At 48.7% G+C, this 143,379-nt stretch overlaps 5 protein-coding genes and 1 pseudogene across 5 annotated transcripts; 2 read left to right on the forward strand and 4 right to left on the reverse strand.

Annotated features, from left to right (window-relative positions):
- Positions 1-2,642: 2,642 nt before the first annotated feature.
- On the reverse strand, positions 2,643-13,529 carry LOC149367216 (endothelin-converting enzyme 1-like; annotated as a pseudogene).
- Positions 13,530-32,574: 19,045 nt separating this feature from the next.
- Positions 32,575-45,021, forward strand: LOC149367217 (DNA-binding protein RFX2-like). Its single transcript, XM_089573279.1, has 3 exons — positions 32,575-32,615; positions 39,694-39,847; positions 43,557-45,021. The coding sequence occupies exons 1-3, from the start codon at positions 32,575-32,577 to the stop codon at positions 43,788-43,790; spliced, it is 429 nt and encodes a 142-aa protein (XP_089429405.1). The 3' UTR covers positions 43,791-45,021.
- A 16,203-nt stretch (positions 45,022-61,224) lies between these two features.
- Positions 61,225-69,115, reverse strand: LOC149367218 (neprilysin-11-like). Its single transcript, XM_089573288.1, has 5 exons — positions 69,089-69,115; positions 68,771-69,035; positions 65,277-65,344; positions 62,754-64,445; positions 61,225-61,692 (listed from the first exon to the last, which is right to left on the reverse strand). The coding sequence occupies exons 1-5, from the start codon at positions 69,113-69,115 to the stop codon at positions 61,225-61,227; spliced, it is 2,520 nt and encodes an 839-aa protein (XP_089429414.1).
- A 3,541-nt stretch (positions 69,116-72,656) lies between these two features.
- Positions 72,657-76,867, forward strand: LOC149367219 (uncharacterized). The gene is made up of 3 exons (XM_089573299.1): positions 72,657-73,471; positions 73,555-73,625; positions 76,584-76,867. The coding sequence occupies exons 1-3, from the start codon at positions 72,906-72,908 to the stop codon at positions 76,865-76,867; spliced, it is 921 nt and encodes a 306-aa protein (XP_089429425.1). The 5' UTR covers positions 72,657-72,905.
- A 20,172-nt stretch (positions 76,868-97,039) lies between these two features.
- LOC149367220 (endothelin-converting enzyme 1-like) lies at positions 97,040-106,306 on the reverse strand. Its single transcript, XM_089573311.1, has 5 exons — positions 106,170-106,306; positions 103,520-103,737; positions 102,769-102,839; positions 99,164-100,852; positions 97,040-97,507 (listed from the first exon to the last, which is right to left on the reverse strand). Exons 1-5 carry the CDS (start codon positions 106,304-106,306, stop codon positions 97,040-97,042), a joined length of 2,583 nt encoding a protein of 860 aa, XP_089429437.1.
- Positions 106,307-113,937: 7,631 nt separating this feature from the next.
- On the reverse strand, positions 113,938-133,450 carry LOC149367221 (membrane metallo-endopeptidase-like 1). The gene is made up of 5 exons (XM_089573322.1): positions 133,311-133,450; positions 128,356-128,573; positions 126,088-126,152; positions 117,647-119,332; positions 113,938-114,405 (listed from the first exon to the last, which is right to left on the reverse strand). The coding sequence occupies exons 1-5, from the start codon at positions 133,448-133,450 to the stop codon at positions 113,938-113,940; spliced, it is 2,577 nt and encodes an 858-aa protein (XP_089429448.1).
- Positions 133,451-143,379: the final 9,929 nt, after the last annotated feature.

The raw sequence follows: 143,379 nt of genomic DNA on the forward strand, positions 1-143,379 counted from the left end.
ATGTGGGTCCCAGACTGGCTCGTCAGTTGTGCGCATCTCACTTTAGGAGCACCGGAGCGTCTTCATTGGTAAAATATATAAATTTCACGCCGTCACGTAAACCGCGTGTTTTACTTTTAAGCGAAACCTGGGTATGTACCTCTTGCTACTCTACCAGGTTTAACCAGAGCTAAACCACAGCCATTTTTTTTCCTCACCACGTTCACGCACCCTCTTAATTCGCCTCTCCAGTCATGTCTTAATTCCTCCGCTGCGCTGCGTCTGTTCATACCCAGATGGTCCCCCCCCCCCCCCTTTTCAGGTCACCCCCATGTCTTGCGGGTTGAAGAGCACAATTAAAAGGCCAATTTTATGGGACAGGGCTCCGCCCATGCCAACCTCGCATGGGGTACAATAGAGGTTACCCCCCCCCCCCCCCCAAACTCCTCCGTTGGTTGAAAACAGGCTAATTTTTTCTCCTTTCATGTCAGCATTGAGGGCCATGAAAAAACTAGAGTGCTCACCTACCTGAACGGATGCTACCTGAATGGATGCCAATGTTTAGTTACCGAGAAACTTTTCAGTCACTGCGCCGCATCAACTACGGCTGCCAATTGGAAGATTATTGCATTATTTTGCTCTGACCGCTATGAAGTTTCTCACCTTGAACAGAAAAAAAAAATTCGTCGTGGCGATTAGATTTCGTACCTGCTTCCGACGAGAAATTCCAGGCTTCAAATGCAACTCGTCGACGAACTTTTTCTGTGATTTTGTAACGCAAAAAGACCACACATAGATCGCTGGAATAAGTCACCGCGGCCAGCAAATGCTTGCACTGCTACGTTGGAAAGTAGGCTATGATGTTTTCCTCATAGAGCGCATGCACTTCTGAAATTCTGCCAGCATATGTTTGAAGATATGTTTTGTTACCACGTGTATCTATTCTGTTCACCTCTGAATACATCCGGTACGCTTCTAGCTCGCAGTAAAAAGACCAAGAAATGGCTGCGCCTGCCAAATATTTAGGGTGGAAGCTAAGAGTTGAAGGCTACGGCACCCAGGCCTCCTTGGTTCAAACGCGTGAGAACAGCGCACACGAGTGAAGTCGTTTCGCGCGGGGGAATTCCATTCAACTACGAAGTCATGAGTAATTTTCATTCAGCTCAACCTTACATTTTATGATGTGCTCAAACATGCGAATATGATATAACTCGTTCTGGTGCACAGCAAAAAAAAAACATAAAAGCAAGACAGTTGCAGCGACCTTGCCGAGCACAGTTCTCACAGCAGAACGTCCGGTGGAACTAACACGCAAAAGTTCATCACATGCGCACAGATTAAACCACAATATCAGTCAAGGGCAACAACGCCTACGGATGTGCACAACGCTGCAGTTCTCTTGTCCGCCTGAGTTCTTATACTCTCTCTTGTCCAGAGATACAATATGTTGTTGTCGTTATTGTGTGCCAGATGCTCACTCTCATGCTTCCTCTTAAGATATGAGGCCACCACTGTCAATCACGGCGAAGAACGCATGACACGCTGGGAGCCAGGTCGCGCAAAATCTGTACCATCTGAATTTAACAATAGAGCCTTTTCTGGCATTTAACACCAGGTAACCAGGCAGCATGTTTTCAAACTTTCCTCCATACCCAGGCGCTGGCTCTAGAAATTTGCTTACTCAGAAATGCGCGGACCGAAGAGTAAACCAGTTTATAAACGGAACACTGACGGACTGCGCTCAGACAACAAAACTGGAAACATATCAGAATCCGGGCCACTCAATATCTATGTTTGATAACTTCACTATTTCATTGTGGGCAGTCTTATTCACGAGGAGATAATGCTGCAGTTGTCATTACAAGGGCCTCCAAGAAAGGAAGAACGTGGATGTAAATTTGGCGAAAGGAAAAAAAAAAACAGATGAACAACATCCGGGATTGTCGTCGCCAACAATAAAAGGGATCAAATTTTAATTAAAAAGATTGATATTCGATCAGAAAAAAAACCCTAGGTACTTCGTGGAATCTTTCCGTCTTCATAGCCAATGAGATAAACCTCATTCTATGCATCGATGACAAACCTGGGACAGGTTTAGAGAACGCTTTAAAAGGAGGTACTCAAAGCGTCGACGCACCCTCTCTGAGGACACTAAAACCACAGTGTCTGTTCCTTGCGCATCTGAATTGGTAGCAGCAAATCTAGCGGCAAAAAAGGCTCCCGCTGTGTTGATAGCATTGCTCATCACCAAAACTGATAAGCAATGAAAAATATCTGTACACCGTTAACATCTGCGTCCAAGAGTAAAAACAATATAAACAAAAGATTACCATAAGCACGAGGAAAATTTCTATAGGCGGGCAGTTGAAATACTACGACGCAAATAACCTGAGGCCAAAACTCTACACGCCTCCACAAAGTGGAAGCCCCTTCGAACAAATAGCTTCATCTAAAGTCCCTAGGGGCTTTGGTCATCAAGTTACGGGCTACGGGACTGACTGCCACTCAGCTTGTTGAAAAGAAAGGTGCTCAAACAAAGTTCGCTTCACGAAAGTCTCAAAATACAATGTGGACAAGATATTAGGCACACGATATGCGCGTTGCATCAGCGCTACCGCAAAAATGTCTTGTATCCGTCCCACTTGACATCAACGACCGCGCTGTCACAGGAAGGCGCATTTGTGCTCCGGGTTCATGGGTGACCCCGCGGGGCAGCTGAAGGCCTTTGCGAACGGCTCGAAGTTGCGCATGGCTTCGGTGCATTCAGGAGACACGCGGCGGTAGTCGCTTCTTTCCCAGCAGGTCACGTGACAGGCCGTGAGGAAGAAGACCTGCTCCGCGCTGTACTCCTCCAGGCCTCGAAGCCGCAGGTCGCGATCTTCGCTGCGGAAGCGGAGGTAGGCCGCGTGCGCGATCTTCAGCGCCGGAAGGAGAGGGAAGAGCGCCGTAACGTTGCCACCGGAAGTGACGTCGGCCGAGCACCTTCCCAGCTCCCACAGGGCTCGCCCGGGTGAGCCGATGTTGTGGGTGCTCCCTTCGCTAGGGTTGACGGCGGACGAAGCCGGATTCCACGGTGTCTCGGTCATGTCATTGCTGAGCAGAACCGTGAGCGCGTTGATGGTGCGCGCGAGCTGCGAGAGCCGATGAGGCGGGACAGTAATGGAATGTCGGGTTAGGGGAGGTTGTTACGAACGCTACTGTAGCTTCAAGCTTAGAGCTGTGACAATGAGATATACATACATATCGTAGACTGTTAGGCACCTTTTTTTCTATTGGCTTCATCCGTCGAGGAAAACAGTCAGTAAAAAAGTGCTTTCCCTTGCATTTGGTAATAACTAACAATCATTAAAGAAGGTCAGCACATACAGGGAATACACTGCAGCAGAGAATACAGCAGATATCCTGATTCAAATGAGTCCGGTGGCTCAAGAGTGCAGCAATTTGATCAAAAACACCATCACCCAATCTTGAATTTCAGTTGTTCGCTCCTATGAGAGCAAAATAACTGATGCTGTAAAAAGCGCAGTGAATATGCGGTTTCAACAGCGTTGTACAAGTATGTATGCGGAACGAACAATGAAATCATCAGCTGCCACTCAGGCGGTCACTGGAATGAAGGCAGCGAGACTACGAAGGAACATGCCTGAAGGTTTGTTTTGTAAAACCAACGTGTCGCGTAAAGGTATATTACTCCGAATTCCAGCTTAACACCAATCGGCATACGAACAAAAATTAGGGCAGACACTTAAGTTCCGACTTAAGGCTATGACGCGATATTGTTAATGGGTCCCTTCACCTGCCTGGGGTCCTCTGGCGGCCTCACACTTCACCGCTTTTGTCTGATAGAGGCCGCACAAGCCATAGTCCGGCCTGCTGCTCGGCTTCCCACACATGAATATCTTGCGAATGGAGCCTGCGCTTTCAAAACCCCTCACTGTGGTCTTGAACAGGCGCTCCGAATAAGGGCCATAGCGCTCATGACCGCAGGAAGAAGATTTAGGTACCTCGAGGTTAGCATTTCAACCCAGTGCATGCGAAGTGAACAAAGGCCGTTCTCCTAGCATTTCACCTTAGAAGAGCCGAGCACCAGGCAGAGGGAAATCTTGCGCCTGTTGAAATTTTATGGGTACCCGCCGTCGCTGGACATCCAACCTAGAACTTCCTCAAAGCGAAGGAGATGCTCTTCCAGAAGGCCACCGCTTACGTGGTCTAGTTGTACAGCAGCAGTAGAGGAACAATAGACTCCCGCTGTGCGCCCCATTCCTTCAGCTTACAGTTCCAACACGTTGCTGGCGTTAATTAATCAAAGCCCCCTGTTTCCCCAGTGCAAATCTTAAAACCTGCAGCCCCTCCACTTACCTGCATGGCGTACATGAATCCGAGGCCTCCGTAGGCCATGGCGTCCGTGCCTTCGTAGGCATAATACGGCGCGGCGAGTGCAGCCACCCCTACGGAAATCACATTTGTCACGGGGCTGTACGCAGCCAGGTGGGCGGACTGCAAGCGAAACAACCGCAGGCTCGCCTGGTACTCATCACTGCCGAGTGACTTCTGCAGCTGCTCGCGACTCATGCGCCAATGGCCGAAGAAGCTCTGCTCCATTTCGTAGTCGCGCCCGTAAAGGATTTCCAGGCTCCGGCTTGTCATGTACTGTTCCGGGGGCCATATCACGGTGCTGGTGTTCTGCAGCCGCGTGGTGACAGCACGAACCACTTTGGTGTCCAGGGTGGACCAGGAGCCGACCTCTATTAGAGCCGTCTTGTGCAAAGTGCTCGAGAGGGCCGAAACGGCACGCCTCAGTACTTGCGGCATTAGGCTGTCGTCGGCGCCGGAGAAAAGCACTGTGTACACGGGGACAGCGTTTATACTGCAAAGGACCGGATAGTAGATCTCGGACAGCGGGTGTTTCATGAAGATGTCTCGCACCGAGCTACTAGTGATAGGGATGAGGAGCTGGATGAACCACCACGCCGTATGAAAGGTCAACTCCTGCGCCGAGTAAGAAGAGAAGAGGACACGCATGGCATCTAGCAGGTTGCCTTTTGTGGCGATGAGTGTGTCCTCTTCATTCAGAGGCGGTTTGATGTTGAAGGCAGATTGCAGGGCCTCGACCCAGTCACGAGCTCGGAGTTTTGGCACCAGAGGTGGTAAGTGACGAATCAGCAGAAAACGAGGCCTCGGGTGTGCGGCGTTGAAAAATTGGGACAGGTTTCCGAGGATAGAGCGCTGGATGTCATTGCTAGCCTTTGCGAATTCAACAAATTCCGGCAGGGCGGCTCTTGCTGCAAAGGTTGCGGATAAAAACCAATCGACAACTGAGTTATAGAAGCCTTGGTGCTTATTAACCTCGCGATGAATTATTGCAGTAATGAATGGTATGCCCGATGGGCTCATGGATACCGACCGCTGGTGAGGGGTGCCGTGCCATGGCTCTATGAGGTCAACATAGAACCACAACGGCATGGCCCACAGGACGGACAGGTTTACCAGAGTCCGCAAGGGTACTGAGTAATCATCGGTGTCTCCAAGCCGAGCATCCGTGGGGTCCAGCAGCCAGGGGAACAACTCTTTGCTCATGAATTCGATTAGGTTTTTGGAGTCATCAATGTCTGTAGTGGGGTCTTCCCGGCGAAGGCAGGCGTCCATCATCACCCTCACTCTTTTGCTGAGGGGCCGGCGAGGGTCTTCACGAAGCTGTTATCGTTCCAGCAGCCAGTACGCCAGGCGAACAAGTGGCGCGGACACACTAGGCCGGGTGTCATCGTTCAGCCATCCGGAGCACACAAACTGGCCGAAATCTTCGCAGGCTTCTGGTGTCTTGTCTCGTTTCAGGCCCAGTGCCTCTGCGTGATCTAGGCAAGCCCGTGTGGTGCAAACCGTGGGTACAACGCGGCGACTGGGCATTGTCGACGCAAGGTAGAAGACCACCGCGACGAAGATGGTGACGACGAAGAGCAGAAATACGATAGCTGCCGTCTTCCTCACGGGGACAAGTTTTCGTCCAGTTAATCGGCGCGGCGATGGTGAAAACGGAGACCCGGCGCTGACCTGGGGAAGAATGACATTCCGTAAATGAATTCCCTCCAGCCAGTAGTGAACACATCCCAAGAACCCAAGATCTTCCTAACAGCGGATGACATTAATCTGCGATGCTATGAACTTGGAAAAAACTTTTCTAAGCGGAGTCAGTAATCACTGAAAGATGATCTCCACAGCCGTCAAAATCAGTTCATTTGGCTTTGATATGAGTAATTAGGGCGTTGATTACAGCACCAGCAATGACAGGTCGATGTAACGATAAAGCCGAATTCTCGCCTCTGCTCTTTCGCTGCATTCTTTCGCTAGATCATTCTTCGATATGGCTTCGTAATAAGTACTCAGGGCTCCGAATAAATATTTGAATTTTGCACCAACTTTCTTACAATTTCACGTTGACAGAACTGAAAAAGCAGCAGAAGCTTAAGGGGCTCAGACTGAAAAAATCGTAACCGTGTAAAGTTGGCGTGGCGGTTGTCAGTTAGTGATGACCCTAGTTCTACTTTGTTATACTTAATTTACAGCTGTCCTCTGGGCATGGCGGTCAGCAGGAAAGCAGGCAACTACCATTCACTGGAGATTGCGGCATAAGCAGTTACACTATTAGGAAGTTACCAATCCGCTGCGTGTCAGAAATGCCATATGCTTCCAACGACAAAAGGATGTTCACATTGGAAAACATTGCTAAAAGCAAAAATCGTGGGGACCTCCCTCCTTTCCAACATAATTCTCATATCCTATCGTTTCACACCAAACGAAAATCACATTTCCCATTCGTACATAACCGACAACGCAAATTTGATAGGCAACGTCAGGGAAGGCCCAGCCTAAACAGTTCTAATCAGAGGGAAAAGATATTTATGTCAACAAGCATCACCTTCACTCAATTTTTGCATTCTAGGCGGTGAATTTTTCAGTTTGTTAAGTAAACTGAAACAGTTACGCTTATATTCGTCTTCGGAATGCTATGTTTCCGTTAAGCATGCCACTTTCCGGGACTGTGATATGGCTGCTAGCTTCGACGATCGTCAGTTACCATAGCACCAGTGGTTTTTGCGCCATTCTAGAACATTGCTGGCTGTTTAGGTTGCTGTCTACTACAAATCGCGCCTAGAGTTTAACCCAGGTGCGTTCTATGTCCAAACCAGGCAGAGCTGCTCACATTTCGAAAATTGATTTTAGCATGTCTCCGAATCCCCAGTAGCGGAGAAAGTACCGCAAGAGTGCCACACAACTTGAAAACAGGGAATTCTGTCATAATGAAGCATATTTATGAGTGTAAACCGTGAAGAATAATACTCATGTCTTATCGGGAAAAAACAAACTTTAAGCGAAAGAAGCAAGGAATCAGAAAAACTAATCTTTGGCTACAACACCGACTCGACAGAGCGCCCTATTCAATTCAGTGAGTTTCACTGTCAATTTTTGCTCAGCTCGGCAAGTGTGTAGAAATGGTATTGTTTGCACATAATGACAAGAGTTGAGTCACGATGACGAAACCTGGCCTCTTATTTAAATAAGTCACATCCATGTTTGAATCGTTCCGTTAAGTATTCTCAAGCAACCTATCAAAATTCCAAGAGTCACGTGATCCAATAACCTATTTATTAAGACAGTCATCCCCTTTTCAATCCAGGATCTCACTGACCCCATTACTCAACCATGATCCTTCATGCCTATGATTATAGGACCCATGACTCCGTAACCTGTCACCCTTTGCAAAGATGACTCAAAATCACACGTTGTTAGGCGAGCGACCTGTGTCTGAATCCTCTCACGATTGCAGTTCCGCGTACGGCTCGTTAGCCAGGGTTACTGGAGGCTGTGTTCTGCCGCACTGCATCCCGACAAAGCTGAGCTTATCAAAACAATTTTATGCTGCACGGTGAGAATTTCTCTTGAGGAAGCCGCCGCATACCATTTCCTGGAGTCCCTTGAGGGCTTCCGCCTCTTCTGCACACCTCCGCCTCTTGTGCGTCTTGGGGGCTTCTAGTGAAAAAAGAAGATGGCAGAAGACTAGAACACAGCTAACAGGTGTTGCTGCCCAACGGACTCGTGTTTTGTAACACTTAAATCATCTGCTGTTACGAATGGCTGAACTGGCTATTTCTTTTTATTAGCTGCAGAAACAACAGTGTACTCTCCGCGATGCACGTGATTTCACTGCTTGAAGATAGAGTACAAAAATAAAACTTGGACGAAGCTTAACCTACCCTAAGAGTGTCATGCGATAGTATTACAGATCCCGTTCGTCCCGCTGCTCCATCCACTTGCAGAGTTGCTGGCCACATGCGAAATTATTCGTTCTGCTTTACCTTACTATACCTGCCCCCTGTCGCGTACCCAATGGGCAGGTAGCCGCCGGCCACTGTAGGCAAGCTGTGATGACGTCACACGGCCACGTGCCCTCTATAGACCAATCAATTTTAATGCAGCGTGCCACATACGGTGGGCGGATTGCTCCCAATCCGGTGCTCATATTGTCATCTGCAAAAGTGGGCAGGATGCTGATGACGCCGCAATGTCGAGCGACCTATATCTACCAATAAGAGTGGCTAATCACGTCTGGTTGCGTAGACCTCTTGAGGTCGCGTGAACTCAATCAAACTATCAGGGAATTTCGTCTCGGACATCGTCGGGACCGACGGGGTTTTCGTGACAGTGAACGAGAAGGTGGACGCACAGGGGATACTGAGCGAGAAGACGGGAGCGGTGCCCTTCGAGTACACCTTTATGAGGTGTAATATTTTGCGCTGCAAAGAATTCCGGACATTTGGGTCTAACAAAGAGCAGCAGCTGGTGGACAACCATTATACAGCCGCCCCGACGCATGAAAGAATGCTCGCCGCATTGAGTCAGGAGCTACAGCGATAAGAAACTCGATTGCTTTTAAAGATTTACGGTGCCGGCTGCGTGAAAACGACATTTCTTTGAGAGATAGCCGCAAGTGACTGAATCAACTTTGCCATTAATTCAGAATCCGAAGTACTAACGTGAGAAGCTAGTGCCGTGGGAAAGCATTATTTAATCAGTCCATCTTGCTCAGTACGACTGCGAAGCTTTTTAGCAGTACTTTTCCCTTTTTATTTCGACCGTATCAGACTTCAATGATCAAGGTGCAGTAATCTCTTTTTTAAAACGACTACCATGTGGAAGAAAACGTAAAGAATTGGCATGAATGAATGTTCAATGCTGCAACGAAAAACATTTCAGAAAGCGAAACGTCTGAAACTATTTTCTCTAGAGTCAATGTCGGAAATAGAAATTTATAGCTCTGCCATGAGTTGTTTGTAGCAAATTCAGCGGTAGCAGGCTGCAATGACGGCGATACTTGTGCTGAAAGCCACTGCTGCCTGCCAACACGCAATGGTATGGGGATTAATACGGTAAGGAGACGCAGTGCTTTTAAAGGCTATAATAGCTTGCGTAATGCTTCACGTCGGCTCCGGAATGGCTGCTGTAATTAGTTTCTAGTGGGTATTTATTGGTAATAAAAAATCCCAGTTTCTGTTTCGATTCATGGCGCAGCTTAAGACATAGCGCTCTTGTTTACAAGACCTGAAATCGGAGCTCTTTTGTGTCTTTTTCATTCTTCCTACATCCAGGACCCGCTGCGGTGGCTCAATAGTTAGCGTACTTGGCTGCTGATCCGGAGTTCCCGGGTTCAAACCGCTCGACATTCCAATGGAGGCGAAACGCAATGGCACCTGTGTGCAGTGGGATGTCAGTGCTTGTTAAAGGTTCCCTGGCGTCTAAATTCTTCCGGAGCCATCCACCACGGCTCCTACTTCCGTGTTCTTCCCCTCCCACCTCCTTTACTTCCCTTACGGCGCGGTTCGGGTGTCCACCGAGATGTGAGACAATTACTGCTGCGTTTCCATTCCTCAAAAACCAAGAATCAATTCCTAAATCAAGGGGCGCTGTGATCTCCCCCATGATCTGTCGCGCAGCACATAAGCACCGTCAGATCACCAGGGCTCACGGGCCCCTAGCATCTAGAGCGACAGCGAGGGCCCACCTGTGTCCTGCAACCCCTCCTTGCCTTATCCCTACCCTCAGCGGATTCCTGCTAAGGGTTGCTAAAAAAAAAGTTTTTCCACCACCACCACTGAATAACGATATTTTCAAGTGTATTCGTTTACCCTTATGCAACCTTATATTTAGATGTATCTCAGTGATAAGCGTCCCCGGAGTTCCATAGCCAATTTTGGTTGGTTCCGCGCCTCCTACGCACCTTCAGCCTGACTTTGTATTCCTTCCTGAGTAGCTATACGCCTAGTGACCCTGCGTTGGCTACGGCGCCGGGCGTGTTCCGCTTTTCCTCCCCGTAGAGCTGAACCGCGTCCCATTGACCGTGCGCACCGGTGAGCGCCTTGTAGGCCTTGGTAGAGTTCATCCCGCTATACTTGAGGCCCCTCCAAACCACTTGGAACACTCTCCCCTAAGTGCCTCTTCCATCAGTGAACACCCGCCACTTCACCCATGTGCGTCTAAAAAAATAAAGGTTTTATAGGTTTATGGGGTTTAGCGTGCCAATGCGACTCAGGCTATGAGGGACGCCGTAGTGAAGGGTTTCGGAAATTTTCAGCACCTGGGGTTCTTACGCTGCTGACATTGCTATGGTGAAAAAAGCAGTTTTCTAACACAGAGCCAATTTTCAAAATTTCTTAAAATTTTGTGTACACACCATGTATAGTGGTTGCACAGCGACCAAAGCTTTGTACACGAAAATTGAAAAAAAAACCAGAGGAAGGGTGCCAGACAGGGAGAAAGGGTCTCACCGCTACCATTGATAGCACGTTTACATCAGATAACTGGGTTTGGGAAACTTGGGCATAAAGCTTAATCGAGAATATCTTTATCATCATCATCATCAGCCTGACGACGCCTACTGCAGGGCAAAGGCCTTTCCCATATGGCTCTCCAATTAACCCTCTCCCTAATCCCTAATTTGCTGATGACATAGCTTCTATATATAACTCGGCGGACCAACCGCAATGATTCGAGAACTAGACAAGCGAAAAGTTAATGTCAAGAAACACAAAGTGATGTCCGACAGTCTGGGAAGGAAACAATAGTTTGCGCTAAGTAGCGAATCATCGAAAAGTTAAGTGAATACATCCACTGAGCACAGGTAGGGGACCACTGGTCCGGTCACTAGACAAATAACTGGGAGAATAAATTCAGCGTGGAGTGCATTTGGCAGGTACTCTAAGGTGATGAATGGCAGTTAGCTAATATTATCCAAGAGAAAAGCGTATAGCAGCCCTATCTTATATGTTATAGCGTATGGGAAGAAACATCAATGCTAACGAAAAGGGTTGAGCATAATGTGAGCAGAGCGCAGCGAGCTATTCAAAAGAAATTGATAAATGTTAGAGGGCAGGGTAGGTCAGCGAACAAACGCGAGTTTGTGACATCCTGGACGAAATCGAGAAGGACATATGGGCGTGGGAAGGGCAGGTATGCGAAGGCAAGATGACCGATGTTCGTTAAATGGAAGCGCATCTGGGTAAAGTGAGTCATGTGGGCGGGTGAAATTAAGAATTCCAGTAATATGCACTGAGGGGCTAGTTCTTTTTTGAGCACACAAAGACGACACAATAAGACAAAGGAGACAGGACGGAGCGCAAACTTTCAACTCTTCCGGAAAAGTACGCGACATTTACACCTAAAAAAAAAAGTGGATAATCATCGATGCCACGTGCAAGCCAAATACCCGGGAAACGCACATAGGAAGGGCACAGGCGACTCACCTCTTATCTAATTTATCTAAAAAGGCAAAATCTTTGTCATACATTGTCACAGATGGTGTACAAATACATGAACTACCGCTTTTCCTAATATGGTAGGCCTCAGCCAATTCTCGCGCAAGCGTGTCAGTGCTCCTGCTCAAGGTGATAGGGCCTTAGAGCGTTGCATCACATAATTTTCTTGTTTCCTGTTTTTTCGTCATTATCTTATCCACACTCACTGATGTGCGCCGGCAGGTGCGAAGCGATACCGTTCCTAAAAGACAAATTGTGTTCCCTTAGCCACTCATTAACACATCGGCCCGACTGCCCAATGTACACCTTCCCACACTTAAACGGAACTTTTGTACACTACACCCTTTTTCACACTCCACAAACTTGTTATCATGTTTGATTTTGCCGTCTGAGTTGCGGCTACCATCTTCAGAAACTAGACGACACAGTGAAGAGAGTTTCCTTGGGGCCGGAGTAACCACGGGTACCTTAAACTTGTTAACAACGCGCTTGAGGTTATGAGCCACTTTATGATAATATGGAAAGAATACAGGCCTCACTTTCTTTTGTGCAACTGTAACCATTGACTGGTTCCTATTCCTTTCTCGTTTAATCTTCTTGAGAAGAGCTTCGGTAACTGAACTCACTACTATCTGGGGATAGCCTGCCTGTTTTAGCTTCGAGATCTCATCGTGAAAGCTTTGCTGCGCCTTGTGACAGCAGGACTTTCTTAGGGATGACTCAAGGCACATGAAAGGGATAGCACGTTTGGCCATTTTTTATTGCTTGGAATCAAAAGCGCATATCGCCGCCATTAAGCTTCAATCTCATGAAGTTAGCCGCCCAGTCGACAGAATTTTTGTGGAGGCAAACTCTCGCAAAGATAACCAAGGGAAGCAAAGAAAGCAAAGATGAAAGTTCTGCTCTCGAGGTTCTTTACGACATCCACATTCCGGAGGACATCGCTAGCGTCCTCAGGAAAGGACCAAAGTACAGCTTTGAGCCGGAAGTTAAAGGCCATGAGTTCCTGGCACTGACGAGAAGAATTTCCCACAAGGCCGACCCGGAGGATAAGGAAAGGTATCTTCTGGAGGGAGTCGACTCCCTCATCAGGACTGTTCCTTCTAGAGGTCCCCGCATCAAGACGCCAACAAGAAAAATTGTGCGCTTCCTTAAGGACAACGATCCCTCGTTCAGGTGGGTAAGGAAGGGGGCTTTGTGGCCCTCCTGTCGGGAACGTACGACAAGAAAGCCTCGGAGGCTATCCGCAAGAATTTTGAGAAGACAGAAGTAAAACCAGCAGACATTAGGAAGCTGCGGAGCTGAGGTGGTCGCAGCTGGCAGAAGACAAGCCTTAACTGGATGGATATGGGAGAGGCATTTGTCCTGCAGCGGACATAGGCTGAGGAAGATGGCGATGATATGTCGTGTTACACCATACACAACACCACAGCACTCACTGGAGCCGCCCTGACCCGTCGGCGATCTTGCGCTGCGCTTCGAGGGATCCTGGTAAGATGCGGCGTTCTCGTCCGGCACCGGCGACGCGCAGACCACCGCCTCTGGCGGTGACACTGCTACAAGGGAGGCGGCCACGTTGGAAATGGTCTCAGGCAGGACGTCGGTGTCGTGCTCCCCGTTCGCCCTGGCGCATGGCAACGTGGACGTTACGTCACTGGTGGGTGGCCTGTCCAGGATGAAAGAGCAGATGTCGGCCGACCGAACATTGTTCTGCTGCTGAACATGGAATTTCGGCGCAAGCGACATTTTCGCCCCATTATAAAAATGACCTTTGAATTTCTGTTGACGCAATGTTGACCATATGTTGAGCCAACAGAAATTCAATGGAAATTGAACTTGTGTTGAGTTTACACAACACTCAACAGAATTTCTGTGCCCAAATACTCAGCACAATTACGGTGCCTAATTTCTGTTAAATTTCTATGGTTTTTTAATATGAGCACCCACTAGAAAAATGTACAACAGTAAGCGCTTTGCAACCATCCTTGGCAGTGTGCGACTTTAGGAGCTGTTCGGACAGGAGAATTTATGTTAGAAATCAGCTGTTACTCTTGATTCATGCACAAAGAAAACGGCGCGAAATACGGGGTCATGCCGCTATTTAACACTCACAACGCCGACTCCAAATTTTCTGGATAATGGGACCTTTAACGCTATCGCATTATTTATGGGCAGCCATTAGGTTTGGTTTATTGGGGTTTAACGTCCCAAACCGACTCAGGCTATAAGGGAGGCCGTAGTGAAGGCCTTCGGAAATTTTGACCACCTCGGGTTCTTTAACGTGCACTGACATCGCACAGTACACGGGCCTCTAGAATTTCGCCTCCATCGAAATTGGATGGCCGCGGCAGGGATCGAACTCGCGTTTTTTGGGCGAGCAGCCGCGCGCCAAAGCCACTGAGCTGCCGCGGCGGCCATACAGCCATTATACAGGCTACGTAGGTAGAGGCGTTTCTTTCTAACAGGAATTCTTGCTTGGTTAGATCAGATATGTACTGTCCGCGCCGGCCGATGTGTATATTTTATTAATTCAGCCGGCACACTGTAAGGGGACGCTCACGCGCCGCCGTACGATCGACTGTCGAGCCATGGAATCGATCATTATATCGCACCTGTGAAATGAGCAAAGCATTCACACCTGTGCGGACTCCGAAAAATTGAGGGGGCACTTTGACTGTCTAAAGCGCGTAGAGGCGAAAGCGTTTTCCGCACCGCTTTCGCTGCTTCTGTGGCACTGGTGGCGTCACATATAATTGAGTACTAAATACTAAGTGATGACAAATCAGTAATTAATGGTTAATTACTGATTTATGCCTGAATACTAATGAACTGATAACTAATGACGCTTAAGCTTCGCGTTTAGGAGTGGAACGCGACGGCGTGTTGTAGCGCTGCCAGGGAGTCCACGGAACACCACCAACCGTTCGGCGCGATGCCTTGCCCTTTGAACACAACGCTTTTTGAGGAAAGGAAATGGCGCAGTAGTTCTCTGTCATCACGGTGGACACCTGAACCCCGCCGTATAGGAAGGGAGGAAGTGGGAGTGAAAGAAGACAAAGAGGGCCCGTAATGAAGAAAATGAAAATTGTATTTGTGGACAGGAAATTACGCAGTAACTGTCTCACACATCTCGATGGACAGCCCTCAAAATTCAGTGGGGGGGGGGGGGGGGGGGGGCACTTTTTTGACCTAAAGTGTTGTCACTGATGTGTGGTTAAGATGTTAAGCTTCGCCTCTAAGGGTGGAACGTGAAAATGGTCATTTAGCACTCGGGCGACAATTTGGATTAGGAGTCCTATGCTTCCCACTTCCGAGTTAAACCGCTGCCAGGAAACACATGACAAGTTGCACTTGTCATGAGCCAGATATGACCGTCAGCTTCTGACGTGCCCGCCTCGTCCGTGCTTCCGCAAGGGGAGCTAAGCAGCTGTAAAAAACTGGAAGGTTTGTCGCTCTGAGGTTCGGAACGCGTGTTCCTGCGCAGGATGCCCTGCGCAGTTTCGCAGCTTTGCGATGGTGCAGGATGACCTCGTTAGGGTTGGTTAGGGGTAACTCGAGAACGGGTATCCAAGGCAAAGAGGAACAGCAGCCGCCGTCATTTAGCCCCTGGTTACGTCGCCGTACATACGATAGCCGGGAACGCTTGCGGCTGAGAAACGCTGCAGTCCCTTCTCCGAAAGGCGACATATTTACCCTTGAAGCGTGCTTGGTGGTGCGGCGACAGGCCGGGACCGCGTCGTGCTGTGGTCCTGGTCGGGTGGCCGGTCCGTGGCCTTCGACGACTTGCGGCCAACGCGAGTGGAACGCCTTCTGGAGCCGATCGAAGTCATGGCGGCTGGAGGAGCTCGTCGGGTGGCGTCCAGCCGGCTCTCAGTCAGACCTTCTTCTGCCTTCTCTGTCGCGCGCAGCCCAAACCACGCGCACGGAAATGGCGATCCTTTTCCTTTGTTTTTACAGCTCCAGCTGCACAGGCAATTTCCGAACAAGGCGACTTCAGCTCTGACACCTTAGTTTGTCCTTGTAGTGAAAATTACTGCTTCAGAAGCTTCTTGGGAGATGTTTGAGGCTTGTTAATGTACTCTTGGAGGACCAGTTAGCACATGGTCGGCGTTAAAAACAGCAAAATGAAAAGAAAAAATGACGATCGATTTGCGTAGTTCAGTCAAATGCAAATTAGGTGCTATGGCATTTCGGTTTCGCTTCAGTCCCGGCTATCGGATCCATTGTTCACGGATGGAAGTTGTTCGGATAGCGATATTGAGTTAATGCTCATACTGGAGAACTTGGTCAATCTCTGCTTTAGATTCATGGATACCTACGTGTCCTCATACCACTCCTAACCCTGTGGCGCAGCAGTTAAGCGATGTGGAATTCCGCTGCAACGGCAGGGCCGGGCTGCCATCTAGTCTTGAGACCCAGGTTGAACTTCCCGAGCGAGCCTTCACGGCCAATCATTATTTGCCCGCAACCCTCAAAACAGTGGCAAGTGGACGACCTGCAGGGTGTACATGGGCAGCTGGAAAGAACGAAGTGCGGGAAAAAGAACGGAGTGCGGCCCCATCCAGCAAAGGCATCCGCTGGCGCTAAGTTCTCAACGCCTGCCGACAATAAAATCGGTCGACAGATTTCCCAGATTGTATGCCCTACTATCGCTCTTTATTTTTTAAAGATCTTATCGTGCAGTGCCGAAGCTTGATGTGTCTGACAAAGTTAAACGTCCCGTTCCTGTAGGAAGTGCCGCGGTTAAAGCTTTCAGAGAACTTAAACGCTGTCCGCCAGAGCCACCAGTACAGGCCTACTTTGATGAAGACGGCGCCACTGAGGTGCATACCGACGCAAGCAGCTTGGCTGTGGGCACCGTGCTTGTCCAAAAGAAGAACGGCACAGAGAAAGTCATGGCCTGCGCGATCCGCTATCTGTCAAAGGCAGAGGCCAAGTACTCAACGATTGTAAAAGAATGCCTCGCGATCGTCTGTGTAACATCCAAATTCCGCGCCTACTTCCGGGGCGATCATCAGTGAAAATGGCTCATGGCAGCAATGTGTTAGCCGGTTCCTATTAACGAAGCTCACGTTGATCACTATCGATGATCCCTTCGAGACATGGAAGCCCCAAAATGTGTCAGATTATCTTCAGGACAATGGCCAGGCCGGTTACGCATTTTTCGTTGGTGTTGAAGATTTGCTTTATTCTGTCCCTCAAGCCAAACTGTGTTGTGCCGTCTGTGTTGTGCCGTCGTCCTCTCCCCTTGTGTTCGTCTTTTTCTGGCGCGTACCTATTTGAAAGACTTCTACGTAAGGCTGCTAAAAGTTCTAAGCGACCATTACTCGTTGAGCTGGCTTGCTAACCTGAAAGGGCACTAGGGCGTCTCACTCTCCGGAGCTTGCGACTCCAAGAACGTACCGTGGAGGAGGTAATCGAAGGTATGTCACGGTGATTTACAAGTCTGGACCACTTCACCGTGGTCTGGACGGAACAACTCTGACGCTGACTGCTTGTCATGCACCCGTGTAAATGCACCCCCGTAAGACGACGATGACGACGGCTTCCTTGGACCTATCAGTGCCAACACTTTCGCGCAGCATTGACTACAGAAGGAAGGGTGTTCTCACCACCCGTTTGCAACGAACAATGCCCACGCGAAGAACTTCGCATCAAAAAAATAGCGCTTACTTCCCATTCGTCCCGGCTAGCCTTCGGGAAGGCATACAGGCTTTAAACAACGAGCCGACAGCTGGGCACATGGAGTGTTTTGGCACTCTCCGCTGAATTCAAGGCAAACATTATTGGCTCTGGTTATCTATCGATGATGCGCGTTGTGTGTAAACCGATCAAAATAATCAGCGACGAAAGACGCCGCTGATACGACGAGCACGACACCTGAGTAAGCTTCAATGCCTTTCCAGCAGATCGACATGGACTTCCTTGCTCCTTCCTGTTTCAGCATGTGGAAAGAGTGAACCATTGTGGCGAGCGACTACCTGACCTGCTACGCCGAAGCAAAAGCACTGCCCGACTGCACAGCAAAAGAATTTCATAATTTTTTCGTAAAATAGTTTTTCTTCTGCTTTCTTATCAGTTACCTTTAAGCGATAAACTAAATACACTATTAATCTCCAATTGATGAACCGCACAAATTAGGAAACAAACATTCATACGCTCCTTTGCGTTGGGTAGCTGTTGGCTTCCTTTACGCACTCATGGAAATTCCAAAATTCATAGAGTTTAGCATACTCTAACAGAAGGTTTTCACTTGACTCATTACATCTGATCTTCATGTTAAGTACTAAAAGTTCTCATTTTTGTCTTTAATCTGAAAAAATGAACTTGTATTAAGAGACTGAATTGCAGAGTATTTTGTCGGCCAAGTGGTCACTGCTGAATTCTAGATAGGCACGAGGAGAAGCTACGTGCAGTTATACCTCCTCAACAAAACTGCCTGTGAACATGCAGCTTCTTTATATTTTGAAGTGGAAACTGTGCAAGGTCGTGGTTCACTTTTCGGTAAGTTGTCAAAGGCTTCCCAAACGTATGCTGATCACGCAGCACCTTCAAAGTGTAGGAAACTTTCCCTGAAGTTTTGCGCGAACAAGAAATCTAATCGCCCCTGAAAACATCTTTTCTTTTGACCCCGCCGCGGTGGCTCAGTAGGTATGGCGCTCGCCTGCTATCCCAAAGGACGCGGGTTCGACCCTGGCCGCGACGATCGAATTTCGATGGAGGCGAAATTCTAGAGGCCCGTGTACTGTGCGGTGTCCGCGCACGTGAAAGAACCCCATATGGTCGAAATTTCCGGAGCCCTTCACTACGGCATCCCTCATAGCCTGAGTCCCTTTGGGACGTTAAACCCCCGAAACCATCAATTTAAACCTATTTCTTTTGAGTATTCCAACCGTTTGGATATTCTAAAGACGAAACCTTTGAAAGGAATACCAATATTGAAAGTTACCTGCAAGCTTTCATTATTACCCCGGGTGTGTCACTAATTGCGCGATGTACGGAGCGCACAGATGTCACGCTATCCTCCCAGCTAAGAGCTTAGTTAAAATTTCAATTACACGTCAATGAACCAAAGAACTACTGTATTCATGTTGTTTATTCAAGTCGAAAACAAGATTATTGTTTGTTTTTCATTATACCTTGGGTGCGTAGATTATAGACCATTTTTCTTTCACGTGTAAAGAAATTCTTCCTCTGCCGTCGGCTGCGTCAGCGCTCCACGTCATCTGTGTCCGACACAGGGGAATTCTCAGCGTTCTCCAGTCCTCTCCTCTGCCTACGAGCTTCCTTGAAACCCCGCGGCTCTCGCACCATCCACTTAGACTGCGACGTGTCTCTCTCGTACTTTCGGCATCTTCTGATGAGCAGGATGCTGCAGGGGAAATACAAGACAATAGTAAGCGGGTGCCATTTTATAAGTGCAATCAATGATGCCATCATTTTGTGGACTTAACATTATCATGGCTGGTTGTCGGTGTGCGTTTCTCTTGAGCATGCATGTCTATAAACTGCACACCTTTTTGTTTGTGCACATCTGACAAGACGGTTTGAAAGCCTGTGATCATCATCATCATCAGCCTGACTACGACCACTGCAGGGCAAAGGCCTCTCCCATGTCCCTCCAATTAACCCTGTCCTTCACCAGTTGCGGCCACCGTATGCCCGCTAATTTCTTAATCTCATCCGCCCACCTAACTTTCTGCCGCCCCATGCTACGCTTCCTTTCGCTTGGAGTCCACTCCGTTACCCTTAAGGACCAGCGGTGATCTTGCCTTCGCACTACGTACCCTGCCCAAGCCCACTTCTTCCTCTTGATTTCGACTAGGAACCCGCGCTTGTTCTCCCACCCACTCCGCCCTCTTCCGATCTCTTAACGTTACACCTGCTGTCAGCCAGCGCCTTTCGGCCACTAACTAGGCCAGTTTATGACGCCTGCAATCAGGCGATGGCCGCTGACAAACCCAGACCACCGATGCCCGCTGACAAACCGACGCTTCACCTCCAGCCGTCTTTTTAAAGCGAAAGCTTTACTACTTGCACTTTCAGCCTTTGCCGTGGCGCGGCGGTGCCACCATTGACCTTTAGTTGACCTCTGTGTGACGTCATGTGTGACATCACGCCGGAAAGAAGGGCGACCGACTCGCGCCGTCGCAAGCCGCGCCGGTGCCACCACCGGCGCCTAACTCCTGCGCTCTCTGCTAGGAGCGCGATTGTGGCGTTACGCTGAAGAGATTAGGCTCGACTCACGTCGCTAGAAAGCAGTAGCTGTGCCAACCAGCAGCGGCTTAACATTGCTTCGCGATCTCGCGCCGTCCGTGTGCGACGGCGGTGCACATGAACGGTGGCCTGACTGGACTGGATTGTACTGGACTGGATTGGATTCGAATCGATTAGATTAGATTAGATTAGATTGGATTGAATTGGATTGGATAACAGATGCATCGCCACAAGACTAACCACAAGCACCACCACCAGCTACACTACCAGCTGAACCATGGCGTAGGTACGGATATTGCTTTCGCAATTACCGGCCTTAACCAAGCTAAGCCACAGCGAATTTTTTTTTTATTCCATATGTTTGCCATTAGGCATAATGTAAAAGGGGAAAGAAAGTTATAAGTAGGAGTGTAAACAAGCCTGATTTGAAGAAAATAGCGCCAGAGCATGCAACCCACGAAAAGACAAGGACGAGACACAAAGCGCTAACTCACAACTAACTTTATTGAAACCAGGCAGCGCCTTTATATGGCGAAGTATCACTGAAAAAGAGGGAGGAGGGCAGGAAAGGTAAAGATATCAAAACGACCATCACAGCGAGCACACACGAGGAAGCGGTAACCAAAACAAAAACAAAAAAAGTCAACAAAGATTATTTAAGGGCGGCATCTAAGAATTCGAACTCGGATGAAAAAAGTGAAACAGATGGGGTGCTGACACACCTATTGCCAAGTTTTCTTATGTGAAAAGCCTCCAGACATTCACGTGCCTTCTTATCTGCGCTTTTGCCAAGAATCTTAGTTTGACTGAATCGTGCCTCGCATCCGTCGCAACCCATAATATGCGCTACCAAATGTGCATATTTATCCTTTAAATCTGATAAATTTCGGGCATGTTCCCCCAAGCGCTCGTTGATGCAACGCCCAGTCTGGCCGACATAGGTCTTCCCACACGTTAAGGGGATAGCATAGACCACTCCTGCGGAACACATGATGAATGGAGAGTCGTGCCTTATCTGGCAACCCCGCTTTCTTGAGCTGCAAATACGGGGGCACAGCTTTTTCAGCTTGTTGGGGGCGGAAAAAACGACACTCACCCCATGCCTGTTGGCCACTTTCTTCAAGTTGTGAGCAGTTTTGTGCAAGTAAGGCACCACCAACGGCTTCTGTGACCTGCAACGATCCTCTCCGGAGTTTCTTCGTGTTCCTTGCTTAAGTTTCTTTAGAAGGGTCTCGCAGACAGCAGTCAACACTGAGCAGGGGAACCCAGCCGCCGAAAGCCGGCTCACCTGATTGTGGAAGCTAGCCTGCAACCGATGCGGGCACGACTTTTTCAAAGAAGACCCCAAGCAATGCGACGCTATTGCTCTTTTCACCGTCTTTGAGTGCATAGAATCATAAGGCAAAAGGTCTTTCTTCGCGCGCGGGTAATAGCCCCAGCAAACATGTCTCTCAAGAAAGGTTAGTTTCAGATCTAAAAATTGTAAGACGTTAGTGTCAGGAAGTTCATGGGTGAACGTGAGCCCAAGTCCATGTTTGTTAAAAGCATTTAAAACTTCACCTACTGTAGAGGGGTAGGTGAAGGAAGTCTGCTTTTTTAAAAGCACTAAAAAATCGTCCACGTACCTAAAAACCTTTAAAACCACCCCCCCATTAAAAACTATGTCCAAAGACTGGTCAACTTTCGCTAAGAAAATATCGCAAAGGATGGGGGCCACACAGGAACCTATGCACACACCATTGCGCTGCAAAAAAGGCAGGTTGTCAAAACTTATAAAAGTAGAACTAAGATAAAACTGCAATAATGCGATAAAGTTGTCAACCGATAAACCTGAAGAATTTTGAAAAGACACGTCACCGTTTGCTTCTATGCATATTTTTCATCCGAGTTCGAATTCTTAGATGCCGCCCTTAAATAATCTTTGTTGACTTTTTTTGTTTTTGTTTTGGTTACCGCTTCCTCGTGTGTGCTCGCTGTGATGGTCGTTTTGATATCTTTACCTTTCCTGCCCTCCTCCCTCTTTTTCAGTGATACTTCGCCATATAAAGGCGCTGCCTGGTTTCAATAAAGTTAGTTGTGAGTTAGCGCTTTGTGTCTCGTCCTTGTCTTTTCGTGGGTTGCATGCTCTGGCGCTATTTTCTTCAAATCAAGTATGCACCAACTCGCCCAAGAAGAAGTGTTAATAAACAAGCCTGGCTTAAAAAGTGGCAAAAGTTCACGATAAAGTGATTATCATGAGTCCACTGGCGAGAGTCGCCTGCAACGTCCTATCGCAGGCCCACCATCTTTAAGAAGCGCCGTCTCACGGAAGCTGTAGCCGGGCAAGTCGACAGCAAGTGTTTTTCGCCACACTGGTCTGGAGCAACACCACAATAGGGGACCTGTCAGTCCCTTCGAAACGTTTGTCACGCCACCGATGACGCACAGGAGGAGTCAGAGCCGCTCCTGTCCGAATCCGGCGCACAGATACCTCCTCCTCCCGAGGGAGACTCCGAGGGAGAGGGTACGAACATGGAGGAATGAGAGCGCGTGTTCGCTGACTCAAAGCTTGTTTCTCGGAAACATGGGACAGGATCGGATCTGGGGGAAGAGGGGAAGGTGGCGGGATGTCAGATGTCAGCAGTCTTCCTGTGGCTCCTGGCAACACGACCGGCGCCATCAACTGAGGCCGACGCTACGCGCACGACCATGCAGAGTACGACGTACGTTGTTTTGGTAGGGTGTTCCTTTGCTCCATATTGTTTCCTTGTGTGCTTTGTGTTCTTATTAAGCACATATATGCGTGTGACGTGTGCTTGAGTGTGGTCCGACTCTTCCCGGAGTTCCTGAACGGACGTGGGCCGTAACACCATCGCACGATATTCTACCCGGAGGTTTCATATTAAAGCAGGCGAGCGACGAGAGTCATGGTCTGCCCACAGGGCTCGACATTGTATTTTAAAAACTGTGAAGACAGTTGTGCTTACGCTATCTTGGGAGCAGCTGCTTTCAATGAGGCCTTAATCTGATCATCTTTCATCCATAGAAGTGATTACGGAGGCTTAGGCAAGAATTAAGCAAAAACAGATAAGCACGAATACCATTAAAAACTTTGAAGACAGTTCTGCTTAGTCTATCTAGGGAGAAACCGCTTTCAATGAGGCCTTAATGTGATCAACTTTCATCCATAAAAGTGACTACAGGGGCTTAGGCAAGAATTAAGCAGAAAGAGATAACAACGAATATCATTATAATTTGCCCGCTGAATGCGTTACAGGAGGAAAGATGCCTCATGGAAGTCAAGAAATCTGGATAATTTGAGGCTAATATTTCCGAAATGCCTTCAAATAACATCCTTCTGGAACAGCAAGATAGATTCCATGGCTCTTTCTTTGTGAAATACAGCTTTTTCTTCCAGAGTTCTTGACCAGAGGTTCTTAGCTCTTTCATTTTAAGCCTGCTCTAATGCACTTGAGAAAACATGTAAAGCAAGACTCCTGCAACAATTGGTGAATTAATTATTTTGGGACCCCTTGAGAATGACCTAAACTGTAACATGTTCCCTTCAGCCATGCCGTACACCAATTTTTACGCAACTCGCTTTGTTTCGGCTTTGGTTACTGCTGGGATATAATGTGTTGCCAATGGCCGAAGCAAGCAGTATATTGAGCCCTCTACGACTAGCCCCGTAGAACGATTTTAAGCGAGGCATGCAAAATAAACTCGCAAAACCGTTTTTAACATGTACGCCTCCGCGCTTCATGCAAGAGCCGCTGTGGCGCTCCAGTCTCTCCAAGTCACCTCTCCAGGTCTCCAGTCGCTGGCCGATAACAGAGAGGTCAGTTTCGCTTACGGAGCACGTGGTCCACATACTTTTGTTCCGGACTTTATATCCTAGAAACACTGTAGTCTGATGACATGCATTTATGAGGACCCCAGATAAATTGCATAATTATTCATCATAGAAGGCGTGCTCTTTGCAAAAATCTGAAAGTTTGAAGACTTTTGTTCCAGAGATTTCCAAATAAGCGCCACAAAAAAATATTGCGCTACTTAGGAAAAGATCAGAACAATTCACCAGAAACAAGTACAGCCAAGTAGAAAGCAATAATATAGATTAAAGTTTGATGTGACTGATTTGAAGGCCGCTGTAGTTACCGTTTGTAAGCGCTGCATCTCAGCGGGTGGTGGAAGTGAAAACATTTTGTCTTGAGGACATCAAAAAAGGTAGTGCCCATGGCGATAGAAGTATAGGTGTTGGCGTCCAATAGGCAGTCGAAGAACCTGTCATCGTCGGCGCACGCCGTCCTGTAAAAGCAGTGGGCAGTATTTAGAGAGACGACAGAGCGAAGCCACAGCACCCTTGCGCCACAACCCAACGTTAAGTACTGTCTTTGTCAAAAGTATTAGAGCCCAAGGGGTTAGCTTTCAACCTGTGTGGCGGGGTTCTTTAGCTCATTTGACAGTCGTCAACCTGGGAGGGTTGAAGACTTAAGTTCCTCCTGCATTCGTGAGATTAGGGCCCCTAAGTAAGCAAGAGAAGCGGCGCTGCAGGGCTCAGAAGCAAACCTCTTTAGCTGCATACTTTTGACAAAGGCTGTACATTTCTTGGCCCATCAGCTATAGTCGTTCACCTCGTAAAGGACGCGTACTGTGTTTCAGCAGGGAGCGTGATGGCATCCTGCAGTTTTCAATTAGCAAGTGGACTGCTTCGGTGTGAGAATTACGCAGGACTAGGTCGAAAAATTTTGTACTAACTCTAAAGTTAGTCAGTTGGTGGTAAAAATGCGGGCACGGTTTCCCTCGTATGCTTCGTTTTGGTTTTACGTTTTACGGCGATAGCCGCTATTGGCGAGAAATCGTACGTGTGTGTGCGCATAATCACATCGGGAAAAAGGTGAGGGGAGGGGCGTGAAGATGGAAGAGTGAAGAAAACGTTACCAGGAGATGGTAGTGAAGAGAAGGCAAGAAAGATAAGCAGAAGTTATGTAGGTGGCGAAGAGGCATGGAGAGAAGTTCGAGTAAGGTATTTATCTGATAACCTAGGGACCCCACGGCGCTGTAGTGATGAGGCGTGTAGATAGGAAATAAAAGCCCGAAATATTTGCCGCGGCTATTCTTAAATAACTCAGGAAAACGGATTGAAAGTATGATCGAAAACCTAGACTGGCTAAGCAGAATGGTGGGTCTACAAACTGATGACCAGATATCCAGAGCAGTGCTCCACGAGCTCGGGAGGGAGCAACACTGCAAAGGCAGTGTTCATGGTCAACGAGCGCGGCGCTGCAGTGATGAGGCGTGTAGATAGGAAATAAAATCCCGAAATATTTGCCGCGGCTATTCTTAAATAACTCAGGAAAACGGATTGAAAGCATGATCCAAAACCTATAATGGCTAAGCAGAATGGTGGGTTAAAAATTGGTGACCAGATATCCAAAGCAGTGCTCCACGAGCTCGGAAGGCAGCAACACTGCAAGGCAGTGGTCATGGTCAACGAGCTCAAAACGACGAAGAAGGCGAGAGCCCAACTGTAGAGCTCGTGTTGTGCTCTCTACTTCTTCTTCGTCGTCTTTTTGCGCTCGTTAGCCATGGAGACCTACCAACTAGCCCAAATACTCACGTTAATGCAATTCGTTCCTTCTGCGTCGGGCTCCCTTTAACTTTCCGAATAAACGTTCCATTGTGCGCGTGCCCACGTGCTGTGTGGCCTTCTTCTTCGTCGTCGTCATTTCGCGCTTATTAATCACGAACACGTACCAGCTAGCCCAACTACTCAGGTTAATGCAATTTATTTCTTCTAATATGGGCTCCCTTTGCTTTCCCGAATAAACGTTCAGTTGAGAGAGTGCATTTCTTGTGCTGCCTTTGTCTTCGTCCTCGTCGTCTTTTTTAGCCCGTTAACCATGAACATGTACCAACCAGCACAATTACGATAATATAATTAATTCCCTCTGCATTGGGCTCCCGTAAACTTCCAAAGTAAATGTTACATTGAGAGTGAGCGCCTGCATTGTGTCGCCTTTCTCTTCATCTTTTTGCGCTCATTAACCATGAACATGTACCAACTAGCCAAATTACTCATATTAACGCAATTCATTCCTTCTGCATCGAGCTCCCCTCACTTCCCGAGTAAACATACAATTCATAGTTAGCGCATTTGTTGTTGTTGTTGTTGTTGTCCTCTAGATAATGGCGCGTACCCACTGCGGGGGATTGGCCAAGACACAGGCGGCAACTGATAGGTGCACAAAATGTTAAACAAGAAAATAATGGTGGGGAAAAATAAAATAATTATGATAATAATAGCAATTAGGAAATAAATGAAAGGATCTCAGATGTGTAATTGAAATAGGCTAAACAAATGCTGTGAGATCGGTGACTGAAATAGAGAACGGGGCTAAATATTCCACGTTTCAGAAAGCTTTCGTTCCAGAGGAATATTGATCATGAGAAAGAGCAGAGCTTAAGACGGCAGCCGTTTAGTGTCTGTAAGGAAGTTTTGCATGGCGGAGAGCACATTCCAGTTGCTGTGCCCAAGGGAGGAAGCCCCAAGAGACAGAGCAACCCCGGCTGACAGACTTAGACAAGCTGTCGTAACGGAAGCTCCAGCAGGCGGCTGCGTAAAGAGGAGAAATGGCGGCAGGTCAACAAGAAATGATCTATCGCATTTGCTGCTTTGCCTTCTTCGTCGTCGTCTTTTCGAGCTTTTTAATCACGAACACGTACCAACTAGCCCAACTACTCACGTTAATGCAATTCATTTCTTCTGCAATGGCCTCCTTTTACTTTCCCGGATCAACATTCAGTTGAGAGCGAGTGTGCGTTGTGCTGCCTTCGTCTTCTTCGTCCTTTTGTGCTCGTTAACCATGTGCCCCTACGAACTAGCCCAATTACGATAATACAATTCATTCCATCTGCATAGGGCTCCGTTTAGCTTCCCAAATAAACGTTCAGTTGAGAGTAAGCCCTTGTGTTGCCTTCTTCGTCGTCGTCTTTTCGCACCCCCCATTCACCATGAATGCGTACCAACTAGCTCAACTACTCCCGTGAATGCAATTCAAGCCTTCTGCGTATGGCTCCCATTAACTTCCAGAGTAAACATTACATTGAGAGCGAGCGCCTGTGTTGCGTTTCCTTCTGTGTCGTCGTCTTTTTGAGCTCATTAACCGTAAACAAGTAACACTAGCTCAACTACTGCCGTAAGTGCAAGTAAAACTCTAGTTTGGGCGAGTTGGTTCATGTTGAAAGAAAAACTGGTAATGGCGCAAGAAACGGGGACACAGAAGGCACACAAAACACAGGACTGACGCCAAAGTGCAAGACAGTTTTGGAAATCTTTGCAGATGGCGGATAGCAGCGCATTCAGGCTATTCGCTCACATTGTGTACAGCCTGTTGTTCTTGATTCCGCCCTTCCTCTGTCCCGGTGCAAGGCTTTCATTCGCGTGGTCGTGGTCCCTGCAGCAGCTGTCGGTCTTCCAGGCTCTCCCCAAGTCCTCGTAGTTTTTCGCGATGTTCCCAGCTCCGCACCACTTGGTTCCTGCAAAGTGCAAGAGTATTTGCCCGAACCTAGAACAACGCGGACTGAGCTGAAGCAAGGAGATGTGTGGCACTTATTTATTTATTTACTTATTTAAGTAGTCAGGTTACCTCACAGGCTCCAAGCGTTGGAGTATTGTGTGAGCGGGGGATTACATAAATAGGAGTTATAACAGGAGCATGAATGACATGATCATACAATGCTGATTGACTGTTAGTACTCATTAAACAGGAAGAGCATCATTACACAATGCTGACTGTTAGTACTCATCATAAAACAATAAGAACATCATTATACAATAGTTATTGACGCGTCAGTAATTAGAAAATATGGCTGTTATTTCGGTTCTAAAAGAACGTGATGAGCCGCGTTCTTTCAAAGAGCACGTATGTGACGGAATACCTTTGCGTAGAAAATTGGAAGAAAGAAAAAAAGGTGGCAGAGTTCTAACGTATTAAACCCAGCAGACGTGCGAAAGCACCTGTTTAGCCTGGTTGGTTCATGGTGTTGCTTTGCTGGACCGCCGGCACGTCTTGCGACGATAGTAGACTCAGAATAAGCACCGGTAGGTTAAGCTGACCTGATCTGTTCGCGCCGCACATTGAAGTTGACGAAGACGACGATGTGCAACGCACAGCGGGAGATATACGTACAGGTATAGTGCCTAGAATATATTCTAGGCACTATAGTACAGGTGAATACCAACCTTTTCCTCCCGATTCTTGGCGGATCCCCCAGAGTGGGTATGTGCCATTCTGTCATAGGCTACAACAACATACAGGTATGTTGGAGTTTAACACGAGGCACCATCGGCTGCGGGTACCTCGTGCAGTGGCCAGCGAAGCTGATCTGGTGGCGCCGCCGCGGGCTCGATACCCAGTCATGTCAATATTTTTTTTATTTCTGCCAGGGCTGTTGATATGCTTGGTTTGGCCAATGTCACCTTCAAGGTCGACCTTTCATTGGCTACAGCTGGCGCGATGGTCCTCCGAACTTACCCGAGCTTCCTCTGATTGGCTGCTGCTTGCGCGACACTCTTCCGAACCCGAGCTTACGCCGCGGGTTACTGCGAGGCTTCACATAAAATTCTCAGTTGGGACCATGTTAACCAGTGTCACTGCCAGTGTCATTACAGTGTCACTGCACTCAAATCAGGGGCTAATTTTACTAATCTTGAAAAGCGACGCTGCATCTTCAGGCTGTGCCTTTTTCACAAGTTCTACCATACGCCACTCAATGTTTCAGCAATCTTACCAGTTCATCAACAATCAAGTCGCACCAGCCATCCTAAAGCCGTCTATCCGCCCCCAGCACAGACCACAGCCCATCTTCGTTCGTTTTTGTTCAGAGCGCTCGGGAATGGAACAAACTGCCTATGGACGCTGTGCACCACTCCGACCCACATTCCTCCAAGACTGCCATTGAACCGCTCTTCACATGAACATTATGTCCATTCCTCATGTAATACCCCACACCAAGGGGCATTTGACGTACTAATAATAAATAATAAATAAATAAACTAGTGCTTTCGCACCAAAACTGAACTCATTACATCACTTGTTGAAAATGTGATAGCATTAAATTCGGTCCCCTTCGCCTCCACCGTGATTGCTGATTGTTGCACACGCTGGCGCCTGTGCAGCCATCGGTACTCCATCCTCAGCGAATACTTCCTTGGTTGGCATCTACACTTGGGGGGATTTTCCACTACGGTAGGTAAACGCTGCCTTGAATCTTAGGCTGTATTCCAACCTGATAAGCGGAGCTGTCTGCACACATCGGCACACAACCAAGCGCAGCTGTCAACTGCCGCCCAGTCAATTGTTGAAGAAGTAATGCATTCCGAGAAAGAGTGTCCTTTAACTGTCCAACTTTCTCGAACAAAAATTTTTAAAATTGTAAAATGACTGCACTATGTTTTTCATAAATTTTATATCTCACTGCTTAGAAATTGCGTTAAGGTACGGACGCACTGGAGGCAAAACGCGCGCGGCAAGCCGCTTGCCGCGAAACCGGCCGCGGCGGCGGGTTGATCTGCCGCGCAGCGAATGGGTCGAGGAGTCATTTTCGGCGGCTTGCCGCGTGCCGCGTAGCGAGGTGACCAATGAGGGGCGTCCGGCTTTGTCACGTGGGGAGCGTCTGTGTCGCCACCTCGTGGCTCCTACTAAGCGGCAGCGGCGGTTCCGCGCGCGCTCGCGGACCTCGACCGGTTTGTCACGAAGGGAGCTTTGCGCGGTGGCGACTCTTTGCCGCCGAGTGTGGCCGTCCCTTTCGCGGCGAGGGTGGCGCCGCCAGCGGAATGCCGCGCGCTTTGCCGCTAGTGTGTTCGTACCTTTATGTTACCTGCTCACTGCGTTTCTGAGCCCCTTAAACCTGATTAAGAAGTCTACCCAGCATATGCACATACCGCTGCAAATCTTTATGCTTTCTTTTCACCGACAGACAAGGACTGGAATCGTATTGCTGCCGACGCAGTTCACGTCAGTACACCATACTTTCAAGCGTTCACTGAAAAAAGTTACCGACATCTGTAACAACCCACTCCTCATGTAATACCCAAAGAGAGCCATTTCAAGCACTGATAAATAAAAAAATAAATAAATGAGATAAGTAAGATAACTTACAAACAGAACTTCTGGCTTGTCCAAGGACCACAGTAGCAAGCTCCTGTTTCAATTTCGGCAGGTAACGCTTTTAACACTTGGCTAATTAATACCGCGTTAGGCAACCCGCGTACAAACTGAGAGGCAGAAACGTAAGAAATTAAAGCGAAAAAAACAAGCTAACTAAATCCACGTGCTTCCGCGGATGCATTGTTGTTTTAGTTCTTTAGCCAAGAGGTTTTCTTTGATGCAGGAACGGTTATGCTCACCTGGAAATATTGCAAGACTCTGCAGTTTCACCTTGAATCGCTTCAGCGCCTTCTGCAACAAGGATCCCAGCGTCCTTTGCTCTCTGTTTGCGCACGTGTCCACGTACTCATCCATTTCTCGTATTCCCACATAATCGAGCACCGCGCTGGCAAATCTCTTCAACACACGCAATACACGCCCGATGAGGAACCTATTTAAAGAGAATTAGACGGCTTTTTTACAAAGTCTAGTATCTTCAAGTGGGCATCATGGCGCTACTCGGTTCATTGCGAGTCAACCTGTTTGTTAGTGGAGCTTAAGTGCAACCTGTGCGCCATTTGGCTGGCAACGTATGCAGACCAGGACCGGCGTCGGTGATTTTCATACCGAGCACTTCGAGTTTTCAGCGCGTGTTTTGCACTGTGACATCTTTAAATACGTGAGCTACGGGTCGTGATTTTTCATTGAAGCGCTCTTATAGGTTTTAGGTCATCACTGCTATCACCGACGCTGAGAAATTCAAAGAAATCGCCGCCGATTTTGTATGCCCCTCCTCTCTGTAATAGACCAGCACTGATCTGTAACTTAAGCAAGATGCGGTGGCGCTACGGTCGCCGGCTGTGTCAACATCTGCAAACGTTGGTGTCGACAAGGGTCCGAAACTGTGCTTACGGGGCAAGGAAATACTTGTGCACAAAAGTTTTTTAAAAATTTTTCAGACTTCAGTTTCAGTTTCAAAATTTTCAGTTTTGGCGGGGAAACACTTCAGGTAGGTTCGAATCACGACAATCATTCCGCGTTTTGTTGGTTGATTTATAGGGTTTAACGTTCCACAGCGACTAAGACTATGCGGTACGCCATAGTGGAGGGCTCGGATAGCTTGCGCACCCTGGAGTTCTTTAACCTGCACTGACATCGCACAGTACACGGGCCTCTAGAATTTTGCCTCCATCGACATTCGACCGCCGGGGCCAGGATCGAACCCGCGTCTTTCGGGTCAGCAGCCGAGCACCGTAACCAATGAGCCACCGCGGCAGCCTTCGTTCCGTGCTTTGTGAAGTCAGTGACTGCGTATAATGGTGATCCTTCTGAGAACTTCGCAGTGGTGATAAGCGTCAGCCGTGCGAATGAGGCTGACGTAGCAGGAGTACATCAGGTGGCTTCTGCAAGCATGTTGATGCACCTGCTTAGAATTTGCATATCCCCTGTCAATCATTTGCCGGATTGCCTGTGCTGCGTCAGTCTAGGCAGTCCTTCCCTCCTGGCTGACGCCTACATCGTGGCTGTTCCGAAGACATACGCGGCTGTTTGAGACGTTAAGTATAATAAATCATTCTTTGTTTCTAGCTAACTGCCTAGCTTGATTTGTGAGTAGTAACCTGGTTCCGCGGTCATGGTAGTGTGGCGCCTGTGCTTTCCCGATGCGCATGTTCATTTTACAGCAGTTATATTTAATGGCAAGGATTGAGCCCGAAACAAAGACGTAGCATGTCGTGTTCGCTGCCTTTTTGGGGTTCTCGACCGTCGAAGAAATATTTTTTAATGTGTTAAGCATTATAGAGGCCAACGCGGCAAAAAATGACCGCCGAGTGAGGCCGCACCGAGAATGGAGAGGGCAGAGGAGGGAGCGCTCGAGAGGACGGGAAAGGGAGGCGGCCGGAGCGGCGAAGGCCAGACGTAGCGGGACATTCGTCCCACCTCCCTTACGTCGTATGTGGGCAAGCTCATGCAGCACGTTCTCCACAACTGGCTCAGCCGGCATCCAGAGAGCAACCACATGCCTTGGTGCTTGTTTGGCTTCCGCCCGGGCATATCCATCCAGGACGTCTTTCTACAACACCACATCCTTGACTCGCCCGCGGGCGACACCACGGCTATTCTCGGTGTCGCCGTAGCAAAATAATTCCAGAACGTTACCCTCGTAGCCTTCCTAGAAGGCCTCAGCGCCTTAGGTGTAGGCCTGCGGGCGTAGAATTACATCCGCGACTTCCTCTCAGAACGCATTGCTACACTCACCTTGGGCGACCACCAAGGTGAGTCTCACTGGGGGCACGGGGAATGCCTCAGGGTTGAGTGCTGTCTCCTATATTCTTCAACATAGCCCTTCTCCACTACCCCATCAACTCTTCCAAGTTCCCGACATACATTGAAGCTTCTATGCTGATGACATAACTGTCTGGGCCAATCGAGGCAGTCATGGCGACATGGAACACAACCTACAGTCGGCCCTCAACATCATCGACTCGTACGTTCGCGCGCTGGGCGCAGCCTGCTCCCCTTCCAAATCAGAGCTCTTCCTTTACCGCCCCGAACCGCACGACCCCGCCCACTCTCTCATTTCACTCACGCTAGAGAGCCACTTATTCCCCTAGTCTCTCCATCCAAACTATGCAAAACCACACCCAGCAAGTCATCCGTCTAATGCGTTGCGTGGAGAACTGGCGCGCAGGTCTGCGAGAGCGCAAAACTCTTTGCCTCGTCCAAGCCTACATCACGAGCTGCACCGCGTCCTCATTTCTTTTCAAAAGCTCGCTGCGCTCTATTAAACTTATTTTAACCCTTTTCGTCAGCCTTCATGTTTCTCCCCATACACTAGAACATATAAAATCGGGATGTTATACACTTTCCTTTTGGATAATAATAGCAAACTGCCATTAATTATCTGAGAGTACCTGCCAAATGCACTCCACCCTGAATTCATTCCCCTAACATCATTGACTCGTACGTTCGCGCGCGCGGCCTAGCCTGCTCTCCTTCCGAATCAGAACTCTTCCTCTACAGGCCCAGGCCGCACGACCCTGCCAACCCTCCTGTCTCACGTACGCAAGGGAACCACCCCTAGTCTAAAGATTCGCACCCTGGGCCTCTTTCTTCACTCCCACGGCGCGCATGGCGACACCAGCCGAGCTCTCTAGACCCAAACCCAGCAAGTCACCCGTCCAATCCGGCGCTTGGCAAACCGGCGCGGAGGACTGCGAGAGCGGAACACTCTCCAACAACACTCTGACCCAAGCGTACATCACGAGCCCCACGGCGTACTCATTCCCCTACCTCCCCCTAAAGCAAAAGGAGCGGGACCGCATCAACGCGCTCCTCAGGAGCAGCACGAAGGTCGCCCACCGCCTACCCCCAGCACCTCTACTGCCCGGCTCCTCAACCTCGGTACCCACAACACGTTTCAGGAGCTGGCCGAAGCCACCCCAATACCAGAGCTGACTCGCCTGTCGGGCCCCGAGGCAGGCCGCACTCTACTCTGTCAGATAGTCGTCGCCCCGATCACCCATCCTACAGAGGGGATCCCCCTACCTTCAGTCCTATGCTCGCATGTCATCATACTTGCCATCCGTAAGAACGTGCACCCCGAGCACGACGAAGAACGCAGGGCATCCCACGCCAAAGCTCTGCACTAGCTATACAGTGACAGTTCCGAGGTAGCCTATGTGGACGTGGCAGCGTACTCGTCGGTCTCGTGCATGGTCCTCGCCGTCGCTAACAATCAGGCCCGGTTACTCGCATCAGGCCCCATCACACAGACTCACCACAGATTGCAGAAGAAGCAGCCATTGCGCTCGCCCTCCTCTCCACATCTGCCACCAAAATTCTCTCCGACTCAAAATCCGTCCTATCCAATTTCGCCAAAGGCCTGATATTCCGCACCGCGGCTCGGCTTCTACGCTTCTGGCATCCGACCCGCTCCGTAGCCCTTATCTGGACCCCCGCAAGAGGCCCACTCCCTCGCCCGACGTCTCACTTTCCGGGCCGGAGTTAGACCTCCTCCGCCATCCCAGGAGCGCCTGCTTATCTTCAGATATATACTTACCCACTACCGAGATACCCGGCGCGTTTACGCACCGCCGGCTCGCTCCCTAACCCTAACCCAGGCCTCCCACTGGCGCCGACTCCAGGCCCGTACTGCTCCTTACCCTATACTTCGTCATGCCCGCCACCCCGATCAGTTACTCTCTTCCTGTAAGCTCTGCGGGAAACCACGAGACTTTATTCACATCGTCCCCACATGCCCTACCTTCCCACACCCTACTTCCCCAACCACCGCGGAGTCGTACTGGTAGACCCTCCTGGCCAGCTCCGCTGCTGCTGACTAGTGCAGCGCCGGATAATTACCGACGCCTTGAAGCGGATAGTCCTCCAAGGGCTGTCCTTTGCCCTTTAAGAGCAGCCCCCTAAGGGCTGCCTCGTCTCACGTAAGGGGGGAGGGGGCAGGGGAGAGGGGTTTGCCCCTCTGCATTCCTTGGCAATAAATTTTCCAACATTACCACCACCAACATAGTTTGGCGGCTGCCGTCTGGCGCTTAGTTTCACTCTGACATTCATTTCCTTTCCATTTCAACCTCCTCATTAAATACGTGAAGGCGTACGGGCTCAGGTGTCCGCCTTTAATGAGGGAGCTTTGTTGCGCCGTTAGTTTCACTGAAGCGCTCCAACTCTACCACATTTTACGTTTACAGCATTCGAACTATCCGTATTCTTGCTACCATTTCCATGGTGAAAATAGCTGTTTCTTGGAAAAACCAGAACTCATGACAAAAATCAATATTTCGCTCCATAGCAAGGAATAGTCATGACCACCTCCTGGATGTAATAAAATTGGTCGTGGCTATTCGACGGCCGATGCGTAGTGACAACACTTGGGACCTTTTGCGTTTAACGTATTGGCACCTTTCGTGATTTTTCCCTTATTATTCTTCGAAAAAATTACAACTTTTATCATGTTCAGAGCGTTGGAGCTTGCCAGGAGCACTTTGCCAACCGCAGCTGATTAAACTGCTTGTCTCAAAATCCTCATGACTTCAGGCTTAAAAAAAAAAAACGTTTTGCTTAGCCAGGGAGGAAATTTCGAGATTGCACTTTCTTTTACCACAAACAAAGCCGTATTCGGGGGAAATATCCACTTTAACCTGCTTTTCTTTGAAACGTAATTCATGAAAGTGCTTATATGGTGTAACATAACGGCAAAAAGAATGGTGCTAACATCTCTGTGGTCTATAACACACGGCTAAAACGTACACAACGGAACGAATGTCTTCCTTTCTCAGCGCATAAACAGTTGGGCGTACCCTGCTCGCCACCAGCAACCAACCAAGTGATGTATGCGACAGGGATCTCTGAAAATCATCACTTAAGCGAGATTTTTATTGAATAATGAGTCAGGCGCTAATGCACGGCATCGTTTTCCTGTTAATGTCTGCATTTATCGCGTTATTGAAGCTGGAAGGAAAGCGGCTTCTACTCAAGATCAGCGCAACTACGCCGCGCGGTATTAGAAATATTTCTACCATTTTTTTTAATCAGTAGTTCTCGGCTCCAGCTGTTCCCTCTCCCACCCACCGTATCCCCGAGAACTTTCTAATCTTATCTTGCTGCGTGACTTTCGCCGTCCCTTCCATAGCTTGTCCTCGGTTGGAATTCGCTCCGTTGCTACAACAGACCGATTATTAGTTGGCCGGACGGCAACTTACCTGTCGGCAAAAATGTTGCAAGCGATGATGCCCATCCCGTCGTCAAGCACCTCAGCCAGTCTGTGGCCCCCTTTCCCTATGTCGGTGACGATCCTGTGACTGCGCAGGGACTTGATTGTGGAAGAAGCACGTCGCTATAGGGAACCCAACACAAAGGTTGGCTGCGCGACGACAGCGCCGAGCTCTTCCCCTAGCGGCGGAATTCGGAAGCGTTTGTCGGGCAAGACGCCGCCAACGCCACCGCTGCGTTTTGACTGACCGTGCTTGCATTCTGCTAGTTCCCGCCTCACCGCGGTGGCGGAGAGCGGATGCCCGACGGCTGCACCGTAAGCTGATTATAGTCACTGGTGGAAAATGTTAAGGCTAAAGCCTTTAATGGCTCATGTTGTCGTCGTTTAGCAGACGGTGTCACACCTTTGGCAGAGTTTAACTCGTGTTTCAGATAGAGGAGGAAAAAATGAGCCGACAAGCCACGTTCGATAACTGTAGAGAAATTAGTTAATTAATTACAGTAAAAAATGACAAAATTGAGTTGAAATAGCGCGGACGTAGATATAGCCACATGAACGGTATGACGCCACATCCACAGACGGTCGTCACGGCATAGTGAAAATTTTCACAGAATGGTAGGAAAGATGTCAGATTTGTGTCAAATTATATGTAAAATGTGTAATTAAGCGTAATTAACACTTAAGATCCCCGAAAGATGTATAATTTGGGTATCGATATAGCCACGGGAACGGTGTGACGTCACATCCACCGGAAGTCGTCACGGCATAGTGCCCTCGGCTTACGCCTCTCCACACTTTAGTTGCCAAAGTGTCCTCGCAATTTTCAGCTAGATTTTCACTCGTGGGCAAGCGAGGCCGTGGTTGCCTGAAAGCGGGAAGCTTCTTGATGTCTCTAGAACTTACCTCAAATGCAGTTTCTTACAAGGCGTGCGCGAAGTCAACAGAAATCTACGCAGGTGGCAGGAATGCAGGTCAAGTATTGCTGCAGTATCGTGGGCAGAACAAGTGATTAGAAAATGATACAATGCTCAACTGCCTGCGAAAACAGCCGAAGATACGCCGGCGGGCCCTCAACATATGTGTATTTACTCGGCCGACGCCTTATGTAAGGTGGCAGCAGGAACTGCGAAGGCGAAGCAGGCAGTCGCCATTGCACTTATCAACTAGAGTACTTGTGTCGTGCACACGAGCTAGCAGCGCGGCTCTGCAGATTACAGACCATGGGAGTGTAGACACCGGACTGCAGCGCAGTGGCGGTACGTGCCCCATCGAAGTGCATAAGAGGTGTGAAGTGGTACACACTAAAAAATTTGCACCCTTAAAGGTGGAACACTAAAGACGGCACCCTTTCGACACCCTTGCTTTTTTTGTTTTTTTAAAGGGTGCGCTGCGTCAGAATCTTTAATGCGCCCATACACACTTCAAAGGCGCACGGGTGCTTAAGGGTGTAAGTGCAAAGTAAGTACTTTTCAAATGATGAGAGCTGTTCGAGTTTTCTATTAAATGGCAGCTGCAACCTTGATGCGAGCAGTTATGACTGCGATTTGCGCCCCCATAATGTGATAATTCACTGAATTATTTCAGCTGAAGTGCTAAGCATCACTGACTCCAAATAGGGGCTCGCTGAAATGGCATATGTAAACTTTGAGAAGAGCATGCGCGTCATGCAAGTAAGTATTCCGCGCAGAGGTGGTGTCTTCTGTGTTGAACTCTGTCGCCTCAGTAGTTTTGTATGGATTATTCCACTTATGTTTATACCTGTTTATGTTTCTTTAGCAAAAATATGTTGCACATTGTAGCATCGTGTTACTGTGCGAGCGGGTTGGCTGAAGGCTGCCCTCTTTTAGCGAGTTCCTTAGTGTTTTCTCAATATCTTCAAAAAAATGGCAGAGGCTCAGCTTGGTTAAGCCCGGAAATTGCAAAAGCAACTGCATCCGTTTCTTCAGCCCGCATCCGCCGTGTCTACCGCTGCTCTACGCTGACGGCACGAGCTGGAGCTCTGTTTATGCAACTGGTATGACGAAGGATGGATGGATGGATGGATAGGAGCGCCCCCTTTGAAACGGGGTGGTGACAATTGCCACCATGCTCAGCTTTTTTTCTTTATTATTTTTTTGTTTACTGTGTTGGCAATTCTCATTAAGATTCGCCATCATCTTTACCTACAGTTTCCTACAATTCTAACCTTATGCCACATCTCTGCTTTTCAGCCACCAATCTTCCAATCGCTTTTTGCTGACTTCCACTGCAGATTTATTTACATGACCATTGTTATCTTTAAACCCTAGGGCCTCAGAAAGAGTGACTGTGCCTGCATCGACATCCGGATGGATACCATCACATTTGATTATGAGGTGTTCAATTGTTTCCACAGATCTACCACACACTGCACATGTGTCATCTTCTTCGTTAAATTTCTTTTTGTAGCTGCGCGTTCTAAGACACCCTGACCTAGATTCAAAAAGTAGGGCACTGCCTCTTGAGTTACCATAGAAAAATTCTTTCCTGATCTGCCTTTTCCAATATCGATATAGTTCTACACTATGTTTCTTTTCCATTGAATTCATCCAATTTTTAACTTCCGCGTTTTTAACCTGTCGTTTAATGCTCTTTCTTTCTCCGTCCTCATGACCGGCATACTTACTGGTTAGTTTTCTAGTTCTTTTCCGCCACTGTGAGTCAGCGCTCTTTCTGTATAAATAATTAAATACCTTAGCTGCCCACCTGTTATCGTCCAATTTCCTCAGGCGTTCTTCATATAGTATTTTACTCTTAGCTTCCCGTGCTTCGAACGATGCCCAGCCCATATCCCCTTGTACTGCCTCGTTTGTGGTTTTGCCGTGGGCACCTAGTGCTAATCTTCCAACAGCTCCCTGATTTACGTCTAATCTCAACTGAACTTCTGCCCTTAAGCACGGAACCGCATTTAAGTCCCGGCACCGATAACGTGAACAGGGAACTCCTGTGGAGCATATTGAAAAATTTAGGTATCGGTCATGACGTAATTGATTTTCTACAGGAAATCTACCGAGATAATGAAGTTGAAATTACATGGGAAGGGAAAAAAGTACCACAACTGTGGGGGTGCACAAAGGGTTAAGGCAAGGTTGTCCTCTATCACCGCTGCTATTCATGCTTTACGTGATAAATATGGAAAGAAGGCTAGAAGAAAGTAATCTAGGTTATAATCTGTCGTACAGATTAGGCGGAAATGTAGTTGAGCAGCGACTCCCGGGTTTAATGTATGCGGACGATATTGTACTGTTAGCAGATAGCCAGGAAGATTTACAAACTTTGGTTAATTGCTGTGGAGACGAAGGAGACGCTCTAGGATTCAGTTTTAGCGCAACTAAATCAGGTGTGATGGTTTTTAACGATACAACTGACTAGGTGCTTACAATACAAGGCCACGAAATACCCAAAGTGGCCGCATACAAATACCTCGGGATATGGCTAAACGAAGGGCAGATATACACGGAAAAGCACGAACAGGCTCTTAGGGTAAAAGGACGAAGAGACGCCAGGATAATGAAACATCATTTCATGGGCAACTACTGCCCTCTGGTGGTGAAAATTGCAACCGATGCATTTGCCGATCGTAAATAGTCTTTGGCAGTGAGAGCAACGCAACATCAGATCGAGCGAGTGTGACTTGTTATACGCAATATTGGTACCGTCTCCCTTGACGAGTACAGCTCATGGTTGGTAGTTAAAGGGTTGAGAATCAACAAGATATTACAATTACAAATTGAAAGGTAAGACATATGACATTGCTCACGCAGGATTGGCTGGAAAGAAACGTGTGCTTACCACTTCCCCATTTCTTCTCGTGCAGTTCGATGGTGATCCGTGACCTGACCCTTCGGAGTGCGGCCAGCTTTGGATCGTTCCACCTGATCCGCCTGCTGTACGACGAGTACATGTTCTACATGGTGGAGCACAAGTTATCCAAGGCCACGGGGAAGACCCCCATCGCAGTCATGGGAGAGGTGAGCCGCTTCACTTTGGGCGACCGCATTTGCGCATCCATTTTTGGAAGGGGCGGTTGGGGGGGGGGGAATTGTAACAGAGGCATGGAGGGTGTCTGGAATTTCCATGCTTAGTTTCGGGAGTGAAGGCAAGCTTTCTTCCCAGGCGTGGCACATTGACTGCCTACTACTCTTTCTTAATAATCAGTTCAAATGTCTGTTTTCATGCCCCGTAAAACCTCGTTAATTCGGACTTCAAGGGAATGGAAAATGTCGAATTATTGAATGGCCCGCCAAAACTGCCAGAAACCATTCGCGTGAAAACGAAATTTATTTTGTGGGAACCTGGGTAATGGTTGTTGCCTTTGAAGACTAGAACTGGGTGGCAACGACGATTTCTGCAATTTCTGCAGTTTTGCAATGGTAAGTTTCTTCGCGGCTTCTTTCAGTGTCCAAAACTGCAGCGCTGGAGCTTCTTCATGTGTACCGTCATGTGAGGAGGCTTCACCAAACGAACAGCCAACAGCACGTGATGAGCGAAGTGTTTCGGCACACTGGAAGAACAGAAATACCAGGCAGATGGAAGCGAGCGAAACGTGCACTGCGAGCGGAAGCGGCAATATGCCTTCAAAAAAATGAGCAGCGAAAGATTAGCAACAAGGCAATTGTCTTACTAAATGGTGTATGGCTTGGCTGGCTTGCTGATTTGTGCGGCTGATAGCTGCCATCGCCACGGCCTGGCAACGACTGGTGACGGAGCTTTGAAAATGAAACTACGCAGCTGGACTCCCTCTCAGACCATTGATGGGAGCCTGCTGACTGTTAATATGCCTGCCTTTGCGTGCAGATCAGAGGGGTTTCATATTAAGGGGAGAGCCTGGTCTTGAAAAAAAAATTTATTAATGAAGTCACAGTTGATAAATCTTCAGGGAAGATGTGTTTTCGTGCACCGATTCTAAATATGTCATTTAATTTCATTTAAAACCATTCCTTGAGCACTTATGTAATTTTTGCGCACATATTTTGTGAAGAGCTTTGGAAAAATTTCTTGCGGGAAACTTTCTGAAATGTATGCCATTCGGTTCTCTTGACACCAAGGAATGCAATAACGGTAAAATTGTCTCCCTGCCTATCGTAGAACTTGAGTTATAAGGTTTTGAAGTTGTCGCTTCAGAAATGAGAAGAAAAGTATGTACTCCTGTTTATGAAGTGGCAGCTTCAGTACCTTGTAACTCAAGTTCTACGATAGCCAGGATGATAATTTTACCTTTATTGCATTCCTTGGTATCAAGAGAACGCAATGGCATACATTTCAGCGAGTTTTCCCGCAGCAAATTTTCATCAAAACTCTTCGCAAAATACTTCCATAAAAAGCGCATAAGAGCTCAAGGAATTGTTTTACATGAAATTAAATGACACATCTAGAATCAGTGCACAAAAATACATGTGCCCTGAAAATCTCATAACTATATCTAGATTAATGAAATTTTCTTTTCAAGACCAGCCTCCCCCCTTATATGTAATATGCTGTTCAGGCCTGTGGACGAATATCTGGACGATCGCCTACCGAGCATGTCATGTCTCGACGCGGTGCTCCTTCGGGGGCCCGTCTGAATTGACCAATGTGAGCCCCATGGTGTCCAGATAAACAAGCTTCCGACGCCATAGACTTGCATGGGCCTTTGGCAAAACTCCAGCAGCAGTCTGAATTTGTAAATGAGGTTTTACTGTAGCAACGCTGCCCCCTCGTACGTTTTCGGTTTCAGAATGGAGGGTGGTTTCCGGCCCGGCTCTGGTTTCCGGATGACGACAGTAGCGATGCGTGTCTCGGAAACTGACTTTAGCACCAATCCTGGCATGTTTTCAGTCCGAATTAACCTGTGCACACATGATTTCACTTCAAATTAACTAGTGTGCGGTGCCTTTGACTCATGTACATTTTTACGGGAGGGAGCAGGGAGGCCGAATTATCCGATTTTCCCAATTAACGGGGGCTGAATTAAAAAGATTTGACTATATGAACAAATACAGTGAAACCTCGTTTATTCAGCCCTTGTTAATTCGGATAATTGGGGCTGCCACTGGAGTCCCGCCAAACGCCCATGCAAGTCTATAGTGTCGGAAGCTCATTTATTCAGACACAATGGGGCGGCTCACATTGATTATATTTTGATATTAGTCCACAGGACTGAATTGCATATCACATTGTCCCGTTGACTGCATGCCAAGGCAGGCGTGTTGACGATCAGCAGGTTCCCGTTGATAGGCGCAGAGACAGTCTGGCCGCATAGTTTCGTTTTCCAAGCAGCCGCTGTTGTCACGCAGCTTTCATCCTAAAAGGTGATAAAAATTGCCAAGATAAATTGCGCCTTTAAGTGAATGCTTCTTGGCATTTTTTTTGGAGGGGGGGGAGGAGCATTTTATATTTCCACATTCAGGTAATTTCGGCGTTTTTCTCTCTCCCTTGGATTCTGAATTAACAAGGTTTTACTGTACATGAAAGGGCTGAGGAAAAAACCTGAGGGAGCATTGTCAAGTCTTGAGGATTTTTTTCTTGTCTTATGACTTCAGTTAGACCATAACAGGCATAAAGGAGGCATTAATGGTGAATTGAGAGTAGTATGATGTGTACGTTCTCATGTTGTTACTTTTTTTAGAACTCTCATCATCATCATCATCATCAGCCTGACTACACCCACTGCAGGGCAAAGGCCTCTCCCATGTCTCTCCAATTAACCCTGTCCTTCGCCAGTCGCGGCCACCGTATTCCCGCAAACTTCTTAATCTCATCCGTCTATGCCGTTGATATGTTAGACCAAAGGTTTTTATTAATGAAGCCACAATTATGAAATACTCAAGAAGCATATATCGGCTGCAGACCTGAAAGACATGGGTTCAATCCCAGCCGTGGCGGTCGTGATCGAACCCGCGTCTTTTGGGTCACCAGCCGAGCTCCATAACCAGTGAGCCACCGCGGAGGGCGGTCGAATTTCGATGGAGTCGAAATGCTATAGGCCCGTGTACAGTGCAACGTCACAGCGGGTTAAAGAAACTCGGGTGGTCGAAATATCTAGAGCCCTCCACTACGGTGTCCCTCATAGCCTGAGTCGCTTTGGGACGCTAAGCCCCATAAACCATAAACTTTTAAATTTCACTCACCCCAAACAGTGCTTAGACATTGTAAATATAGAGTAGCACCCATTTCAGTTTCCACACTAAAAGCTATTACGGCACAGTGACAATGCACCTTGTTGACAAAAGGTTGAGTGGACTGCGGTTGCCGCCTCATCCTAGAAATGCTAGGCAAAGTGGCGCCATCTAGTGGCAAAAGCTAAAAGTACATTTTTGGCGATTCGAAGCGTGCGTTGCTTTGCATCGAAGGGCGCACTGGATAGAGCGTAAACTTTAATGAAACGTCAGGAACACTCCAGAAAGAAAAACACCTTGTACATTTAAAACAAGTCTATTATTTTGTAGAGATGGGGGCACATGCTGCACTACACTAGTAATGGCAGGGTTCCACCACAAGATGGCACTGCGTGCTATATTTTCAGTACTGAATTAAAGTTATAAATCCTCGTTTCTATTGCAGTGATGAGTTGTCAGAATATGAAGCATGATCTTTTCATTTCTGTGATAAACTCATGGCATGTTTTGGTCTCTGATCAATCCCTGTAAGAGGCAGGACTTCTGAGCATAGCTTGGTCTCTTTCTTTATCATCCCCCTCAGTTCCTGGGCATGGGAGCGAAGGCGATGACCTGCGACGCCCTGAGCCCCGACGGAGTCATCGAGAACGGCTCGTCGCCATCGTCGTCGACGAGCAACTGCTCGACGCGTGCGGTCCAATCTGCCGCGTACAGCATGGTGCTTGCCAACGGCTGGCCCGCCAACATCGTGAGTCAGACGCAGGCGGTCGACACCGAGCCGGCAACGTCGCCAGCCAAGAAGCTAAAGACAGTCTAGTCACGCGCTGGCAAGCCCCGGAAGGTTTGAAGACGAGGGCCTTGCAACCTTTTGCAGAAGTCGAGCCATCTCCCGGACGCCCGCTTACTTGTTGCCGTGGAGATTGAACAGACTCTACGTAATCTTGTTCACTTGTTCCGGAATCATGAAAGAAGGGCAGCGGTCAGTTGAATGTCCAGCACGGCCCCTTGTGGCAGCAGTCTGTCCTGTTGGTGCAGAACTTTTATCATCTGCTTCTAAGACTTGAAAGCAGACAGTGCACTTTACACATTTTGTGCTTTCTTCATTTTTTTTTCTCCCAAGCCCTCATCAAATGGTAATGAATGGAAACTAGGTGTTCGTTATGGTTCTCATTAGCAAAATGCCTGGTTTCGTGAATGCGTGGTTTGCACGTGGCACTCGCAAAGTCAGCACCTGCCTGAAAGCTTGGGGTAAAGCTTAAAAGTGCCTCCTCTCGTAAGTGACGCAACGTTTTGGAGCACAGTCTAAAACGTGCTAAAGAAGTGATGTGCGGGCGATTGGCAGAAACTCTCCTTTTATGGGTAGTAGGAGATTGGTTCTGTTTCGGATAGTCGGAAGAGAAGGTTGATTAGAGCTCTTGAAAAAAACCTTATCAGTGCAGGACAGGCAGACAGTACCTACTCTTATCTCTTATTGTGCTGCCTTTAGGTTTCCAAGTTCACAGTTGGAAAAGGCGTGCACTCAAAAAACAGTCCGCTGCCGCTGTTCTGGCCTCTCGAAGGCAACATGGAAGATGCTATTGTGACAGTGAAACAACAAACTAAGGTGCCTGACAGTACGTAGTTGTGTCTCTTGTTGGATAGTCTTTGTGTCTGTCTTTTTAAAAAGGTGTTTGTTGTTTGCTGCAGTAGTGCAAAAGTCAGTGAAGTCATATCCTGAGCTCTGGTTGCCTTTCTCCCATTGATCCCGGTTTCACACTGCAACAGAAGCTTCACACTCCGGACGTGTTTCCACGTTTCCTCTCCCTCTTTAAGGGGCGAAGCTGATCTTAGAAAAAAAAATTTTGTCGATGAAGTCACAATAATGGAATCTTCAAGAAACGTGTATTTCTGCGTGCTGATTCCAAATAAGTAATCTAATTTGTTGTAAAACAAGTCCTTGTGCACTTAATAATATGTTATGTAGCTGTTTGCCGAAAGCTTTCAATAAATTTGGCTGCAGGGAACTTGTTAGATTGCATGCCATTGGCCTGTCTAGACGTCAAACTATGCAATAAGGGCAAAATTATTATCCTCTCTATCATAGATTTGAGTTCGACTGCTTTGAATTTGCCACTTCACAGACGGGAAGAAACTGATGATTTCAAAATCCTATAACTCACCTTCCGTAACAGGCAGGATGATAATTTTACCCTTACTGCATAGCTTGATGTCAAGAGAAACCAATGGCATGCAATCTAAGAAGTTCCCTGCGGTAGAATTTATTTCACTCTCTCGGCAAAAGTTACCTAACATACTGCATAAGTGCACAAGGACTTGTTATACTTCAAATTAAATTATATAGGTATTTGGAATGAGCACGCAAAAATGCATGTTCCCTGAAGATTTCATGGTTGTGACTTCATTAATAAAAATTTATTTCTTAGACCCTCTTCCCCCCATAAGAATGAGGAGACCTTGACTTTTTTTATTATTTGAACGCTGTAATTGAGCTTAGTGGGCAGGGCCGGACTCTTCATGGAGGTATCTTCCAGGGGCAAAATTTTTTATATTTATCTCGCAGAAATGGCGTGTGCATTGCTTTTAGTGTCAACCAACTAAACATCATAACATCTTTTTGTACATATATGCCCAAAGAGGGTGCAAAACTTGGTAGATTAATCGTGCGTATTGAGGCCTTCATAGATACACATGTCTGATAGCCTCTTTTTCATAGTGGCCTTTGACATCCAAGGTTTCAAAATGGGATTGCTGGTGTCTGTGCTGTCTGACTGAAGTAGGCACTGTGTTTTCAGCTTGTGTTTAGCAGCGGGTGTGAATAGTCACGTTGCAGTTTATAATTTAAGAATGTGCATTCTTTTTTGCTGCTGCTTTGTGGTATAACTTTATTGATGTGCATATAAGCCACACAAAGGGCATTGTCATTCATATCCTACTTGCACGGAGTATGCAGTCACTCGAGCCCATGGTCACTGCTACGTACTTCACAGCCGCACTGCAGTGAGCAGTACGTCAAATCCCGGTATATTTGTTTTCCTTACTTACATTGCCAAGCTGATGCGTGCTGTTAGCACATATACATAATGTGATGTCATGGAGAAGAACTTGGGTATTTTTAATGTGCAGAATGTTTTGACGACCGTGCCAATTCCAACTACCTTTGTAAGTCTATCTTTTGTTTGTTTCGCCATCTGGAAGTTGCCATATTTGCTGACCTGTGCAGCCTTGTAACTGTGGGCTGTAACCAGGTTGACCCAGTTTTTTTTTTTTAAAGCAAACTACCTGTTGTTTGTTGAATATTTTTGTTGCTTGCTTTAACTCATTTGCATTGGATTTTGAGTCCTTTTGTTGCACATTTTTGTGTCGTCAGCTGCTCCGTTCTGACAGCAACGTGTGTGGCCAGAAGTTGCATGCAGTAGGCAGGAATTTTCTGTTACGAGGCTCTTTGTGTGCCCCGAGTGCTGCATACAATGCGTGAAGGAGCCTTGTCCAGATCATCGCTGCAATTTGCATGCCTGCCAGTGTGGGTGGGCGCTTTGTTTCGCCGGTGGTAAAAAAACACTAAAAATCGGAGCTTTTATCACCTTGTTTTGTCAGTGGTGAAAAGACACTAAAAATCTGAGTTGTTAGCGCTTAACCGTATTCACTCGCGTAGTTTGCGCACTTTTTTTTTACTTAAGGCTTCAAAAAGCGGGTGCGCGAATTACATGAAAACTTTGAACATGTCTTAAAAGCTCTGCAATGGTCCTAACTCAACTTATAACATTTAATATACACTGTGTATTGCCACCTATACGCCGAACCCCCAAATCGCACCCTTTGCTGGCCAAAACAAAAAAATGGCCCCAAATATAAGACGCATACCCCCCCACCTTACGCTATGTAGTTCCCCGTGGTATGTCATGATGGTACATCCCCAGCAGCAGAGCTAATTGGCTCATTATTGGCAATGTATTGACAAAGGCCAGTCCTGTAAAGAACCAGAGAAAACCAGCCATTTCCAATATTAAGCCAATTACCTGTCCTACTTGGGATGCAAATCACAAAGCAGTAAACACACAACCATACATTTGTGAAGCCAGCAGTCGGAAGCAAATTGGAGATAACAGGCGATAAAATGGCACCCTCACGTGCACGTGCAACCCGTCTGACTGTGGCAAACCGAACCGCAAACAGTTCGGTAGTTTCGGATCTCTGTGTGCGCGTAACCTCGTCTGAGAAAGCAGCAGCCAGCGCCAGCGAACCATTTAAATGGCGCACAATTCATTCCCTCGCCAATCGTACCTTTCACAGCCACACCGATCTTCCCAAGTCTGCCTTGTGGGCACCCGCATGAATGCTGATCATCTGGCCCAGCACGGAGAGTAAAATATGCAAGTAACAATTCTTTCAGAGCGTGAGCTCTCTACTGGTCGCGTTTCGAGCCTCCCGAGTTATACTCATTCCACGGATAGAATCCAAGATGGTGGCCCCCATAGCAACGACATTGTATCCCAGTGATTGGCATCAACTCGAAACTAAACTACGTTGTTATTGTGTTGTTGTTGCAACTGAAGGAAAAATGGCCTGAGCTGAGCCACAATCTCTGCCTTGTGCAGACAGAAGAGAAATGAAAGGTGTGAGGAAAGATAGAACGTAGGCACATCACCAGGTCTGCCGAAACGACAACCCCGGTTTTAGCAGATACCCTCCCCCAACGGTCTGCATGGAACTATGTCGATCTGGTATATACATCCCTGTTTGGCAGGCATCAAAGTCGAGCCACTTAGACCCGATATTTATGTAAAATTTGTGGGCCAACAGTTTCCCGCAGAATGATCCGGATGGTGCCGTACGATTCAGCGTTTCGCGCACCATAATCTTACTAGTTAAGTTAAGCCTAACTTGTGTTAAGCCTAGCTCGTGGCAGGGATTCAAACCGGTGACCTATGTAGCCCCAATTCCACGTCGTTACCAATCTTCTCATGAAAATTGCGGCTCAACCGTTTGCCGCAGAGGATTTGGGATGGCGGCATAGGATTTCGCTTTTCGTGCAGCATAAACTTAGTTAAGTTGAAGTCTAGCTCACGGCAGGGATTCGAACTGGCGACCTGTGTTAGGTGTGTTAGCGCTAGGTATCCGATTGCTGCCTCAGTGTCGGGTCATTTTTTTTTTATAAACCCGGGTAAAATTAAGGGTGTGGAGATTGTGTGAGGGCGTAAACAACTCTAGTAAATACAATATTTGGTCAGAGGTGAAAAACGCTAGAAATATGAGTTCTTAGCAGTTCGTTTTGTCAGCAGTAAAAAACGCTAAAAATCCGAGTTCTTGCCACTTTGTTTTCCTACACTAAAGACACCAGTGGGGTTGGAAGACGGGAAGAGCAGATCTTCTGTTAAAGGAACGAGTTCTGTCTTTTAGGAGACGGCGAAAGATATAAGCACAGACATAGTACCATTGCATGTGGCGACCTCTACAGAGATTACCACCCTCAGTGCTTGCAGTTGATTAGGTTTTCTGGAGGCTATCTTCCACACTCAAGAAATTTGTTACTGCTGTGGAACATTCCACGCCCTATACTGTACCTACTTATGGGACCAACTTAACAAAGATTGGAATGAGAGCATTCTGGTTGTCCGTAGCTGATAGACTTAAGCCATAGGGAAATTGTGAGACAGCTGAGTTTCTTCACCATTTTTGCAGAACTGTGGAAGGTTTTAAGACCGGGTAGGTTTGCATCTGTGATAAGCCTCTTTGCAACATTTACATGCTAATGCTGTGAGCTGCTGTAATTCATTGAGCTTTTTAATGCTGAGCATTTTCTGCATCATACCCCGCAGAAACGGGTGGTCTGTACACACCGGGCTTTTGCCTTTGTCTTTGGTTGTGTGGTATGTTTCTAAACAGCATTTTTTTTTTCCTGCGTGGTTAGATTGGATAAATCATACCTATTTTCTGGAAAAGTTTAAAGTAGAACTGGGTTTCTTTATGGGGCTGTTGTATATTGACGTCTATAAGTCCTCTTCGAATCTCCGAACTTAAGTTGGCACCTCAACTTGCCGCCCTCGTTGACAAAAATAAAGCTACCGACATGCACACTCCCTTCCCCCCATCCTCCTCCCTGGTTTAGCATCGCATCGCATGTGGAGCTCAAAGCAAAACAGTAGTCAGAGGCAAATGGAAATCAAAAGCAATGAAACAGCACTCCACGCCGCCTTCTATACTTGCGTGCGGCCACCCGACTAGCGGCAAACCGAACTGTCACCGACCGGTCCTGTAGTTGCGGATTCCGGTGCAGCACACGCTCCGGATGCTCTCTGGGCCGTGTCACAGACTTCATATTGATTTAAAACTACGTTAGTTTGCTCTCACGTCATGTACCGCTTGTCAGGAAAAATGGTAAGTGGCGTTGCTATTAGAATTTCCTTTGCAGAACTGACTTGCACCCAAATTAATGTGCTTTATTTTCTTTTTTCTCTATCTGCATCCTGCCTGACATGGGCGCCGGCACAAGGCGCGTACTACCCACGACATGGCGGAAACTTCCCTAGATCCCATGAATAGGTTCGCTCCGCGCATAGGTCAAGCTCTTGATCTCTAATGGCTCTTCTTGGAAATTTAAAAAAAGACAGACTTATAGACCTTTTTGTGAGCTTTGGAGCAGCAAGTTTATTCAGGTTGGGGGGGGGGGGGGAGCGTAGTAACTTTAATGTGCAGTGAGGTGAGCCTAAGCATGCAGTCATCTTGCAACACCTTCTACTTATAAGTTAGATTCAAGTATGTTTCTTTTCTTTTTTTTTGGCAGTGCAGCATCAACATATCTTTGCAAACATTTTAGAGGTTGTCCTGAGCACAGAAGCTTAAAAAAAAAACTGGTGCAAGTCTCAATTTTCTTTTCTGGGGTTTTCACCTCTCTGGGCCGTGTCACGCACTTCACATTGATTTATAACATGGTAGCCTGCTCCTACTTTCAGCCTTGCAGCAGCAGCTAAAAGGAACCTCAGGGGCAACAAAGTCAATCCAAGGAACATTAAAACAATGTGACAATATGGAAGCCTAGATGACCGTAACTAGGTTTCTTTTTCAATATATTTTTTTTGAGCATCAGCTGGCAAGTAAGACCAGCTGCACAGGAGTATTTATCACCAAGCTAACAAATTTAGCCACCACTTCAAAAGGTGTCAGTTGCTGCGTAATCGATATTAAGGAAGAGAAGGAGACCTAGTCAGCGCAGTCTCAAATGCACCCGCTGTAAATGCTGTATTCAACCTCCACTACTGCGGTGTTATGTATAGCACCGTGCCTTCACCAAACATGTTAAGGCATCTTAATCGTCCCATAAGCAAGCACTCCGTGTGCTCTGTACAGCCACTAAGGTGAAAGGCAAGCGTCCTGATTTTTTTGGCGTGTATGTATAGCGTGCATGAACTGAGTGTGGACAACCACTGCTTAATGCACTCAATGTCATCGTCAGCGCCCTCATTGTATCAAAGTGATCAGTGCGGTGTTTGATCTACCACACGCATTTGTATGCCTAGCACAGCAGTTTTCATCGTCACTTCTCTTTTTTTTTTTTATGTGGGAGTTCACCCATAACACATTTCACTTGCTTCACGAGAAAGGGATGCCGAAAGCAGTTCCCTAGAAAAGGAGAGGACAACATTTGCCTCTGAACAGGAGCTCGAGACTGCTATTGGTGGCAGGTTTGGGCTTGCCGGGTGACCATTGGCATCTGTGACAATGTAACTGTAGAAAATGGCGTTTGTTTACTTGCTGTGGTTATGCAGTGGGGCTTGACTGAAGCACTTTGTCTTGCAAATCGTTGTATGTTGAATCATCACACTGTAGGCACTCAAATGTTGCTGCCTCTGTGAAGGCCACGGTATCATTATGATTTGAAAGAGCGCCTGTTGTTTGCTGACTTCTTTAGTGCCACGGATAAAAAGCAAAGTTGCTGTCCTGCTGTGAACTAACAAAAGCTGCTTGATTCGTTGTCTTGGCAATGTCAACGTGTCGGCTCATCTCGACACTCATCTTTTTTCATGTTAGATTGATGCAAAACAGTGTCGCATAACGTTGCTTTCACATTATTCACAGCATTGTAAACGAAGGTTTGATATGTTCATGATGCATAAATCACTGACGGTACCATTGTAATACCATGACTGGCAAAATAACGTCTTGCAAAGTGGAGTTGTCCAGCGTCGTCACTCGTGCCACGTCGCTCCATTAAGCTGTCCATGTATAGCCACCCGGGGTCCACTTTTCAGGGCATTTGTTCCCGGCGTCCCTTCATTGCACACCCAGGACGACCACATGAAAAAAAAAGTTTTTCTTGATGGTATCTTGTGCAGATTTCATCTGTTTTGCTCCGCTGTGTCGTCTTCAAGAGAACATGAAAGCTCTAGTCATTGCTACGGTATGGATTTCATGTGCCTGCACTAGCGGAGAGTGTCTTTTTTTCCTTCTCTCATGTACAATACAGTGTGACCCACAGGGTCCCCCCGAGGAAACGGAAATGCTTTGCTGTAACGCATTGATGTGCGATGTCCTTGTTAGTTTTGAGTGAGAGTGTGCGCATGTCTTCGTATGGAGGTCTTCGTTGTCGCTGTGGCTTGTTTCAGCGCCTCTGTCTGCGTAGGGAGTGGTGTTCTTTTACGACTTTCGTTACTTTCTTCAACGGCAGTGCGGTTATTTCATAGTACTCACTGTCTGTTACTTTCTTGCGTATTGCATCTCTTTGAATGAACCGTACACCACACTGCTGGAAGAGTCGTTCATGGCGTGTAATATTGGGTGGTAAATGCGGTCAGATAAGTAAAAAGGAACCTTGTAGTGGGGTTCAAGCTAAGGTTAACTTGCTGCTGGCTATCATGAAGTTATCATAGTATGCATCAAAGTTGTTGAAGGAGCTGGATTAGTCGATGTGAAATACAAAAGAGGGACAAGTATATTGATTAAAAGTTGGTATAAAGTAAGATGCTACAGCTCTTTGCAGTGCTTTCGGTTGACTAGGGAAGAACTGCAAAAAGGGGCACAAGCATTCAGGCTTAGGCACAACCGTCGCATAAACTTTTTTTGTTCCTTTAAAAATAATGATTGCACTGCAGTCCCATTCAGTCGCAGTTAACGTACAGACGCTTTTAAGAACTCGCTTGTCTCTAAAGCCCTAGCTGCCAAAGTTAGTTATGACTGCATTAATGTTGAGAAAAACATAATGCATGTTAAGGATCTCCGATCAGTTCAGCAATTGTACCATCCATTAAAGCAGTGATTCTTCTCTTTCGCACTGAATGCCACCACCTGTCTCTTCCCGCACGATTTGACAAGATAGTAATGAAGAGCGGTGAAGACATTTAACAGTGCTGACGCGTTTCTTTTGTGGATGCTCCTGGCATAACAGTGCCCCTCTGGAGATGAGGGAAAAGGGCGCACGCATATTTTTGCAGAATAAAAATAACACAGATGTGTTTGCAAGGGTTTGCAAGTGGCCAGTAGTTCTTGCCTTGTTAATTACATTACAGTTGAGTGCCTCAGTGTACTAACATTTGTACCACAGCAAAGAAGAGCCCCTGCCTTCATTTTCAACGGCCCTGTCCGTCCCATTTTACGAACGAGTTTTCCGTTTTCTATCTACCAGTGAACACGTCTTCATCTTCACGCAGATTACACGTTTGGTGATCGATAACATCAGCCATTGCGCATTGCTTCTATCTCTTTGTTCCTGCCCATGCCTTTCTTTTATCGAAACTTGAGCAGACCCATCCTGAGTGCAATCCGCCCGGTTTTTCATCTTGCTTCATCTCCCTTTTAGGACATATCGAAAGTTTAGTGCTGTGGCACAGCTTGCATAAATGTGTGGTTGCTTTAGTGTTCAATTTTTATTTTATTTCTGCTTGATTTTCCGACAGACTTAAGCCCAGTCCCGTTGTTATTTATAGCGCTTTATATGTATAGAAAATGTGAATGAAAGCTATGCCTCATCATGGGCTTGTTTGGTGCATGTGTGTGTGTGTGAAATAAAGAACATGAAGAAATTTGATGCTGAAATGGGAAACAAACTCTTGTATGTGTCCCAGGCCTGTGTTCTTGAATTTAAGCCCACTTGGCCGTATATACCGTAGACTGCCTTTAAAGGTGCACTGAAGAGGAATCTGAACTGATTTTTTGCCACGGGAACTCGATCTACACGTTCCCAGCATTCTTAGAAGCTTTGATTTATTGCCCTGTGCAGCTGATTTCCATAATTAAATCGGATTAACGTCCGGCTCCCGCCTTTTTCGTTTTAATTCCCCGCGAACGGTTGGAGGAGTCGACTAATGCATGGAGTGCCTTTCAGGTGGTCACGTGGCGACTTTGCTTTCGCTTTTATTTTGTTTCAGGTTTCCGTGAATAAATAGGTCTATTCAGAGACTACGCAGCGGAAAATTAGGCTCACGGAAATAAAAAAAAACGTGTGGACTCTGCTTTCGCCGATCACTACGTATCATTCCGCCGATGGCAGAGCGACAAGCCGCCGCGGGACTGGGTGAAAGGTCGGTCGACTCCTGCCACCGTTCGCGGGAATTTTTTTTTTTTTTAAGGCGGGAGCCTAACGTTAATCCGATTTAAATGAGGAAAATCGGCCGCGCAGGGCAATAACTCGAAGTTTCCGAACGCTTGGAACGTGTAGATCGAGTTCCAGCGGTAAAAATACGAGTTCAGATTCCTCTTCAGTGTAGGCCTTCAAGACGAACTTAGCGGGAGCAGAAAATTTGTTCGTCTTATCAGAAGTTCTCCTTAATTGATTGTAAAACATTTTATTCGCCGGGAAGAGCTTGGCAAGAGGTCGCGTTAAGTGGTCGAGAGTACATAGCCCTTGACGACTTTGTCAGCCCACTCCACCGCCAAAACTTGCGTTCTGGGGTCAGAGCTAGTAAGTTCTCCTTAACAGAACTGCCCCTAAAAATATTTAAACTCGTAGTTTTTCAGCGCGACGGCACACGGCCAAAGAAGAGAAGGACGAACGCAGCGCTGTGTTCGTCATTCTTCTCTTCCTGCTTCTTTTATTTGGCCGTGTGCCGTTGCGCTGAAAAACTATGGGCTTAAATCAAGAATACCAACTAGCCCAAGAACTATACTAAAAAAGATCCGCGCATACGCTACATGTCAAATGAAAACTACGAACAAAATATCCTTTCATAGAGAGGATAATTGCAGATAGAGCATTTATCGCACTATGCATGAAGTGAGCTGAAGAAACAAGCTCTCATTACCCTACTTTATAATGACATTGGTCTAGTTTTCATTTATTGGTCTTTTTTTTTAATTATCCCACATTGGTTGCTATTTTTGTGTTTTTGTTTCCTGATTTTAGCTTTCCATCTTACGCCGAGCATGTGGAAGGTGCTGAACAGGGTAGCTGTGCATCTCTCTATTTCGCTTCTCCTGCAGCATGGCTGTTACGAACTCCATGAGCAGGCACGCCACGCCCCTCTCCGTACGCCGCAGACAGTGTGCGTAGCGGCAATACCTGGCTATCTGCCCAGCAGAGGCGTGCAGAGGTCACGTGACACCTGCATGATGCAATTTGATTGACGTTCTACTGAGCATTCACTGCCGACGCGGGATTTTTGAATCGATGACAAGGACTGTACAGCACTAGCAGACGGGATGGTAGAGGTGAACACAGACACAGCTCAGGTGTTGTTCTCTTCCATCCCGTCTGTAAGCACTGTTCCGTCCATTCCATGAACTTGCACAAACCAGCCCTGTTAAGCCCTCTTCATGAATTTTCGAATCAGGCAAGGAATGGTTAAAGTTTGTTGAGCTGCACCACCAACGAAAATCAAGCTTTTTAAATTCTAAAAACTGACATGGCTATCCAGCTACAAGATCTGTAATTGCTACCAGGAGCCCAGCTTTAATAGAAAGTCCACTATTGGAATTTAGTTCGTTTAGTTAAAGCGATTCACCAGTTGTCTGGTGTCCGCCATACTGACATTATATTATGCCGAAAAAGCCTACTTTATTTATTCAAGACAATAATACAGATCTATTGTCTCGGGGGACGTGACTAAAGGCAGGAAACTTGATGAGGTGATGCCTCCCTTTACGAAGAGCGGTCGACACTAAAGCATATAGTTCAAAACAGAACAATATCTTTACGGCAGGACCATGATACCTTGGCAATCGCTACGTATTGTGCTCGTATAACTACCAACCTGTAGAACATAGAATTGTGTGAAATAAGACAGCGGTTAACACGGTGAAAGTACAAAGTACGGGACTACTCGACGCATCGCAGATTAAAAAGCTTTCTAGTTCTACGTCTAAAATCGCATCTTTCCCTATGAGAGCCGGAAAGCGGACGTTCAGGAAGATGTGCAAAAGCTTTTTTTTTTTGGGGGGGGGAGTGAGACTACCACCTATGCCCCCCCCCCCCCCCCCATCCTTAGGACTGCCACTGCTGCCAGATTTTCTAACTGTAAAATGAAAGCTTGGCGAAAAAAAAATTGCCAGTGGCTTAGCTCGGCTGCCAGGATATACGTAGCGAGAGGTGCGCAGTTCTCGGTCGGGGGCGAGCGGCGCGGCGCAGCAGCTGCGCGGCTGTGACGTCACTCTGTTCCTCGCGCATGCGCACAAACGGCGAGACTGCGGGTGATGTAGCTCTCGCTACAAAACATGACAGATGATTAGGATAGTCAGTAATGCGAGATTTCAGCGCAGCTCTTCACACGCGCTGGCAAGTGGCATGTTACACTGCTAGCCACCCTTCAATATCTTCCCGTGGCAGTCCATTCCTCCGCTCTCGCCGTGGCAGGTGGTGTTGAGCTCTGCCACTACCTGCCAACACGCCAACTGTTATCTCTTTAGGTAGCAGGTAAACTGCTACTGAGTATACCTGAGAGTACCTGCCAAATCTACCCCACGCAGCTTTTATTCTGCTAGTTATCTCACTGTTTTGTCTGGATCCGCCGTGACTACCCATTCTTACTAGATCTATTTCCTTACCATTGCCAGTGCTTCGCTGCTTATCGTAAACGTTTTTTTCTCACAGATTGCTGAACACTACATGTGCTTTCTTCGCATTATTTTTCAAGACCCTTATCTGCCTTAGCTCTGTATTTCTGTCTAGTTTCTCAATCATGCTCTGCAGTTTGTCCTTTAAGCTACTTAGGAAAGCACTCAAATTAGCGAATCGAAGATTACCCACATATTCATTACCGTAATTTCCGCACTCTAGTCCGCGAACTCTATACATGCTTAAAAGCTGAAATTTTGCGTCATGCGGACTACCAACGCGTGCGGACTATACGTGATTTTATTTTTCATATTGTTTGCAGAGCCGGAGAAGCCTACCGGTGGCTATGAAAAAAAAAGTGCCCCGAGGGCGTGCCTACGACATGTTACCGGGCTAAATGACGTTGCGAAATCAGCTCCGATGTGCAATCAGCTTCGATATGCAAGCAAATGCTGTCGCGGTAGCGAAGAGTGGCTGCTTTCGAGTGCTTGTATTTGCGAGCACATGCGCAGAAGTGCATGAATATAAATAAACAATAAATACTGGGACATATAAACGTAGATTTAACATCACCAAAGCTGGCACTGTCAGACCGGTTGCGATGGCTGCGAAATGCCGAAGGACCTTCTCGGCAGCATTCAGTCTGAGTGTAGTTGAGCGTGCGCACCAACAGAGCAACGGTAAAAGAATTTTACATCGACGAAAAATGTGTGCGGATCTGGGCGGTTTCCTTGCAAAATGTAAAGGAAATTCCTGCACAGAAGAAAGCTCGAAGGTGGAAGACACCAGCATAGCCATATCTTGGAGAAAAGCTTGCAGCGTCAGTATCGCAACAGAGGAAATTGGAGAATCCGGTGTCGACGGTGGAAATCAGACTCATTGCTCGTACTATGGCTGCTGAAGAAGGCAGCAATGGATTCAAGGGAAGTCTTGCGCGGTGCTCCAGGTTTATGAAAAGGAACCATCTTGGTCTTCGACAGCGCACTACGGTAGGCATAAGTGAGTCGGAGGACGACTGGCGGGAGAGCAAAAGGGATTTCTAATATTTTGAGCTGAAGTCTGTGGAGAAGGATGGGATCTGAGAAAATCAGGTAAGTTCAGTTTACAAATGCTTCCTCTGAGAATTCATTTCATGTTAATCGTCTGCGAGTGGCACTTGTTGCATTCGGACTGGCGCACAGCCTTTTTCAACAGGTGTACAACACTGTCGAAGTGCCATTGTCGTTTGACAAGCCACCAAGTCGCACAGTTGACAGCATTGAAACCAGAGCAGTTAGCATTACAACAACTAGCAACGAGCGAAGCTGTTTCAATGTTATTCCCGCATGAAGCATGATCGGTGACAACTTACTGTCGCTAGTTATCTTCAAACGCAAAACAATTGCAACGAAGATCTCAGTAACTGTCGTGTGCTTTGCAATGAAAAAGGGTGGGTGAATGAAGAAATCATTCTGCCGCCGCGGTGGCTCAGTGTTTATGGTGCTCGGCTGCTGACCCGAAAGACGCGGGTTCGATCCCGGCCGCGGCGGTTGAATTTCTTTAGAGGAGAAATTCTAGAGGCCCGTGTACTGTGCGATGTCAGTGCACGTTAAAGAACCCCAGGTGGTCGAAATTTCCGGAGCCCTCCACTACGGCGTCTCTCATAGCCTTAGTCGCTTTGGGACGTTAAACCCCATAAACCTAAACCAACCGAAGAAATCATTCTCAAATGGATTGATGAGGCACTCCGAAAACGCAGGGTCACTTTTTAACCCAAAGGGCCTTGTGATAATAGATTCTATGCATGCGCACATCGCGGAGGGTGTGAAAGTAAAGCAATAGACAGATAGTGCAACTGCCATAATGCCAGGTGGCTTGACATTTGGATATCTCGGTATACCGGGCCTTCAAGAACAATGTTTGAAAGAACTGGAGAGCCTGGGTGCCAGAAGAGGTCCATACGTACACGAAAAATAACGGATACGTAGGGCATCTTGTGGGTCGTTGATTCGCGGCACGCCATGCCACAACAGCTGGTTGTCAACGGCTTCAGGAAAGCCGGATGAAACATTAACCAGATGCTGACGTTGCGTATGATTGAGCATTAAATGAAGAGTGCGGCCCTTACATACACCCGACAGGGTAACCTGTGCGCAGCGCCACCTATTTGAATGGATTCTAAACTATGATCACTTGGTACGTATCCTTCTTCGCTGTATCCGGTATAAATTTTGTTATATCCGGACTTTATATTACGGACCAAATTTTAATGCAAACGCATACAGCACAAGACGACAAATCGTTTGACATCATCCGGAACGTTCTGCGTCAAAGGGCTCGGCCACAGCAGCCGCTTCAAGATCCACGAAGGTATGGTTTGGGGTGGCAAAGGTCGCCGGTGCGAATCCCCCGCGTACATTAGGCTCTGACTCTAGTAATGTTGCGCTCCGTAACACGCTGAATCGATTGATACCACTCGGAACCTTCTGCGCCAAATAGGTGGTCCGCAAATATTTATACGAATGGTGGTGCTAAGTGGTCCGGCACGATGGTTCACAAAGGGGAGTGCATATAGCCGGACGAAGGTATACAGACGAATTGCGGCACACGAGTGCTTCGATACGCGTACGGCCGTTGCTTAGTGCTCTCCAAAATGCGTTTTGCCTGCATCGAAGCGCGGCCTGTTTCCTTTCCTTTCCTTCGTTTTCTTTTTGCAGCAATAATTCTTTTGTACTTCCTTTCTATTTCGTTTCGCTTTTCCTGTTTTCTTTACTTTAAACGTTGTAGTCCTTTCCGGCTATTCCCTTCGACCCAGGCTTGCCTTGCCACTTTCATCTTTTCAGTGGTCTTTATACGGGCCTGATCCTGTTCGAAATTTTTTACCCGTTCCTTCTTCCGTGCACCTTTTCTTATCCGTCTGTATTTCTCTTTTCTCCCACCCCAGAGGTCTTTCTTTGCTCACCTGTTTTTCTTTTCTTCCTTTCTCAGCTCCGCACCACCTTCTTTCCCGACTACCTTCGAGCCTCTTGTGCCATTACGCTGTAGCTTTGCACGTTGACAACGGAGGCGGAGTTTGTGTACGTCCTCCACGTTCTGTTAGCTCCCGCCACCTGGATGACGTCATCAAAAGTTCCGCCGCCAATACTGCTGTGTCTTTCCGCGCAGACTACGTTCACATCAAACCTTAAAGTAACATGGCACTGGTAGTAGCTGGTCAAATGTTTAGGGGAATCCCCCAAGGCGGAGTAAATTTGTAATAAAGGAGTAATTACTCATTACTCATAGTAGCTATACTCATTACTCATTACTCATAGTAGCTATAGGGTTCCGTACTCGGTCCCCCCCCCCCCCCCCCCCGAGAAATTCCTGTTCCGAATTCTATCCATGAATTTTTTTTTGTTTTTTTTTGTTTGCGTCACACGGAAAGACACAGAGATCAGTGAAATTGTTAAGCACGGCCAGTAACGGTAGCGCATTAAAAATTACATCGCCCAGAGCATAGAAGGGCCAGTACTACTTCGAAAGCAGCCCTATGTGATAAAGTAGACTGATGTTTTCACCAAAGGGTGCAGTTGTCCATTTCTGCCAGCATGTGTCTCAAGACAGTCTTTTAATACACCGTGTATCTGTTCTGTTGACCTCTGAATACATCCGGTACACATCTAGCTGGTATTGAAAAGGAGACGAGAAAATCACTCCACATATCGAAAATTTAGAGTGGAAGGCTACGGCGCCCTCCTTGGTTTGGTCGCGTGACAACAACGCACACGGGTGAAACCATCGCTTTGCTCGAGACAATTCCACTCCACGGCGAACAAGTCGCGATACTAATTTCCATTCAGATAAAATTTACATTTTTTTCTGATTCTTAAACATGCATATGATTTATATCTTATGCGAATAAAACTCTCATAAAACTCACAATAACAATGAACAAAAGCAGAACAGTTGCAAAGCTCTTGGCGAGCACAGTTCTCAAAGTAGAATGTCCGGTGCAACCAACGCGCAAGCGTTCATCCCATGCGCACAGATGCAACAACGATATCAGTCCGTGCAATAACACCTGCGGATGTCTACAGCGGTGCAGTTTTCTTGCCCGCCTCAGCCCTTATACTCTCTCTTGTTCGCAGATATAAACTTCTGTGGTCATTATTGCGTGCCGGACCCTCACTGTCATGCCAGCTCATCGGACATGACGCCAGTGAGCACGCAGGACACGCTGGCATCCCCACCAGCCTCAAAATTCGGAGCGTGAGAATTTAACAATAGGGCCTTTTCTGGCAGTTCAAGCGGAGTAACTGGAGAGCGTGTGTCCACCGTTTTATGCATGGACACTGCCTGCGTGAATGCGTATACTTCTACATGGGCGGAGTAAAAACCAAACCGGTTTGGCAAAGGAACACTTGCCGACTACGCTCAGACAAGGAAACTGCGAACATGACGCCAGAACCTGGGCTCATTTTCGATCTCCGGTAACTCGATTATTTTTACGGAGCAGTTCTATTCACGGGTAGTTATTATTACTTCGGTTGTCCTTCCAAGACCCTCCAAGAAAATGAAACGTGGCAAAAACGAAAACGACGTGGCAAAACGTGGCAAACAACAACAACAAAAAAAACATGAAGCACATCCATGATTCTCTGCGCCGCCAGCACGATTAAAAGGAATCATGTTCGAAAGGAAAATATCCCTAAAAGACTTCGTGCTTTCTGTCTTCACAGCCGATGAAATTAACCACAATGTACGCAGCGATGAAAAAACCTGGGTCAGCTGTAGAGCACGCGTTAAAAGACGGTTCACAAAGCTTCGAAGTACGTTTCTCTGAACCATCTCACATAACAGTGCTCGTTCTCTTAACGAAATATTAGCGGAACCACTTGCGGAAAGAAAAAGGCTACCGCTCAACTGGCAGCATTCGTCTATACCTAAGAAAATTAGCAATGAGAACTATCGGTATACGTTTAACTTGTGCGCCGAAAGGAAACTCTCGATAGGCTCATAATTAGTGTACTACGATGAAAATAACCCACGCCCAGCGTTACACACGCGTCAAAAATCTTCAAGCGCCTTCGAGTGAATAGCCTGGTCCTCAAGATAAGGTCTAAACGGCCGGTTACTACTCAGTATATGGAAAAGAAAGGGGCTCAAACAAAGCGCGCTTCGCGAAAGTCTTAAAATAATACAATGCTGACAAAATTTGGGCAACAGTATCTGGCACACGAGAAGCGGGTCGCATCAACGGTACTGCAAAAATGTCTCGTATGCGTCCCACGTGACATCAACGGCCCCGCCCTCACAGGAAGACGCACTTGTGCTTCGGATTCATGGGCGACCCCAGGGGGCAGCTGAAGGCCTTGGCGAATGGCTCGAAGTTGCGCATGGCTTCGGTGCACTCAGGCGACACGCGGCGGCGGTCGCTTCTCTCCCAACAGGTCACGTGGCAGGCCGTGAGGAAGAAGATCTGCTCCGCGCTGTACTCCTCCAGGCCTCGAAGCCGCAGGTCCCGATCTTCGCTGCGGAAGCGGAGGTAGGCCGCGTGCGCGATCTTCAGCGCCGGAAGGAGAGGGAAGAGCGCCGTGACGTTGACACCGGAAGTGACGTCAGCCGAGCACCTGCCCAGCTCCCACAGGGCTCGCCCGGGTGAGCCGATGCTGTGGGTGGTCCCTTCGCCAGGGTTGACGGCGGACGAAGCCGGATTCCACGGTGTCTGGGTCATGTCTTCGCTGAGCAGAACCGTGAGCGCGTTGATGGTGCGCGCAAGCTGCGAGAGCCGATGAGGCGGGACAAATGAAATGTCCGGTTTGGGGAGGTTGTCACAAACACTATCGTAGCTTCAAGCTTACAGCTGTGGCACTGAGAGATACATACATACCGTAGAAAATTAAAGGTTGCACCTTCCTTCTATTGGCTATTCATTCTTCGCGGACCACCGTCAGGAAAACTGTACGGTCCCCTTCATCTGCTTATAACTGACAATCCTACGTTTTGGCGAGACTGAACAAGAAAAGACTTAACCGCATTAACCTAAGAACATTGGATACAGCTCATTCGCGCGATTCACTTCCAGTGCATCCACTACAGCCATAGCAGTGGTCTTGCATGCAGAGATGCTGACTTCTGAGCCCGTTTAGATGCTTCTGCAAAGGCGAGCTGAAGGGATAGGGTCGAAAGCAAGCGGACATATTGACAGCACAAGGGAGGACACTGGGTTATCCTCCCGACCCTGGCTCAACACCCGCCTCGTAATCGGTGTGGTCGACTTCCCCTGCAGGCACCTGCAAACCCGCTGGTTTTGTCAAATGCGTACAAGCCGTATAAGCCATAGTCCGGCTTGGTGCTTGGGAAGGAAGCCTGCGCTTTCAATCTCCGTCCCTGTGGGCTTGAACAAGGGCTCCGGAAAAGGGCCACAATGGTCTTCAACGCAAAAGCAGGATTTCGGTCCTTCGCGATTAGCGCTTCAAACGAGTGCGAGCGATGCGAACAAAGGCCCTTCTGCAAGTATTTCACCCCAGAAGAGCCGAACACCTGGCCGAGGCAAGTATTGTGAACATTAAAAAATCGGTGGGTATCCTCCGCCGCTGGGGATCCAAGCTAGCACCTCCTCAAGGCGAGGGGATGCTCTTCCACAAGGCCACTGCTTCGGTGGACCCCCGCTTCGTTGGTCTTGTGGTAGAGCACCGGTAGAGCAGCAATGGGCTTTACCGCGCCCCCCTCTGTGCGCGATTCCTTCAGCTTACAGTTCCAACAAAATGCTTGCGTTAATTAGTCAAGGCCGCCTGTTTCCTCAGCGTAAATATTGGAACCTGGAGAGCCTCCACTTACCTGCATTGCGTACATGAATCCGAGACCCCCGTAGGCCATGGCGTCCGTGCCTTCGTCGGCGTAGTACGGCGCGGCGAGCGCTGCCACGGCAACGGAAATCACGTTCGTCACGGGGCTGTACGAAGCGAGGTGGGCGGACTGCAAGCGAAACAACCGTAGGCTCGCCTGGTACTCTTCACTGCCCAGCGACTTCTGCAGCTGCTCGCGACTCATGCGCCAGTGGCCGAAGAAGCTCTGCTCCATTTCGTAGTCGCGTCCGTACAGTATTTCCAGGCTCCGGCTTGTCATGTACTCTTCCTGAGGCCATATCACGGTGCTGGTGTTCTGCAGCTCGGTGGCAACAGCACGGACCGCTTTGGTGTCCAGTGTGGACCAGGAACCGACCTCCGTTAGCGCAGTCTTGTGCAACGTGCTCAAGAGATACGAAACGTCGAGTCTGTGCACTTCGGGCATTACGCTGTCGTCGGCGCCCGAAAAAGGTACCGTGTACACGAGGGCAGCGTTTATACCGCAAGCCATCGGATAGAAGAACTCGGACAGCGGGTGTTTCATGAAGAGGTCTCGCACCGAGCTACTAGCGATAGGGGCAAGTAGCTGGATGAACCACCACGCCGTATGGAAGGTCACCTCTCGGGCCGAGTAAGAAGTGAAGAGCACACGCATGGCATCCAGCAAGTTGCCCTTTGTGGCGATGAGTGTGTCCTCTTCATTCAGGGGCGGTTTCGCGTTGAAGGCAGATTGCAGGGCCTCTACCCAGTCACGAGCTCGGAGTTTTGGCACCAGATGTGGTAATTGACGAATCAGCAGAAAACGAGGCCTGGGGTGTGTGGCGCCGAAAAAGAGCGACAGGTTTCCGAGGATAGAGCGCTGGATGTCATCGCTAGCCTTTGCGAATTCAACAAATGCAGGAAAGGCGGTTGTTTCTCCAAAGGTTCCGGATAAGACAAAGTCGACAACGGTTTTATAGAAGCCTTTGTACTTATTAACCTCGTTATCTATTATGTTCATAATCAATGGCATACCCGATGGGCTTATGGATACCGACCGCTGGTGAGCGGTGCCGTGCCATGGCTCTATGAACTCAACATAGAACCACAATGGCGTGGCCCACAGGACGGACAGGTTTACCAGAGTCCGCAAGGGTACTGAGTAATCGTCGGTGTCTCCAAGCCGAGCATCGGTGGGGTCTAGCAGCCAAGGGAACAACTCTCTGCTCATGAATTCAACGAGGTTTTCCGAGTCGTCGGTGTCTGCAGCGGGGCCTCCCCGGCGAAGGCATGCGTCTATCATCATCGTCACTCTCTTGCTCAGGGGCCGACGAGGGTCCTCGCGAAGCTGTGCTCGTCGCAGCAGCCAGTACAACAGGCGAAAAAGTGGCACGGACTCACTAGGCCGGGTGTCTTCGTGCAGCCAGCCTGAGCACACAAACTGGCCGAAATCTTCGCATGCAGATTCTTGCATCTGGTCTCGTTTTAAACCCAGCGCCTGCGCGTGTTCCAAGCAAGCTTCTGTGGTGCAAACCGTGGGTACAACGCGGGGACTGGGCATTGTCCTCGCAATGTAGAAGGCCACCGAAACAAAGATAGTGATGGCGAAGACCAGAAATGCGATAGCTGCTGTCTTCCTCACGGGGTCAAGTTTTCGTCCAGCTAATCGGCGTGGCGATGATGAAGACGGTGACCCGACGCTCATCTGCGGAAAAACCGCATTCTGTAAATGAACTCCGTCCAGCCAGTAGTGAAGGCATCTGGAGATCCCAAGACATCCCTAAGAATAGATTACATATATCTACGATGCTGTGAACTTGGAAAAGACTGATCTAAGTGGAGTGAGGAATCACTCGAAGTTGATCTCCACAGCCGATAACGTTTGTTAATTTGCCTTGATATGAGTGATTATGCAAGCCGGTGTATCGGTAAAGCCGCGCCTCTGCTCTTTCCCTGTATTATTTCTCTTATTTCTCTTTAGCATTCTTGGATAACGCGTAGGAATAAGTACTCCAGGCTCCGAATACATTTTTGACTGTTTACACCGACTTTTTCTTCAGCTCGGCAAGGGTGCAGAGATGGTATTGTTTGCACAGACTGACACGAGTTGTGTAACGATGATGAAACCTGGTCTCGTACTTAAATCAGTCACATCACATTGTTGAATCCGTTAAGTATTCTAATGCAACCTATCAGCATTCGAAGAGTCACGTGACCCAACAAACAAGACAGTCATCTTCTTTGCAATGCAGGATCCCAGTGACCGCATTACTCAACAATACCCCTTCATCCGTATGATTATAGGCCCCATGATTCCACAACCTGTGACTCTTTGCAAAGATGACTGAAAATCACACGTTATTAGGCGCGCGGTCTTTGTCTGAATCATTTAACGATTGCAAAATCGCGCACGGCTCGGTAGCCATGCTTACTGGAGGCTCTGTGTTCTGCCGCACCTCACCCCTACAAAGCTGAGCTTCTCAAAACAATGTGACACTGCACAGCGAGCATTTTCCTGAAGGAAGCCGCCGCATACCATTTCCCGGAGTGCTTTGAGGGCTTCCATCTCTTCAGTAGACCTCCGCTTGATCAGCGTCCTGGGCGCTCCTAGAGAAAAGAGACGACGGCAGAAGATGAGAACACCGCTAACAGGTGTTGCTTCCCAACGGACTCACTTGATGCAACACTAAAATCATCTGCTGTTACGAATGGGTGAAGTGGCTATTTTGCTTTTAGCTGCAGGAACAGCAGTATACTCTCCACGGTGCACATGATTACACTGCGCGAAGCTAGAGTACAAAAAATAAAACCTGGTCGACGCCTAACCTAGCCTTAAGAGTGCCATGCGATAGCATTACAGATCCCTCCCTTTCTCCTCTTTCCCTCCTATTTTTGGCGAGGTTCTGCCTACATGCGGAATTATTCGTTCTACTTTACCTTACTTTACCTGCCCCCTGTCACCAACCCAATGGGCAGGTAGCCACCGGCCACTGTAGGCATGCTGCAATGACGTCACAGGGTAACGTAACCTCTCTACACTAATCAAATTTTAACTCTGGTTGCCATGCGTTCGGATTGCTCACAGTCCGGGGCTGATATTGTCATCTGCCACGGAGGGCAGGATTCTGATGTTACAATGTCGGGTGACCTATCTCGACCAGTCAGAGTCGCTAATCAGGGCTGGTAGCGATGACCGCATGAGGTCACGTGAACTCTCTAAACTATCAGCGAATTTCGTCCAAACAGAAGGTGTTTTGGCGATGCTGAACCGGAAGGTGATAGACTGGGGATACTTGGCCAGAAGATGGGAGCGGTGTCCTTCGCGTACACCTTCATGAGCAATCATATTTCGCGCTGCAAGGAATTGCCGGCAGTTAAGGTCTAACAGGCCGCCGTGGTGGCTCAGTGGTTATGGTACTCGGTGGTTGACCAGAAAGGCGCGGGCTCGATCTCGGCCGTGGCGGTCGAATTTCGATGGAGGCAAAATTCTGGAGCTCGCTCTACTGTGCCATTTCAGCGCGCGTTAAAGACCCCTAGGTGGACGAAATTTCCGGAGCCCTTCACTATGGCATCCCTCATAGCCTGAGTCGCTTGGGGACGTTAAACCCCGTAAACCAAACCAAACTTAGGCCCTAACAACGGGCAGTAGTTGGTGCAGAACCATTGTACAGCAGCCCAGACGCATGTAAGAATGTTCGCCGCATTGAATCAGCAACCACGGGGGTAAGAAGCTGAGTTGCTTTTAAAGCTTTGCTTCAAACACTGCTCGCTTGCTCTGACCTACAGGCCCAAAAGGCACCGGTTGAGCGCGCCCGGGCAGCGGCCGACGCCAGGGGGGCCAAAGTCGGTCCAGTCATACCTCCCTGTACCAATAGCAGTCTTCCATTATCATCTTCATCGCATGCAGCGTGCCCGGGTTGTATTCGCACCTACATCACAATTTTCTTCTGTATTATTTTTATTAACTGAGGCCACCTCAAGGTCATATCTGCGCCGTAACATGACCTTCAAGATTTGTACGCAGCACTACAGCTTTCTCTTCAAAAAGCGAACAAGGTCTTCCTCGCTCAGTGGTGAGCAGACCTCGCTATACATTGTTCCCTACACCCCTGGGAACGTTCACGGCTAAGCATATTCCCCAGAAGGTTATTGCTTCCCACAGAAACAGCACGGCTCTGAAACCAGAAAGAGCAGGGATGCGCACTACGCGCTGTGATGACGCCGCCAACGTACATTGTAGAACAAAGGCATACCGATAACGTTGTATGAAGAGGAACACTTTAGTCGCATTTGTAACAACCAGTCACTTCGTTAGAGACGGCAGACGAGTTTTCTCTTTACCGGCTCAAGTCCACAGGCAGAATCGTAACGCCAACATCTCACTCACGTGACGACTACGACAACCTTATGAGCGGGCTCCGATGTGAGCTGGCTAAAACAGTGCAATACCTACCGAGCACAACTCACTTTCATTGCTACCTCACTTCCCCGTGTGGTAAAGCGCTATATGGAAAGTACCCCCGCGTCAACCGGCCGCTGTGGCTCAGTGGGTTAGAGCGCTCGGCTCTTGAGCCTGAGTTTCCGGGTTCGAACAGGGCCGCGGCGGCCGCGTTTCGATGGAGACGAAACGCAAAGGCGCCCGTGTGCAGTACGATGTCCGGAGCGCTCCACTACGGCACGCCTTACTCTCTTCCTTCTTTCACTCCCACCTTCCTCATTAACGGCGGAGTTGAGGTGTCGACCGACAAGTGAGACACTTGCTGCGCCATTTCCTATCCTCTTAAATTTTCTTAACAGTAATACTAAAAAGTTAAAATTCAATATTAGTTGACCAGACTTCTCGCGAGTACGTCTTAACTGTATTCTTAAAAACTACACTGCTGACAATTCTATGGTGGTAACAGCGGTATTCTAACGGAGAAAGCCTATCTTATAAAATTTCTGACAATTTTATGTAAAACACCCTGTATAGTGGTTGCACAGCGACCAAAGCATTGTGGACGAAAAGTGATAAAATATCTAAGAGGAAAGATGCCAAAGAAGAAGACAGGATCTCTCCACTGCTATTAAAAGCGTGCTTACACGCGATATTCAGATAACCAAAATGGGAAGAGGTGGGGATAAAAGTTAATCGGGAATATCTTTGTAACCCCTAATTTGCTGATGACATAGCTAGCCTAAATAACTCAGCGGACCAACTGCAAACCATGCTTCGGGGCCTAGAGAAGCGAAAAGTTAATGTGAAGAAACACAAAGTAATGTAGTGATGTCAGACAGTCTGGAAGGGAATTTAGAAGAACTTCTTGTTGGGCAAGTTGGTGCATTGCTTTGCCAAGAGGACGCCAAGAGGCCGCCGCGGTGGCTCAGTGGTTATGGAACTTGGCTACTGACCCGAAAGACGCGGGTTCGATCCCGGCCGCGGCGGTTGAATTTCTTTGGGGAAGAAATTCTAGAGGCCCGTGTACTGTGCGATGTCAGTGCACGTTAAAGAACCCCAGGTGGTCGAAATTTCCGGAGCCCTCCACTACGGCGTCTCTCATAGCCTTAGTCGCTTTGGGACGTTAAACCCCATAAACCAACCTACCATCTATCTTCAAGTACTAACGTATGGGGCAGAAACGTGAAGGCTGACGAAAAGGGTTGAACATAAATTGAGGAGAACGCAGCCATCTATTGAAAGGACAGTGATAGGTGTAACGTTAAGAGATCGGAAGCGGACTGAATGGATGAAGGAACAAACGCGTGTTAATGACATCCTAGTCGAAATCAAGAGGAAGAAATGGGCTTGGGCAGGGCCTGTATTGCGAAGGCAAGATAACCGCTGGAAGTTAAGGGGAAGCGCATCAGGGAAGAGCGAGTCATGACACAGGGTCAGATAAGGAAGTCGCGGGGCTAAGGTGGTCACAGCTGGCAGAGGACAGCCTCAACTGGAGGGATATGGGAGAGGCATTTGTCCTGCATAAGACATAAGCTGACGATAATGGTGGCGATACATCGTGCCACACCATATACACCAGCACTCACTGAGACCGCCTTGACCCGTTGGCGACCGTGCGTCGAGCTTCGAGGCATCCTGGAAAGATGCGGCGTTCTCGTCCGGCGCCAACGACGCACACTCCACGGCCTCTGGCGACGACACTGCCACAAGGGAGGCGGCCACGTTGGAAATGGTCTGAGATGGGACGTCGGTGTGGTCCTCCTTGTTTGGACTCGCGCAAGACAGCGTGGACGGTACGTAACTGGTGGGTGGCCTGTCGAGGATGAAAGAGCAGTTGTCATCCGATCGAATACTGCTCTAAAGGCGGAACCAGCAAAACACGCAGGACAAGATAAAGAAGGCACACGCACCACACTGCTGCTTCCACCTTTGCGCATTATGAACCAACTATCCCAGCAATTTACTCTGTGGATCACTGTTCTGCTCTGGAATATGGTTGGTTTGGTTTATGGAGTTTAACGTACCAAAGCGACTAAGGCTATGAGAGAGGCCGTAGTGGAGGGCTCCGGAAATTTCGACCACCTGGGGTTCTGCTCTGGAATATGGAATTTTCATAATTCCATATTCCATAATTCATAATTCATATCATCGTGTTATTTTCAGTCCCTCTTAAACGACATGTTTGTTCTGTGTGGCAGCCTTGTAGACTGCTGTTTCACTAAGAATTTTTTCGAGATCCAGAATTTTAAGCAGCGGCCATGTGGCGACCAGCCGAAAGTCATATCCACTGAGCCACCACGGCGGGTGGTTGATCATTTGTAAATGCAGCGTTACACTCTGCAAGGATCGAACTGATCATCATAGAATAACCTGGCATTTGATTCGATGAGGAGTCAGCTAATTCACTACACATCAACTTCTGCTTAGTCCGCTCAGCCTACATCTCAATATATGATCATTTAGACCTTAGGGCTGTACTTAGAATTTTACCCTTGACAAATGGTGTCAGTCGCCGTGTGGCACTGTAGCAAAAACTTTATAGTTTTCGGTTTCTTAAATACAGAAGTTTATCCAAACCGGTTGTAAAGGTGGCACGGAAAAGCATGACCTGTGCATGGTGCTTTAGGTGAGCGTGCAGAGCATGGGATATGAAGCGCACGCTTCATACGCCAAATACTGACACAGCAGATTGTTCCGACCCGGGTACCATGGCCTGACCGATGATGGGACGAGGAGGATGGAATACTTGGTTGGGAGGAAGGCGACGAAAACTTTATACAATTATTTAGATTAGTTACAAAAGAGCAACTGGGAGTGATTCTCAGTGGAAGGGAGCTTCTTCGCCAACCGGAGTCGACTTGAGTTAACTGGCCTCTCTCGTACACACTCACAGCGGAGTTAAATAGGACTCGGATTCCCCGGATCCCTGAATGGGGAATAAAGTTCGAAGAACTCTGTCCATTCTGATGGACAAATGGGGACACTGGTGTTACCACCCACGGCAGGAGCGGTGCTGGGCTGTCCCGCTCTTTCGCCGCTCGGTCGATGGGTAAAGGCTGAGTAATCAAACACGGCGGGAAATGAATCTACCGAAGTCTAACGTCCTCGTGCTTCCCCGCCAGATGTCCAAACATGATACCTGTGTCGAGGACACAGCCGTCTTTCAATTAACAGCAACAGCTTGACTTCGCGTAGCACCACTCCGTCGTCCGGCGACCCGAGGGTAGACTTGCCCAACTGACGCCGCTGCTTCTGCTGCTGTTTCCGCCGCTGCCAATGACCTCGCCAGCCCTCTTCGCATATTCGGCCTTCGCCGGCCTTCGACCTTCGCCGCTGCAGCCATGGTCACCCCGGTCGAGGGAGTCCGCTGCCCTAATCCACTTACGCTAGGGGGGGGGGCATAACAAGCACAACGCTGGTCTGCCGCCATTGCGAGGTTGTCGGCCTTGTCGACAGTTCTCGGTTGCTGCTTGCTCGGGCCCACGCGGCCAGAAGTACAATCATAACATCGTCTAATCAGCTGCGCGTAACTGTTCGCTGAAACTTTTTTTTTCGGTTAAATTTCCTGCTTTTTCACTAAACGGTTTCTGTCTCTCTCCTCGCTCAGATTTTACCGAACATCGCTTGTACCTCTACAAATACGGTATTATTATTTATATTTGTTTTCCTGATTCCACACCTTATGTAACACCCCCTGAGGGGTCTTTAAGGAAATGAAATGAAATGGAACAGAATGGGTCGCGCATGCACTGCATGCATACGTATGCCTCTACCAGGCACCCGCAGTGGTGGCTTAGTGGCTATGGATTGCGGTTGTAGAGGCTGGGGGCATGGCAGACCAGCTTCGGAGGAGGCGAAATGCAGGAGATACCCGCATGCAGGGCGTTGTTAGTGCACGATAACGAACGTCAGGGGGTCGAATTCATTCGGAGACCTACCCGTGGCGTCTGTCATAGTCTATATGGAGGTTTTGTGAGCTGAACCGAACATGAAATATCATACAATATGATATACCACTGCATAAGTTACGAACAAAAAAAACTTGAGTGAATACTTTCTCCGCATTAAGGCCGTGATGCCATAGCGCCATGGGTTAATTCCCATATATGCAGAAGGTCATTCTCGACATTACATTCATAGATACCTGGCTGCTCTCATACCCCTCCTGGTGCAGTGGTGCAGCTCTTAAGCGATGCGCAACTACCCTGCGATGGCAGGTGCTCCCAGCGGTGTGCCTTGTGCGGCGAAAGTTGCTCTTCCCAAACGACCTATGATTAATTTTACTTCTTCCTGCCACGGTGGGTAGATAATTGTTGGGCGAGTTGGTTCATGACGAAGGGAAAGGTAAACGCGCAAAAAAGGACGATCACGAAAGAAGAGGCAGGACGGGACGAGACGGGACAGGACGGGATGTGTCCCGCCCGCCTCCTAGGTGCTCTCTGGGAATCATATGCCAGAGTCATACCGCTATTTAACGCTCACTCCAAATTTTCTGGAGTATGGGACCTTTAACGCTATCCCATTATTTATAGGCAGCCATTAGGTTTGGCTTAAAGGGTTTAACGTCCCAAAGCGACTCAGGATATGAGACGCCGTAGTGAAGGCCTCCATAAATTTCAACCACCTGGGGTTCTTTAACGTGCACTGACATCGCACAGTACACGGGCTCTAGAATTTCGCCTCCATCGAAATTCGACCGCTGCAGCTGGAATCGAACCCGCGTTTTTGGCGTCAGCAGCCGAGCACCATAACCACTGAGTCACTGCGGTGGCCATGCAGCCATTATACATGCTACGCAGGTAGAGGGGTTTCTTTCTAACAGGAATTCTGTCTTGGTTACATCAGATATGTAGTGGTTGCGCCGGGCACTATGGATACTTGATTATCAATTCACCCGGCACACTGTAAGGAGATGTTCACGGGCCGCCGCCTGATCGACTGTCGAGCCTTGCGATCTATCATTATATCGCACCTGTGAAATGAGCAAAGCTCTCACACCTTAACGGACTTAGAGTATCGCGAAACCGATCAAACGTCCCTTGACCTCCTAACAGACACATGTTAACGCGTTAGCGTTAAAGGCCCCGTTCTCCATGAAATCCGGTGTCGGCGTCGTGAGCGAAATAGCACTGGCATTCTCTGGCAAGTGGTCGCCAGAGAGCAACCTAGGAGGCAAGTGAACTATCTAGCTCACGTGACTTTGCGGCGTCATCACAACCTGCCCACCGCATAGCGAGCAACCTGGCCGCCGTGGAAGTAGCAATTAAGTCCCACCGCTGGCAGCCCTTGCCATTGCACGACATTGGCGCATAGCTTAACTGCCGCACCGCTGCCAGGAGTGAAAGGTGATAGCGTGAGCGCCTAGCGAGCCGCTGACGTGTCATCCCGTGCTGCTGGTAAGCTGCGCACGGCACGCTATCGGCGCACTATAAGAACACCATGCTCTTGGCAATAAACGCTTTTTCTGGTGGACCTTCGTCGATGCTGGTCGTAGTTATTTCATTGGCGACGAGGTTGGGATGGGATCCGTCGGGACTGGCCTGCCAGGCGTGTCTGGGCAAGATAGGACGACGCACATCGGAAGCCACTAACGCGGACTGCAAGTGGCTGGCGGCCAGGGGCAAGCAGCTGACAACGGATCCTACGCGCCAAGCAAGGCATCAACGCGATAAGTAACTGCACCGAAGCGTTGTTACGCTTACGTTGTTACGTTTGTGCACCGAAGCGATGTCGCGTCTTGGCAGAATCGATGAGTACGACCCCAAGGTCCGGAACTTTGATTCCTACTTGGAACGGTTTGAACATTTCGTCAGCGCCAATGAGGTCCCGGAAGCAAAGAAACTGTCAGTTTTTCTAACAGTACTTGGCGCAGAGGCGTATGAAGTCCTCAAGAACCTGGTAGTTCCAGCGCTTCCCGGTGAAAAGACTTTCGATGAAATAAAGATTCTGCTGAAGAATCACTACAGCCCGCAAACTTCAGTCATTGCTGAAAGGTGCAGGTTTAACCGCCGAGTTCAACTGGAGCAAGAGAGCGTAGAAGATTTCGTTCTGGAGTTAAAACACCTTGCTCGGAAGCGCAATTTCGGAGACTTTCTGCAGGATGCCTTGCGAGACAGACTGGTAGCAGGCATTTGCAATGAGGGAACTCAAAGAGCTCTGTTCACCACGGAAGGCTTAACATTTCATGGCGCATGCAAAATTGCGCTGGATAGGGAGTTGGCCAGACAGCAGGCCGCGCTATTGCAACAAAGAGGTCGCAGTGAGGCATTCAACGCTGTGGGAACCCACGGGAGGTGCGACCGAAAGACAAAAGACTCAACGCGAGGAAAAAGTCAAAAACAGAAGTGTAGCCGCTGTGGCAAGGCGCATGATTCAGACAGCTGTTGGTACAAGAGGTACAAGTGCAGACGGTGCTCGAAAGTGGGTCATCGTCAAAATATGTGGCAGGCAAGCCATGAAGAACTAAAAGCGCATCTAGTATCCGAGTCATCGGAAGAGGAGCCCACGTTATACAGTTGCGACGCTACGCCTTCTAAGAAGAGCTATGTTGTCTGTGAACCTTGAAGGCCACGACCTGCCAATGCAGGTTGACACGGGTGCTGCTGTGACTGTTGTGCCGGAAAGCGTGTACGTCGCTAAGTTGTCGCGTGTCAAGTGTGAGCCAACTAAATTGGTGCTCAAAACTTATACAGGTGAAAAATGCACGAGATTGGTCAATGCAATGTCACTGCTCGCTATGAAGGTCAGTGCGCCGTGTAACCTATTGTTGTTGTGCGTGAGGGTGAGCGCAATCTGCCTATACGTTTAGGCAGGAGCTGGCTTGAGAAGTTGCAGCTTAACTGGAAATCTCTTTTCGCCTTGAGCATTGACGACAGGGTGCTGAAGTAGCATTCCAAGTTCCCTCGTGTATTTTCTTCCACTTTGGGAGTGATTAGGAACTATGAGGCAAAATTGGTTCTGCAGCCAAAGTGCACTCCTGTGTTTTGTAAGTCCCGGACAGTACCCTTTTCGTTGCGAGAACCGGTAGAATAAGAACTGTCTGACCTTGAAAAGAAGTGTGTAATCGAGCGAGTAACGCAGAGTGATTGGCCAACTCCCCTCGTAGTGGTTCTAAAGAAGGAAGGTGACAAACTAAGGTTGTGTGGCGACTTCAAAATCACGCTCAATCCGGTCCTAAAAACGGATCACTATCCGTTGCCCCTACCTGAAGATTTGTTCACAGCCGTTTGTGAGGGAAAAGTGTTTTGTGTACTTGACTTATCATCGGCATACCAGCAGGTGATGCTAAGCCCGGAATCCAAAGCAATTGTTACAGTAAACACGCACCGGGGGCTCTATCGGTACAACAGACTCCCCTATGGTATAGCGAGTGCCCCGGCTTTGTTCCAATCCTTAATGGATTAAGTCTTGATGGGCATTAAAAATGTAGGTTGCTACATTGACGTAATTATAGTTGGCCAGGACATAGATGACTGCGAAAAAACACTTGAGCTAGTTTTGCAGCGATTGAACGAATACAACATTACTGTCAAGGTAGAGAAATGCAAGTTCTTTGTAAGCTCAGTGTGTTAACTCGGGCACAAGATAAGCTCTCAGGGGCTACATCCCACCGAAGGCAAAGTGAAAGCAATCGCCCATGCTCCTGAGCCTGCGAATGTCACTGAGTTGAAAGCTTATCTCGGGCTACTGAACTACTATGGCAAATTTTTAAACAACCTAGCGTCTATAGCAGAGCCATTGTACAAGCTACTTCGAAAGGGAGAGCGTTGGGTTTGGACGAAGAAATGTAGCGATGCGTTTGAGGCCACGAAACAGCTCCTTAGCAGCAGCCGAGCGCTCACGTACTACGATGCACGCAAACCGCTGGGGTTGCAATGTGATGCATCAGCGTATGGTGTTGGAGCGGTCATTTTTCATGTGTTTCCCAACCGCGAAGAGCGTCCAATTGCATTTGCTTCGCGTACCATGACACCTGCAGAAAAGAGCTATGCGCAATGTGAAAGAGAGGCTCTAGCTCTTATGTTTGGTTTGCAGAAATTCCACAAGTTCTTGTATGGCAGGAAATTTGACTTGTACACGGACCATCAGCCACTTTTGGGAACTTTGGTCACAACAAAGCCACGCCATCATTAGCAGCTGCCAGACTACAAAGGTGGTATTTAATTATGTCTGCTTACCAGTTCACTCTGAAATACTGCAAGGGAACTGAAATTGAGGTGGCTGATGCTCTGTCAAGATTGCCTACTTGTGGTTCTGCTAAAGCAGAAACTGCTGTATGTCTGTTCTCGAATGCACCCCGCTCACAGCGCGAGACGTGTCAAAGGAGGCTGCACGAGACGGCACCCTTAGCAAAGTACTCGAGTATGTTCGATCGGGTTGGCCAGCAAATGTCGTGGACGAATTGCAACCTTATTACGTCCGTCGCCTGGAACTCTCCGTCGAACAAAATTGTCTCACATGGGGGACGAGAGTAGTTATACCTGAGAATCTGAGGCCCGCAGTGCTATCCTTGCTTCATGAAGACCACCCTGGCTCTAGTCGAATGAAAATGTTAGCAAGGAGTTTTGTGTGGTGGCCCAACATGGACAAGGCTCTTGAGGAGTACGTAAGGAAGTGCAGAGTGTGGCAGCTCAGCCTATACTTCTCCAGCTGTGGCCGTACCCATCAAGGTGTTGGCAGAGAGTACATGTTGACTATGCGCAACAAGGTAACCCAACTTTCTTGTCTTGGTGGGCGCATACTCCAAATGGGTTGAAGTCTGGTCTATGAAGTCAACTACCACCTCTAAGACTATTAGTAAGCTTCGCAGCATCTTTGCAGCGTATGGTTTTCCAGAGGAGTTTGTCAGTGATAACGGCCCACAGTTTGTGTCGCAGGAGTTCGCAGCATTCTTGTCTCGTAACAGTATCAGACATACTAAGACTCCGCCATATCACGCAATTTCCGACGGAGCAGCCGAGCGGCTAGTCCAGACAACCAAGAAGGCGCTTTTAAAGCAAGTGTTGTCCCTGGCTGAACATGGAAAGCAACAACCCTTGCAGGAAGGATGAGACAGCTTTTTGATGTCGTAAAGGAATACCCCTCATTCTCTAACCGGGAAGACCCCAGCCGAGCTGTTTCTGAGGCGACAGCCGCGAGCTAAATTGTCGTTTCTCAAACCGAGTTTTGTGCAAGACATGAATGATAAGCCACGGTGCATTAAGCAGCAAAGAGACAAGGACAGGGGCTGTGAACGTGCTTTCGCAGTGGGGGAAAGGGTGTTTGTGAAGTGCGTGCGTGGTGAGGACACCTCTTGGGACGATGGCACAGTGGTACAAGTTGTGAGCCCAGTGACTTATCTCGTGCGCGTGTCGGGTCAAGTTCGATTTGTGCACGCCGATCACCTCCGCCCTTTTGCACGACCAGCCTCGCTATCGCAGCAGGCATCTCTACCAAGTGAGCAGCCTCGGGAGTCGTCGGCAGGGCCCACAGTTGAGACCACGTGCCCCGAGCAGACATCGTCGGCCGGCACCAATGCGCCCGCCTCGCCACCTTCTCCGGCAGCCGACTCGACTGTGCCACCCGACGCTTCAGGTGATTCGCGAGAGTCTTCGCTGCCAGCCAAAGACGACGCTGTGGTGCCTCCACGCCGTAGCCAGCGTATGCGCCGGCCCCCGGATTGGTTCAGACCGTCAGACTTCAAGAAATGACTTAGTGTTGTCTAAGGGGGGAGGAGATGTGATAGCGTGAGCGCCTAGCGAGCTGCTGACGTGTCATCCCGAGCTGCTGATAAGCTGCGCACGGCACGCTATCGGCGCACTATAAGAACACCATGCTCTAGGCAATAAACGCTTTTTTCTGCTGGACCTTCGTCGATGCTGGTCATAGTTATTTCAGGGGACACCCATGGATCTATGAATCCAAAGTACAGAATGACCTTCTGCATATATGGGAATTAACCCATTACGCTATCGTATCATACCCTTAGGAGGAGCTGAAGTGTCCCCCCCCCCCCCCCAGTTTTTTTTTTGAGAAGGGCATCAAAATGGTCATTTAGCACTCGGGCGGCTATCTGTTGGGAAGCCAAGAAATGCTTTAGATTACGAGTCCTGTGCCTTCTACTTCCGATTAAACCGCTGCCAGGAAACACATGACAAGCTGCACTTGTCATGAGCCAGTTACGACCTTCACGTTCGGACAAGTGCGGCTCGTCCGTGGTTCGCCAGGGGCCTAAGCAGTTGTAAAAACTGGAATGTTTGTGGCTACGAGATTTGGGACGCGCGTTCCTGCCCTAAATTCGTTGCACAATATCCCAGCTTGGCGGATTGTGCAGGATGACCTCGTTAGGGTTGGTTAGGGGTAACTCGAGAGCGGGTATCCAAGGCAAAGAGGAACAGCAGCCACCGTCATATAGGCCCTTGTTACGTCACCGTACATACGATAGCCGTGAACCCCTGCGACTGCGAGACGCTGCAGTCGCTTCCACGAAATGCGACATATTTACCCTTGAAGCGTGGCTGCTGGTACGGCGACAGGCATGGACCGCGTCGTGCTGTGGCCCTGGTCGGGTGGCCGGTCCGTGGCCTTCGACGACTTGCGGCCAACGCGAAGGGAACGGCTTGTGGTGCCGATCGAAGACATGGCGGCTGGAGGAGCTCGTCGGGTGGCGTGCGGCCGGCTCTCGGGTAGAACTTCTTCTTTCTTGTTTCTCGCGCGCAGTCCAACCCACGCGCACGGAAATGGCGATCCTTTTCCTTTCTTTATTTAAGAGCTCCAGATTCACGGGGGACTTCCGAAGTAGGCGACTTCAGCTCTGACATCCTAGTTTGTCGCTGTTTAGTAAATTCCTGCATCAGAAGCTTCTCTGGAGATGTTTGAAGCTTGTTAAGGTACCGTGGAGGACCAGTTAGTCATGGTGGGCATTAATAAGCAGCAAAATTAAATGAAAAAATGGCGGTTGATTTGCATAGTTCCGCCAAATGTGGATTAGGTGCGCTAGCATTGTAGTTTCGCTTCAGCTCCGGTTATCGAATCCATTGTTCACGGTTGGAAGTTGTTGGGATGGCGATATTGAGTTAATGCAAGTATATGCGAACTTGGTCGACCTCAACTTGACATTCATAGATCCCTAGGAGTCCTCGTACCACTCCTGGCGCAGTGGTGCAGCGGTTAGGCGATGCGGCTCTTCCATGCACCGACAGTGGCTGCCATCGACGGGGCTCTCGAGACCTAGGTTGAACATCCACCGGCTATCATTAACTAAACTTCCACCTGCAAGGGTGAGACAGTTTGCCCACAGCCCGATGGGAGGTGGCAGGTGGGCAACGTGCCAGGTAAAACACGTTTTTGGACAACTTGGTAACATTCCTGATTCATACCGGCAGCGAAGAAGCACAAACACAAAGAGAAGGAACATGCAAAAACATGGACGAACGCTGCAATGAAATGAAAGTTTGTTTACGCGAGTTACTAAGTCTAAAGGTATTGCTATGAATGTTTTCTGTAGGGCGCACAAACCCCGGGTCCCCTTTCGGGCTGTTGTAAGTGAAAAAGGCTCTTGGCAGTTACATATGTTAGCCATTTTATCCAAAGATCTTTGAAACAGCTTACTGTTCACGATCCGTTCCTTATTAAAACTTCTAAGTACCTAGGTCAATTTCTCAAGACTGACCACAACATCGATTTCCATTCCCTGTCGATGTAGAGGATCTATTCGATACTATTCCTCGCCAAGAATGGTTCGCATCTTTGAGACATTGTATTGACAAGAGTGGTGTTGACCGTTTCCAAAATTCAGCTGGTAGGTCTGTTGACAATTATCTTCTACTCTTTTAGAATTTTACATTAGAGGTACTTTTATCGCTTTTAACAATCACCTCTATTTACAGATGAAAGGCCTTTACATTGGATCTTGCGTCGCACCCATACTAAGCGACATTTTTCTAACCAGCATTGACCAAGTTTTAAGCACAGTTTCTAACTCCGACGAGGTCATCAAAGTACACCGATATTTTGATGAGTTTTTTAAATTTTTTTTGACAAGCAGAGACCTTTATACTACTGCGGTATTGTTAACAGGATTTTAGATGCTCTTAGAAAGCATCGAAATGGACTAACATTCACATATGAGACACTGGATAACGACGAACTTCAGTTTTTAGATATCCGAGTGAAGTTGGGCCGAGATCAGGCATGTTGGATGTACAGCCGTCGTGTTCAGAAGCAACTCTTCCCTTACGACTCAGCTCATTCGAAGGTGATAAAAAACGGCACAGTTAGTTTGTGTGTGGATTCGGCGCTTCAGAAATCGTGCATCCATGAAATGCAGTCTAGCTTTGAGAACCAACGACTAGAATTTTGTCAGCTGGCAACAGCTTGTCGGTCGTGACTTCTGTTGCAGTAGCTAGCTTGAAAAAAAAGTACCCCAACACGAAGGAGAGGGACAGAAACCTACGACCAGAAGTTGCCCCTACCTACACAAAGTGTCGCATAACATGAAGGAGGTTGCGAGCAGGTACGGGGTGCCGCTCGTTTTTCGGCTCTGGTGAATCTTTCAATGCTCTGCCCTCGTATTTCCGGAAATGAGACATGAAGAAGGGGGTGTGGTAAGACGCACACCACGCCCTATGTGCAGTGCGCTTGTGGGGTGGTATACGAGCTGCCACTTTCGTGTGGAAAAGTGTACATCGGCCAAACGGGGCGATGTATCAACGACCTACTAGGGAAGCACCACAGGAATTTAAAGAAAAAGGAAACTGTGCACTTGATTAAGCACTGCCAGTCATGCACGACATGCTCGCCACCTTTAGATAGTGGTGGAATTGTAGGCAGCAGCAAGTTTAAAACGGCACGTGAACTCCTGGAGGCCTTTCATATAAAGAAAAGTGCTGATTGCTGTATTTGTGATGCTTCGGTTTTTAAGTACACTTCGAAGTTCAACCTTTTCGCTGCAATATGATAAGATTTTAACAAAAAAAAACAGCGTTCGACCATGTTCATCCATCGCCCTCAACCGCAGGAATCCCGCACGGCAGCATGACACTGCAACATGCAAGTTCAGCCTGTCATTTAATCAGAGGTCGGGACAGCGAGTCCATGCACTAGAAGTCGATCCTTCTGCCTTCTCCCGACTTCGCGAAGCTAGTTGCGTTACCGTAGGCTGGGAGTCTGTGGAGGTCCACGAGGAGCTCGACGTTCCCTTCTGCGCCATCTGTGAAGTATAGCGCCATTTGCCCACATGCGCACAACCGTCGGACCACTACAGGGCGTGTTGTATTCTGTGCGCGGGGCCGTGCCCTCTAACGCCGATCGTCCACCCTAATCAAGACCGGAAGAGTGCGAGTTTGTTCGCCGCGGTTGCCGGCGCTCTCCTTATTTCGGTGATACATTTGAACTTTTCGTTCCCTGTTTCTACGATCGGGTTGAGGCATTAGTTGAGCGCCGCAAGCGCCGTGTTGTGGACGCTCGGAAACCAAATCCTTGGTGGTGGTCACTTCATGAGCTCGTGCTCGAGCGACGCTACGTCGGCGTCTCTCAACGTCGTTTTCAACATTGCCATGACCCTGTCATGCGCCCCATCTACCGCACCCCGTATCAGGCGTCTCTCGGCAGTTACCGCCGCAGGGTCACAGTGGCGAACGACTGCCTATTACATCAGGTCTGTCGGGACACGACCAGCAAAAATGTTTTCGGCGCTCCGTTCCAGCGCGCTTTCGGAAAGCTCCATCGATAACTTTGTTCCTTCCGTAGTCAGAGTGTGCCGGATTACAGACTACTTCCGTGCTCGAGTCTGCGGAACTCCTGCTGCGAACGCAGGTCGGTGTCGATGAGTCCACGACCGACATCCCGCTTCATGTGACCATACGCGTCTCAGTTGCCGCCCTTACATTTTAAAGGAGATTTTTGCCCGCCAGAAAAGACATAAATCTAAAGAACAACACAGGACAACGGCTGTTGTAACGACTGAAATCTTGGTTGAGCACGAATCACTCAATAGCAGCCCCGCATGCGCCAAGCCAGGACAATCAGCAAAATCATTAAAAATCACATTCCTTAGGTCCGAGGGCCAGAGAGACAGAGAGAGAGAGATAAAGAATAAACTGCTATTGTGTAATAGGAAAACCGGAGTGGATTATCCGTAGGGTTCTCAGTCCAGGACTCTAGTAGCTTCCGCCGAAGCCTTGGCGATTGCAACTAGCGCCTCCTGGTGTCCCAGGGTGCCGCTCAAAAGCGTCTCCTCTGACTGCTCCAGGTCCGCGTTGTGTGGCTTTAAGTGTGCTCAACTGAGCACGCCGACGTAATGTGTGTGGATGTGAGAATATCGCCACAGTAAGGACATGTATCTGCGTATAATGTTGGGTGAATGCGTTGTTGGCGGTGGAGATTATGGGAATTGAGTTAGAGCGAAACAAAATTGAGTGTTGAGCGAATTGAGTGTTTGGGTGTGTAGTTGGTGGTACGAGTCCGCATGTGTGGCGGGAGTTAGAGACAGCGATTTAGGCGGAGGGTTTCTGGAGGGGTGGAAAAATGGGTCGACAGGGTGTAAAGGCGATGAGGAACTGATATACAAACATCACCACGTTTCGTTATCTGGAAGGCCTCGAAGATTTCATGTGCATTTCGGTTTTTTCCATGTCCTAGAATAGAAACATCCGCAAGACGTGAGGAACATTTCATGGGACATCTGCTACAATGCCATGCAAGATTTCCGTCGTCTCCAACTCCGGCGCCAATTATTGCTCGGCGCTTACCTAACCATCGATTTACACAGCCACCCTTTTGCCCTATGTAAAATTTTCCACAGGTCAGCGGAATCATGAGCGGGACAGGTTCACCATTAAGCCATGCTGCCCTTATATTTCTTCTACCCCTCCGGGCCTTCCGTTCACGAGCAACAAGATCCAGTCACCGCGATGGGTTCGCGCACCATTCGTCCTCTAGTCGCTGGCCTCTAGCGTGCCCGCCCTCAGTTATTTCTTTTCCTCTTCAACGCCACCGTACGTCTCGGCCACTTCCCCTCTTTGACCAAATGTTTAGGGGAATTCCCCAAGGTGGAGTGTATTTGTAACAGGGAGTAATTACTCATTGACGTCCACCCGAGCGCAGCCATACGGCTACAAAGGAAAGATATTGATCTCATTCGCTCTCGCCCTACCATAAGCTTGCCGTCCCGGTTAGCTCAATTGGTAGAGCGACAGCTCCGGTGAAGCGGTGGTCCCGGGTTCGAACCCCGGACCAGGACGAATTTTTCTTTAACTACGAAGTTTCTGAGAAAGCCGTATAGCTTTCCTCTGTAGCCGTATGGCTGCGCTCGGGTGGACTCCCTTCCCTTCCGGTGAGGTTTAGGTGTCCACCGAGATATGAGAGACAGATAAATTTCCTTTCCTCAAAAAAACAATTTACGGACGACTGAGGCGTAGAACCGAATGGGCGATGGCGTTCTATGGACTCCCTGGCAGCGTTGCAAGACGCTGTCGCGTTCCACTCTTAGAGGTGAAGCTTAACATCTTAACCACACATCAGTGACCACCCTTTAGGTCAAAAAAGTGCACCCCTGAATTTTGACGGCTGTCCACCGAGATATGTGAGACAGTTACTGCGTAATTTCGTTTCCTCAAACACAATTTTCAGTTTCTTCATTACGGGCCCTCTTTGTCTTCTTTCACTGCCACTTCCTCCCTTCCTGCACGGTGCGGTTCAGGTGTCCACCGAGATGAGAGGTAATTACTGCGCCAATTCCTTTCCCCAAAAAGCGTTGCGTTCAAAGGCCAAGGCATCGCGCCGAACGGGTGGTGGCGTTCCGTGGACTCCCTGGCAGCGCTACAACACGCTGTCGCGTTCCACTCCTGAAGGCGAAGCTTAAGCGTCATTAACTAGCAGTTAATCCGTAATCAGGCATTAATCAGTAATTAACCATTAATTAGTGATTTGTCATCGATTAGTAATTAGTACAAAATTACAGGTGACGCCACCAGTGCCACAGAAGCAGTCAATGTGGTGCGGAAAACGCTTTCGCTTCTACGCACTTTAGACAGTCAAAGTGCTCCCTGAATTTTTTGATCTCATTCGCTCTCGCCCTACCATAAGCTTGCCGTCCCGGTTAGCTCAATTGGTAGAGCGACTGCTCCGGTGAAGCGGTGGTCCCGGGTCCGAACCCCGGACCAGGACGAATTTTTCTTTAACTACGAAGTTTCTGAGAAAGCCGTATAGCTTTCCTCTGTAGCCGTATGGCTGCGCTCGGGTGGACGTCAATGAGTAATTACTCCCTATTACAAATCTACTCCACCTTGGGGGATTCCCCTAAACATTTGGTCAACATTGTTCCCACTTCGAGTTATTGATCAATTCGCTCTCGCCCTACCATAAGATTGCCGTCCCGGTTAGCTCAAATGGTAGAGCGACTGCTCCGGTGAAGCGGTGCTCCCGGCTTCGAACCCCGGGCCAGAACGAATTAACTGCGAAGTTTCTGAGAAAGCTGTATATCTTTCCTTTGTAGCCGTATGGCTGCGCTTGGGTGGATGCCAATGAGTAATTACTCCCTATTACTTCCCCTCTTTGTGGTGACGGACCTATTGCTTTCATAATTGGTATGACCCCATTGTTATGCACCCTCCACCGTCGCTTGTATTATTACTTTTTGCACACCGGGGTCGCCCCCTTGCTAACCAAATCGTATTTACACATGCCCGCAGTGGCGTGCAAGCGCTCGTATCCCTCCGCTCGGGTTTCCAAATTTTTCCAGCGACCCACACGCCGGCCTAGCTGTTGCCCTCATATCTTCGGATTTTCAGGGTGCCTTCGACAGCATTTGGCGCCAACTAGTCGTTCACATATTCCGTCGCCGCTCACTTCACCTCTACCACCTGTAGCGCACCCTCCTATCCGACCGCTCGGTTATCTACCGTACCCGTACGGGGGAGTCCGTCTTTCCGAATCTCACACTCAGTAGCCCTCAGGGTTCCCCCATCTCAGCCCTCCTGGGGAATGATGTGAAATACTGGTCTCGTCGATTGCCCAATGCCATCCGGCGTCGTTCTTCAAGCATACGCAGATATCACTTCACTGTCCCCACACGCACAAGGCGCGAACTCTAACCAGCGAGCGCCGACGCCCACACTCGAGTGGCTGATAGTGTGCTTCCAACTCGAGTGTCAATGTCTCCTTGGATAAAATGTTTAGTACGTTGTTTCGCACGCCGTAGGCGGCATACAGAAGCACAACCCTACCGGCCACCTCACAGGCCGCTCTCTCTCTCGTCTTTAGATCACAGCTTCGTAATTGTTGTATTTGACCACCACACATCGTTCATTGCTCAAACCTCCTTTCTCCGTGATGAAGCCGAGATCCTTACAACCCGTCTTCCTTTCATGTCACTGTTCTTGCCCCCTACTTCTCTCTGCATGCTCTATTTTCAGGCTATTCAACCTTCCCTCACTTTCGCTGCGCCTGCATGGCTGTCATCTAAAGCTGCCTCGAGACTTGGGGGACACTCACCGCGCAGCGCATCCCTTTTCTGGCGTTAACCCGTGCGTTTCCCACCACGCGTCCAGCTGCCCTCTTCTTTTTTCGGCTCCTGATCTCCCTTCGGAGCTGGACCGGCTCTGCGCCGAGTACCGTAAACTTACCCGGTCTGACCACATTTACTTCGGTCCCCGCATTGACCCATGGTCAGACCACCCATCTATGACTTAAGCTTTCTCCTTCCAACGTGTACGTCCTGCAGGTTTCCCCATCTATGCTCCTCTCCCCGGCCCTCTCTCTTGGCCAGTTCCGCCATTTCCTACAATGGTAATTCACAGAGAATCGATTTTTTTTTGCCTTTCCTTGGCTACCAGCGCAATATGCACTGAAATCTTTTCCTTCCATGAGGCAGTTGTTATTTCGCCCCGTGCACCTTTTCTCCTCTCCCTCTGCATATTTATACTGTCTCTGTTTCTCTCTTTTGTTCTTTTTATTTTGCGGTCACTCAGGACATCCGTATAAGTGATATTAAATGCGTTCTTGCGTTATTCATCCTTCACCGTCCCCTTTTCCTCTACGATGTCAAGGCCCATTGCTGTGTCTAAGGTAATGAGTTTTAGGAGAGCGTCATGCCACTTGCATCGACACACAGTTTACCGCGACGCTCTCAGGCCGCCCCCTTGTCAATGCGCACCAACATGCGTGATACAGTTCTTAAAATGTGGGTTTCAGACTGGCCCTCCTCAGAACAAACGCAAAGACGTCCTGAGTATAGCCTCAGGATGCCCGCGTTAGGGTGTTCAACCACCGTCAGGTTGTCTCTCACTGGTCCTCAAGGTGTCCAACTGAGATCCATTTGTCCATCCGTTGCGCATGCTAAGGACGTCCTGAGTATTATTTTCAGGGATATTTTCAGTACTTCACCAGGATTTTGTATCAAGAGCTTTTTTCTCATAGGAGGGCCGTACACAAAGCTAATGTAAGAGAAGCTAACCAGAATAAGCAAGAAAAACCAGCAGAGCACGTGTTTAACATGCACACAGCCGCAGAGAGCTATAGCTCTCTCTGGAGTTGAATTCTGCTGCCTGGCCTGAAAAAAAAAGAATGGCCCACAAATCTCAACAGTCAAACCTCATCAGAAGCATGCGATACGTAAGACAAGGGGCGAAAGCAAAATATCTTAAGATATCTCCTCAATGCATATATTTTGGGGGCCACAATGGTTTCCTCCATTACATCACGACTGTACAAATGTTTTCTAATAAACCTGCAGTTTTTAATTAATGAGAGCCATGTGGGACAGATAAAGGTGGTCCTATGTCTATTCAATTCCACAATACTATCCTGGGATGGGACGATTGTCGGACATCTGAGGAATTTTTCTTCTGCAGTTGTCCAGCAAAGTACAAGCTGAGGACATCCTCACTAGGGCATTTAGCCGTCAATGCTCTCAAAAGGTACTCATAACGTCCTGTTCGCGATGAGGCGGTTCTACCCATCTGTGGACAGCCCCACGACGTTTGGTGCTGTCTAGGTCCCATCGCAGTGACACTTTACTGCGTGCTTATGTCTGCTCGCTTCTTCACTTGCCTCCTTCCTTTCCTCACCCTCTAGTCCCTCTTTTCCCTGACCATGGCCGCTGTCTTTCTTGTTTAGGTCGCTTCAACTTACTTTGTTCTCCTTCCTGTCCTTCCGCTGCGGATGTCGGCGATGCGTGACATTACCATCGTGCTTGTCCCCTCACTGCAGACATTGCCGAGCACCCACCGGGCTATACCGATTTCTTTTCCCTTCACACCTTTCGTTCTCTTTTGTAGCGAGAGCTACACTACGCAAGTCGCTTCGCGACGTGAGCGTGACTGAGCGCTGAGCCGTGGCACCACGCTCCGCCAGCTGTGCGCATGCGCGGAGTGACGTCAGAGCACGCAGCTGGTGTGCGCGCCGCGCGCCTCGCTGCTGCGCTGACGGCGGAGCAGACGCCGCCCGCCTCATCAGTTGTGGGCAAGTCTCACTACTTTACGACCAAAGGAGCGTCTTCATTGGTATAAACAATAAAGTTCACGGTGTTACGTAAACCGTGTGTCTTACTTTTAAGCGAAACTTAAGCGTAGCCAGGGGTATGTACCTGTCGCTACCCAACCATGTTTAACCAAAGCTAAACCGCAGCAAATATTTGTCCTCACCTGCCCTGTTAATTCGCCTCGCCAGTCATGTCTAATACTTCTTCCCTGCGCCGCGTTTGTTCGTACCCTGATGGTCCCTAGTTGCGCCCCCCCGCCCCCCCATTTTCCGGTCACCTCCATGTTTTGCGGGTTCAGGAGCACAATTGAAAGGCCTATTTTCAATTTCATTGGATTGGGCTCCGCCCTTGTCAACCTGGCATGGGAGTACAATCGGAGCTACCACCCTCCCCCCCCCATGTCGACCTGTTTTCTTTGTTTTCCCTTCGTTTTCTTTTTTATTAGCAATAATTCTTTTGTCTTCCCCTTATTTCGTTTTACGTATATCTTCTTCACCTTTCTGTAGGTCTTCCCGTAAGCCTAGGCTTGCCGGGGCACTTTTCTTCTTTCGACGGTAATTAAACTAATCTTATCCTGTCCAGCATTTGTTTTCTTTCAGGTACCTTTTTCCACTTACTCTTTCCTCTACGCAGCTTTTCGCGTTCATCTTTCTCTCTTTTGATAGCCAGTTTTCTTTTCTTCCTTTCTGAGTTCCCCACCAGTTTCTTTTGTCTTCAACAGCTCTGCACCAAGAAACGCTCGCACCGATCCCCACCGGGATATCTCTACCTTGGCCGACGTACTCAGGACGCCAGTTTTTTGTGTCCTCTATTTTTTCCGATTGGCTTCTTTGTTCGCAAATTATCTTTGGTCGTATAGCCCCTTTTCATTTATTTTTTATTGGCTTATGCATGTAATAACCTTTGGTTGAAAACAGGCTTTGGTCTCATTTTTTGTGCTGTCATGTCAATAATGAGGGCCATGAAAAAACTGTACAATGCTACAATGCTCAGAGCGAGCAGCCTAAATGGATGCCAAAGCTTAGTTACTGAGAAACTTTTATGGCGAAAGCCTTTAATGTCTCATCGTTGTTAGCAGCAGTTGTCGACAGAAATGTCACGCTTTTCAATTGGTCGAAACGGTCGTGACGTCACAGTGCGCGAATTTCAAACGGGACCAATTATACTAGTAACCATGCAACCAATTGAAGGGATCGTATAGTGATGCTCCAAGTAAGTGGGGACTGAGCTTAGTTAATTGCTTAATTACCCAATTAGCTTAATTAACTTTTCTAGTCAGGCCATATAAATAAATAAAACCGAGTAGGAAATTCGTCGAGCTCGGGCATCGAACCCCGGTCTTCGGCGTGCGAGACGAGCATGCTATCCACTCCGCCATGCCAGCTCCAAGGTTTAGAATGAACAAAGGCGCGTCTATAGTGAATACGGTGTCTTCGCTCACTCCCATCATCCTCCCTTCCCTTCCGACGAGGTTTAGGTGTCCATCGAGATATGAGAGACAGATACATTCCTTTCCTCAAAAACCAATTTACCGACGAGAGAGGCGTAGAACCGAATGGGCGATGGCGTTCTATGGACTCCCTGGCAGTGTTGAGAGACGCTATCGCGTTCCACTCTTAGAGGCGAAGCTTAATATTGTTACGCGGCGGCCAGCCGAAGAATGAGACGTGGTGAGCCTATCGAATATACCAAAATTGCATACGGGATACGGACCCCGCACACCGTTACATTATATGGGCCCCTGCTCATCAGGGGTTGGCAGGAAACGAGGCAGCAGACGCAGCCGCCCGCGCGCTCTCTCACCGGGCTGTTTTCTCCTCCCCACCCGATCAGAAACCCGATTTTAATCCGGTGTATACATTCAAAGAAATTACAGCCTACTATCAAAACAGTCATCGCCTTTACCCAAGCCCATGTAAAGGCCTCAAGAAGGCGGATGAGCGGCTCCTTCTCCGCCTTCTCACCAATACATTACTGTGCCCGGCAGCACTAAAGCATTTTGACCCCTCCTGTAACGGCAGCTGCCCGCACTGTAGTGCGGTGTCTTCTGACACCTATCACATGGTGTGGGCCTGCCCCTCCAACCCGGCTATTCCCCCCATCCCCAACCCAACCCGGGAGGACTGGGAGGCGACCCTGCTCGGCTGCCACGACTTACAGGCCCAACAAGCCTTAGTCGGGCGCGCCCGGGCGGCGGCCACCGCCACTGGGGTCCCATACTAGGGACCTCCACCTAGTGTTTGTAAGGATCGGTCCCTTACGGGCTGATCCAAGCATACCTCCTGTCCTTTCTTAATAAATGTTTTCACCACCACCACCAACCATGGCTATGAGATGATTTAATGGCCGCTGGCCTAGCACGGGCGCTCCGTCCCGCGCCACTGCCAGCTTCGTCTTCGTCACACTACCCGGGGCCTCCGAGCGATCGTCCCGATCGGTGACGAACAGACGGCGAAATGGCGATGGTCTTGAGTGAAGGATCGAACAATATGTAGAAGATGGTGCAGTGCTGGCCGCCACGATGAGAAAGATGAGAGAATGAGTCCCGGTGCACGAAGCATCCGGGCCGTAGGGTGCCAGGAGCTGACGGGCGAGGTCGCTGGACGCACCGAACGGCAGAGGCAGGGGGACGGTGTCTTCACGTTTGGGTCAGTGGGGTCTTGGGTCGGTGGGGTCTTGGGTCCGTCGGGTCTTGGGTCGTCGTTTAGGGTGGTCCGGGCGGGGGACGGGGCTTGGGTGAGCGTCGAGGTCGGTTCAGGTCGGGCGGGCTGGGGCACGGCCGTGCAGCGCTGACCAGGTACTCACGGCCGACGTCCACGGCAGGCCCAGCACGCCGAAGCTCCGTGACCAGGATGGCGATGAAGGGACCCCAGCACCTCACACCAAATGTTACACGGCGGCCAGCCGAAGAATGAGACGTGGTGAACCATGGCTATGAGATGATTTAATGGCCGCTGGCCTAGCACGGGCGCTCCGTCCCGCGCCACTGCCAGCTTCGTCTTCGTCACAATATCTTAACCACACATCAGTGACCACACTTTAGGTCAAAAAAGTGCCCCCCTGAATTTTGACGGGTGTCAACCGAGATATGTGAGACAGTTACTGCTAATTTCCTTTCCTCAAATACAATTTTCATTTTCCTCATTACGGGCCCTCTGTCTTCTTTCACTCCCACTTCCTCCCTTCCTCTACGGTGCGGTACAGGTGTCCACCGAGATGAAAGAGAATTACTGCGCCATTTCCTTTCCTCAAAAAGCGTTGCGTGGTAGTGGTGGTGAAAAACATTTATAATGCAATAAATATTTACAGAGAGGTGATTGGGGTAGGCCCTATTGGCCCTTTCCCCTAACAATACTAGGTGGAGCCCCTATTCCGGGGCCCCATTGGCAAGCAACGCCGCCCGCGTCCGGTGAACCAAGGCCTTTTGGGTCTTTAGGTCCTGACACGCCCAAACCATGTGGAAGGTGTCAGCCACCTCCCCACAGAACTGGCACGCGCCATCAAAGGATGTATTGAAATGTTTAAGCACCGCCGGGCACAGTACAGTGTTAGTAAGAATTTCGATGAGGAGGCGCTCGTCAGCGCGATCCAGACCCTTAAGGGGGCCTGGTAGCGCCGGTGCTCCTCCTTGTAGTAATCGGTGATTTGTTTGAATGTAATGGCCAGATTGTCTGATTGGGAGTACCCTTCCAAGAACAGGGAGATAGCCCGGGGAGAGAGTGCGCGGGCGGCCTGATCGGCCTGTTCGTTTCCCTGGAGTCCCTGGTGACCGGGGGCCCAAATCAGGTTGCGTGGAGTTGGATCTTCAGATCGACAGCTATATTCCAGTATGCGCCAGGCAAGCGGGGGAGCCCAGCCCAACTCGTAGTTCCGACAGGCCCCTCGCGAGTCGGTGATGATGTGTTTCGACTTGAGAGTAGTGAGAGCAAGAGCAATGGCAATCTCCTCCGCGTGTGTTGCGCTGTAGGCTTTGAAAGTGAGCCCGTTGACTGTGTTTGTGTTGTGTACGACTGCGGCCGTGTACCACACCCCGTGGTGTGGGCCGGCAACGTCCACGTAATACACATGTTGTTGGTTACCATAGTATCGCGCCAACGCTTCCGCGCGCGCCTGGCGACGACCGCTATGGTCTTCTCTGGACATGTTGCGGGGAAGGGGTCAGACCCGGAGGGCGCGTCTCCAGGGTTCTGGCACTCTCTCCCTTTCCTCAATATGGTAGTCATGTTTGATGTGTAGCCGGTCCAAGAGGCGGCGACCGGACGTGGTCTGTGCAAGACGCGTGTATTGTAAGTGTGCAAGACGCGTGTAAGTGGGCCTCTCGAAGCTCCCGAAATGTGTTCACCACGCCCAAGGCCAGAAGTCGCTGGTTGGACGTGGTGACCAGGAGGTCGAGAGCCCGCTTGATGACTTTCCGGTGGATGACCTCCAGTTGGTCATCATCATGTTTGCACAGGTGCAAGTAGGGGGTTGAGTAGAGGATTCTACTCGTTACGAAAGCATGGGCAAGCCGCAGTGCATCCTTGCTTCGTAATCCGCCCCGCTTCTCTCTACCTATTGTAGACCCCCTCCAGTCGGGATACGACGCCTGGTCCAGATCGCTCACTTCTACACTTACACAACACGAACAGCAGATACAGCTTACAGAAACACAAACAGACGTGGACAACCACCTTCTCCACCTTTGGGAGGCCCGTCGCAGCCTCACGAAGCGATGGAAGAAACAGAAACATAACAGACGCCTAAAGAACCGCATCCTGGAACTCACACAACAGGCAGCGGAATATGCTACTCAGCTAGCCGACACTAACTGGGTGGACCGGTGCAACGCGGCTGCTCGCCAGATGTCTGGCCGCAACACGTGGCGCCTGTTCCGCGCTCTCATCGATCCAATACAAACACGCACGGAAACCCAACGCCAATTACATAGGGCCTTGCACAACTTTACAGGAACAACAAAACAACTAGCGCACACGCTCAGGGATCGCTACCTGTGCACCACTAAGGACCCCCGGCAGGCGGCGTACTCGTATGCAGGCGAAGAGAACACGGAGCTGGACAAGCCGTTCCAGCTCCACGACCTCCGGGCGGCCTTGAGCAAAATGAAGCGGGGCACTGCACCCGGGCGCGACAAGGTTACGGTCAAGCTCTTGGCCAACCTTCCCGACGCAGCCTACGCCGCGCTCCTCAAATACATCAATAGCATTTGGGACGGAGAGACTCCTCTCCCTCTCGATTGGAAATCGGCTCTCGTGACCTTTATTCCGAAAGCCGGCAAACCTATTGATGTGGAGAACCTTCGCCCCATCTCCCTCACGTCTTGTGTCGGCAAGCTGATGGAGACGATGGTGCGCGACAGACTCTCCGATTTTCTAGAAACACAGCACACTTTCGCGGACACCATGTTCGGTTTTCGCCCTCACAAGTCTGCACAGGATATACTTCTGCAGCTTCACCACGACATCTTAGATCCTGTCGAATGTCCCCACAACGACAAGGTGGTCCTGGCCTTGGATCTTAAAGGCGCATTCGACAACGTCAAACACGAAGTAATCCTGGACCACCTCAGTAACACCAACTGTGGCCACAAAACATTCAACTACATAAAACAATTTCTTACAGACCGTCAAGCCTACATACGCATACAAGATGCGGAACACGGGCCATACACCATCGGCTCGAGGGGAACACCTCAAGGCGCGGTCCTGTCTCCCCTCCTCTTCAATTTGGCAATGCTTCATCTTCCCTCCAAATTGTCCTCTTTGCCCGGGATACATCACGCTCTTTATGCGGATGACATTACAATCTGGGCCACGCAAGGTAACCTGGGCCACATGGAATCCTGCCTGCAAGCAGCGGCGACCCTAGTCGACGACTACGCGGCCTACTGCGGACTCCAGTGCGCCCCGTCGAAATCAGAATTTGTGCACATACGTCCCTCCCCTCGGGACACAACCCCGCTTTGCATCAGTCTCCCCTCGGGACCGATCCGGGAGTCCAAGGAGATCCGCGTCCTTGGTCTCTTCATACACCACCAACGCAGAGTCGACACCACCCTAGCCAAACTTCGCACGGTGGGAGACCAGGTGGGCCGCATGGTCCGCCGGGTCTCCAACAAGCGGGGCGGATTACGAAGCAAGGATGCACTGCGGCTTGCCCATGCTTTCGTAACGAGTAGAATCCTCTACTCAACCCCATACTTGCACCTGCGCAAACATGATGATGACCAACTGGAGGTCATCCACCGGAAAGTCATCAAGCGGGCTCTCGACCTCCCGGTCACCACGTCCAACCAGCGACTTCTGGCCTTGGGCGTGGTGAACACATTTCGGGAGCTTCGAGAGGCCCACTTAGTCAACCAATACACGCGTCTTGCACAGACCACGTCCGGTCGCCGCCTCTTGGACCGGCTACACATCAAACATGACTACCATATTGAGGAAAGGGAGAGAGTGCCAGCACCCTGGAGACGCGCCCTCCGGGTCCGACCCCTTCCCCGCAACATGTCCAGAGAAGACCATAGCGGTCGTCGCCAGGCGCGCGCGGAAGCGTTGGCGCGATACTATGGTAACCAACAACATGTGTATTACGTGGACGTTGCCGGCCCACACCACGGGGTGTGGTACACGGCCGCAGTCGTACACAACACAAACACAGTCAACGGGCTCACTTTCAAAGCCTACAGCGCAACACACGCGGAGGAGATTGCCATTGCTCTTGCTCTCACTACTCCCAAGTCGAAACACATCATCACCGACTCGCAAGGGGCCTGTCGGAACTACGAGTTGGGCTGGGCTCCCCCGCTTGCCTGGCGCATACTGGAATATAGCTGTCGATCTGAAGATCCAACTCCACGCAACCTGATTTGGGCCCCCGGTCACCAGGGACTCCAGGGAAACGAACAGGCCGATCAGGCCGCCCGCGCACTCTCTCCCCGGGCTATCTCCCTGTCCTTGGAAGGGTACTCCCAATCAGACAATCTCGCCATTACATTCAAACAAATCACCGATTACTACAAGGAGGAGCACCGGCGCTACCCGGCCCCTTGTAAGGGTCTGGATCGCGCTGACGAGCGCCTCCTCATCAAAATTCTTACTAACACTGTACTGTGCCCGGCGGTGCTTAAACATTTCAATACATCCTTTGATGGCGCGTGCCAGTTCTGTGGGGAGGTGGCTGACACCTTCCACATGGTTTGGGCGTGTCAGTCAAACCCATCTATCCCCCCCAACCCCAACCCCACCAGAGAGGACTGGGAGGCGGCCCTGCTCGGCTGTCAGGACCTAAAGACCCAAAAGGCCTTGGTTCACCGGACGCGGGCGGCGTTGCTTGCCAATGGGGCCCCGGAATAGGGGCTCCACCTAGTATTGTTAGGGGAAAGGGCCAATAGGGCCTACCCCAATCACCTCTCTGTAAATATTTATTGTATTATAAATGTTTTTCACCACCACCACCACCCCGCTTGTTGGAGAACCGGTGGACCATGCGGCCCACCTGGTCTCCCACCGTGCGAAGTTTGGCTAGGGTGGTGTCGACTCTGCGTTGGTGGTGTATGAAGAGACCAAGGACGCGGATCTCCTTGGACTCCCGGATCGGTCCCGAGGGGAGACTGGTGCCAAACACGAAGTAATCCTGGACCACCTCAGTAACACCAACTGTGGCCACAAAACATTCAACTACATAAAACAATTTCTTACAGACCGTCAAGCCTACATACGCATACAAGATGCGGAACACGGGCCATACACCATCGGCTCGAGGGGAACACCTCAAGGCGCGGTCCTGTCTCCCCTCCTCTTCAATTTGGCAATGCTTCATCTTCCCTCCAAATTGTCCTCTTTGCCCGGGATACATCACGCTCTTTATGCGGATGACATTACAATCTGGGCCACGCAAGGTAACCTGGGCCACATGGAATCCTGCCTGCAAGCAGCGGCGACCCTAGTCGACGACTACGCGGCCTACTGCGGACTCCAGTGCGCCCCGTCGAAATCAGAATTTGTGCACATGCGTCCCTCCCCTCGGGACACAACACCGCTTTGCGTTCAAAGAGCAAGGCATCACGCCGAACGGGTGGTGGCGTTCCGTGGACTCCCTGGCAGCGCTACAACACGCTGTCACGTTCAACTCCTAAAGGCGAAGCTTAAGCGTCATTAATTAGCAGTTATTAAGCATTCAGGCATTAATCAGTAATTAACCATTAATTAAAGATTTCTCATCACTTAGTAATTTGTACTCAATTATATGTGACGCCACCAGTGCCACAGAGGCAGTCAAAGTGGTGCGGAAAACGCTTTCGTCACTACGCACTTTAGACAGTCAAAGTGCCCCCTGAATTTTTCAATCGCAGCGCAGCATCAACTGCGGCTGGCAAGTTGAATATTATTGCACTATTTTGCTCTGATACCACTGTTACATATCTGACCTTAAACAGGAAATAAAGAAAAAAAACTCGCTGTGGCTTTCAGGTTCCGTACCTGTTTCCCACGAGAAATTCCTGGTTTGAAATTCAGCCCGTCGACGAACATTTTCTGCGATTTTGTAACGCAGAAAGACCACACACACATCCCTGAAATCGCTAACTGACGCCAGTAATGCTAGAACTGCTACGTGGGAAAGTAGGCTTTGCTGAATTCCTCAGATAGTGCACTTCTGAAATTCTGCCAGCTTATGTCTGAGGATATGTTTTGTTACCTCGTGTATCTATTCTGTTCCCCTCTGAATACATCCGGTACGCTTCTAGGTCGCAGTGAAAAGACCAGAAGATCACTGCGCCTGCCAAAAGTTTAGGGTGGAATCTAAGAGTTGAGGGCTACGGCACCCAGGGCTCCTTGGTTGACTCGCGTGAGAACAGCGCACAAGGGTAAACGGTCGTTTCGCGTGAGGGAATTCCATTGCACTGCGAACAAGTCACCAGACAAACTTCCAATAATCTGAACCTTAAAACTTTATAATATGCTCAAACTTGCAAATATGATAAAACTCGTTCTGGTGCACAGCAAAAACAAATAAAAGCGAGACAGTTGTAGCGACCTTGGCGAGCACAGTTCTCACAGCAGAATGTCCGGCGGAACTAGCACGCAAAAGTCAATCTGGGGCATAGCGTCTACGGATGTACACAACGCTGCAGTTCTCTTGTCCGCCTGAGTCTTTACTCTCCCTTGTCAACAGATATAATCTGTTCTTGTAGTTATTGTGTACCGGACCATCACTCTCATGCTAGCTCATAGGACATGAGGCCATCACTGTCAATCACGGCAAAGAATGCAGGACACGCTGGCATCCAGCTCGCGCAAAATCTGTACCGTCCGAATTTAACAATAGAGCCTTTTCTGGCATTTAACTCCGGGCAACCTAGCAGCATGCTTTCAACGTTTTCTGCATACTCGGGCACTGGCTCCATAAATTCGCTTACTCAGAAATGTGCGGAGTAAAGAGTAGACCAGTTTATAAACGAACATTGATAGACGGCGCTCAGTCAACAAAACTACGAACATGATATCAGAACCCGGGTCAGTCATTTTCCATGTTTGATAACTTCATTATTTCTATGTGGGCAGTCCAATTCACAGGGAGATAATGGTTTAGTCGTCATTACAAGAGCCTCCAAGAAGGGAAGAACGTGCAGGTAAATTTGCCGAAATGAAAAGAACAGATGAACCACATCCGGGATTCTTTTCGCCACGATTAAACAAAATCCTATTTCATTAAAACGATTCATATTCGATCACAAAAAAACCTAGCTACTTCGTGCAATCTGTGTCTGTCTTCACAGCCAATGGAATGAACCTCATTCTACGCATCGATGGCAAACCTGGATGAGCTATAGAGTGCGCTTTAAAAGGTGGCTCACAAAGCATCGGCTCACCCTTTCTGAACCAACTAAAACGACAGCGAATGTTCTTCTCCTTGTGCATCTGAAATTGTAGCAGAAAATCTAGCGGCAAAAAAAGAAGGTTCCCGCTGTGTTGGTGGCGTCGTTCATCACCAAAACAAATAAGTAATGAAAAATATCTGCAGCCGTTAACGTCTGCGTAAAAGAGTAAAAACATTATAAACAAAGGATTAACCTAAGCACCAGGGAAATCTCCATAGGCAGGCAGTTGAAATACTAGGACATATATAACCTAAGGCCAAAACTCTACACGCATCCACAGTGTGCACGCCCCTTCGAACAAATAGTTTCCCGAAAGGTCGCTAGTGGCTTTGGTCATCAGGTTACAGACTTCGGGACTGACTGCCACTGAGCTTGTATAAAAGAAAAGTGCTCTAACAAAGCTGGCTGCACGAAAGTCCCAAAATAATACACTGTCGACCAAATATTACGCACACGAGATGCGGGTCGCATCAGCGGTACTGCAAAAATGTCTCGCATGCGTCCCACTTGACATCAACGGCCGCGCCCTCACAAAAAGGCGCATTTGTGCTCCGGGTTCATGGGTGACCCCACGGGGCAGCTGAAGGCCTTGGCGAATGGCTCGAAGTTGCGCATGGCTTCGGTGCATTCGGGTGACACGCGGTGGCGGTCGCTTCTCTCCCAGCAGGTCACGTGACAGGCCGTGAGGAAGAAGACCTGCTCCGCGCTGTACTCCTCCAGGCCTCGAAGCCGCAGGTCCCGATCTTCGCTGCGGAAGCGGAGGTAGGCCGCGTGCGCGATCTTCAGCGCCGGAAGGAGGGGAAAGAGCGCCGTCACGTTGCCACCGGAAGTGACGTCAGCCGAGCACCTGCCCAGCTCCCACAGGGCTCGCCCGGGTGAGCCGATGTTGTGGGTGCTCCCTTCGACAGGGTCGACGACGGACGACGCCGGATTCCACGGTGTCTGTGTCATGTCGTCGCTGAGCAGAACCGTGAGCGCGTTGATGGTGCGCGCAAGCTGCGAGAGCCGATGAAGAGAGAGTGCAATGAAATATCCAGTTAGGGGAGGTTGTTGCGAACACTATCGTAGGTTCAAGCTTAGAGCACTGGCACTAAGAGATGCAGGAGTATCACTAGAAAATTAGAGGTAGCACTTTCCTTCTGCTGGCTATTCATTCCTCGCGGACCACCATCATAAAGAAAATACTCTCGCTTTCGTTTGTTCAAAACCAATAACCATTAAAGAAGCTCAACGCTAACAGAGAATACACTACAGCAGAGAATACAGCATCGCCATTAACACAAGCGCTACAAACACAGACACAAAGGGGTCACGCAGCGCTCATTAGCAATTTAAGGGTTTATTAAGAAGCTTCAATATACACACAAACCCTACCAACCCAGAGCACAGACGGGTCACCCAATGGGCAGGACGCTTACCTTGCATACGTTATCGGATATTCTAAAAAATCTATTTCTTCCTGACAGGCTGACTGATGGATCGCTTACGCTAGAAGTCCCGTGTTTTGGTATGAAGAACGCTTCCAACAAAGGGACAAAAGTGAAATGACAAAACGGGCCTACTACTCCAGACCACTCTGCCGCCAATGCGCCGCCAAAGCCAATCAGCTTTTGCTGAATAATGCGTTAAGCCCGAAAGCTTAGATCTGTTAATATTAGCAATGTTCAGTTCAGCTTTTGACATCAGAGTAGGTAGGTCTAGTTGCTTTAAGCCTCGATCGTTCGCCTTTCAGGTGGTACATGGCACAAGTATGCAAGAAAACAATGCTTAGAGCAGCATGATACAGTGCCTAGCCTCAGAATATGAAGCAACATCCACGTTTAAGATACATTAGTCTATGTTTTGGCCGGAGACCAATGGATACAGCTCATTCACGCGATTCACTTCGAGTGCATCCACTACTGCCCTAGCAATGGTCTTGCATGCAGAGGTGCTCACTTCTGAGCCCGTTCTGATGCCGTTGCAAAGGCGAGCTGAAGGAGTGGGGTGGAGAACACAGACATGGGCAGCACACGGGAGGACAGTGGGTCGTCCTCTCAACCCTAGATCTACACCCGCATCGGCTTTGCAAAGTGGTGGGTTCGACTCCTGCTGCTGGCCTCTTACTCACCGGTTTTGTCAAATGGGTACAATCCGTACAAGCCATAGTCTGCCCTTGTGCTCGGCTTCCCACTGCTGCATGGCTTGGAAAAGCAGCCTGCGCTTTCGACTCTCTTCAATGTGGGCTTGAACAGGCACTCAGAATAAGGGCCACAGCGATCTTGACCGCAAAAGGAGCATTTCGGTACCTCGCAGTTAGCTTTTCAACCGAGTGTATGTGATGTGAACAAAGGCCCTTCTCCTAGAATTTCACCCCAGAGGAGCCGAGCACCGGGCCGAGGGAAATTTTGTGCCCATTGAAATTAGATGAGTACCCGCCACTGTTGAGCATCCAACCTGGAATCTCCTGAACGCGAGGGGGATGGTCTTCCCAAACGCCGCCGCTACGGTGGTCACGTGGTAGAGTACCGGTATAGCAGCAATGGGCTTTACCACACGCACCTCTGCGTCCCATTACTTCACCTTACTGTTCCAACACATTTCTGGCGTTAATTAGTCAAGGACCCCTGTTTTCTGAGCGCAGATCTTGGAACCTGCAGCGCCTCCACTTACCTGCATGGCGTACAGGAATCCGAGGCCCCCGTAGGCCATGGCGTCCGTGCCTTCGTCGGCGTAGTACGGCGGGGCGAGCGCAGCCACCGCTACGGAAATCACATTCGTCACGGGGCTGTACGCAGCCAGGTGGGCGGACTGCAAGCGAAACAACCGCAGGCTCGCCTGGTACTCTTCGCTGCCGAGTGACTTCTGCAGCTGCTCGCGACTCATGCGCCAATGGCCGAAGAAGCTCTGCTCCATTTTGTAGTCGCGTCCGTACAGGATTTCCAGGCTCGTGCTGGTCATGTACTCTTCAGGAGGCCATATCACTGTGCTGGTGTTCTGCAGCTTGGTGGTAACAGTACGGACCGATTTGGTGTCCAGGGTGGGCCAGGAGCCGACCTCTGTTAGCGCCGTCTTGTGCAAAGTTCTCAGCAGGGTCGAAACGGCGAGCCTCTGACCTTGCGGCATTAGGCTGTCGTCGGCGCCTGAGAAAAGCACCGTGTACACGGGGGCAGCGCTTATACTGCAAACGATCCGGTAGAAGAACTCCGACTCCGCGTGTTTTATGAAGAGGTCTCGCACTGAGCTACTAGTGATAGGGGCGAGGAGCTGGATGAGCCACCATGCCGTATGGAAGGTCACCTCTCGGGCCGAGTAAGAAGTGAAGAGGACACGAATGGCATCGAGCAGGTTGCCTTTTGTGGTGATTAGTGTGTCCTCTTCATTCAGAGGTGGTTTAGCGTTGAAGGCAGATTGCAGGGCGTCTACCCAGTCACGAGCTAAGATCTTCGGCACCAGAGGTGGTAATTGACGGATCAGCAGAAAACGAGGCCTCGGGTGTGTGGCTCCGAAAAAGAGCGACAGATTTCCGAGGATAGAACGCTGGATGTCATTGCTAGTCTTTGCGAATTCAAAAAATGCCGGCAAGGCGGCTCTTTCTCCAAAGGTTCCGGATAAGATCCAGTCGACGACTGAGTTATAGAAGCCTTTGTACTTATTAACCTCGCCATGTATTATTCCTGTAATGAACGGCATGCCCGATGGACTCACAGATACCGATCGCCGGTGGGCGGTGCCGTGCCATGGCTCTATGAAGTCAACATAGAACCACAATGGCATAGCCCACAGGACGGACAGGTTCACCAGAGTCCGCAACGGTACTGAGTAATCATCCGTATCTCCAAGCCGAGCATCGGTGGGGTCTAGCAGCCAGGGGAACAACTCTTTGCTCATGAAATCGATTAGGCTTTTCGAGTCATCGATGTCTGCAGCGGGGCCTTCCCGGCGAAGGCAGGCGTCCATCATCACCCTCACTCTTTTCCTTAGGGGTCGAAGAGGGTCCTCGCGAAGCTGTGCTTGTCCCAGCAGCCAGTACGCCAAGCGAAATAGTGGCACGGACTCACTAGGCCGGGTGTCGTCGTGCAGCCATCCGGAGCACACAAACTGGCCGAAATCTTCGCAGGCTTCTGAGCTCCTCCCTGGTTTCAGGCCCAGCGCTCCTGCGTGATCCAGGCAAGCCGGTGTGGTGCAAACCGTGGGTACAACGCGACGACTGGGCATTGTCGATGCAAGGTAGAAGACCACCGCGACGAAGATGGTGACGACGAAGAGCAGAAATACGATAGCTGCCGTCTTCCTCACGGGGTCACGTTTTCGTCCAGTTAATCGGCGCGGCGATGGTGAAAACGGAGACCTGACGCTCATCTGCGGAAGAATGACATTCTAGAAATGAATTCCCTCCAGCCAGTTGTGAAGACATCTCAAGATCCCATGACCTTCCTAACAACGGATGACATCATTTTACGATGCTGTGAACTTGGAAAACTTTTCTAAGTGGAGTCAGTAATCACTGGAAGATGATCTTCACAGCCATCAAAATTTCTTCATTTGGCTTTGATATTAGCAATTAACGCGTTGATTACAGCACCACCACTGACAAGTCGTTGTAACGATCAAGCCAAATTCTCGCCTCTGCTCTTTCCCTGCATTCATTCGCTGGGTCATTCTTCGATATGGCTTCGGAATAAGTAGTCGAGGCTCAGAATAAATATTTGACTTCTTGCACCGACTTGCTTACTGTCACGTTGACAGAACTAATAAAACAGCAAAGGCTTAAGGAGCTCAACTGAAAAAAATCGTAACTGTGTTAAGTTAGCGTGAAGGTTGTCAGTTAGAGATGACCCTGGTTCTACTGTGTTACACTTAATTATTTACACCTGTATTCCGAGCTTGGCGGTCAGCACGAAAACAGGAAATCAGCCATTGACTGGAGAATGCGGGATAAACAGTTACACTATTAGAAATTCTCGAACCCACTGCGTGTCAGAAATGCCATACGCTTATCTACGAAAAATGAACGTTCACACTGTAAAACATTGCTGAAAGAAAAAAAAAAAACGTGGCGCCCTCCCTCCTTTACACCACAAGTCGCAAATCCTAGAGATTCAGACCACACGATAATCACAATTCCCTTTCAGACATACACGACAGCGCAAATTTGATAGGCAACGTCAGGGAAGGCCCAGCCTAACACGTTTTAACCAGAGGAAAAAGATGTTTATGTTCGCGGGCATGATGTTCAGTCAATTTTTGGATCCTAGGTGATGAATTTTTCAGTTCGTTAAGGAAACTGAAAAAGTTACGCACATATTCATCTTCTGTATGCAAAGTTTCCGTTAAGCATGGCACTTTCCGGTATTGTAGTATAGCTGCTAGCATCGACGCTCATCATTTCCACCGCAGCAACGGTTTTTGAGCCGTTCTGGAACATTGCTGGTTGTTTGGGTTGCTGCCTACTACAAATCGAGCCTAGAGGTTAACCCAGGTACGTTTCTATGTCCAAACCAGGCAGAGCTGCTCACATTTGAAAAAGTGATTTTAACATGTCTCCGGATCCCCGGTAGCGGAGAAAGGACCGAAAGAATACCACACAACTTGAAAACAGAGCATTCTGTCATAGTGAAACAAATTTAATAGTGTAAACCCTAAAGAATAATACCCGTGTCTTTTCGGGGAAAAAAAATAAACTTTACACGAAAGAAGGCAAGGAATCAGAAAAACTAACCTTTGGTTACAACACTGACTTGACAGAGCACCCTACTCAGTTCAGTGAGTTTCAGTGTCAATTTTTGGTAAGCTCGGCAAGGGTGCATAAATGGTATTGTTTGCACAGAATGACAAGAGTTGAGTCACGATGACGAAACCTGGCCTCTTATTTAAATCGGTCGCATCACATGTTTGAATCCGCTAAGTATTCTCATGCAGCCTATCAATATTCGAATAGTCACGTGATACAATAACATAATTATTAAGGCAGTCATCCCCTTTTCAATGCAGGATCTCAGTGACCACATTACTCAACAATGACCATTCATGCCAATGATTATAGGCCCCATGACTCCGCAACCTGAGACCCTTCGCAAAAATGACGCAAAATCACACTTTATTAGCCAAACGGCCTTTGTCTGAATCATCTGACGATTGCAAATCCGCGCACAGCTCGCAAGCCAGTGTTACTGGAGGCTCTGTGCTTTGCCGCACTGCACCCCGACAAAGCTGAGCTTCTCAAAGCAATCTGACCGTGTACAGCGAGCATTTCTCTGAAGGAAGCCGCCGCATACCATTTCCTCGAGTCCTTTGAGGGCTTCCGCCTCTTCAGCAGACCTCCGCCTGATCAGCGTCTTGGGAGCTCCTAGTTGAAAGAGATGATGGCAGAAGACGAGAACGCCGTAAACAGGTCTTGCTGCCCAACGGACTCACTTTATGTAACACTAAAATTATCTTCTGTTATGAGTGGGTGAACTGGCTATTTTGTTCTTAGCTGCACAAACAACAGTTCGTTGTTTGCGTTCTTCGTCGTGCTCGGGGTGCATGTTCTTAGGGATGGGATGGATGATGAGTTGGGAGCGTAGGACAGGAGGTAGGGGGGCCTCCTTGGTAGGATGGATGACCGGGGCGGCGCCCAGCTGACAGAGCAGAGTGCAGCCTGTCGCGGTAGCCATCAGGCGGGTCAGCTGTGCTGTTAGGGTGCCTTCTGCCAGCTCCTCAAATGTGTTGTGGGTACCGAGGTTGAGGAGCCGGGCAGTAGAGGTGGGGGGGGGGGGGGGTGGATAGGCGGAGGGCGACCTTCGTGCAGCTCCTGAGGAGAACGTTGATGCGGTCCCGCTCCTTCTGCTTTAGGGGGAGGTAGGGGAATGAGTACGCCATGCGGCTCGTGATGTAGGAGCTGGGGCGGCTGCAGCTGGCAGAAGACAGCCTTAACTGGAGGGATATGGGAGAGGAATTTGTCCTGCAGCGGACATAGGCTGATGATGATGGTGATGATATATCGTGCCACACCATACACAACAGCACAGCACTCACTGAGCCCGCCTTGACCCGTCGGCGTTCGTGCGCTGAGGTTCGAGGGATTCTGGAAAGATGCGGCGTTTCTATCCGGCACCGGCGACGCGCAGACCACCGCCTCTGGCAGCGACAGTGCCGCAGGGGAGGCGGCCACGTTGGAAATGATCTGAGACGGGACGTCGGTGTCGTGCTCCCCGTTCGCGCCGGCGCATGGCAACGTGGACGTTACGTCACTGGCGGGTGGCCTGTGCAGGTTGAATGAAACGGCACGTCGTCCGACTGAACACTGTTATGCTGCTGATTATGGAATTTCGGCGCAAGCGACATTTTCTCCCCCTTATAAAAATGATATTTGAATTTCTGTTGACGCTATGTTGAGCTAACAGAAATTAAATGTAAATTCAGCTTGAGTCGAGTTTACACTGTGTTGAGTTTACACTCGTCTGTTGTGGTTCGCTTCCCAGCAATGCACCCTCAACTTCTCCCGGGTGATTCGCTTCCCCGCAATGCACCCTCTTTAGTTGTGTTACTTTAACAGGGGAGGGCGCTGGCGCCGCACCGACACGAGCGCCACGGATCGCGTGTTTGTTGCACGCGTGCGGGGGACAGACGGTCCTCTTCTGCTCGGGACCGGGCGAAGCGCGCTGACGTTCGGCGCGAGGCTCCGCACTTCGCCGACTGGCGCGAAGTCTCGTTGGGAGGAACGTTCACCCCGCATCTCGTCCTGCCAGTCCTCGTGGACCGTGGACGAACATTCGCTCGGAACCGTGCTGGTGAGTCGGACGTCCTCCATTCCTCAGCGTATTTTGTTGTTAGCTGGCGTTATTCAAGAATAGTCTTCTGGCGGGCTAGTTGGTTCTTTTCGTTCATGGTTAAACTGCGTTATTGTTGTTGCAGCAATAAATGACTTGATTGTGCAAGCCAGTGTGTCGTTCCTTTCTTCCCTCAGAGCAAGACCCGCCGTGGTGGGCGTGCGCTCAGTAGCGTAAGTGACCACGGATTGGGGTCGGGCAGTTTTGAACTGTGTCAGCCGCGGTTAAACGGGGAAAATGTATTTCCCGAATAAAAACCCCAAAACACAACACTCACTCATCAGAATTGCTGTCCCCCAAAACTCAACACAAATATGGTGCAGAATGTTTGTTGAATTTTTGTTGCTTTTTGTTTGAGCACACACCAGAAAAATGTTCAACACTAAGTGCTTTCCAACGATCCTTGGCACTGTGTGCGACTTATGAGCTGTTCTGACAGAAGAATAATGCTATCCATTTTGGGTGGAAAAAACAGCGCGAAAAGGACGGAAGACGAAGATGAAGGAAACCACACGGACGAGCGCTGTCCGTGCTATGTTAGGAATCAGCTGTTACTCGTGATTCGTGCACAAAGAAAACGGTGCGAAATACGGTGTCATGTCGCTGTTTAACGCTCACAACGCCGACTCCGAATTTTCTGGATAATGTGAGCTTTAACGCTATCCCATTATTTAAAGGCAACCATTAGGTTTGGCTTATGGGGTTCAACGTTCCAGAGCGACTCAGGCTATGATGGACGCCGTAATCAAGGGCTCCGTAAATTTCGACCACCTGGGGATCTTTAACGTGCACTGACATCGAACACAACACGGGCCTTTAGAATTTCGCGTGCATCGAAATTCGACCACCCCGGCTCGGATCGAACCAGCGTCTTTTTGGTCAGCAGCCGAACACCTTAACCACTGAGTCACCGCGGGGGCCATGCAACCATATACATGCTACGTAGGTACAGGGGTTTCTTTCTAAGAAGAATTCTTGCTTGGTTAGATCAGATATGTACTGTTCGCGCCAGGCGCTATGGACACTTGATTAATTCACCCGGCACACTGTAAGCGGACGCTCACGCGCCGGCGTCGGAGTGACTGTCGAGGCATGGGATCTATCATTATATCCATCTGTGAAGTGATCAAAGCACTCACCTTTGCGGTCTTAGAATATCGCGAAAGCGATCAAACGTCCCTTAACCTCCTAACGGACACATGTTAATGCGATAGCGTTAAAGGCCCCGTTCTCCAAGAAATCCGGCGTTGGCATCGAGAGCGAATTATCACGGGCATGCTCTGGCAAGTGGTCCCCAGAGAGGAACCTAGGAGGCTGGTTAACCCATTACGCTATCGCGTCATACCTTTAGGAGAAGCTTAAGTGTCCCCCGCCCCCCAATGTTTTTTTAAAAAGGGCATCAAAATAGCCATTTAGCAATCAAGCGGCAATCTGTTGGGAAACCAAGAAATGCTTTGGATTACGAGTCCTATGCTTCCTACTTCTGAGTTACACCGCTGCCAGGAAACACATGACAAGCTGCACTTGTCATGAGCCAGATATGATCATCAGCTTCGGACGAGCCCGGCTCGTCCGTGCTTCCGCCAGTGGGCTAAGCAGCAGTAAAAAACTAGAAGGTTTGTGGTTATGAGGTTCGGGACGCGCGTTTCTGCGCTGAATTGGTTACACACTATCGCAGCTTTGCGAATGGCGCAGGGTGGCCTTGTTAGTGTTGGTTAGGGGTAACTCGAGAACAGGCACCAAGGGAAAGAAGAACAGCGGCCGCCGTCACTTAGCCCCTTGTTACGTCGCCGTACATACGATAGCCGGGAGCCCCTTCGGCTGAGATACGCTGCTGTCCCTTCCACGAAATGCGCCATACTTACCCATGAAGCATGGCTGCTGGTGCCGCGACAGGCCTGGACCGCGTCGTCCTGTGGTCCTGGTCGGGTTGTCGGTCCGTGGCCTTCGACGACTTGCGGCCAACGCGAGTGGATCGCCTTCTGGTGCCGATCGAAGACATGGCGGCTGGAGGAGCTCGTCGGGTGGCGTCCAGCCGGCTCTCAGTCAGACCTTCTGCCTTATCTCTCGCGCGCAGCCCAAACCACGCGCACGGAAATGGCGATCCTTTTCCTTTCTTTTTTTAACAGCTCCAGATACACGAGGGACTTCCGAAGTAGGCGACTTCAGCTCTGACACCTTAGTTTGTGCATGTAGTGAAAATTACTGCTTCAGAAGCTCCTCGGGAGATGTTCGAGGTTTGCTAATGTACTCTTGCAGGACCAGTTAGCACATAGTCGGCGTTAAGGACAGCAAAATGAAATGAAAAAAATGACGGTCGATTCGCGTAGTTCAACCAAATGCAAATTAGGTGCTATGGCATTTTGGGTTTCGCTTCAGTCCCGGTTATCGGATTCATTGTTCACGGATGCAAGTTGTCCGGATGGCGATATTGAGTTAATGCTCCTATATGCGAACTTCGTCAATCTCTACTTTACATTCATTGATCCCTGCGATTCCTAAAAACCACTCTTAACTCTGTGCTGCAGTGGCTAAGCAATGTGCAATTCCTCTGCATGGATGGATGGATGGATGCATGGATAGGAGCGCCCCCTTTGAAACGGGGTGGTGGCAATTGCCACCATGCTCAGCTTTTCTTTATTTATTATTTTTTTTGTTTACTGTGTTGGCAATTCTCATTAAGATTCTCCATCACCTTTGCCTACGGTTTCCTACAATTCTAACCTTATGCCACATCTCTGCTTTTCAGCCACCAATCCTCCAATCGCTTTTTGCTCACTTCCACTGCAGATTTATTTACATGACCATTGTTATCTTTAAACCCTAGGGCCTCAGAAAGAGTGACTGTGCCTGCATCGACATCCGGATGGATACCATCACATTTGATTATGAGGTGTTCAATTGTTTCCACAGATATACCACACACTGCACATGTGTCATCTTCTTCGTTAAATTTCTTTTTGTAGCTGCGCGTTCTAAGACTCCCTGATCTAGCTTCAAAAAGTAGGGCACTGCCTCTTGAGTTATCATAGAAAAAGGCTTTCCTGATCTGCCTTTTCCAGAATCGATATAATTCTACACTATGTTTCTTTTCCATTGAATTCATCCAATTTTTAACTTCCGCGTTTTTAACCTGTCGTTTAATGCTCTTTCTTTCTCCGTCCTCATGACCGGCATACTTACTGGTTAGTTTTCTAGTTCTTTTCCGCCACTGTGAGTCAACGTTATTTCTGTATAAATATTTAAATACCTTAGCTGCCCATCTGTTATCGTCCAATTTCCTCAGGCGTTCTTCATATAGTATTTTACTCTTAGCTTCCCGTGCCTCGAACGATGCCCAGCCCATATCCCCTTGTATTGCCTCGTTTGTGGTTTTGCCGTGGGCACCTAGTGCTAATCTTCCAACAGCTCTCTGATTTACGTCTAATCTCGACTGAACTTCTGCCCTTAAGCACAGAACCGCATTGCCGAAAGTAAGTCCCGGCACCATTATTCCTTTCCAAATACCGCTTAGTACTTCATATTTGTTGCACCCCCATAATGCCCTATGTTTCATTATCCCGGCGTCTCTTCGTCCTTTTGCCCTAAGAGCCTGTTCATGCTTTTCCGTGTATATCTGCCCTTCGTTTAGCCATATCCCGAGGTATTTGCATTCGGCCACTTTGGGTATTTCGTGGCCTTGTATTGTAAGCACCTGATCAGTTGTATCGTTAAAAATCATCACACCTGATTTAGTTGGGCTAAAACTGAATCCTAGAGCGTCTCCTTCGTCTCCACAGCAATTAACCAAAGTTTGTAAATCTTCCTGGCTATCTGCTAACAGTACAATATCGTCCGCATACATTAAACCCGGGAGTCGCTGCTCAACTACATTTCCGCCTAATCTATACGATAGATTATAACCCAGATTACTTTCTTCTAGCCTTCTTTCCATATTTATCACGTAAAGCATGAACAGCAGCGGCGATAGAGGACACCCTTGCCTTAATCCTTTGTGCACCCCCACAGTTGTGGTACTTTTTTTCCCTTCGCATGTAATTTCAACTTCATTATCTCGGTAGATTTCCTGTAGAAAATCAATTACCTCATCATCAATATCTAAATCTTTCAATATGCTCCACAGGAGTTCCCTGTTCACGTTATCGTATGCACCGCTTATGTCCAGAAAGGCTAAAAACAGAGCCAGGACAATTGCAACGGCAAGGCCGGGCTGCCATCTAGGGGGCTCTTGAGACCCAAGTAAACCTTCCCGAGTGAGCTTTCGCGGCCAATCATTATTTGACCTGCCACCTGCAGCGGTGGGCACTTTGTCCACAACCCTGTGAACAGTGGCAAGTGGACAACCTGCAAGGTGTACCTGGGCAGGTGTAAGGAACGGAGTGCGGGAAAAAGAACGGAGTGCGGCCCGATCCAGCAAAGGCATCCGCTGGCGCTAAGTTCTCACCGCCTGCCGACAAGAAATTCGATTGACAGATTCTCCAGATTGTGCGCATACTGTCGCTGTTTCTTCTTTAAAAACTTATCGCACATTGCCGAACCTTGATGTGTCTCACAAAGTTAAACGTCTCGTTCCTGTAGGAAGTGCCGCGGTTAAAGCTTTCAGAGAACTTAAACGCTGTCCGCCAGAGCCACCAGTACTGGCCTACTTTGATGAAGACGGCGCCACTGAGGTGCATACCGACGCAAGCAGCTTGGCTGTCGCACCGTGCTTGTCCAAAATAAGAACGACACAGAGCCAGTCATGGTCGGCGCGATCCGCTCTCTGTCAAAGGCAGAGTCCAAGTATTCAACGACTGAAAAAGAATTCCTCGCGATCGTCTGTGTAACATCTAAATTACGCGCCTACTTCCAGGGCGATCATCAGTGAAAATGGCTCATGGCAGCAGTGTGTTATTCGGTTCCTATTAAAGAAGCTCACGTTGATCAATACAGATGATCCCTTCGAGACAAGGAAATCACAAAATGTGTCAGATTACCTTCAGGACAATTGCCAGGTCGGTTACGCACTTTCCGTTGATGTTGAAGTTTTGCTTTATTCCGTCCCTCAAGCAGAACTTTTAGTTGCCATAGCACTCCTCTGTGTTCTGTCGTCGTCCTCTCGCCTTGTGTTCGTCTTTTTGTGGCGCTTACCTATCTTAAAGACTTCTACGTAAGGCTACTAAAAGTTCTAAGCGACCATTTCTCGTTGAGCTGGCTTACTAACCTGAAAGGCCTCTGGGCCGTCTCACTCTCCGGAGCCTGCGACTCAAAGAACGCATCGTGAAGAAGGAAAGCGACGGTATGCGACGGTGATTTAAAAATCTGGACCACTTCACCTTTGTCTGGACGCGAGCACTCTGACGCCGTCTGCTTGTCTCGAGCCCCCGTAGATGCAGCCCCGCCGGACGACGATGACGACGGCTTCCTGGGCCCTATCACTGCCAACACTTCCGCTCAGCATTGACTACAAAAAGCAAGGTGTCCTCAACACCAGTGTGCAGCGAACAATGTTTACGCAAAGTACTTCGCGCCGAACAAAAGCGCTTACTTTCCACTCGTACCTGCTAGTCCTTCGCGAAGGTATACAGGCTTCACACAATGAGCCGACAGCTGGGCGCATTGGGTGTTCTCGCACTCTCCGCTGAATTCAAGGCAAATAGCATTGACTCTGCTTATCTATCGATCGCACGCGTTGTGTGTAAACCAATCGAGATAGTCCGCGATGAATGGCGCCACCGCGCCATTCACCGCGCCATTCATGATCTGAGAGAACCTGCCATATGCGCTCCACCCCATTCTTCTTGTTATTTCCCTCTCAAGATCCGGATCAGCTGTCACTACCTGCCCTAAATAGACATATTCTCTTACTACTTCCAGCACCGTGTCATTAATTGCGAGCTGCTGTTCTCTTGCTGGACTGGTGAATATTACTTTGGTTTTCTACATGTTAATTTTTAGCCCCACCGTTCTGGTCTGCCTGTCTAATTCATTGATCATGCATTGCAGCTCATGTCCTGGGTGATTTAGCAGGGCAATTTCACCGTGCATCGAACCGCACATTGCTTAGGTATTCTCGATTAACTCGTATCCCCAACTGTTCCCATTTAAGGCTGCGGAATACCTCCTGTAAACAGGCGGTGAATAGGATTGGCGAGATCCTGTCTCCCTGCCTTACACCCAGACGAAGACAAGTCCCCTTGTCGAAACGTTGGCTCAAGCAACCTGAGGTTTTCCCCTCCCTTGTTTATTTTGTGATCGGCAAGGACCATCTACCGCACCCTCTCTCTACCATGGACCCTTCCTTATAGGAATTTTATTGCTGACTTTATGGAGGACTCTGGTAGCTGTGCAGTCGTTATAGATATATTGCAATATTTGCACATAACGCACTTCTACACCCTGATTCCACAATGCCTGCACGAAAGCTGAGGTTTCCACAGAGTCAAATGCTTTCTCGTAATCAATGAAGGCTATATATAGGGGTTGGATATCTTCTGAGCATTTCTCTATCACCTGGTTGATAGCGTAAATATGGTCTATTGTCGAGTATCCTTTACGAAAGCCTCATTGATGATTTGGTTGATTCATGTCCAAGGTTGTCCTGACTCTATTACCGATTACTTTAATAAATACGTTGCAGGCAACGAACAGCAAGCTGATTGGTTTGTGATTTTTTCAAGTCCTTGACATCTCTTTTCTTAAGATTTAAGATAATGTTAGCGTTCTTCCAAGCTCGAGGTACTCTCGAGGTCACAAGGCATTGCATATACAGGGTGGGAAGTTTTTCTAGCACAATCTCCCGTCCGTCCTTCAACAAATCTGTGGTTACCTGATCCTCACCAGCTGTTTTCCCCGTTACATGGCTCCTAAGACTTTCTTTACTTCCTCTTTCTTTACTGGCGGGATGTCCCATTGCTTTGCGCTACATTCTCTCTCAATAACGTTCTGATTGCATTCGCTTCTGTAAAGATTTGTGTAGAACTCTTCGGCTACTTGAACTATCTTATCCAAATTGCTAAAGACATTGCCCTTTTTGGCTCTTAGCGCATACATCTGGTTTTTACCTATGCCTAGTTTTCTCTTCATCACATTTACATTACCTCCGTGCTTTAGAGCATTCTCGATTCTTTCCATTTTAAGCTTTCTTATGTCCATTACCATGAGCTTATTTATTAACTTTGATAGCTCTGCTAGTTCTATCCTGTCTATAGAGTTAGACACCCTCGTGGGTTGGTGTTTCTTAATCAGATCTTTCGTTTCCTGAGATAGCTCGCCGGTATCCTGTCGAACCATCCTGCCGCCTACCTCTACGGCGCACTCCGTAACGATAGCTGTGAGATTATCGTTAATTGTTTTTACATTACGGTTGTCTTCCTCAGTTAAAGCGGAATATCACTTCTGCAGCGAAATCCTGAATTCCTCTACTTTGGTTTGATTTATTGGGGTCGAACGTTCCGAAGCGACTCAGGCTACGAGGGACGCCGTAGTGAAGGGCTCCGGAAATTTCGACCACCTGGACCTCTACTTTCCCTCTTACCGCTAACTCATTAATGGCCTTCCGCTTCACTAGCTTCCTCCCTTCCCTTTTCAAATCTAAGCGAATACGAGACCTTAGCATTCTGTGGTCGCTACAACGGACCTTTCCGAGGACCTCCACATCTTGTACGATGCCAGGGAGAGCGCACAGTATGAAGTCTATTTCATTTTTAGTCTCACCGTTGGGGCTCTTCCGCGTCCACTTCCTGTTGGCTCGTTTGCGGAAGAAGGTATTCATGATCCGTAAATTATTTCTATTATCGAACTCTACTAATAACATTCCCCTGCTCCCCTGCTCTGCATGTTACTCGAGCCTTGTTGTTAAGAATATGACAGGTGAGAATGAAAACGCGCTTGACTGTCACTTTTGCTCGTTTTGCCAGTCGAAAATTTCTGCGCATAGCTATGCACGTGTTTGAACGTCTTCGGATGGTGTTTACGATTCCTGGCGCCTCGTTTTGCTGTGTTAATATACGCTAGCTCCATTCAGAAATTGAGCCTTGCCACAGTAAGTGTGTTTTATTTCTTTTCTTCATAATGTTTCTTGTCTGAAACTGGTCATGTGGTAGTTTTTTTATTGATATAAAGATATACATATATTCAGGATACACTGATCTAGTTAACGGCAGGAAGGCTGAGCAGTACGAGCGAGCCATGCCATTTTCCTAAATATGGCTGACAGATGCGCGTGTTTCCTGAAAAATGAGCAGGGGAGAAGCCAATCTGGGAGGTTTTGGGGCTGAATGGTTTTTAATTCACGACTGACAACTTTATTTTTGAGCGGACTGTTGCAGCATGGTTTCTTTTTGAGCACTTGAAAGGCACGAATACAGATTAGGAATGTCCGCACCAGATTTTGCAGTATATCTCGCTTGAAGGCACAGTCTGCTGTTCTTGGCAGAGATTCGCGCACTGAAGCTCTCATGTCACGCCGGTTAATCGAAGACGAATCCATTTCTTTCAGTGAAGCCAAAGCTCTTGGGCGCTGCATACCACGAACACATCTCCAGCGACAAAAAGCCGGGGGAGCGCACGAACTTTTAACAGAGTGACACCGGGTCATAAAGCAAGAAGTACAAAACATCGTAATCTGCATCCCCTGGAATGTGCTGTAGGAATGCACTCTCCTCTAATATCAGCACTACGGCAAAACATGCGCAAGAGGCACTCCAAAGGAACGGCTATGCACTGCGCTCCACGAGTGCCTCATGAAGATCAAAGCTACATGCTCATAAATCTTCGTGTGAGAGCCTGCAGTTCGCTGAAGCAAGGACAGGGAAAATGCGCACGTGACGTTGTTACGATTTCATCGGGCTAATGACGGCCATCTGGATCATTGCACTGGGTGTGGTCCGAGGCATGGGGCGCTAATACTGCAGCTGATTCCTGCCGAACTCCTCGAGAAAACGAACGAAAAAAAAAAACCCTTTTTGAGAAAGTAGATCGGGGCTATTAGTGCCGCCAGCATCATAAAGGAGATTCTCTTCAATAAGCAGCGAACCAAGATACCTTAGATCCGTTTGTCTCTCTCCACAGCGACAAAACAATCTCCGAAGCACATGCGTGGGTAAGCATTACATCGGGCGGTTAGGAGGAGATTCACAAAGCTTCAAAAGTTCTCAGTTCTGAATAAGCGTATAGAGTGGTGCCTGGTTCCTCCACGCTTAACCTCCGAAATATTAGTAGCACTACCACAAAAACATCAAGGCGATCGCTTTAAAAACGGGGGAAACAACAGATTCACCATCGAGCGGCGGCCAAGAGAAACTGCTCTGTACATAGAGAGCGACTGCGGTGCCTACAAAGAGTGCAGCACACGCTGCAAGAAACGTTCCATAGCCATAAAAGAAACAAAACATTACGAAGAAATGCAGAGTTTCAAGCATGTTACTAATGAGAAAGTATACCGGAGGTAACGGTATTGTCCTCGAGTAACCTAGTGTGATTGACTGGCATTCAAAATAGCATAAAAGAAAAGTGATAAAGTGACACAGGCGCCGCGAGTGGATCAATATGGTAAAACAGAAAAAAATCAATTTGGTGCATGAACTACACATCGAATGAAAACCCTTGGTACAAATCCGTGACACGCCCCATGAGACATCAACGGCCCCGCCCTCACAGGAAGGCGCATTTGTGCTCCGGGTTCATGGGTGACCCCGTGGGGCAGCTGAAGGCTTTTGCGAACGGCTCGAAGTTGCGCATGGCTTCGGTGCATTCCGGCGACACGCGGTGGCGGTCGCCTCCCTCCCTGCAGGTCACGTGACAGGCCGTGAGGAAGAAGACCTGCTCTGCGCTGTACTCCTCCAGGCCCGGCAGACGCAGGTCCCGATCTGCGTTGCGGAAGCGGAAGTAGGCCGCGTGCGCAATCTTCAGCGCCGGAAGCAGAGGGAAGAGCGCTGTCACGTTTCCACCGGAAGTGACGTGAGCCGAGCACCTGCCCAGCTCCCACAGGGCTCGCCCGGGTGAGCCGATGTTGTGGGTGCTCCCTTCGCCAGGGTCGACGGCGGACGACGCCGGATTCCACGGTGTCTGTGTCATGTCGTCGCTGAGCAGAACCGTGAGCGCGTTGATGGTGCGCGCGAGCTGCGAGAAGCCATGTGGCGGAAGTAAAAAAAAGGCGCGCTGTTACTGATGCCGCTGAGAAATACAAACATAACTCCAAGCTTGCAACTCTGGCGCCGTAAGATACATCTTGGTAGAAAGATTTGCATCTTGCATCGTTTTCCTCTTTGGCCATTCTTTTGCTCTCAGCAGTATCAGATGATCACTGCGCACTTATTGAGGACACACCATCGGTTGAGTTTATAAATTTTTTGGTCCCTATTGTTTAGTTTTGTGGGGTTTAACATCCCAAAGCGACACAAGCTACGAAGGACGCCGTAGTGGAGGGCTGCGGATAATTTTACCCACGTGGGCTTCTTTAATGTCTACTGACGTTGCTCAGTCCACAAGCCTGTAGCATTTCAACTCAGTCGAAATGTGACCGCCGCGGCCGGGATCAAACCCGCACCTTCCGGATCAGCAGCCTAGCATCATAACCACTGAGCCACAGTGCCGGCGGTTAATATCCTGTCTTGGGTGTCGATCTTGTTAGTAGCAGTTGCTACGCTCTGGAGGAGTCATCTCTAAAGAATTTTCGGTGTAGAACGGTAACAAGAAAAATGAAACACGGGGCGAACCAAATTACAGTTTTGCCCGTTCGATACGAAGCGGACATAATTTCATTCTCTAATGGCCAGGAACAAAGGTTGTGAACCGTTTTATCCCAGATTGCACCGGATAGGCTTGAATTTAACGGTTATTTGCAATCAGTGTTGAATAAAAGAAACCATTTATTGGAAATATGCAGCTAATATATACATGTATATTCAGCAGTACAGTGCAGGCCAACATGTGCAAGAATAATAGAGAGATAAGCTGTCGTTCAGACGCCCATGGCAGCCCGGCGATGAGCATACGAAAAATAAGCTTGTTTGGTTAAGCCTTCTCCCACGAAGAGGGTACGATTACTTCTGAAGCTAGCCTAACACCATCCCACACGGATACAAATCGACGCTGCTTCAATACCGGTCGCGACGGCTGCGTTTCGATGGAGGCCAAATTTAAGACGCTGATGTGTTTGAAATATCACAGGACGTAAAGTAACTCGAGGTGGTAAAAATGTATCCGCTCCTATTCACTGCGGCGCTTCTTTCTCTGTCTTCTTTCCCTCGCGCGTTCAATTTCCATCTCAGCACTGTTGAGCTGTTCCCCGAGAAGTTGACACGGGTACTGTGGCTTTGTTGTGCTGAAAACCAAGTTTCAATACACACTGGAGATAACGAAGCACTTGCGGCACTCCTTGAACCTCTTTGAAGGAAGGTTTTTATCACAAACAGTTTATAGTAATAAAAAGCAAATATAAGGTGGACAAATTTACGCAGAAGAAGGTCCCGTGGTCGGTGACTGTACTGGAACCTCGATACGTTCGATATGAAAGCCCACTATGTGCCAATGCCTATACACGCTTATTCATATCACCATGAGCGCAAAAACTCCCACGTCATCTGTAGCTTACACTGTGGGCCTACCTTGGCTCTTCCACCCTGTTCTACATTGAGATCAGGAAGCAGAGGGGGCTCCATACGGTCTTACATTTGATATTCTTGCATGCATCCAAGCAAATAGGCCAAAGTCCGTAGTTCGAGACCAAGGTCAGCAAGTTAAACCTATTCGTTCCTTATTGCATTCCATTTCTGAAGTTCCCGCCTTTCGCTACTGGTTGAAGTGACGTCACACCCTTGGCTTCAGCCAGTAAGAGAGAGCGAACGCGAGAAGTGACAGCGCTCAAGGCACTGACAAAGGCTGGAAATTAAAAAAAATATAGAATAGAATCAGTTTAAGAATCGCTAAACTACGCAGAGAGAAATCGTTTTCATTAATCTTTCATAAAGGGCGCCCTGTTCATCATTACTTACGGTATAATCTGTGCTGTAGAGAAACCAAAACGGCACAGACGCATATCACTCGGTCCACATCCGCCACGGTTCAAGAAGAAATCAAGGCCAACGTGGTGTCACAGGTGATGATGCGTATTAATACTCCGCGAACGTATACGACAGCGCTGAGATTCAACTGCATGATGCTTGACATCCACTTAGTGCAGTGAACGAGAAGCGCCCACAACTTTCGGCGCCTATATCATTTTGAGTCGAAATAGGAGGTACAGTCTTTGGTAAAAGTTTAAAGCCCAGGGGGTTCACTTCTAAGCTTTATATTGGGACTCCGGGAGCATTCGTGGTAGTCCTACCTACTGCAGGATTCAGTACCAGAAATCTTGTCACGTTCAGGAAATTTGGAGCGCTAGAGATTCATTAAGAAGGACACAGTGTGGCACAAAAGAAAACCCCCTGGGTTCCAAACTTTTGACAAAGGCTGTACCAGCGGCCACGTTCTTTGTACGATGCACTTATTTGCCTTCTTTGCAGTAGCGCAGTTCTGCAATCTATAAATAACCCGTAATCAAACTGTTTGCCACCCCTATGCTGTGACTTCACAAGCAGTATTTCACAGTGGTATACGGTGAAAAGAGAAAAATATCCCACAAAATTATCGTTATAAAATATAGCTCTAAAATACCGAAGAGCCCTCCTGGACTAGTAAGGTCAAGAAGTTTGCAGAACTTCGTCTTTCTTGGCGGGGTCATAAAGAAAATTGCTGCATTCAGTAACCTCATTAAAAAGACCACTGTCCGAGGACAAAATGATTCAGATTGAAAACTTCCCCTGCTGGCTTCGCAGCGCCCTTCCGTTGCAGAAACGCTTGCTTCCAAGAAACTTCGCGCATGACTGCAACTGGGACGGATACGAAGAGCGGACGGGACGAAGTCGAGTCGTCCTGTCTACTCATACCATCTCATACCCAAAAATTGTGGACAGAAGCATTTTTCGCGGAAAACCGCTTATTAACGCACTCTTTCATCCAATGTAAGATTTTACTTTAGCAATCAATATATCCGAAGATAACCTCATGGCAGTTTTGCGTTTTTTTCCTACTAACATTTTTGCTATCATCGAAAGCGTTCCCCATTGGATTTCTCTAGCAGTCTTAACTATTCGATGCGACCGATGGAAACGGTTTAAAGATAGATTATTCTACCTATCAGAGGTATGGACCGTTACCTTCAATATTTCTATAACAGTATCTTACAATTTTCTAATTTTAAAAAATTTTTTTCGAGATTACTGGGCATGAAGTTCTTTCGGCTGGAAGTTATGCTTCCTCGCCTTATGTCAAATATATGGCGTTTCCTCAGTGTAGATAATGGCGTAAGGACGTTTTTTACCTGCATGGCGTACATGAATCCGAGGCCCCCGTAGGCCATGGCGTCCGTGCCTTCGTCGGCGTAGTACGGAGCGGCGAGCGCTGCCACCCCTACGGAAATCACATTCGTCACGGGGCTGTACGCAGCCAGGTGGGCGGACTGCAGGCGAAACAACCGCAGGCTCGCCTGGTACTCCTCACTGCCGAGTGACTTCTGCAGCTGCTCGCGACTCATGCGCCAGTGGCCGAAGAAGCTCTGCTCCATTTCGTAGTCGCGTCCGTAGAGGATTTCCAGGCTGCGGTTTTTCATGTACTCTTCCGGGGTCCATATCACCGTGCTGGTGTTCTGCAGCCGCGTGGTGACAGCGAGAACCACTTTGGTGTCCAGGGTGGACCAGGAGCCGACCTCTCTCAGCGCCAACTTGTGCACATTGGTCAAGAGACCAGAAACGATGAGCCTTTGAGCTTTGGTCATTATGCTGCTGTCGGTGCCTGAAAAAAGAACCGTGTACACGAGGCCAGCGTATATACCGCAAGCCATCGGGTACGCGTACTCGGACAGAGGGTGTTTCATGAAGAGTGCTCGCACCGAGCTACTGGCGATAGGGGCGAGGAGCTGGATGAACCACCACGCCGTATGGAAGGTCACCTCTCGGGCGGAGTAAGATGCGAAGATGACCCGCATAGCATCCAGCAGGTTTCTGTTTGTGGCTATGAGTGTATCCTCTTCATTCAGAGGCGGTTTTGCGTTAAAGGCGGATTGTAGGGCCTCGACCCAGTTACGAGCTCGGAGTTTAGGCACCAGAGGTGGTAACTGACGAATCAGCAGAAAACCGGGACTCGGGTGTGTGGCTTCGAAAAAGAGCGACAGGTTCCCGAGGATAACACGCTGGATGTCATTGCTAGCCTTTGCGAATTCAACAAATGCCGGCAAGGCGGCTCTTTCTCCAAAGACGCTGGATAAGAACCAGCCGGCGACTGTTTCATAGATGCCTCTGTATTTAACAACCTCCGCATTGACAGTTTCCCAAATGTACGCCACACCCGATGGGCTCATGGATACCGACCGCTGGTGAGGGGTGCCATGCCATGGCTCTATGAGGTCAACATTGAACCACAACGGCATTGCCCACAGGACGGACAGGTTCACCAGAGTCCGCAAGGGCACTGAATAATCGTCGGTGTCTCCAAGCCGAGCATCGCTGGGGTCTAGCAGCCACGGGAACAACTCTTTGCTCATGAATTCGATGAGGCTTTTCGAGTCATCGATGTCTGCAGCGGTGCCTTCCCGGCGAAGGCAGGCGTCCATCATCACCCTCACTCTTTTGCTCAGGGGCCGACGAGGGTCCTCGCGAAGCTGTGCTTGTCCCAGCAGCCAGTATGCCAGGCGAACAAGTGCCGCGGACACGCTAGGCCGGGTGTTGTCGGGCAGCCATCCGGAACACACTTGCTGGCCGAAATCTTCGCAGGCTTCTGAGCTCCTCCCAGGTTTCAGGCCCAGCGCCTGCGCGTGATCCAGGCAAGCCCGTGTGGTGCAAACCGCGTGTTCTATGCCAGGCGTGGGCGTGGTGTTTACAAAGTGAAGGACAACCGTGACGACGACGGCGGCTACGAAGAGCACAAATATGATAGTTGCCGTCTTCTTGAGGGTTTCTTTTGTTCCATACGATTCGGCGGGCGGTGATAAAAACGGAGATCCCGCGTTGGCCTGTGGAAGAACATTCGATGTGTGAACTTCGCAGTGCCAGTAGTGGATGAGCTTGAAGATATGCAGACATTGCTCACAGGCGATGTCATGCAGCTGTGATTGCATATCGGCAGAAACTCATCATCACCATTATCATCCGTCGCACTACGCCCACTGCAGGGCAAAAGCCTCTCCCATGTACTTCATAGTTGTTGCACCTCATAGTGCACTATGTTGCATTGTCCCGGCGTCTCTTCGTCCTTTTGCTCAAAGAGACTGTTTATGCTTTTCCGTGTACATCTGCCCTTCGTTTAGCCATATCCCGAGATATTTCTATTCCGCCACGCTGGGTATTAAATGACCTTGTATTGTAAGCACCTGATCTGTTGTATCGTAGAGAATCATCACACCTGACTTAGCTGCACTAAAACTGTAACCTAGAGCGTCTGCTTCGTTTCCACAAAGATTAACCAGTTTGCAAATCTCCCTGGCTATCTGATAAGAGTACAATATCATCCGCATACATTAAACCAGGGAGCCGTTGCTGAACGACATTTTCGCCTAACCTGTGCTACAGATTATAACCTTGATTCCATATTTATCACATAAAGCATGAACAGCAGCGGTGATAGAAGACAACCTTGTCTTAATCCTTTGTGTACCTCCGTAGTTATCGTTCTTTTTATTCCTTCCCATGCAATTTCAACTTTATTATCTCTGTAAATTTCCTGTATAAAATTAGTTGCCTCATGACCGATACGTGCAACTTTTAATATGTTCCACAGGAGTTCCCTTTTCACGTTGTCGTATGCACCACTTATTTCCAGAAAAGCTAAATACAGAGGTCTGTTTTCCGCCTTAGCTATTTCTATGCATTGGGTAAGCATGAACAAGCTATCATCTAAGCGCCTATTCCTTCTGAAGCCGTTCTGAAGTTCTTCGAGTATCCTATCACTTTCTACCGGTGACTGGATTTTTAATTTCACCGCCTACATTGCCAGCCTATGTATATACGATGTTATCTTAATCGGTCGGAACGATTTCACGTTCAACCCCTATTGAAAAATCCGGTATCGCGGCAAACCGGATTTTACCGGAACATATCGGTTTCATACCGGTCCGGTATCACTCTCATACCGGCGAGACCCGTCCGGTTTGATGGCTATACCGGTTCATACCGGTCCGGTATCGATCCCAAACCGGACAGACCGCTCCGGTACGGAGCTCATACCGGACAGTCCATTCCCGGTTCGAAGCTCAAACCGGACAGACCAGTCCGGTACGGAGCTCAAACCGGACAGACTAGTCCGGTACGGAGCTCAAACCGGACATACCAGCCTGTATTCAGAGCGATATGTGCCGCGGTTTTGGTGATTGGTCTGCAGATTGACTGTTGTACGCCAGCAGATATTTTTTAGGGGAAAGGGAGGGGGGGGCAGCGCGCGCATAAGTGCGATAATCAACACATACACGGTTTTGTTGAAAGGGCTAGGAAAAGAAAAGGGCTAAGCGTGAGCTTCGCAGTGGCAAAACATCCACTTTGTGCATGATTTGGTGATTTGAGGGCAACCGCCATATTGGCTTCCCATGCAGCACCCTGACAAAGTCAGGGCGGCTGTGTGCGGGCACACGGCTAGTATATATCCGCCAGCAGCCTTCCTAAGTCCTGCGCAGATTACTCTGGATTTCAAAGTGCAAAACTTCACGACTGGCTGATAAACATCGCGAGCCTCCGGTGACTGCGCCAGAGGCTCCAAAAGGTTTGTTACTGTCGCGTTCATTGCAGCAGCTTTTTTAATGTTCGCTAGCGGCAGTCTGTAGCGACGCATCGATGAAGAAAGAAAATTCTTGGTTTTCGTGCAGGAATTCTTTGCACTTCTTCTTCGTCAAGTGATTGCCCATTGATAACGCAACTTGTCCAAGTGCCATCCCGAGCGGCCGCACCCTTCACTTTATCAGGAAGGCATGCTAATCACAAATCGCCCAGAACATTTCTATCGACGAACAAGAAAAGGTTAATTCAACGGAGCCGGCAGCTTGCGGTGTTCCCTTAAGGGCGACGCTTCGTGCTAGCTAGAAGATACAGCGCTCGAGAGAACAAAATAAAAACAAAAACCACCTGTAGAAACCTTACACGAGTAACCCGTCTTTACGCAAATTTTTTAAAGCTTTTTTTTTCTCTCATAACCGCCTTCTCTGCTTTTCCTGGGTCCGTCACAACAAAAAAAACCTGCGCATTCCTGGTTTTTCTATCGGGCTTTGTTCCTTCCCCTTCGGCTCCTCCGTGTCTATCAACCCACGACCGAACATTTTAAGCCGCCCTCCCGACCACGCTCCCCGCGACTTCCATGAAGTGGCGAGGAGGTTCCGATTCTGCTTGTTCACTGTCCCCGGCCGCTTCGCGGTGACTTTTTGCAAAAGTGCCCCCCCCCCCCCCCCCCCCCGCCTTTCCTGCGTTTGTTTGGAACAGGTTTTTACTTCTCTCCTGCGGCTGGGTTGAGTGTCAAGCGATGAAGGTAGCTGGGAAAACACGCTGGCACTCGCTCGTTGGCGTTGAATTTGTGTTATACAATTTTTTGCGCCTCTCTTCGTGTTGCCTTGATCAATCCATGATCAAAGATGACATCGCCTTTCATGCGTACGTCCAGTGCAAATATGGTGGAACCCTATCATCCTTGTCTCAGTGATGAATGACTTCGCTCCGAAAGACGTGAGTGGTGAATATTTGACCGGTGGAGGCCGGTGGTGAACATTTGACCGGTGGAAGGCGGATTTTATGACGGCGACGTCGTGCTGCTAGGACGTAAGTACGCATTTTAAATCACTCTGTTCTTTAAGTACTGCCTCCGTCTCGGTTATATGCTCGGCGTCAACAGAAACGTTCTAACTGTTCAGTGTCTTTTTAACTAAAACTTTGTAGACTGCACAGCGTAGAGGGACGAAATAGCGCAAAATTTTCTTTCAGTTACATACCGAAATTGCTTGTCCTTCATGATAGCACGACTAAAATTAGTTTTATAGTTTGTATTATTTCTTTACAGAGGCACATGGTGTATACGTGCGAGAGCAATCATTGATAAGCGTCCTGAGGGGGAGCGGCTCAAGACCTTGAACAAACATCACGCATCGCATCGATGCTGCGGTATGTGCCGTAAATAATGGAGGATGACCACGCAAGCATCGCAATCGTCTGAGCAACCTGTTTACACACCAACAATGTTACGACGCAGATTTTCAATACATGATTGATTCAAATATGGAAGGCGGGAGGTGCATTCACGATACTGAGCATTGCCAATGCTCAGGGCCTGGCGTCTTGAGACGCCTGGCTTGTCTGTGGCTTGTCTGGGCCCACGGGGGCCCGCAATTCAGAGCCCCGTTTGTGCTACTGGGGTATGCATTTGTTATTGCATACAGGTCCACCTCGGGAATGGAATTTTTATTCCTTCGGCAACGTGCGCAGCAGTTATGGTGGCACCCAAAGATTCGCGTTTCTGTAAAGACGCAGCCTTTGGACGACTCCACAACTCCTGGAAAGGGGCGTTACAGGGCAAGCTTGCCATTGGAACCTGAAGTCAGAAGCCTCCACAGTGGGCAGAAAGCCAATGACCCCTGAAAAGCTACAAGCCATTGGCCGTAAGTTGCATGTCACAGTGCTCAATGCATTATGTTGTGTGTCAGTGCGCAATTAAATGATAAGCTGGGGGCATTATGTACTACCAATCATATTTTCTTTTCTGCAGGTGCTTTTGACTACTTCATTGGCCAGCACCCTGTAGAGACCCCAGCGCCGGTAGATCGTCGCAAAGGGTTAAATTATTACCTTAGTGAGCTGGTTCAAGACATGCGGAAAAAATAAACATCTTTTGGAGTTTTTGATGCATTATAATACTCACCAAGCTACCAATACTTTGGTAAAAGGTGGGAGCAAATAACACAATGGCACATCGACTGCAATGCGAGTTGCTGATAATCGCAGATTACCAGTTTCTGAGGCTCTGTATATTTCAGCATTTGGCATGTACACTTATGGCCCCAGTTTTTGGGCAGATTTAGTCCAAGTGGGATATATTTGAAGCATTTTATTCTGCCTTTGTCCTGTGATACAGGGCCCTCCTGTATAATACGGGCCTAGCCTGTTTAATACAGGACTGTCCTGTATTCCGGTATGAATTTTAAACCGGAACCGCATACCGGGTTATTGTACAGGATTTGCGATACCGGAGTATCCTGTACAAAACAGGAGAGTCCTGTATTATACAGGACTTTCCTGTTTTATACAGGATATTCCAGTAATCCGGTATCGCAAATCCTGTACAATAACCCGGTATGCGGTTCCGGTTTAAAATTCATACCGGATTTTTCAGTAGGGACTTATCTGCTTTCTCTTCATCAATCAAATTCATTTTACTATGCGTCCAGCTGTGTGGAATTCGCTTACTTATGACTTTCTCCAATGCTTTTATCAGCGTTTCCTTGCTTCTTGGGCCAAGTTCATTAATCAGCTTAATCAGCATTTCTTCTATCCCTGCGGATGTGGATTATGGAATATATGCTTTAGCCTTTTTCCAGTTAAGGCTCGTCAGTTCTAAGCTGTTCTCTCTTGTGCTGTCCTATGTAGCTCCCTCACTTGGGGAGATTACCCTATCGTCGCTCCTAAATCAGGCAGCTATAACTGACGTAATGTAGTTCACAGCGTGTTTCCTAACCAGCTTTTATGGTTCCAAAATGTTCTTGGCCACCCTTTACTTACATCGCGAACTTCAGCCAGCCAGTGACCAGAAGACTGCTTTATTTTAGCCTGGACGAGGACCTGAACTTGGTGTTCAGAACGCCCACTAGCGTCTACTATCAGCCTGCACATACCAAAGCTGCAAGTTTAAATTATGCAACGCGTGAAAAGTGTTCGGATGAAATAGCGTGCTTTGTTTACTTTTGCCCGTGCCTGTACGTCGCAAGTTTTACCACTTGACAGCCCACGCAATTCCAGCTTCACATCTGTATAAACACTGCAGATCAAAATTAACAGGGACCCGTAAGGAAGCCAGAAATCGCTAGAAAACGTTTCGACAAGAAGGACAAGTTTCCTTACCGAAACGTTGTCTGCGCCTTCTCTCTCACCCGTTGTTCATTGAGGGCTGCCCAGATTGCACCTTCCCTGCCCTCTCTCTGCCTTCTATAAACAGGATAGACGTTCATTGTGCAGTTTTTGACTAGTAGGCAAAAACGTTTTCATTAGGTTAAGGAGGCTGAAAGCGTTGCGTTCAAATTAGCATTTGGAATGCCGAGTTCCCGCGAAGCGTGCCACTTTACGATATTGTACCAGCTGCTAGCTGCGACGTACTTCTCTGACATCTACGCCAGTGATCTGTATACAACAGCGGAATATTTCGGTAGTTTTCCAACACAACACATGCAGCTTTCCGTTCCTACAGGAATGCCAACGCCGTCGGCTCATCGAGACTAGAGCGGGTCCCCGGAGCGTGTTTAAGGCCCACATTAAGCGCAGCCACTGACCTTGAAGCGTTTCATGCTTGTATTTCTTCGTGTTCCCAGTGTCACAGGAAGCTAACCCAAAGGGTACCAATTAACAAAAAGAGGTCGTATATTGACTTGACTTATTGCGAGAAATTTCTGAACGAACGGGAACGAGACAGTGCGTCAGAGATATGAGCCTCAGGGTTGCCACAGACCCTAGACAGAGTGTACAGATTTATTGAAGGTGTTTACGGCTATCGCTGTCACATTTCGTCAGCTGGCTGTTTAACGCTTGCTGTGCGAAAATCACGTTGTTTGCACGGAAGACTTCACCGTCACCTAAAGACCAGGTCTCGCATTTGTATCTACGAAAGTCCACCACATGACTGGCAAGATAACCTATGGGCGTTAAAGGCAACGAAATAGACACCAAGAGAAGGCAAGCGCAGCAGGACCGGCACAAAGTTAGGTGGGCGTGTAAGCTTTTGAAACTTGATGGTTTGGTTTGGTTTATGGGAGTATAATGCCTCATAGCGGCTTAAGCTATGAGAGACGCCGTAGTGAAGAGCTCCGGAAATTTCCACCACCTGAGGTTCCTTGACGTGAACTGACATGACACATTACACGGGACTATAGAGCTTCGCCTCCATCGAAATTCAACCCCCGCTGCCGGGATCGAACCTGCGGCTTTCTGGTCAGCAGACGAGCACCATAACCACATAAACACCGCGTCGGCCCTTTTCGAAGTTTGAAGATATAACGTGGCCGGAGCTGGCACTGGACAGAGTTAATTGGAGAAATATGGGAGAGGTCCTTCTCTTGCAGTGGGCGTATAGTCAGGATAATTATGACATGATTTATTTAAACTGGTGCAGTAATGTCCTGCGACGCATTCATTGCCGAATAGGCACGTGCTCAAATAGCCCACTTATGCAATACCATGATCCCCTAAGCGCACATAATCGCTATGACCGCATTACTCGACATGATCCTTCGTTGGAATGAATACGACCCCCGTGACCCAATAAACGCGAGCCCGCCAACAGCTGACGATGAATAGAATATCATTACGTGAACGGCCTTTGTAACTCTTTGCTGGATTAGACTGAACATTGCCGGCGCGCTGGAAGGTATCACACTTCCTAGCAGCTCGAGCCGCTGCAGGCTTTTTCCTGAGTTTTTCAACAATGCGGCTTGAACGTGCGGAGTTTCTGACAATAATGAACCACCGTACATAAAGCATACTGTTCATTTGTAGCGAGAAGGACAGGAGGGCTATAGAAACGAAAAGGCCGTACCATTTCCTGGAGTCTGTTGAGCGCATCTGCCGTCTCAGCCTGACTCTGCTTCGTCTTGAGTGATCCTAGTGGAATAAATGATGCCAAAAGATGGAAACGCATTAATGTTCCTTTTTTTTATTCAAAAGATTTTCGTTATTAAGATGTTATAGACCTTTCGTTACAGACGGGTAAATATACTTTTTCTTTTTACTTTCAAAAAGAAATATGTCAGTGCAAAAAGTGATGCCAATCATTTTACTCCCCTTTGTTAAATAAATAGTGCGTTCAAATTTTACACGCAATGCAAAATGCTACATCTCGCATATGTGTGCCCACTTTCAGCTGCGTCGCACAGATGGCGTCACTGTACTAGTCGAAGAAAATGGCGTCGGTGTTTAACGCCCGTTGTAAACAGCGAACTGTAATTAAATGTCTTGTAGCTGCAAAGGAAAGTATGGGTACTATAATGAATGTTTCTGAGCTGTCTATGGAAGCTCTGCATTAGATAGAAGCACCGTTGGACGCCGACTCAAGCGAGTCAAAGCTTCAGAAGGTACCGAAACAGAACTGCACGACTGGGCGTGATCTGGGCGACCCGTCCCTGCAACCAGTCCCGAGACGGCTGGAGCGCGGCGACAACATCATCCTGCTGACCGGCGCATTGCAGCTCATCAGTTGGCTGAGGAGCAGACCGTAAGCACAGGAAGTGCGGCAAGAATCGTTGAGACTCTTGGATCTCCATTATATGCTCTTGGTGGGTTCCACGAAGCCTCACAGCTGAGCGCAAAGAGTGAAGAAAAGAAATTTGTTCCGAAGTGCTGGAGAGCTTCGATGCCGAACAGGAGAATTTCTTTTCTCGGATAGTGACCGGCCATCAAGCACAGGCTTATCATTTTGAGCCAGAAACAAGAACGCACCCTATGGATTCGCGGCATTCATGTTCGCCTAGAACAAGACAGTTCAAGGCGGCTTCCTTTAAACAGCGCAAAAGACAAGGACACAGATAGAAAAGACACACACAGCGATGTGTGTGTCTTTTCTATCTACAGCGCTGTGTGTGTCTTTTCTCTCTGGGTCCTTGTATTTTGCGCTGTTTTAAGGAATTATGGTTCACCAACTAGCCTGCACGTCTACCCTCGTGATAAGCGTTCTTTGGAAATTGATTGTGTATGCACTGCCTAAGAGCGAGACAGTAAATTCGGACTCTTACGCCCCTGCTGAAACTAAAGCAGCGTTACTAGCGTCTCCGAAGTAACCAGAGTCCGTCACGACAACGCCCGCCCTCCCACCAGCCTGAAAACAAAAGGAGCGACTGCCAAATTTTGGTGGACTGTACCGCCCAACTTACTCAGAGTCCTGACTTAGCACCATCTGATTTTCATCTCTTCGGGACGCTAAAAGACGTGCATTGCGGATCCCGCTTTCAGGACGACGAGATCGTCATTCACGTCGCGAAAACTTGGCTGCACCAGAAGGAAAAAGCTGGTACAAAGCCAGAATGCATGGCCCTGTTCACTGGTGTCGCGGTGCCATGCAAGTTGGCGGAGACTACACTGAAATTTTATATATATCCGGAAGACATGCGGCTCTTTTTGTGAATTATTATAATTTTTATTGAGAATGTTACAGAAAAAAAAAATGAGAGACGCTACTTTTTGAGCAACCTCATACATTCAGTGTGGCCTCTCAGCGCAGTACATCAAGACATGTGCGATAAAATAAACACGGGTTATAGTGAATGAAACAAAGTTAGGGGTTGCTTTGGCTCCTTTCAGTGCTGCATTCTAAGGTTTCGTACACTGCAATGAAACGACTGGCCGAATGTTAGCTCCTAACAAAGGGGTGGTTCCTAATACCTACTTGCCAGCTGCATAATTTAGCACAGAATCATTACACGGCTGTCCAGATGCATGGAGCATTTCAGACCGCTTTCGGTCAGCCGGCAGCCATAGCGGTAGGCTGCTGTCCTAGAGCTCATGGCTGTAGTCCCGGCCTCGGCGGTAGCATTTAGGTGGAGGTAAAATGATAAAATTAGTTACTGGCATCCTAGTCGAAATCAAGAAGAAATGCTCGTCGTGAGCAGGTCGTGTAATGCGAGCGCACTACAGACACCAATACAAAAATTTTAAACACAGAGAGAAAATATAATGGCGCCGCTTCTATCGCAGCTTGGGTTACGACGAGGCCTTCCACAACGCCGCCTCTTCTACGCCACGTAAATATTCGGGACGTTGTAAACCACAGATATACCCTGCCATATACCCTAACCACAAACGCAGCACTTACTGGGACTGACGTGACCTGGTGGGGACCGTGCCTTGAGCTTCGCCGGGGAGGAAGCGGGCTGATCCGGCACTGACGGCACGGTGACCGCCACCTGTGGTGCTGGCGATGGCGCAGACGAGACGGCCTTGCTGGAAATGGTCCGAGGGAGGGCGTCGGTGCCGTGCTCCTCGCTCTTACGGGCGCATGGCAAGAGGGACGATGCGTCGCGGGTGGGTGGCCTGCGGAGGAAAAAGCAATGAACAGATGTTCTACCCTGCCGCGGTGGCTCAGTGGTTAAGGCACTCGCCTACCGAACCGTAGTGCCCGGATTAGAACTCGACCGCTGCGGTCGAGCTTCGATGCAGACGAAATGCAAACAAGCGCGCGTGTGCTGCGCGATGTCAGTGCGCGTTAAAGGTCACCAAGTGGTCGAAATTATTAAGGCGAAAGCCTTTAATGTCTCATCGTTGTAAGCAGCAGTTGTCGACAGAAATGTCACGCTTTTCAATTGGTCGAAACGGTCGTGACGTCACAGTGCGCGAAAATCAAACGGGGCCAATTGTACTTTGGCTAGTAACCATGCAACCAATTGAAGTTATCTTATAGTGATGCTCCAAGTAAGTGGGACTGAGCATAGTTAATTGCTTGATTACCCAATTAGCCTAATTAACTTTTCTAGTCATGCCATATAAATAAATAAAAATGAGTAAGAAATTAGTCGAGCTCGGGAATCGAACCGCGGTTTTCGGCGTGCGAGACGAACATGCTATCCACTCCGCCATCCCAGCTCGGTGGTTTGGCATGAACAAAGGCGCGTCTAGTGAATACCGTGTCTTCGCTCACTCTCATCCTCCTCCCTTCCCTTCCGGCGAGGTTTAGGTGTCCACCGAAGTATGAAAGACAGATACATTTCCTTTCCTCAAAAACCAATTTACCGACGAGCGAGGCGTAGAACCGAATGGGCGATGCCGTTCTGTGGACTCCCGGGCAGCGTTGCAAGATGCTGTCGCGTTCCATTCAGAGGCGAAGCTTAACATCTTAACCACACATCAGTGACCACACTTTAGGCCAAAAAAGTGCCCCCCTGAATTTTGACGGGTGTCCACCGAGATATGTGAGACAGTTACTGCGTAATTTCCTTTCCTCAAATACAATTTTCATTTTCTTCATTACGGGCCCTCTTTGTCTTCTTTCTCTCCCACTTCCTCCCTTCCGCTACGGTGCGGTTCAGGTGTCCCCCGAGATGACTGAGAATTACAGCGCCATTTCCTTTCCTCGAAAAGCGTTTCGTTCAAAGGGCAAGGCATCGCGCCCGAACGGGTGGTGGCGTTACGTGGACTCCCTGGCAGCGCTACAACACGCTGTCGCGTACCACTCCTAAAGGCGAAGCTTAAGCGTAATTAATTAGCAGTAAAATTAGTATTCAGGAAGTAATCAGTAATCAACCACTAATTAGTGATTTGTAATCTCTTACTAATTAGTACTCAATTATATGTGACGTCACCAGTGCCACAGAAGCAGCGAAAGTGGTGCGGAAAACGCTTTCGCCTCTACGCACTTTCGACAGTCAAAGTGCCCCCTGATTTTTTCGGAGACCTCCACTACGGCACCTCTTTCTTCCTTTCTTCTTTCACTCCCTCCTGTATCGTTTCCCTTACAGCGTGGTTCGGGTGTCCACCAAGATATGTGAGACGTTATTACCTTTTCTCAAAACCAATTTTCAAACCCAATTTTCTGGGTTTCTCCGACCAAACACTGTACTGCTCTGGAATACGGAATTTCGGCGGCTTGTGCTATCGCAGGTCTGGTCAAGATTTTTGTAGCGAAAAGCTACACTACGCGGGTTAGAGCCGAGTTTCGCGTGTGCCGGAGCCGCCAGTTCTGAGCATTTGCGAAAACCAAGTGACGTCACAAGAGGCGCAGGTGGGTCGCCTCCTCGCCGCAGCCAACTCCACCGCCTGACCCACAGATGCGCCACGCGCTACTGCGCATATGCGCCGCCGCCTGACCTTAGCCGGTCCGCGTGTTTACGACAGATGCGCCGCGCGCTATTGTGCATGCGCGAGGAGGGTGCGCTACGTGTATGTAATTCGCTTGGCGGACAATTGGTGGGCGCGTTCGACAGGGAAGCCAAGGAGAGTGCGGCTGCTGCTAAACGACGCAGAAGAGCGGAGAAATTGAGTTCTTCCGATGCAGAGGTAGTCGCTTGGGAGATAGCCGCCGAAAAACGAAGGAAAGATCGAGCCAAGGCTATGCCCAGAACCCTTCGCTTCTTCCCTCCACATCCTTTCCCTCTGCCCGGCGGACCCTCCGCCGCGGGACCTAGAGAACCTCAAGACCTGGGAGGACTGGGAGACCCTGCTGCGCTCGGAGGACCCGGCCGTGCAGACCATCGACACCGGCCGTGCTGCCAGTGTTATGAACCTCAGGAACATAAACACTTGAGTGCAGTGGGGTCGTGCGGGGACCCTAGGGCGTGCCCCGAATTCCTGTTAAATTGAAGTTTTTCTCTCTCTCTCTCTCGAGCCAAGGCGAAACGTGCTTCTGAGACGCCGGAACAACGCGAGGAACGCCTCGCGAAAAGACGTCGCCAAGAAGCCGAACGACGCTCTATGGCCACCGCTGTGGCCACTGGTAGTCAACAAAGTGAGGAGGAAGAGCAGCAGAAGAAGGAAAACATGGAAGAAGATTCAAAGACTCACCTCTAAACTGAACACGTGTTAAGACTGAGTGAAAGCGCGAGTGCGTCCAGAGTGTTTACGTCGGACTTTGCGAACAACCAGTTTGGCCATGTTTGTGATGTGTGTGAAAGACTATGGTACTTTTATTGCGAAAGCAATACTACTTTCACTTCCAGCTCCTCGCGTGGCGAGGCCGCGGTAGCTACTATTGACCTTTAGCTGGACCTCTGCTATGACGTCATACCATGTGCCGCAAAAACCAGGGGCCCAACTTGTGCCGTCGCGAGGCGAGGCCCCGCTTGGTAGCTGCAGCCTAACTCCTGCGCCCGCCGCGCGCGGCTCGCCTCGCGGTGTGACGTCACAGCCGCGAGAGCAGAGCTTGAACTTGTGCCGTCGCGAGGCGAGGCCACGCGTGGTAGCTGCTGCCTAACTCCAGCGCCCGCCGCGCGCGGCGCGCCTTTCAGCGCTCTTCATCACACACCGGGATAACGGTAATCTACACACGACCACTTCAGCATTGGATTGGATCGGATCGGATCGAATCGGATTGGATTGGATTGCATTGCATTGGATTGGATTTCAATGGATTGGATTGGATTGTATAACCGATGCATCACCACAAGTCTAACCACAAGCACCACCACCAGCTACACTACCAGCTCAACCATGGCGTAGCTACGGATATTGCTTTCGCAATTACCGGGCTTAACCAAGCTAAGCCACAGCCATTTTTTTCTACGTATATTAAGGCTTAACCTTCAGTTAAGCCAGATACAATTTTTTTCGCCCCTTTTTATCACATTGCCGCAGCTTTGTTTGTGCAGACGCTGAACACATGATTAATAAAAAAATATTCTAATCTGTAGTAGCGAGCCTTACCACAACTTGATTCCTGCTGCGGGTAGCTAAATGAATATGTTTTTAAAAATACGGCCTGTAATAGGATGAAACAGATCACAGTAGAACTAACTTTTCTTAATCGTAATACTGATGTCACGTGACCTCAGATTTCACCCTCGTCTGACCTCGAGTCGCACGCAAGAAACTTTGTGCTCCCAACAACAGGTAACATGCAAACTGTTCACACTTAACATGGTTCACTTGGTTGGAGACAAAAAGAATTATCGCTGATACGTTTTGCCCCTGTTTTCTAGAGCACACAGCGTATGCTGTTTAAGACGTCGATTCATATGTGTCTTCTACTCAAACTAGAATATAGCCTCCATATACGAACATCCTCAGTCACGTAGCCGCGAGTCCCGTACCTATACGCTACGTAGTAAGCGCCCATTACATTTATGAGCATCTCCAGGAAACCAGGTCGGTGTGCGTGGGCCAGGGGTCGTTTGCTGTTAGTCCCAGTGTCTTGAATATCGCGCTGATTTGATATACTTTTTTGCTACGAAGTGCCAACTCAGCTGAAAGGCCGTTCTGTTCCCCATCTTCGTTTTGGTTTACGTGAGGCGTCATGACAAGATGGCATGAGGCAAGATCCTTGCTATCCGCCACTGTAAATCTTGTGAAGTTATCGCTTCGCTATCTGTAAACAGCCCATTACTCCATGAGGTTCGGGTCAATAGCTGCCGACTCAGCTGTCACCCTATTTGCAAGCGGATTCGGTACCGAATCCGCTTAGTACTGACGAGTGAACAACAACTGATTCGGCTTTACTGAGCTGACGCTCGTGGGTCTCTTCGACAGTCCCATTAGTGAAAATTACGGTGCATATTTTCCCCTCCCCAAATGGCGTCACTGGTCGTCTCGATTTCACTTCATGGAAAATTAGGATTTCAGCCAGGTCACCAGAAAAGTGTGTGCATCCGTATATATGGAGTAACGTTGCTTGCCAATTTGGTGCGCACTGAGATCCTATAGGGAACGTATGAGCGAACATGAGGACGCAAACGCAAGAAAAGAATATAGGGCTACTAGCTGCTTGACTATACTGCTAAAAAGCAAACCCTGTGGCTTGGGCACTCTACCTGTGCAGACGAGAAATATCGCGAAACCCACCGGAAGCCCCGTGTGCAAGTTGACGCCGTAAGATCTGAGACGTTCCTCTCTCTGAGGTTCGAGGCGTCCGTTTCTAACCTGGATTCGCTGCGTAATCATCCGCTTTGTCACGTGCTCGGGGGTAACATGATTACGATTGAGGTAAGCAGAGACGCGCGGGTCACGTAGCCACTGGAAGCGCTGAAAACTCCTCAGGTCTGCTCTCTCCGCGTACAGTGGCATGCCGAGCCTCTTAGTGCATACGACAGCTACGGCCCCTTTCGCGAGATGCGCAATATTCACCCTTGAGGGGCGGTTGGTGCCGTCGCGACAGGTGTCGTGGAAGGCGTCGTGCCACGGTCCTGGTCAGGTAGCTGAGCCTTGGCCTTCGGCGACTTGAGGCGAAAATGGCCAGGACGGCTGCCCGGCGCTGGTGAAGACATGGTGGCTGGACGAGTTATTCGCGTTGCGTGCAGCCGGCTCTTCTTCTTCTTCTTCTTCTTCACCATAAGAAAATGGCACATACCCACACGGGGGGATTGGCCAAAGTGCGGTGGTGAATGCCAAGGAGGTATGAGTGCGGGAAAAAAGCTAAGTAAAATAGTAGAATGTTTGAAATCAGAAAATATGTATGAATTGTTAGAAATGTTAATAATAAGCAAATTAGATACATCAGGAAACAAACTAAAATACGCTTTTGGACATTCAGTGGAATTTTATATGGATTTAACAGGGTAAGCGCCCAGTTGCAATGATGTAATCATGAAGGTAGCCGCAAATAGTGCTTAACGAAAATCCCGTGGCGCTCGCACCAAACGAGAGCAGAACTGGTAAAGACAAAGGGAGTCCTAACCTCGAAAGAGGGTCTTCCAAATACTGTTTTCTCTGAAAAGCGAACCGCCGGCAAGAGAGGAGATAATGGTCAATTGATTCAACTTCTCCGCATGTGTTACAAAGGTTACTCGTAGCGAACCCGCATCTGCATAAGTACAAGTTGAGGTGGGGGATTCTGCATCGCAGAAGCGTCATGGACACCTCACACCGCCTTGTCTTACATGATCGAACATTCCATGGGAACTTTAAATGTTGAAAGTCCACGGTATTCAGCAACGGATCACCCAAGCTGGCTGAGATATGTTGGAACCGCTGGAAACGGGAGGTCTCCAACATAATAAGGTGCGGTACGGGATATATTAGAGGGGCAGTTAGAGCTGACCTTGCCAAAAAATCGGCCACCTCGTTGAAATAGATTCCCGAATGACCAGGTACCCAGACAAAGCGGACCTCCCTTACTGTTCGCGGAACAAAAAACCTAAGGGAACGCATCAATAGAGAGGAGCCGGAAGTTTGGAGAGCGACTAAAACTGAAAGGCAGTCTGCAAGGATAAGTACCTGTGCTACATGCGTCGGAATTTTAAGAAGAGCCAAACCGAGTGCCAAAAACTCTGCAAAGAATACAGAAGTGTAATCCGGGATACGAACGGAATAGCTGAAAGCCAGATCCTGTGAATATATCCCAATTGCCGCCTTCTCACAGCACCCGGAAGCATCGGTGGAGAGAACAGCATGATCAGGAAAATGCTGTAAGTGCTCAGCCAGAAGACCATTTAGGATATTTGCGGGCATGTGTTTTGCATGGGATGGAAAGATATGGTCGTAACAGAAGACGGGATCAGCCAGCGTGTCAGCAACTCGTTGCAAGGAGGTCAGATCGACCTGAAGCGTGGCCAACAGGTTCTGCGTAAACCGAACTTGCGGGAGCTGATAACGTGGCCAATGAGCAGAGAAAAACAGGTGAGGGTGGGATAGAAAAATGGGAGCATTGACACCGGGGGCCGGGTCAAAGGACCTGAGGAAAGTGCGCACCGTGAGTAGTTGGAAGCGGGAATATAGATCGGGAATACGGGCTTCCAGATAAAGGAGAGCATTGGAAGCCGATCTTGGGAGCCCTAGGCATAGCCGTAGGGCACGCCTTTCCAGTAAGGCTAAAGGCTGCAGCTTATAGTTTGCGCTGCCAGAGAATAAGACGCAGCCGAATTCCAGAATTGGTCTCATATAAGCCTTATAGAGTAACAGTAAGGTGTCGCGACGCATGCCAAAATTTTTATTGCCTATCCGTGTCAGCCGGCCTAGAGCACGTTCGCCTTTAATAACATTATTCTTAATATGCTGGCGCCAGTCCAATCTTGGGTCGTAAATAATACCTAGGTATTTAACCGACTCCACCTGCGGAATTGGGGTGTTACGGTAGACTAGCGAGATGTACAAAGGGGTGTCTGGAGGAAATACCAGCACGCCGCACTTGCTCACATTAAGTGATAAACTAATTTGGTCCAACCAATCTTCAAGAGCAGTCAGGTATGCCTGCAAAGACTGGTAAAGCGCATGAATATCCTTTTCTGAGGCGAAAAAAGCTATATCGTCTGCGTATACAAATACTGTAATGTTGGGATGAATGGGGATGTCTCGAACCAATATGTTAAATAGCAGCGGTGACAGAACAGATCCTTGCGGCACACCTCTGGATTGGACATAAGTATTAGAACAGAAAGATCCGTCTGTACAGAAGAACATTCTGTCTTTTAGAAATTCACAAATCCAGGCATAAATGTAGTGCGGTGGATGTAGCTGTGCAAGTTTGTTAAGAAGGACCGTGTGTTCCACGCTGTCATAAGCCTTAGCAACATCAAGTGTCACCAAGGCCGAAACTTCCCTCTTGCGCATCGAAAGTCTGATTCGGCTTTCTAGATCCACATGCGCGGTCCAAATGGAACATCCCCGACGAAAGCCAATCTGCGCAGAGCTAAGGCCATTTACGGCATTAACGTGCTTTGAGAGACGACTATGCACTACTCTTTCGATCAACTTGACTAAATTTGAGGTTAAAGCAATTGGCCGTATATTGTCTAATTGGAATCCATTCTCTGCATTCTTCAAAAGCAAAATTATTTTCGCAATCTTCCATCTCTGAGGAATCCACGTGTTTTCTAATGACGCGTTGACGATATCTAGAAGATGAGTGGTGAAGTCTTCCGCTAAAATCTTCAACATACCCACAGTAACCCCATCAGATCCAGGGGCAGCAGAATGCATCGAAGAAACAATTGGTTGGAGCTCCGACAGAGCAACCTCAGTATAGTCCGAGCTTAGGGCGAGTGTGAGTAATGGTTCTGTTTTCTGCATCTGAAAACGCAAAGCCAGCCCCTGAGCGATTTGTTCAAGGTTTTTCTTAGCCTCCTGAGGAGACAACACTATTGACTTAGTTCAGTTGGCGGCCAGAGAGTTCTTATTGCGCGCCATGAACCTATACAGAGCCTTCCTATTTTGGGGACTTGAGAGATACGTGTTTAAATTTTGATTATATTCCTCTTTGGCTTTTTTGACAGTTCGTTTGAAAGATGCAGAGAAGAACTTATAATTTATCCAATTAGCTGGGCTCTGATTATAGGAAAGGCTTTTCCAGGCAGCTTTGCGACGACGATATGCCTTCTCACACTCCTCCGTCCACCATGGAGACGGCTGTCTGTCAGGAGCTGAAGTGCACACAGAAAATATAGAATGCTCGGCAGCATCTTGCAGAAAGGAAAAGGACTGCTGAGCTCTTTCTGCTCGACTCGAGCTAACTATAGATGGAAGTGAGGCAGACATTAATTTTTTGTATGAAATGTGATTTACAAATTTCATTGTCGCCCCACTTTTTCTGAGGGGAGATGTTAGAATGTTAAAAGTTATTGGAAAGTGGTCACTAGATGAACCCGAGTCCTCTGTGGACCATGCAGATACCCCAACCCCACGAGTAACTAATGTTAAATCTATGACTGAACGGTAAGCTCCTCGCATAAAGGTTACAGCTCCGGAATTGCAGCAGCGCACTGCATGCGTGGCCATCCATGACCAAAGAAGCTGGCCGCAGGAGTCTGAACTACTACCCCAGGTACTGTGGTGCGAATTAAAATCTCCTGCGATGACTATACTGTTTGCGCTGCTAAGTAAGCTATCCAAACTGTCAGTCCTGTGTACGCCTACAGGGAAGTAGACGTTTGCAATAGTAACTTTTGCGCACTGTGGAAGTGAGATGTCGACTGCTAACAGTTCACAGTCAGGAAGCATAATTTTGTTCGAAATAGAGGCCCGGTGACACATTTTGGTAGAGACCATAGTTACTAACCCGCCGCCCCTGCCGGTAACGCGATCAACTCGGAAAACACGGAAGTTTTTCATTGAAAATGATTTAAGTGGAGAGAGCCACGTTTCTTGCAAAATAACTATATCTGGGTTATGTTTACGAAGAAGTAGATCAAGATCAGGAAGGGAAGAAAGTAGAGAGCGGCAATTCCACTGAATAACTTTGAGACCCGCCATGATTACTGACTGAGGAAAGAGGCAGCAACAGCCTCTTTCAGCACATCAGACTTGGGAATTACTTTTGAAGGTCCTTTCTTTGCTTTGGGATGCGGAGCAACTGTCTTCGAGGGTGAGGAAGGAGCTCGACGCTTTTGGGTAGGGCATAGCATTTCAACATCCGTGGTGCAAATATCGGCGCTAGACACACTGCCTGGGGCGGTGGTGGGAGGCGGGACTTGGGATGCGTCCGGAGGCGACATGGAGTGACTAATACTAGCAGCACAAGTTGGGAGAGATGCAGGCGTCGCCGCCTGAACAGATGATTGAGTAAGCGCAGATTGACCTGTAACTAGCTGTGATAAAGCCTCAGCAAAAGTGCTCAGCATTCGCTCTACGACCTCAGAAAGAGCCTTTTCTACTGTGGACACTATAGAAGCAGTCACACTAGACTCGAGTTCTCCAACAGAAGATCGCGCACGGCTAGCGTATGAGTTATTCTTGCGGTCAAGGTGTGCATAAGCATCAGCTCTCGAGCATCGCTTCACCTGGATTATATCTAACAGGCTTTGCTCATCAGCGCGTTTCAAACAGTAGGCATCATCAGCTGGGTGGTTGGAGTTGCAGAGGCAACACAGGGGCTGATCAGAGGCGCAGTTGTCAGCTGAATGACTTTGACCACAAAGGCGGCAGCGCGTCGCTGATTTGCACGCTTTTCCACTGTGACCGAATCGCCAGCAGTTAGAACATTGGAGAGGACGGGGCTGCAGAGGGTCCACACGGTACACAATCGGCCAGACCTTGAGCTCAGAAGGACAGGAGGAGCCAGCAAAAGTTGTTATGACTGATTCTGTCGGTACGCGCGAACCATTTACTTCTCTACTGCACCTGTAGACAGCCAAAACCCCCCCACCGGCATCTTGAAACTCTTCAAGTATTTCCTGCGGGGAAGATGCTGGGTCGACGCCACGAACAATGCCTTTGGAGCAAGCGAGCTGTTCCGGGATGAAGGCTTTCACCGGCAAAGAGTCAAAAATTTTGCACTGTAGCAGGTCTGTGGCGCAAGCAATGTCAGAGGACTTGCAGACAATGCCTCTACGACCGAACGGTCGCACCTCAGAGATCTGTAAATAGTGCTTGGTTAGAGACTTGAGCTCCTGTTGAAGAATTTTAGAGCTTTTCATCTTGATCACGCCCTCACCGATCGGTACGAGAGCCACAGGGATGACGTCAATTCCATTTTTCTTAAAAGATTCCAGCGGCAAGCTTTGGGTGGGCAAGCTGGCAAACCAGGCTGCCGACCCTCCGCCCGGGGAGGTCAGCGACATACCTGAGCCAAACGCGCCCTCAAATGCGCATTTACCACGCCTACAGACCTAACCTTAGACCTGGCCAAATCCCCCACGTAGAAAGGCCTCACCAGTGACGAACACGCAGGCACCACCAAGAAACCACAGTTGATTTCACAGCCAAGCCCACTTCAGGTGTTGCGCTTCGTCTCCACGTAGCTCCTCGGACCGGCTCTTCTTCTTCTTCTTCTTCTTCTTCTTCACCTCCGGCTCTCGGGAAGGTCTTCTTCTTCTGCCTTCTCCGCCGCGCGCAGTCCAACCCACGCGCACGGAAATGGGGTGCTTTCCTCCTCTTTCTTTATTTTAATAGTCTAGCACCATGTGATACTTCCGAAGGAAGCTGAGCCGCCGCTGGAATCCTGTTTTCTCAGAGATGAAACGCCCTGTTTAATCTCTTCACATGAGAGCATAAGTTCGAGTTTTTAGCTCTAATAAAAATACATTTCTCAAGCCATGGTGTCTCCATGAACGTATAGAAAATATCTTCCGGCCAAAGCAAATGTAGTTTTTTCTTTGTGACTCGTGCTACGGATCTCCGTGCCTACAGAAGTATGTGGCGGTATTTTGCGATGCTTATTTAGTTTCGTACATACGCATTAGAATCATCATCATCGTCATCAGCGTGACTACGCCTACTGCAGGACAAAGACCTCTCCCACATTTCTCTAGTAGACTGATTTCACCAGCAGTTGCGCTACGCCACCACCGCCGCGATGCACTCCGGGAGTTGTGGTACTCCGGACGTTGGCCGCCTCGGCGTAGTGCGAGGCGCATCCGCGAGAAGCAGTCCTGTTTGCGTCGCCACACGGCGTTTCTTTACGTGAATGATAGGTTTGGTAAAAAAGTGAGTTGAACTAAGAGGGTGTCATGAGCTCCGCCTACAGCGCGATACAGAAGGCCCCGGACTTTTCGTTTTCTCGAAAAGGTCCCGAAGATGGAGCGTAGAAGCCAGTCATAAGAGGCAGCTGAAGAAGTACTGTTCTGCACATTTAGCCGTATTGTCCCTGCTGATCAGTACACATTGACAAATGGTAAATTTTGAGGTCTCGAGCTTTGATATGCCTTTAGCTCGCCGCTCAGCTTTGAGGCAGTGCATTGAAATTGCCAACAAGGAGGCTGTCGAATTAACCTTCGCGCTGCTGCTAAATTTTAATGTAACATTAAGGAAGCCGCGGTACTTATGTGGAGTTGGGAGCCCCCTTCTATCGGTCTGATTCACTATGTCACATTAAGGAATCCACTAATGCACATATTCACTCCTGATACCTTAACCTGCCATACTAGCGATAGTGCTTTCCCTGTTTCATGGAATAGGAAATTTTGGCAATGTGGAATAATCACTGACGTCTTCTTGCACACCGTCCTTTGACCATACGTAATTTTTTAAGATTTAGGAACATGCCACTTATGCCGGAATACCATCGCCGTTTTACTCAGTTAATTTAACGAAATTTCTGTTTGGGCTAGATGGTGCATAGCTTATTTTGCTATCATTTAATACTTATCCCAGGCCTATACATGGGATCTGCTCTCTCGAAGTCGTGCCCGCATGCTATGCAGTGTAGCTTTAATAAGCAAGTACACCGGCTACTTACGTCCGGGTTCCCCTGCGCGGTCATTGTTTCCGTGGCCGAGGCCCTACTTCGGAAAACCAAGCAGGTCATGTTCGCCAAAGGGAACGCACTGGAAAGCAACTCGGTTAAACCAGTAGTGGTACCGTATATTGATAAGGTTGCCCATCATGTGAAAAAAGTGGTAACCCGACACGGCGTTCCTGTGGTGTTCTCCGAACCGAAGAAACTCGCCCCACTTTGCTCACGCATGTGCGCGGAAAAGAAGAGTGGCTGCAGGAAGAAGCACTCAAAGGAGTATATCGACTGCTGTTCCGGTGTCGTATACGAGATACCGTTGACCTGCTCGAGGGCTTACATAGGCCAGACCGGGCGGTGTGTCATTGACCGGACGGGGGAACATTTGCGGGCGTTAAGGAGCGGAGCGACACATTTAGCAGAGCAGTGTGCGAACTCCAGAGCGTGCGAGCCGCGGCTGAAGCAGATAAAGATACTTGGCAGAGGCGGTGATAGGGTGGCACGTGACTATTAGAAGCCTTTCTTATCAGGAAGAGGGGGCATGACTGTGCGAGTGACACGTCTGTTAATCTTTTGCAGGCAGAGTACAGGTATCTTGAGCACGTATTGTGTCCTGACGATGTGTTTCTTTACTGCGCATCTCTCCTTTTATGTGTATATTTGCTCTCTTGCCTGCGAATAAATCAGATGACGTTAGCGCCTGCCCTGTGTGTTTCCTCATCTTGTGTGCGTGTTCTTGTGCGCTTAAATTCATTTCAAAATAAATTTTACTCAGTATTTCCCCCGAAAAAAACGGCCATCTAGTATTTATTCGTCAGTGTAAGTTTTCAGATTCCAACTCAGAAGATAGCTAGAGTGTCTCGCACGGGAGGTGCTTTCGGCAGCAAAGATCTCATTACCACAGCACCAAAGAAAAAAAATGTGTGCGTTGGTAGGTATCAATCAAGTTGCCCCACCCAGTAAACTGTATTTGCTGTTAGTCAGCTTGTATATACCGACACTGTGTGCTGCTTACAGTGAACACTCTGTAATGAAGGCAATGGACGAATCTGCTGTGCGTACCACGCTAATCATAGTCACTGGAGCTTTGTCTTGGCTATTTTTTCTCTATGCTCAAGCGCGTTTTGGTTCTAATAGCATAGCGTGTGTGTTGCTGTTTGAAATGCTAGAAGCGGTTTCAGTTGTCTCACGGAAATCTTTCTAGGCGCAGGCAAAGGTTTGAAGTGTGCAAAAAGGACAAATATGCACGAACCACGAGAAAAGAGAGCCGGTAGCTGTGACCGCTTAGATGTTGCCTAGCGTAGATTGCAATTCGAGCATTCGATTTAAACTGGAACAAAAAGTCTGTCGGTAATAAACGTAATGTGCCAAACATCTTCTTTTGCAAGCCTTTCAGTTGAGTTTTTCGCCTGTGCCGTTGAGGTCATACAGTGTATTAAGGTACGCATATACAGGGTGTCCCAGCTAAATGTAACCAAGCTTGTTAAAAAAAGGATGTTCCCTAGCCCAGTGAGAGCAACTCAGGGTTGTTGACAGTCGCGTGTCCTAGTCTACGGTAGTTTTTCATTATACAAAAGTGATTAGCAGCGACTAATTAGCTAACTTTTTAATTATTGCCTTCAGGAAGAAATTGTCAATGCAGGAGTTCTAGATCGCATAAAAATAACCGTTTGCCATGTTGCAACCAAGTACCACTGATACAGGTTGTTTTATTTGCCTGGAAAGAAAGCCCGCGAAATACAGAAAGAATCACGTGATAGGGAAGCAGTTTCAGTGCTCCCAGACTACCGGTCAAGCAACGACATCCACTTATGTTCGCAACGCTGTCCAGGGGCCCTTGCGAACCGTGGAATCGACCAATCAGCGGTGGCCAGTGAAGTCCCTAGGTCAGATTAGCTAGGGGCTTTAGCGGCTAGTAGCAGAGATCCGCCCCGGAAGCATTTATTTGCACTGCAAGGGACCGTAGGCTAACGTCATGCTGTAAAGGCGCCGTGAATAAAATGAACAATGTTTTATTTTGCTAACAAGATGTGTTTCTAACTCAACAACACTAAGCAAAACAAGAATCGTTCTTAGATTTGCAATTAAGTTGGCTCTTCAGTCAATTTTGCTGCCGCAAGGGTGCGCTAATGACGGAAAAACGTCGGATAGGTGGCGCAAACTACCGCCCGATTCAAAGGATTTAGCCTTATTCATCCACCCAACCTCCATGCATCCACCCACATATGCATCCATCGCGAACATGGCAGCCAGAAAGAATAACAGCTGATTCCACGGCTCTGCAGCTTTTTTTACACATCGTATACAATCAAGGTACTGACCGGATGTCTTCAGTGCGCGGAAAAATCTGCTTGAAGGCGGTGATTACCGCGAGTCTGCCAAGATCGACTTGCAAAGAGCGCTCGTCAGGAAAATCGAAGACAACTTTAGCCCCCGCTGTCAGTCGGCACCTACTATCGATGACAAATGTGCTCTAAGGGTGACGTGTGGTTGTATTTATTTTTGTTTAGAAAATACCGGATGACCATGAATCATCGTACTGCAGCAACTGCCGATAGACGGGAGCAGGCAGGTGCAGCTGCTGGGAGCTTGCAATCTCAGTGCGGGAAATGATAGCCGTCAAGCCCGGTTACTGTGGCAACAATCACTCATCTTCTAGAAGAGTGCGGTGAGGGGCTAGTTGGTACGACATTATGAGAACAAAAAGTAACTGCGCAAAAGGACGGGACAAGAGAAAGAGAACCACACGGGACAAACGCAGACTGACAACTGATTTATTCCACCAACTCCTCTTTCCTTCCGCAGCAAAGCGCATGCGCACCAACCACAAAAACAAAAAAACAGAAGCGACACTCATCTCGTGGAATCAAGGAACTCGACCTCCTTGCGGTACAGGTGTACTGAAGCATCGCTAATGCACTTATCAGGCCCTAACCTCGCGATTTCCAAGGCCTCGATAATTTCTCGTTCTTTCTTATCCCTCGAGCGTCCGATAATCTTAGTCCTATCGAAAAGCGGATTACAATCTTTGTCATCATGCTTGCAAGTGTGACAATGCTTAGGCAGATGCTGCCCCCTTGAATCTTCTAAGGA

This window comes from Amblyomma mixtum, chromosome 1 (assembly GCF_055824585.1).
Source record: "Amblyomma mixtum isolate Tamu chromosome 1, ASM5582458v1, whole genome shotgun sequence".
NCBI lineage: Eukaryota > Metazoa > Arthropoda > Arachnida > Ixodida > Ixodidae > Amblyomma > Amblyomma mixtum.

Coding starts and splice junctions, on each gene's coding strand:
- LOC149367217 (XM_089573279.1), top strand. CDS start 32,575: ATGGAACACAACCTACAGTCGGCCCTCAACATCATCGACTC. Junction 32,616..39,693: donor GCCCTCAACATCATCGACTC/GTACGTTCGCGC, acceptor CTTCTCGTGCAG/TTCGATGGTGATCCGTGACC. Junction 39,848..43,556: donor CCATCGCAGTCATGGGAGAG/GTGAGCCGCTTC, acceptor CATCCCCCTCAG/TTCCTGGGCATGGGAGCGAA.
- LOC149367218 (XM_089573288.1), bottom strand. CDS start 69,115: ATGCGCAAAGGTGGAAGCAGCAGTGTG. Junction 69,036..69,088: donor AAGGTGGAAGCAGCAGTGTG/GTGCGTGTGCCT, acceptor TTCCGCCTTTAG/AGCAGTATTCGATCGGATGA. Junction 64,446..65,276: donor TCAAAGCACTCCGGGAAATG/GTATGCGGCGGC, acceptor GTTTTTCCGCAG/ATGAGCGTCGGGTCACCGTC.
- LOC149367219 (XM_089573299.1), top strand. CDS start 72,906: ATGTCGCGTCTTGGCAGAATCGATGAGTACGACCCCAAGGTCCGGAAC. Junction 73,472..73,554: donor GCTGTGGGAACCCACGGGAG/GTGCGACCGAAA, acceptor CGCATGATTCAG/ACAGCTGTTGGTACAAGAGG. Junction 73,626..76,583: donor ATCGTCAAAATATGTGGCAG/GCAAGCCATGAA, acceptor TTGCACGACCAG/CCTCGCTATCGCAGCAGGCA.
- LOC149367220 (XM_089573311.1), bottom strand. CDS start 106,306: ATGTCTTCGATCGGCACCAGAAGGCGATCCACTCGCGTTGGCCGCAAG. Junction 102,840..103,519: donor ACGAACGCCGACGGGTCAAG/GCGGGCTCAGTG, acceptor TCTTTCAACTAG/GAGCTCCCAAGACGCTGATC. Junction 97,508..99,163: donor GATTCCTGTACGCCATGCAG/GTAAGTGGAGGC, acceptor CGGCTCTCGCAG/CTTGCGCGCACCATCAACGC.
- LOC149367221 (XM_089573322.1), bottom strand. CDS start 133,450: ATGTCTTCACCAGCGCCGGGCAGCCGTCCTGGCCATTTTCGCCTCAAG. Junction 128,574..133,310: donor GCACCAACCGCCCCTCAAGG/GTGAATATTGCG, acceptor TTTCCTCCGCAG/GCCACCCACCCGCGACGCAT. Junction 126,153..128,355: donor ACCAGGTCACGTCAGTCCCA/GTAAGTGCTGCG, acceptor TTATTCCACTAG/GATCACTCAAGACGAAGCAG.